At 33.6% G+C, this 144,179-nt stretch overlaps 5 protein-coding genes and 1 non-coding gene across 7 annotated transcripts; 3 read left to right on the forward strand and 3 right to left on the reverse strand.

Moving 5' to 3' along the window:
* The first annotated feature begins 7,805 nt into the window (after positions 1-7,805).
* Positions 7,806-34,628, forward strand: LOC147063345 (ionotropic receptor 75a-like). Its single transcript, XM_085960028.1, has 8 exons — positions 7,806-8,005; positions 8,939-9,088; positions 10,333-10,556; positions 13,941-14,152; positions 18,795-19,072; positions 20,240-20,468; positions 24,289-24,600; positions 34,362-34,628. Exons 1-8 carry the CDS (start codon positions 7,806-7,808, stop codon positions 34,626-34,628), a joined length of 1,872 nt encoding a protein of 623 aa, XP_085816154.1.
* A 2,432-nt stretch (positions 34,629-37,060) lies between these two features.
* Dhrs4 (Dehydrogenase/reductase 4) lies at positions 37,061-50,589 on the reverse strand. The gene is made up of 6 exons (XM_085959618.1): positions 50,316-50,589; positions 48,337-48,514; positions 45,154-45,231; positions 43,645-43,791; positions 42,418-42,552; positions 37,061-39,744 (listed from the first exon to the last, which is right to left on the reverse strand). Exons 1-6 carry the CDS (start codon positions 50,441-50,443, stop codon positions 39,574-39,576), a joined length of 837 nt encoding a protein of 278 aa, XP_085815744.1. The 5' UTR covers positions 50,444-50,589; the 3' UTR covers positions 37,061-39,573.
* A 1,059-nt stretch (positions 50,590-51,648) lies between these two features.
* On the forward strand, positions 51,649-52,929 carry Fitm (acyl-coenzyme A diphosphatase Fitm). Its single transcript, XM_085959403.1, has one exon. It carries the CDS (start codon positions 51,687-51,689, stop codon positions 52,794-52,796), a length of 1,110 nt encoding a protein of 369 aa, XP_085815529.1. The 5' UTR covers positions 51,649-51,686; the 3' UTR covers positions 52,797-52,929.
* A 6,222-nt stretch (positions 52,930-59,151) lies between these two features.
* On the reverse strand, positions 59,152-65,401 carry Gdap1 (ganglioside induced differentiation associated protein 1). Of its 2 annotated transcripts, XM_085959405.1 has the most exons (6): positions 65,253-65,401; positions 64,476-64,538; positions 63,787-63,979; positions 61,384-61,563; positions 60,952-61,152; positions 59,154-59,650 (listed from the first exon to the last, which is right to left on the reverse strand). In XM_085959405.1, exons 2-6 carry the CDS (start codon positions 64,488-64,490, stop codon positions 59,343-59,345), a joined length of 897 nt encoding a protein of 298 aa, XP_085815531.1. In that variant the 5' UTR covers positions 64,491-64,538; positions 65,253-65,401; the 3' UTR covers positions 59,154-59,342. The 2 variants fall into 2 exon arrangements, with proteins under 2 accessions (XP_085815530.1, XP_085815531.1); XM_085959404.1 differs by lacking the exon at positions 64,476-64,538 and having other exon boundaries at positions 59,152-59,650.
* A 9,588-nt stretch (positions 65,402-74,989) lies between these two features.
* On the reverse strand, positions 74,990-82,381 carry Rh3 (Rhodopsin 3). The gene is made up of 7 exons (XM_085960102.1): positions 82,326-82,381; positions 81,063-81,248; positions 80,448-80,657; positions 78,945-79,081; positions 77,023-77,375; positions 76,201-76,283; positions 74,990-75,371 (listed from the first exon to the last, which is right to left on the reverse strand). The coding sequence occupies exons 1-7, from the start codon at positions 82,379-82,381 to the stop codon at positions 75,260-75,262; spliced, it is 1,137 nt and encodes a 378-aa protein (XP_085816228.1). The 3' UTR covers positions 74,990-75,259.
* Positions 82,382-100,805: 18,424 nt separating this feature from the next.
* TRNAT-UGU (transfer RNA threonine (anticodon UGU)) lies at positions 100,806-100,877 on the forward strand. Its single transcript has one exon. It is a non-coding gene; the product is annotated as a tRNA-Thr (tRNA).
* Positions 100,878-144,179: the final 43,302 nt, after the last annotated feature.

Here is a 144,179-nt window from a genome sequence, read left to right on the forward strand (position 1 = left end):
GACAATGAGATAGAACACCGTTCTCCATCGTTATGCCCTACCCTCTATCATCTCACAGCTATGCTACAAGAACAATCTACATACTACATGGCAAGATATTGGTAAGATATAGGCAAGTATTGTGAAATCATAATCACCGTGTCGTGATAATCCAATAGCTCTCTGCACTTGTCCCTATACAACTTTTGCACTTTACAATTCGGTACTTAAAACATACTTACTACTGTATGTCCATCTAATTAGCGAATTATGGCCAGTCTGTCTATCTATGACCATAATATTAGTATTTGTCAGAATTCTAAAAAATTCACACCTAAATACAATTGAAAACCTTGGCATAAAAACAACAAATGTCCACTTTTTTCAATTTTCATTTTTTTCATTTCTCTATTCCCTGTGTATGATTACATACAACTGTGCAAAAACATATTAAAAAAAAATCATAAATCCCTCAAACCAGCTTTCAAAAATATCCCGCTTTTCTAAAAATCGCAATTTTCCGGGATTTTTTTACATGAAAACAGCAAAACACTTCTACACTTTTAGCATAAGGCAGCGTTAGTATACATTCCATAATTTATTGTTAGTGTCTGAACTATCAAACTATCTTTGATTCGTATAATCATTGCTTTTTTATAAAGTTTGTTTACGATTGTTTATTATATTATATCATGGATATGATGTAAGCATACAGACATCTGAAACGTCTCAAATAAAAAAGTTAACAAAACCAAGCAAACAGTAATAAAAATCTCCATCCACATATTTTCTATCAGACAGCATACATTTTATCAAATGACAAAGGTCCAAAAATTGTGTAAAAACAGCAATTGTCAGATTCTTTTTTAAATATCTATGTAACTAAAATACATTTATTATTTTTTACATCCATATTACGCATAAAGGGCCCTTTCATTGTCATGTCCACATTGTCAAATTAATAAAAATGCTTTTTGCAACCAAGATATTATATTTTTACCTTCTCCTGAAAAATATGAGTTTGTGATATTTGTTGTTTTTATGCCAAGGTCTTCAATTGATAAATAAAAAATCATACTACTGTCAAAAAAGATAATTCCGCACAATTAAACTAAATAATTAATACCTACTTAAAAATTAATAACATCTAAAATTTTGTCTATAATGATTTAATAAAATTATAAACAATATAATTTTTGGTGAAGACATATAAAAATAAATGAATATTACATGCCCATCCATATGTCAAGTTTCTGACAAGTGCATTGAATATCAAAGAATATTTCGGACATGTAAATTTGTCTTCTAACTATGTCAAAAAGAAAGTATATGAATATTTTAAATCGTTTGAAGTAACAATCAAATATTTCTTTTCGGTGAATGCATTCCAGTTATATAAATGCACATATTACTTGATTTCAAATTCAGTTGAATAAATCGTTCTACATGTTATGCACCATGGAAAAAATAATTTCTGTTCTAAGTGTAATACTGTGTATTGAAATTTGTAGCAGTTTATATTTGTCTAATAGTAACACAAAATTTAACACAGAATTGGTTATGGATTATTTTAAATATAGACATGTTACTATGCTTATTATTTTTTCACATTGGGATGACAATGGTAAGAAAATAATATTATTAATGAAATATTCCATTACATCACCATCAGTGGCGGCTCTAGGACTTACAGATATTACAAATCAGTAAATCAAGTAATTAGTAGTGCTTTAATATAATTGTTTGATATTTCAGATAAGCTTCTGGTGACTAAAACTCTTTCAAATAATGGGATTATGGTGTCACATCAGCTTAATGGCGAATTTTTCAACACGACATTTAACGGTGATGAAAAGAGTCCTTCACCAAAAATGATGGATCTATTTAGTCATGATTATCATAATATTGGTGTACTTTACGACGCTACTATCATTGATTATGACTATTTAGTCGAGGTATCTAAATTTATTCTTTTAAGCCGGCTCCTGGTGATTCGTTTAATATTGGCGAAGTTAATTTTCAATGCATTGACCGTAATGTGAATAAACAGTGGTATTGCTGTAATATTTAAATTATGTTTAATGCATTGAAGGAGTATGTGGTTGAGATATTTTTCTTGATTATTTCTTGATGAGGTTGGTAACCGGCGAACACAAAATGAGCTTGGCTTTTCCCTACCGGGTGTGGTAGCAATTTTGAAGTAGGGCTGGTTTTTTTTACTTTAGAACATAAAACCAAGAGACACAAAGAGTGCCAACTGTCCTAAAATATTGAATGCTCATTACGTTAACAAACTTTAATGTATATCATGAAACAGATGTAACTATTGAAATAACATATTCTTTAATTGTTTAAGTTTATATCATATTTTGACACACTCGAGATTCATACCCTATTTTACCACACCCGGTAGCGTAAGCCAGTTCCTATTAATTTAGTGTTTCTTGTTGGTAACACTCAATAACGTTACAAATATATATATATCAGTTTTGTCGGAAATATGATATTTTGATGAAAAAACAATTACACGAGAAAGAAAACGACGTATATTAAAATCTGAAATAAAAATAATTCACTTGTATGACAGTAGATGTAGATTTATACAAAGAAGATGTTCATGGTTAATGTCTTGAACCTGAGTCAAAAAGAAAAGCTTTCAAATGGCTGCTCAAAACATAAAAACACCTTTACAAAAAGGTACTAGCATATTTTAAGTTTGGCAATCGCTATTAAGCCACTTTTATTAGCTAAATATATATAATGTACGTAGGTATCAAACTTGTAAATCTTTTTATAATGTATATTTTTATGGGAGCAATGGCTTTGTAAAACAAAACAATTGATTTTATTGCTACATTATTTACACCGAAGTATTGTATAAACACTGTATTTACACTTCACAGCAAGGTATTATTGATTGACCGATTTCGGCACTATAATAATTGATGTAAAACAATATCTCTAGACTGAATTGTGAACTTTTAATATTTGTTCCAGTAAATTGAGAAAATAAATTGCACTGGTAAATTTTATAAATATAAACAACGAACACGCTCGTTATTTAAATATTTTGGGATGATGAAAAGCTTACAAAGCTTTGAAAAAGTTTTAACCTATTTTAGAATTATCAATTTATCGATCTATCTAATAAACCATTTTTTTTATTCAACTGATATTTCACATGGTTTAAAAATGTAATACTCGTTAGTGAACATGCATAATTCGGAAACATCTAAAAAATGTACGAATAAGAAAAAAAACCTTGAAAACATAAGGTGCCGGGAAGGAGTGAAACCCGCCCCGCATCTTATATGTTCTTATGTGTTTGAATAATGAAATTATGTATATTTAGAGCGGAATGCAGAAACATTTGTCATAACTAAAATTTCCTTAGCAGAAAACACTATGCAGAAACACTGTCCTTAGTTAAGATCATTTTTATTGAAAATAATACCATATTAAAAATTCTCGTTAGGTAAATTAGGTAAATTATTTTATAATTGTTAAACGATGACAAAAATATGACAACTGCATTTTATAAATGCAATAACTATAAATACATATTAATATTTAATTATAATACTCTTATGTTTCCGTTATAAGTCATTATACGTGATTCCACAGGCACCACAAGATTTTTTTTTAACATGGTAACACTAGCATCAATTGTCATTCTTCATCTGGTATTTTGTATTTCTGCAGGCTGGCGTATAAAAATAAAATAATATTCTGCAAGTACATGACAAACGAATTAACACTATCAATATCCATATTGAGATACATTGTTAAATGAATTTGAGTGTATGGACTGTGTTAGATACATGCGAATTTATTTTGACAGCAGCTGTCAGTGGTAAATGGTAATACAGAAGGGAGCGTGTTCATAACAAAAGTAGTCAATGTTTAAGGATTCCTTAACTCTATACTCAGGATTGTCTATAGTTAAGTCATGCTTTTCGGCGACTTATCCTTAGGAACGAAATCTTAGATTGTGCATTTGACTATTACATATTGTGAATTATTCATTAAGTAAAAAAAATAGTTATATTTATATATAATTTCATCACAACAATGCATCTTTAGAAATATTAGTATTCTTATGTCAAAGATTTATCTTTTTTTTTATTCATAAAATTGTACGTTGACACATTTTTTATGAGATCCTAACGCTTGCTACGAATCAAGGAAGCTATTATTGATACCTAGATTCAAACCACAAAATGCAGTCTCCAATATTATAAAACGCGGTTCAGTTGTATGATGATTGGTTAATTTCGTCGTAATTAGTTGGATGCAGGTAGCTAAATTAATAGAGCACATTCACCTTAACCGATGGATGCGGGTTTAACTCCCGATCGGTACTATATTGTTTATGTAATAATAAAGTAGTTTTCTGAGATGTTTCCAAATTACATAATGTTTATAATTATCCCAAAGATAATACACAAATAATTATGGTAATAATATACTTATTTACTTAGCATAATAATAAAAATATAAAATATTGTTGTGAATAAATCTTAAATTATTAACAAGTAATACAGTCATGCAATTATATATAATATCTAAAAAAAGCTTTTTAGATCGTAATTTAATATACTTAGCTACTGTAACCCCATAGTAAATCCATTACTGCAAATATCAATCAATTATCATGTAGCCGTAGACATTCTACGACATGGCGTAGAGGTGCTACGCCAGACCTGTACGATCACTTTTTATGATAACTAGCGACCTTAGTATATTTTGCATAGTGTTATGTATCTTTGAAAACTGAATCTACATGTATAAGAATAATATTGGAATAAGAAAGGAGGTACAATCATACCACTCAGCATTAAATGAGTGACACACTTTAATATGTATGTTTTGTTGTCAAAACAAAACAATAAAGTGATAATGAATGTCAACATAACTCAATCAGTAGGGTCTGTTATGACAATATCTCTTGTAATATATGAACAGCATTTGTATAAATTGGAAGGACAATGCATGAATACTCACTCAACTCATCGAGTCCGCCATGCGATGTACTACTATCGTCACGAGACCTTCACTCGACGTAGTCAACCTACGTTCCACTCAAATCAAGTCTTTCAGTTCAGTAATATAATCAATCTCTGGATTACATCGATCTCAACAGTACACCAGTGTCCGCGATTATAATCTCACGCTGTTATCTTTATTCAAGTAGTATTGTATTCTGTATCAACCAATAAACTCTCCCCTCAAAACATCCAAACCACTACTACTTTCTCTCTTCCACTCATATATTGCCAAAGACGCATTTAAATCTAAAGGAATGATAACTACGTCATCCTTAACACCTTTAAAGTACTATACCGTTTTTAAACAGTGTATTCTCTACGTTGACGCATGTGTATATATACTAAATTTTAAGTGTCTCAATATACACGAAGTATATGAAAAAGCTATTGATAGTTTAAATACGGATATGTGCATGTTCGAACACATTTTACTTGTGAACTACACCTACTTGTGAAGTCCAAAGATTTTTTTGAATTTTTGACCTTCCTGCCCCATCGCAACAGTTCATAATAAATTTTCACCCAATGTCTAAATAACATAACATATTTTTGAACACTCCCATATGTCAAAAACAAATTCGTTGAAAAATGTGGATTTGAGTACAGTGTTCTCACGGAAAAAAATATTCTCATAATATTGTATATGATATGATATTATATTTTTTTGGATTTGTGACGTCAGACCCTCCACCCTTAGAATGTGATGTCACGCATCATAAACGATCATCACGAGTGATGTTAATAAAGGGTGTTTTTTTAGAGGTATAGAACTTTGAAATAGAATAAAACAAAGATGACTTTTTATATTGACATGATATTTACTTTATTCAAAAGATGTTCTTCTGGCATTATAATTTAAATATGACTTCTGGCATATGACCGCCACGGCTGGCTCGGACGTAGTCTAATCTGGAGGTCCAATTTTCGATGACTTATTCCAACATTTGTGGCCGTATATCGGCAATAACGCAGCGAATGTTGTCCTCCAAGTGGTCAATCGTTTTGGGCTTATCGGCGTAGACTAGCGACTTCACATATCCCCACAGAAAAAAGTCAAGCGGCGTTAAATCGCACGATCTTGGAGGCCAATTCACGGGTCCGAAACGTGAAACTATGCGGTTACCAAACGTTTCCTTCAATAAATCAATTGTGGCACGAGCTGTGTGACATGTTGCACCGTCTTGTTGAAACCACAGCTCCTGCACATCATGGTTGTTCAATTGATGAACGAAAAAGTCAGTAATCATGGCTCTATAGCGGTCACCATTGACTGTAACGTTCTGGCCAGCATCGTTTTTAAAGAAGTACTGACCAATTATTCCACCAGTCCATAAAGCACACCAAACAGTCAATTTTTCTGGATGTAACGGTGTCTCAACATACACTTGAGGATTATCATCACTCCAAATACGGCAGTTTTGTTTATTGACGTATCCATTCAACCAAAAGTGAGCTTCATCGCTAAACAAAATTCGCTTATGAAAATCGGGATCAACGGCAATCTTGTTTTAAAATAAATTTTCACAATTTGGAAGCGTTGTTCAGGCGTCAGTCTATTCATTTTGAAATGCCAAACCAAACTAAACATAAATCACTTAACAGCTGACAAAATGGCCGCCAATTAAAAAAGTGCTGCCAGCTTAAAGTTCTATACCTCTAAAAAAACACCCTATATAACGCATGCAAATAACTACAGAAAATTTTAAATAAATAAATATATGTATTGTTTTCTTATATGTCTAGATGGCTAGCAATAGATTCATGAGGGCACACTACATTTGGTTATTTCTCTGCAGAGATGAATGTAATGGAATTGAAAATTTAATAGACAAGCTAGAATTATATATAGATGCTGATATTACTGTAGCAAAGGTGGACAAAGATAATACACCAGCTGTTGGATTATTTGATTTGTACAATCCAGGAAAAGGACGAGGAGGTCACTTAAATATAACAACTATTGGAAAATGGAGCGAAGGTATGACTGAAGATAAATGATACCATACCTTTTAAATATCATTTAAATTTATTTACTTCGAATTGTAATTGTTTTAAGTTTTGTACTATTCTATTTGAGAACTTACCAATCAATGGCAAATGCACACTGAAACAAATTAATATAATAAAAGATTGTGAAAACATTATTACTAAGTAAGGAAGCGTGTATAAAATCTAGTGATGGAAATACCATAATACATTAGATACCCACTGTTAAAGTATTTAGCAAACCTATAAAAATGCCAATACCTCAGAGTAATGATATATTATAGAGAATTTCTATTTTTCGGCAAAATGAAGCCATCTTTCTTGCGTATAACGCACAGTAGAACCTCGGTTTTATTATTATCAACTTAACTATGAAACGTTACACCATCGTGTTGCTTCTCAGTATGGCTACCAAATTTAAACACAACATAGTTAACAATATTTTCTACTAAAATAAGTAAAAGTAATTACTACTAACTTTATATTTAACACAAAAACAATAAATTTCAGCAACACATGCTCGCAAATTTTTAAATGAATTTAATTAGTCTAATCCATTTTTACCGGCGACGTTTTGAAAAAATATTTAATTCAGCTGTAGAAATTTTATCTCACTCTAACGCATAGTGCGGAGATATAAGCATGCCAAATGCTTACTCACTCGCATTTATGGTTCGTTTTTGTTCAGGCCGGTCAATACTCATAAACAATAGAACTAGAAAAAGTATGAGAAACTTAGGTAAGAAGACATCCCACTAAATAAAAGAGACATTTTAAGGTAAACGCTTGGTAATGGACGACCACCAAGACAAATACTCAAATCGGCGTCGCGACGCTCGTGGGATTACGATTAGAGGAGTTTCAGTAGCGCCTCGTCGTGGAAATACCCCTCTTCAGGAACATCTTACGGACAGAGTCAGGCCCTATGATGATTCACTCAGTAAAGTAGGATATGATTTGGTTTTGCTTATCAAGGATTTTTATAACGCAACGTAAGTGTACATAGTTTAACAATAAATACTTATTTCTTACATTTAATTTATGTACTTATTACATTATGTGCCACATGGTTGACGTCCAAACAGCACCGATGTATTATAATAGAAAAAATATACTACTCTGTGTAGACCAAGAAGTTCTTTCACAATTAATTGTTAAAATTAATCAACTCCCCAATGTCGGTGAAATGGGTGTGGCAAAACAGGTTTCGATAAATGCGTTCCGGTGGCCATTTTAAACACATAAATCTATCTCTAAAAGATCCCAATTTGACATTTAGGTTACACTTACTAAAACAAATTAAAAAATAACATTCCTTTCAATCAGAACCGCCGTCACTGATAAACGTAGTTGTATATTCGTAAACCTTCTAGTTAACTTCTCAGCGTTACTGATACTTTTTTATTCAATATTTTTTATGCACATGTATTTATGATAATATTATGATTATTTTTTGAGTATATTATAAAACTCATTAATCTATTTTAATTTTCACCCTGATCTTGACCTTCAAGCTAAAGTCAGAATATACTCTCTAATGTTATTATAGCCCATAGATTATTTACCTTAGCCTTTTTACGTTAGTTTGACGTTTGACTTGGGTATAATACCTTGATACTGATCTCATGATCATTACCTTGGTGATTAGAAACCACGTGACGGCCGCGTTCAGCTTCACACTCAACTACCTTCATTATCTTTACATAGTTATTTATCCCTTAATTTTATTTAAACTCAATTACCGCCACTGTTTCAGGGCCGGCAGCCACATTGGTTTAAAGGTTTCGTACGAAAGGCGCTATAAAATATTATTGAATTTTTTAAATTTAGTACTAGGATACTTTATACACATATTGTGTAGTATGCAAAGTACGATTTCGTGTCTTGATTAATTTAATAATTAAAATATATGTATGTATTCACAGTCTGGAACTGTCAGAAACGTTTTCTTGGAGTGATCCAGGAGTGGCTGGAGCATTTAGACAGGACCAAGCCGATATATCAGCTACCACAATGCGTCTGATTATTTCAAGAGTACCATACATAGAAAACGTGTATCAAGTATGGGAGTTTAGGTATGAACACAATATATCTTTGCTATTATTAATTAGACTATATTATACAATATAACATAATATATTATACATAAGTTCATGACATGCTACCGTATAATATAGATGTCTGTTTCGTGCTTAATTTTGCGTGAGAATATTGTCACGAATACGATAGTGAACTTTTCAGTTTTGATACAAAATTAGTCATCTGGAAAAAAACCCAATATAACTTATTATAATAGTATGTATACATGATTTACATTTGATAGAATGTTACCATAACCAAGCGAGGACACGCAACCCTCAAAATTGGGCCGCATCTAAAGTTTGCGTTATTGGTGGTTGGATGTCTTCTATCCTTGCGACGTGACCTGTCCAACGGAGTTGCTGCACTTTCACACGTGATATCACGGATTGACCATTTGTACAATGCGTAAAAATTCTTCTAAATTCTTAAGGCTATACTTCAGTTGAGGCATGGTCTAAAAAGATCGTGGCTAGGAGATGCGCGGATTGCGCAAATGACGCGTGCCGAACGAAATATAATTTATCATAAAAATCCAACATGCGTCCATTTAATGTTATGTTTATTGTTATATTACTAATAATAATAGTATTTTCTTTTTTAAGTACATACGTAAAGAGTCATCTTTACACGATTAAAGAATATTTTCACCCGACGCCATGACAAAACAAATCGACGTGCGGACATCTCGACTGTCTGTCTCCGATTGGTGACTAGTGAGAAATTTCGTCGCACCTACTGTTGAAAATTATTTTCCGTTTCACTGAAGTACGCTCTTAAGAGCATACTTCAGTGAAACGGCAAATAATTTTCAACTATAGGTGCGACGAAATTTCGGACTCGCTGGCAATCGGAGAGCGAAAGTCGAGCTGCGAACACGTCAATTTGTTTTGTGATGGCGACGGGAGAATTAATTCTTATATCGTGTAAAGATGACTAAAAAACGTTACCCATTTACTTGAAAAAGAAAACATGTCAATGAAAATATTATTATTACTACTAATAAAACAATAAACATGACATTAAATGGACGCATGCTTACTTTTCATGACAAATTATGTTTTGTTCTGCACGCGTAGTTTGCACAATCTTCGCGTCACGTAGTCACGATCGTTTTAGACCGTGCCCCAGCTGAAGTATAGCCTTAACAAATATTTATTTTACACTTCGCACATAACCTAAGATGACCTATGTTGGGTGTCCTCTATTATAATGATGAGTGTATGGTATTTATTTCCAGAACGAGTTTCATTTTCTTGAATCCTCAATACGTCGGGAAAATCAGCAACACATTTTTAAAACCATTTTCCGATGCTATTTGGGGGAGTACAATTGCGGCGGTAATTGTGGCAATCATTTTACTAACAACTTCTTATTTGCATGAATCCAGAGGGTCATTTTGTGAACCAATGTCAGCTTTGTTCACAACAATATTAACAGTATTGGGAGCATTAAGTCAACAAGGTAAATAATTACATATATTATATAATAATTATTATAAAAAATGATGAAGGGTATATTATAATAAGTATAGCAATCATACCACTCAGCATTAAATGAGTGACACAAAACAATAGAGCGATAATAATTGTCAGCATTTCCTCAATCATAACTAGATCAGTAGGGTCGGTTACTTGGTTAATTGCGACAATATCTCTTGTAATATATGTACTGCATTAGTATAACTTGGAAGAACAATTCATGAATCCTCACTCAACTCATCGAGTCCATCACGCGATGCACTACTATCGTCACGAATCCTTCGCTCGACGTAGTAAACCATCATTCCATTCGAATCAAGTCTCTCAGTTCATTAATATACTCAATCTTTTGATTACATCGATCTCACCACTACATCATTCTACTATAATCTCACGCTGTCACCTTTATCATTTTTTAAAAGTGTAATTGTATTTATTGTATTCTTGTATCGATCAATAAACTCTCCTCCAAGGAACCAAGCTACAACAATCTTCTATCTCATCCATCACCTAACAAATAAGTATATGCTTATCTACGATTTATAACCTTATTTTTTTATCAAATCTGATAAATTTAATATCAGTCTGAATAATCACGATATGACCAGATATCTATAAAAAACGTCGTACGCTTTTGTTCAATCAAAATTTTTATTTCTAACGGATCATTTTTACTATGAGTGATCATAAGCCATTCGCGTAAACTGTTGAGTTATTGTTGTGAATCACATACATTTTTGCCAGATATATTGTTCTAATAAATGGCTTCAGGAACATGCCTTAAGGAACTACTCTATTGTTGGGGTAATATAGTATCATATCTTATGACACAGACTAAGCGATTAAGGGCCAGACATCACCAGAAGCAGTAACCCAACGAATTACTAATACAATTTTTTTTTTTTTTTTTTTTTTCGACCATGTCCGATCCTGATAGGATCATATGGGCCTCCACAGAGTGGAGGTTTGTATTGACAGATTTTGTTTTTTATGAGAAATGGATGTCAGCCACTTGCTCAACCTATTAGGTCCATACCCTGACACACACAAATTGAAAAACAATTTTTGTACTTGCCAGACCCAGGATTCGAACCTGGGACCCACGGCTTTGTAGTCCAACGCTTATGCCGCGCGGCCACCGTGGGCGTTAAATACAATTAGGCATTTGAAATACAGCTTTCTTTCAATCGAAATAATCAAAAATTGTGTGTACCATTAATTATAACCATACAGGTAATCACTATAATGGTTTTGTTTTTGCTTAATTTTATGATATTTGGGTTTTTATTTTCACAGATGTTTCGGACTAGAAAACCATATTCAAAACGACAATAAACTAATTTTCTAAAACCTAAAACTGATCACTTTCAACCAGGGCGTCGAACTGAACCGAAAACCGGAAAACCGTTATTTTTATCGGAACGAAAATTGGAGCCGAACCGACATACATATATATTTCTACTTGAACCGGAACGAAAACCGAAACGAAAAAAAATAACGGTTCGAAGCCCTGCTTGCAACTCAAAAGTCATGATTGAAAGAGAGTGTATCTAATAGATAGAGTAATCTATGTTGTCTCTTCGCATAAAATGGCTTTGTTTCATTAACTTTTATTATAGCTCGAAACAACTGTATAAATAATAATTGGAATATTGTGAAAAACCATTATAATGGAGTTCTACAAGTAATCGCCAATTCAATATGCATGAGTATTTTAGTTTGAGATAATAAATTTTGATCTATGCAGTCTCATTACGTCAATCACGTTAAATGCCCGTACTTAGGAAGAAGCCACAGTTTTTTCGAAGATGTCGTTAGGGGTGCTATTTTCATTTTGCCGCAGGGCGTCGGTTTGTCTAGGGACGTCACTAACCATAATGGTCCGACGCAACGGCGACGGCCAAGTAAATGATCAAATTAATGTGTCTATGAATAAAAACAGCACATTTTAGGGTAGAATAATAAATTGCACATGAGTTCAACTTCGTAAAAAAACACAAAGCAATAAAAATAAATTATAAAATTTTTGCAGCTTAAAGTAGTGGGGTTCCATCTTCTGGCTACATTCGGCGTTTTAACCCCCTGGCCCTCGAACTACCGCCATATAATCTATCCACCCCTCGTAACACGCGCATAACGACAACGCGCACTTATACAAACTTGAAACTGCATTATCTCGAAAAGTAATCGATTGTACACATGTTGTTTTACATTTTGTGTAAGTTGCCCATGAGAAATCTATGAATGAAGATTTCATATCGACAGAGTCAGTGAAAAACGTTCTTTTTTAATGAACATTGTGTGTAGATCCATTTAAATGGAATATACATACAATATTTAAATTCCATTATCCCAAAAAGTTCAGTGACGGTATCTTTTTTTTTCATTTCTACATGGAAATCATTCATAAGGAATATATTAGTGACTGTTTCAGATTGATATCATGAATTAGCAAAACAGTTTTTAAATTAATTTAATTTAGAAAGTTGTACGGAAACCCCATGTTTAAATTAAATATATTGTCACCACGTTAGCATCTGTGTACCGAATTTCGAATGAAGTACTTAGGCGAAAATCATGCGTAAAAAGTATCAGATCTTAGATCATCTTTTGTAATGAGTAGATAGAGAATTGATGCGTTCGAGATATAGTGCTGGTGGAGGAATCTACGGATTATATGAACAGCCAGAGCCAGGCATACAAATATCTCTGTACTGGAACAACTTGACATCAAAGAACGTCTCTCGGTCAACTGCAAGAGACGCATTCTCCGATGAGATGTCACGTGGAGGCGTCGAAGGTAGGATGTTGTGTGGGCGTGCGCCGCTAGTTTGAGCGACATCATCAAGAAAGAGACTGAAGCAATAACATCAGCGCATGATCGCTCTACATGGAAGGAGTTTGTTGGTAATGCTTATAATTTCAATGATCACCATCCACAGTAGATACTACAACATATTAATGACATAAAAATCTATAAAACAAAAATGATGGTTTATAAAATACTAAGATATCACCAAAGCTTTGGCTCCACAATCCTGTATCGATGTAGACCACCTTCATAATAATCTCTTCACCTATTTGTCCGTAACTGCAGTTCTCCAGTTTTGAATACTCAATGTAGTGGTGTTTCTATTAGCGCAGTCAAGCTGTCTCAGCTGTGTTTAAAAAAATCTTTCCCCCTCTGGGAATGTAAGTTGTCATGGGGGCATCGTTTTCTTCATCATTGCGACAGGACTCGACTATCGTAAGCGTCTCGCAGTAAGAAAATTAGTTGCTAAAACAGGTACTTAATATAGATCTAATTATGCTAAATTTTAAATATATAAAAATACATTTATTTACCATGTCCTTAACATTATTGTAGGCACAGATATTGTCCCCGGGAGAACATCAGGCCGAGTTGTTTTTTTACTCGTATTCGCATTATCAATGCTACTGTACAACTTCTATACGTCCAGTATAGTTTCATCTCTCTTGAGCGATAGGAAGTCTCTCATCAATTCTATCAAAGATTTGGCCGACAGCAACTTGAATATCGGCATTGAGAAGATCATATACAACGAAGTTTTATTTGAGGTAGGTGGCAACACTGAAAACATTAATACCAATAATTCTACCAACATAAAATGAATAGCCTTAATAACCCGTTTACACGTGCGTGGATTTACTGCTAACAGTGCCTACTCTTTGTTACAGCCTTTGAAGACCTTTGTTTGCGTATTTATTTTGTGACTGTAGGGTAGGACTGTAGTGTAGATAGTAGACTGAGGCGGCGATGCCACATCGACGTGGCATTCATTAAGAAGTGTGTGTGAACCATTCGGCCAATAATCGTGCGTATTACTGGTTTCACCAACACCTATACAAGGGGCATTAAAGACTAAAACAGGCTATACATATTGTTGCGGCTCTAACAAGAAAATGCACGTGTAAATACATATTATCGTTACAAGATTGCATGCATGGATCAAAAAAGTTCAGCGGCCTCTGAATTTCCGCGTGATAGTTGGAACTTGTGTGATATCTGCGCCTGCGTAGTAGAACGATAGTAGCGAACCTTCTGAAAAAAATACAAACTACACCGCGCAGAGCATTTTAATTTTACCACTTTTCACAACCTATCAAATAGTACCTTACAATGACAACAACGCGTCTTGCTTACGCTTGAAGAACGATATTGACGAAACAGTTAGGACTTTTGTGTGTGTATTATCCAGTGCTCGAAATGGAAAATTTTACGAACAGGAACGCTCAATAATTTTTCAAAAATGTGCAATATTAGATATATCTGTAATATAAAAAAATATCTTAGTTTTACATAATGTACTTTATAAAACATTTTCCTCATCACCTTCGCCCGAATCAGTTGTTTGTAACATAAAAAATATATCATAATATAAGTTTACGAAATCGTTTACTAAAAAATACATCATTCATAATAATAATAATTATACAAATATGTACACCTAAATGTAAGTATATGAATCTAATTGGAGTAGGAAACATAAAAATATATGAAATAATGGACAAACCAATACAATTGTCCATTTGTTTCGTCAGTAGTTTGAATAAAAACATGTAAATAAGTGTAAATGGAAACATGAGTGAAGATACCTTATCGTTATTGATTTTTGGGTTTTCACCACGTGTACTTCTTCCTTCTTTCCTCGATATCATATAATATCTCTTGATAATGGCCTCTGCAACAAGCCCGAAACGTCGAGCAAAGAATGAAGAATTACACACGGTGAAAACCCAAAAATCAATTACGATGACAAACAACCGTGAAAGTCTCAAACAGAAGATAAGTACATTGGTTAAACCAAGTTACATGCTACTTTATTTAAAGCTAGTACCTAAATTGGAAATATTTTGATTAAACAATTTTTTAATCACATCAAAATCCATCATGTACGAAAAAGTAGGAGCATGGTTCATAATGAATTAATTTAATAAAATTAAGTACTTAATGAATACACAAGTTTTACGAATGTAGCATTCATTATTAAATATGCATAATTTTAAACAACCCCAGACTTGTAGATATTAGAAAAAAATATTCAAATATTTACACCATGTGGGCATGTGGGATAATTTATTCTAATGGGTTTCTGATGTTGTTGAAACTATTAATTACTATGTAAGTAAATTCCCATTGGATTCCTCTATGATTTTATTAAAATGTATGCTACCTCTTTTATTTCGACAACATCTATCGCATGAGTTTTCGCAATGTATTATTTGCTCAATGCAATCTATATGTTATGTATTATTTAATATGTCATTGGTATTATATAATATATAGGTGCATATGAGGGTGAGAAAAAACACGTCACACAGTGATGTTCCTAAATAAAATGCCGCGTCAATTTTTCTACAGTATTTTAAATCTCCCTATGATGACTCAAATACCTCTGTAATAAGGAATCTGTTCTATGAATATATTATAACAAAAAATACCTTTGCGATAATAGGTATATGAAATTAATAACTAATACATAATATATATTCGCTTTTTATGTTACTAGGTATAAGATAGAGTTTAGACACTTACCCAAATCACCGGAGTGTAAGGTATATTCTATTCGATACCCAACTTCTCAAAATACATTGTTCAAAGGGAAACAACTCAAAATACATTGTTCTAAGATTTCGTCGTTACCACTTGGCAATACCTACACAGTTTTGTTATTTTTACTCATTTGTACTCTGCTATTATTGTACAGTAGGTACCTATATAAAAATCCTTAGTACTATCATAGTACCACTATGTTTGTGGTTTGCATAGTATGCGACAAGTTTCTCCAATCACAAGACAAACAATAATTCAAAACACCAACAAAAACTCACAATCAAGACACGATAATTATTATAGTACCTAGGTACTTTATTTAGGTGGGTATGTACTTTTTTATAATTATTATGGTTTTATAAATAAATACTACGACGATGTAAACGACCACGACCACGACCTCTTGTTAGTCGAGGATTGCTGTTTAAAATAATATTTTGTAAGAAAATTTATTCTTTCAAAGCCCTCAAATCATATTAGTTATTGTTTATAAAACCTTTTTTTGAGACAAAAAATCTCTTCAAGCAATAAATCTTCACACAAAATTTTTTTCAATGCCCAATAGGTAGGATTCATTGTATTATTATTGAGTAGTAAACAGCTTTGCTACGTAGAAGTTTTGTGAAACAAAAAATATGAACTAAGTAGGTACCAACCTATATTGATTTAATGATTTATTTCAAAGGACCGTATTACTATGGTTATTTTAATATCCTCAACAATATATTTTTTCCATTAGCTTTATTTTCTGTATAACATGAAGGATAGGTAAAGAGTTTAGGTAGGTACCTACCTACGAGTATTTTTTCACTGCGAAGTATTTCTGCCGAACTAAAACCGAAATAAAAAATAAGAGTAGGTACCTAGCTCAGCATGATATGGGTAATACTATGAACGTTTAAATTTTTTCGTTCCCCCTGATGAAGATGCCCATACACGCAACAATTGTACAGAGACCACAGACATTTTAATTTACTTGCACAATAGCGTTATTAAACCTCCTTGGATGTATATCGCTCCATACCGATGGGAAGACACCTTGTTGGTTGCATACCATCTAATATCAACAGGTCGACTAATGAACGGCCTCGATTGTCTTATGATGTATTGTGAAAACTATGAATGCGTCAAGCCTACCTAGTACCTAAAGTTAGCTATCCTGTATCCTATATTTTACGCAATCGTCAATCGGACAGTTATTGTTTTGTTTCTTCCATCCATTTCTCTCCCGTTTCATTCCATAAAATATTGTGACTTCCACTCCCGTATTGATTACAAATTTAATGTACTCAAAATCATAACTGTTTGGGAACCCGCGATTTACACTCTTACCCAAGTCAGCTAAGCCCTGTGGTTCATACCAAAGTGTCTAAAATCCAAGCCTTGGTAGATACCTACACAAAGTTATTTATTTATTCATAAAACATTAATTAACAAATGAATTATTTTTCACAATACCTATGTAGATATTTCATGTGTTTTAATTGAAAATCAAAAAAAAGGTGCGTAATAATTTAACGTTATTATCGATATTAGTAGTAGGTACCTACCCTAAATAAATGATGTATTTTGTGATTTTGTGTGCAAGCAAAAAAAACTTGTTGAATAGCACTGACGAATAGAATAATATACTATTATCTCATATTGTCTTAAAGAAAACGGAAGAGAGCAATACAGTCATGTAAGGGTGCTTTCTTCAATAAAAACTGTATTTTTTATTATCAGGCATGGGTTGTCTAGAAATGCATTGTTAGGAAAAAATATACCTAGATGCATTTCTAAGAAATTTGCCTGTTATTATCGACATGTACGAATTATTAAAAATCAGGGGTAGTCAACAAGTAACATCATTGTTTAATATTTTTTTTTTTTTTTTTTTAATATATTTATATACCAATTCATATTCCTCAATTTCAACACAGTCTGAACCGGAACGCTATATTAAATATTCTGATGAGGCTCGAGAATTTTACGAGACATCTCGCTATCAGGATTCCACGAGAAGGAACGGTAGATTCAAAGAATCCACGAGACGGAACGGAATTGTCAACGAATTCACGAACCGGAACGGCGCTCCGGGGCGTTCCGCTCCATTCCGAGCGCTGGTATTATCGCGATAGTTTAATTTACACCCTATTGGTGCCAGTAAATCCATACACGTGTAAGGCGCTATTTCACATTTTTGTCAAAATGGAGTTACGTTTGCGAAGTTGTTAGTTTTATATAATAAATTTTACAATATTTGCAAAATATAATAATAACCACACCACACCAAATTAAAGTAAAACAAAATTTAAAATACTTACGTACAATTAATAAGAATCGAAATCGATATCAGATAAAAGAAAAAAAATATCGATATTTAGGCAAACAACAAATACTGTCAAAATGGAAATAATTCTGACAGCTAATTCAAACAAAAGAACATCACATTAACATCGAAACCAATGAATTGTCATGAAAATTTAAAATTTTGAGATAAGATTTGGAATGGTAATATGAACAAACAAACTTTGTATGTTTTACATTATGTAGATGTCTATGTCCAAGTATGAAATAGAAATCAAACATTTTTTTATATATAAATGTTAAATCTTTGAAGTCGGTGATCAAGTTAAAATACTTACAATATGTATTATATTTTAGAAAGAGCTAACGAATGAACTACGGTATTTCTTGAAAAAGAAAACAAATCACCGTACATCAGTGAAGAAGTTTTACATGAGTCTGGAAGACGGAGTCGACCGAGTGCAGCGCGGTTCGTTCGCCTTTAACGCAGAAGTCACTTCGATGTATGACAGAATGGCAAAAAAGTTTAAGCCAAATCAGATTTGCCAACTTAACGAAGTTGGAGTTATGCCAAAAACGAAATTGGCGGTCACTGTGCAAAGAGGATCTCCATTTACAAAAATGTTTCGGATTGGGTAATATGGGAGATAATTTATTTTATTTGTCTACTATGCCGCCATTTTTACTCTTATCGATTATGTTTTATAGGCATGCTTAGGTATGTGGAAAACTTTTAAATTCACGCTAACATTTATAACTTACAATTGAGTTTCACTAAAACAGTTTTTGAACATTTTTGAGTTAGATATGGATTTAGATGGATATTTTTGTTACCTATATGATGGCCAAAGATTGAATTTTAAAAATCCGCGTAAACCGTCAATATGTATGATCAAAAATTAGGGTAAATTTCAAAACCCGCTAAAATGGTTGGATGTGCTTTTCAAATACCTCTAAAATGGAAAGTCAAAATACTATTTAGAATGTAACGAATTAAAAAATAAATACTTACATGAAATTCACAGATTTAATAAATATAAATATAAAATCTTTTTTCTCAGAACTAAAATCATTTTACGGGCTTTTGAAACTAGGCGCTTCAATTATTTAGATAACTGCCTTGGAGTAGCGAAGGATGTAGGTAGGCTGTTAAGATCCGCCGTAAATAGTGCACATTAAACATTGTCAGTCATACATATTTGTATGTATTGAACTAAAACTACGATTTACAGATGGTATTGGTTAGTTTTTGAAAATAAATTAAACCCTGCCGAAACGAAACCATAATAGTTTTGTGTATATTTTGGGCTATATGACAAAATTGTGCACACTTTTTCATTCACACTTATTTGTTTTCGTTGTAATATTATTACACATATTGTTGGTTCATTAAATCCTGCCTAAACAAACTATAATAGACAAAAATATTATTCTATCTATAAAATATTCATAGTTATGTATGATTTACTTGCATAATTTTAGATATTTTATAGATAGACGAGTATTTTTTGAATATTTTCGCGGGGTTTAATTGAATTTAAAAATCTATCCAACACCATCTGTAAATTGTAGCCTTATTTCAATAAAAGCAAATACGTACTTACCTATGACTTGATAAAGTTTAGTGTGCACTATTTATGGCATAACTTAACAGCCTACCTCCACCCTGAATTGATCCGAGAATTATCTGCATTATTTCGAATCAATAAAAATAGCGGAAAGATGTTATCGAATTATCTAGTTGGAATAGCCACGCTGGACTCGTTGTGAGATAAATTACTATGAACTGTTTACATTTTTAGAGCTCTTCGGGCAGCTGAGTGTGGTCTAACCAGTCGCTGCGTGAAGATATTCAGAGCCGCACATCCAGAATGCCAGGCTGGCGGTGAGCCACTAGCCGTTGGAGGCGCTCAGGCAGCTCCAGCTTTACTGTTACTCCTCGTGGGAGCTGGTATTTCGGTGCTGATTCTAGTTGCAGAGATGGTCATTTATCGCCGTGAAAATCGGCGCCAGGAAGGGTTCATTGCATGGGCAAATTGGCATAGTTTAAAATATGACATGTGTATTACCTTAGTATTGGTAATTTAGAGTAGTGAGTATTTATATGAACGATAATGTCATCATATAGGTAGATTATAATATATTATCATTTGCTTATAAAGCATATGGCTAAAGTAAACATTCGGTTATAATGAACCAATTTGAAAAGATCGGGTCAAAGTTCCACAAGAACTGTGTACATATTTTGGGTTCCGTTTATAACGAAAAACTTTCGGAAATAACGAACCGTTTTGCATGACAGTTTTAAAAGTTTCTGGATATAACAATCCAAAAATAAATACTTTCATTTTGATGACAACGTTATAAGTGTTTAAGTTTTATATTATGGTAGAATTGTAAAACTTCTGTACATGACTCGAAATTGACCGAAGCGCACCGGAGCGCTGTTCCTGTTCATAAAATCCTTAAAATTATCGCTCCTTATCGTGGAAATATTAATTTGACCGCCTGAGATAGATATGCCATATAATAAAAATCTAACACACTTATTTTTTTATAAAATACACTTACAATTAGATAACTATGTAAATATTTTCGTAAAACTATCAAGCGTTCCGGTTTGTAAAATATTATATTTCGAGCACTGCTCCTGTAAGTGCTTTTTAAGCTGTTAATGACAACGAATAGTACGAAAATTGTGAATTTGAGAGGAAAGGTAGGTACATAACAGCTCCAGTTCCCACTACATCTGAACCAATACGCAGTGTTACTTAAGGACTTTCATTATTTCATTCAATCACAGAGAGAGTGAAATTATTATAGTATATCAATGAAATAAATTTTATTCAAACAAAATAAAATAATGTCTTTTTAAGTAGACAACTGCTATAATGAAACTTTATGCACCTACTCGAATATAAAAAAATACCAAGTTATCGATTCCTGTTAGCTACATAAAATATTAATAAACTCTTCATGCTTATTTCCATACCTATATTTTGTTTTTCCTGTCATGAAATTTACCTCAAATACCTACGTAAATAAACCGTATAAAGAAAATTGTTTGTTTTCTTTCATAATACATCACCTGTGATTTGTCAGTCGATAATTAAACAAATATTTACTTACTAACAATTACTGACTATCTACGATGAAGGTTTTTTAAGATTGACTATATAAGAAATAATTCAAAGGAAAAACCATTTGTAGGCAAAGTTAGTTACAACACAAAGAATCTTTATTATTAAGTTCCGCGGAATATCACTTTTTTTTTATTTAATCTAAAATTATGCTATAAAGTTGTCTAAAAGATACAACGTTTTAAAAATACATTTACGCGGTACCTATCACGTAATTACATATTATTATATCCTACGAATGTTAACACTGTTTAAAAATAATTGATAATGCAAATTGCCATTCTGTTTATGATATTTTTACAAATATTAAGTATAAATGCTTTTAACAGTTCAACACACCGTGAGTCATTGAGAAATTTTGCCGCGGAATATTTTAAAACTAGGAATATTCAGAATGTAATACTTTTTGTATGCTGGTCCATGAACGGTAAGGATGCAATGTAATATAATATGTGCCATTCAATGTAGAGATTGTGACGATTTGGCGCAGGTGACTGGGCGACGGGACAACTGCATGACGGATATCTGGGCGCCACTACACTACTGTTAATGTAGCATTTAGAGAGGATAACAATTAACTATAATATAGATTTTTCGAAAAATGTCCGATCCCAATAAGATCATAATTATGGGCATCCACAGAGTGGATGTTTGTATTAAGGCCATGCATTAGTTGAGACACGGTCTAAAAAGATCGTCGCTAGGCGATGCGCGGTTTGCGGGTCGCGGGTGCAAATGAGGCATGTCAAACCAAATATTATTTGTCTTATAAATCCAACATGTGTCCATTTAATGTTCTGTTTATTGTTTTATCAGTGACAATAATAATATATTCATTGACATGTTTTCTTTTTAAAGTAAATGGGTAACGTTTTAAGTCATCTTTACACGATTTAGGAATTATTACGGCCGTCGCCATCACGAAGCAAAATGACGTTCTTCCAGCTCTACATGCTCTCTCAGAATGGGAGCGAGTGCAAAATTTCGTCGCGCCTATGGTAGAAAATATATTTGGCGTTTCACTGATGAATCACCAGATTTTATTTTTATGACAAATGGATATCAGCCGCTTGCTCAACCTATTAGGTCCATACTCTGACTCAAACACAAATTGAAAAACAATATGTGTATTTGTCAGACCCAGGATTCTAACTGTTCGATTGTAGATGGGCATTAAGAATTTCAAAATATTCGAAAGTTTGTTCAATATTGAAGTATCTACCAACATTTATTATAATGTAATGTCACACTAAGGCTTGTGAATGGGAGATAACTCGACATGCTTTTGATTCGAGAAGTAGGTTATTGATAATAGGTATAGTGGGACCTCAATATAACGGACTAATGCGGATGAGTGGGTGTCCGTTGAAGCCGAAAGTCCGTTATATAAAAACAAAAACAAAATCCTATTTATTCGTCTTCGGATGATTTATCCAAATACACCAGTTGTGGAGTGATGTTAATGTTCGATGTCGACGAGTTTTCTTTCGGTAATCCTGCTTTGAAAAAAGAATCAAATTTTGTTTGCACTTTTGAAATCTGTAGTATTTATAATCAACTCTCTGAGCTACTTTACGAGCTGTTTGTTGGCGAATTTAAAAGCGGGCGATTCAGCTACTGTGATTGTGATGATGACACATAAAACTTTCCATTCGCTGAGAAGCCCACAAGCTAGCGACTATTTTGACAGAACGTAGTTCGTTTTTTTACCGGGAGGTCGCTACTACGCTCTACTGCGCAGACGCAGTAGACCCACACGCCGGCGTGTAGCATGTAAAGTTGATCGGCTTTCAACTTTTCTCGGTAGATTGTTTACAATCTGCTTGTTAGCTTATTCGATGATGACACTGGGCGACTTTACAGGCAGATTGAAATTCGCCAACAAGCAGCTCGTAAAGTGCTCAATGTCATTGACGCTTTAGACCAAGCGAGCGAATGTTTGTTCTTCCTGCACTCCAGCGAAATTCTCTTGACTTTAACGCTTTTTATTGAGCGAGCATAAGAATTTCGCTGTACCCACTACAGCGGTAATGCATGTACATAATATAGTTGCATTTCGTTATCTGACGAATAGTCAATAAATGTTAGATTATCATGCGCAGAACAATGTTTACAAGCGGTAACAGTTGGATTTAAACCAGGACGTTTTTAACAGTTTTCACATTTGACCGTATTTCTGTCCGTCATATCCGAAGTCCGTTATATTGAAGTTATACTGTTTTTCATTTACGGTTGGATCTGATTAAACATACTATTTAGTATTATTTACATTATATACCTAGTATATATTCATGGTGAGGTTATTTAACTATTGCACAATATGGATTATGTGATGTATTGTGAAATGTAAATTAATTTGATGTACTTACTTACTGTTTCAAGAACGAGTAGAGCTCGTAAAATATTTTTCTAACAATGGAATAAGAGCATCACTACCAAACGGGTCTCACAAGAAAGACAAAAAAGATTTGGACGATTTGTTCAGACTGGAAAATACGTTGATGGGAGTTGTCTTTGATGATTATTGTTATTGCCAAGTTAGTGCTCCGTTTACTTTGGTAAGAAATACAACTTTATCGTATCATTAAGTAGTCAGTATGTCATAATAGCGCCTGTACACGTGTACGTATATGGACACCTCAAAGGATATACCATTCGGAAGACTTATTAAAAATAATTTGCGTTTAATGTTTACATTTTTTTCCTTCCAGAAATACAATTACTTTAATGCATCGTACGTATGGCTAGTATTCAGTTCTATAACGTTTGACCGTTCAGTCAGATACATTGAAACACTCCCTCTGACGATCATGGCTGACATAGTCATGGCAAAATGTGTACAAAATGACAACGATACATCCATGATACTGCACCTTTATGACGTGTACAACCCTGGCTATGACAGAGGAGGGAAATTGAACGTCACTTACATCGGACGATGGGAGGATAAGGACTGGATATATTTTGTCAGGAAGCCCAAAGTGGCCAAAAGATTTGATCTGAACGGCATGATTATTCGGACAGTCACGTATAGCCAATTTCGGGATTATCAAATGGACATGCACACGTATTTGATTGATGAAAAGAGTCCGAATGTTGATGGAGTTTTTAAATCCAATTACCAATTGATACTGTTTTTGAAGGATTTGTACAATTTCACGTAAGGCAATTTTCTTATGTTACAATTTAATTCAAGGTAGGAGTACTGGAGCAACAAACAATTTGAAGAAGTTTAATGTTGTTCTTATTACAACTTGAATATCTTCGGCCATCCTCGTGCGTTAGCTGGGGCATAACGTGTCCGGAAACTTGTACGTATGCAGTTCGCCGTATCATACTTCACCGAGAAATGTTGTATCGGAAATATATGACCGTATAAAAGACCGTCCAACCCAAAGAGATTGAAGACCAATCTCTTTGGTCCAACCTCTTTGCGTCTTATAGTATTGACATGAAATTCACGTCTAAATAAAACACGGTTCTTGTCAGTTTACACTTTACAGGAAGCCAGCAGCAAACAAATTTTGAAACTAGTCGATATACTGGATTTTTTGTTAGGTTAGGTTTTCATTCTTGAATTCATGAATTTTGCCAAAATCATGTATGAAAATTGAATTAATGTTCATATTGAATCTAATAAAATTGGAGACCGTATAGTAGACGGTCAACTCTTTCCGATAAGAAAGCTCACGGCGAACTGTGCCACGGTGAAATGTTTTACATACAATTTAAATGTAAACGGGGCATATAGACACCGCACGGCGCTTCCAATAATCCTCGTCGCTTGCAAGTCTTGTAGTGTCATTCCAGGTCATAGACTAAAATATACTTTTCCCAAGTCATGCCGACATCCCATAACCCCGCCGTATACACTCTATAGTTAGTATTTAGTGGCCTTCCAGGACGCCGGAATCCTGTTGAATAAACAACTTGAACATGCGCAATAGAAATTATGATTAAGCAGATAATATGAAAAATTAACCCTTTTTTAAAATACTTTTTAATAAGTTGGGTTATTGGGCTACCCACAAAGTATTTCCCCAGTCCCTCTTCAAATATATCTGGCTCTGAGTGTAGATACTAGATGTACAGAACCATCTATATTAATTAGGATCAAATTGATGACAATCTAATTAGTTGTTGAAAACACTATTCGCCCCTCAATATGACGTAACAAAACAATAATAATTGTTGGTTGCGCTTTTCATAGTGGACTGTAATTTTGTGACAGAATGATTATGGTGGATGTGGATGGTGGGCGGGGGGCAGTTACATGTAGGATGCTAGGCCTTTTATGATGTTCTGCGGTCTGGCTGAAGCTGGTCCCTGGGGCATGCCCTCATGTCCTAGTAGGCACTGGCACGCTACACTTTTGATTAATGATATTATGATAAATGATATGACACCCTGTGCACGGTAACATGGACACAGGTAGTTTGACTAACGGAGTTTGCATGGAGACTCGAATATAATTATGGTTTTCACGATGGTTGCACTGTACACGATCGTGGTCTGCACATAACTTTTTGAATCACTCTGTATGGTAAGAATTACTCATTAAACAACACTCTAGCATCAACAAGTCTAGGCACGCTCGCTGTCTTTGGGTAACTTGAGGTAACTCAATGTTATTCAATCACGGTTGACTGATGGCCCGTAATTGCTGGTCGCCTGATCTTGCGACAATAACTGAGGATTTGAGGTAGGAGGGATGAAAGCGACCATAATTGACCCAACCAATTATTATTGTGTATTGTTTACATTGTCCCATTGTTCCACCACAAAAATGCAGTTAAAGGGGTCATATTGTGTCATACTTATAAATATATCGAAATTAAGAATTTGGGGTATCTCTATGAGCCTTCCATAGTCCAAACTTTTTGTACTTAAATTAAATAAAACACAATGTGTTGTAGGTAGGGGAACCTGTTGTACCTCGGACCTATTTTCTGTTTTTGATTTTTCATAAATTACTGGTTATAGGTAAAATTGCCAACTTTAGTTGGTTTGATTTTAGCATCTGTTGCGCATGCTTTGATACATGTATCAAATTAAATATCTTGATATTTATGGTGATTTTAGGCCATATAAAAAAATGTGGATTTAGGTCCAAGGTACAACAGGGGTGTTGTACCTCGAACATATTATGAAGGTTGTACCTTGGACATACATTTAAAAATCCTAATAAGGGGACATTTAGGTACCTATGCTAAATAAAAACACAGATTTATTAAATTCGCATTCGCTTGTTTATTACGACAAAAGAAAATAAGCTTTTTACAAATATATTTTATGGAACAGAAGAACATTTTTTCATAACAGTTATACTTAATTATAAACCATAATTATCTTAATTAGAATAAGGTAGATATTATAACACATAAAATGAATCGTATTTAATAATAAAACCTCAATTATCTTTTCCTTATCACCCTAATACTTGACCATTTCCTCAACTTGATAAATGTAAATTTAAAATTTAGTAAATTAAGTAAATTTAGATTGGCATTTTTCAGGTAGTAGAATTTTCTGGATTACGTCACCTCAAGGATAATTCTTCGAGTCGATGTTCTCCGACCATTTTCAACCCTTTAGCGATTTTCGCATTGAGCTAATCTTGGCCCCATCCTTGCATATTTCTAGGATCTTTCCTAGAAAATAATTATTCTCTTTCATAAAGAAAAATTATAAAATCCCCCACTTGATATTCTAAATTCAGTGTAGATTAAAATTCATCTGGAAGTTCTTGAGGTCTTTCTGAATCGCTGGAGTCTTCAAGTGCAAAATTATCAGCCGATGACTCTGTTGATGAAGATTCGAAACTAACTAATAGCTTTTTCTTAACAGCAGAAACTTTTTTAAGAACATAATTAGTTTTTTTCGATGGAATAATATTTTAAGTCTTCGCCAGCTTGGTTTTCTTCTTATCCTCGATTCTTAATTTCTCCGGTGTATCAGTCAGTCTACGAGATCGACCTTTTTATTGCCCCTGGCGATTATTTTTCCGCGGGGCAGCTTTGGGGTGAGGTCTTATCATAGAAGGCATACTGCAAAGATGCAGCTTCTGTAATGTATTGCAGCTACATATTATGTTCTGCTTCTTCACTGAAAATTTTTTTTAAAGCTAGATTTTCATAAAGGGTGCAGGCTTTTCAGTATTTTCAAAATGATTAATATACTTTCTTATTGTGCTTCTGAGTAACCCGTTTAGTTTCGGAGCTCTGTTCAGCGTATATATATGTTATTTTATTAAACGGATCGAACTGTGTATTTTTTCGATATCCGGCATATTAAGTAAACACCTGGAACAAGTTTAAACAATAGTTTGAATTAAATTGAATGTTTAAATGAATGAACAATAATAATCATAGTCATACATAATATGGGTGGCAAATGCGTTGTACCTTGGACATGTTCGAGGTACAACGCATTTTTTATGTCCAAGGTACAACACCACGCCAAAATGACAAAAACAATTAATAGTTTTTTTTAGGTAAGGAATACAAAATCTATAATAACCCAATATTATGGACATAGGAAATTTAATTCAATTACACTATTACTTATTCACACAAGAAACATAGTATGGCATATATTTACAAAAAAAAAAATGAAAAAAACTTACTTTTACGAACGAAAATTTTCAAACTCACTTTACATAAACACGCGTGCCGCTTGCCATCTGAAACTAGCGTTAATTATCCACCAAGATAAAGGTGTTCAAACTATTATTGTAAATTTTAAGATAAAATGACGCCAATATACAAAAACATGCATGTGTTCGAGGTACAACCCTGTCCAAGGTACAACAGCTTCCCCTACTTATCTCCACTTTGTACCTGTTTTCGTTTGATTTCGTCTGTAATATTAATTAGGGTATTCTTTCTTATTTGAGGTCAAAGGAATTTAATTAATGGTTTGGTTATTTTTAAGCAGAATAAAATTCGTAATAGCAGACAACTGGAGTGATAAAAATGCTAACGGACTCTACCGTTCTGGGAATTTACTGGGCATGCTCGGAGACGGGAAAGCGGATATAATGGCCGGAGCTTTGCAGCTAATGGATGACAGGGTGGACATTACGGATGTTATCCATTTGACATATCCGTTCAGGTACTAAAATAATTCATTAGTTGTATAATAATATTCTTCGTTGGCACCTCATGATTGAGGATTGTCAAGCAGCAGTTTTCTTTAGGCCTCGGCTCCACCTCCCTCGTCATTCAGCGGAGCGTTGAAATTAATAATTATTTCAGTAGAAAATCCTTGGTACTCTTTGTTGGATCCATCAAATTGAAGGGAGCTCTTATGTGTCCTCTCCGACATGGTTGAATACGACGAAGTTTTTTCAAAGTATATTATCTAATTATTATTAACTACCACTCTTGATTTGATCTGACCAACCGGAAGTAGAGGCGTAGATATATTTATATATCGCATCAAAAAAGTATGCGTAACAATATTATGGCCCAGGTGGATAAGATGCACTAAATTTTAGTCCTAGACAGCTGTTAATAAAGTATTATGGATATCGTTCACAAAATATAATTCGTTACCGAAAAGCAACAGTGGAGTAAAGTTAAAAAGTCGATTTTGAGATACCTATGTATGCAAATCGATTGGTCAAAGCTATACCCACATAACTGCATCTAACATTGAAATTGAAAGCCAATAAACTATACCTTGGGCTTAGACAAATAAAAACACTGCTAAAAAATGATTTGTAATTTTTCAGCACCCTTTTTAGAAAAATTTGTTAGATTTTAATTTCTAACACAAAAATTTCGAAACACTAATGTCGGGTTTTTTAGAAACCCAATCCCTATTGGAACTGTCAAAAAATTCTCGGTGTCCACCCGAATTCTGGAGTGGTGTAGGTCATGGCTGGGGACGGCTGACAGCGCTCAAGCCTGGGGGCCCGGGCTGTGGGGGGTCCGGCGTGTCGAGTTGACCAGATAAGTGAGATAAACACACATCATAAATTAGCTTCAATAGTTAAAAAAGGCGCTATTATACTTCATGGCCATGAACATTTTAAATTATGTAATAATTGTGCAATATATTTTTTGATTATTATCTGTCGATACTCAACAGCTCCATTATTAAAGTAGATGTATTAAAAATCGCCAATAATTCACTGTATAAGTACCCTAGATTTGAACTAAAACACTATTTGTGATTGTATTGTGAAAATATGTAAAAATAGTTATTTGAAGAAGAAAAAGAGCTTATGTGACTAATTTACATTCTCCTCCTTGGGCTCCCCCCAATATTAAATCCTGAGTGCGCCACTGTAATGAATCATTGCGATTTAAAAAAATGTAATACCTCAATAAAAAAATAAATATCAATGTTGCATTAAATTTATTAAAAAATGTCCTATAACTTCAAACCAACCCACAGTTAATTATTGTATACAAAGAAATCTTACCATTATCAACTTACCGTGTATTAAACCGCAGAAAAAACAAAATACCACATAATTAAAGATTCGATTTGTCTGACACAGACATTAAAGTGTTCGATTATCTCAAACAATTAGTATTTTTGACTTATCTCATGTTGCTTGGTCTAGTATAATAATGCATAAAATTGAACTTATTTTGATGTAATTATTAATTTACAGAAGCGGTTTTGTGTTCCGTTATTCCGGAGATTTCGGGGAACTCACGAGTAATTTTTTAGCGCCTTTTGTGAGCAGTGCATGGTATTCCTTCTTGCTACTAACAATGTTCATTTTGGCATCAATTTGGTTGATATCAGTTTATGAAAATAAGTATTGGAGGGAAACAGAACATGACATGTGGAAATTCAGCGATAACCTTTTGTCTGTCTGGGGAGCTTGGTGTCAAATGGGTAGGTCAAACAATCATAATAATTATTCATTTATATTTCACGTGTGTAGTTTCAGCATGTGACATAATTAATTATTATAGTTTGCGACTTCACTGTTCTGAAAATTCAGACTGTTTATAAGCCACACACACGGAATTATCAGCAAGGCGCTATAATATTATCTCTTTGGTCTGGACGATCTAAACTGTGATAGTTGGACTGTGCTACGGAAAATTTAAGCATGTTCCATAAACATTGATCGGTATCCAGGTTTCCTCCCAAGAAGATAACATATAAACCAAAGGGATAATTATTTGTAGAAATTGAAATCCCGAAAAGAAATTTCAATCCCAGGGTTTGTATTCTTGATCCCGATCTCGGGATTGCAGAAGCATGAAAGTTTACACATTAATTATTTCAGTAGGTAGTTAGTTGTTCCAAAGTAGATGGGCAATAAACCAAAAAATGCATCTGTCTTCGTATTCAGTTTTTTTTTTAATATTATGACTCGTAGGTAAGAAGGTATTGTATTTTTTTATTAAATATACGATACCTAAATCCGTATAATTATAATATTAAAAATTCAATAACATCTTATACGAAGAAAAAATAAACTAATGTATTGTATAATTTTAATATAGGTACGATAAAGCCTACGTTATTTTGCCATAAATCTAGAATTATATAGACGAAATTTTCATAGATATAATTATATGAGACACATTGTTGATCAAAGATGCTACATAATTCTGGGAATGGGACGACTGGACTCCGGACAATTGGACGCCGCACTGTCGTAGACACGTATACAGAACGTAGACGAGGTATTTTAATCAGTTTCTATCTACTACTTCGTAGTTTTAATTCATTTTACTCTTAACATAATGTATTCTTTATTACGGATTGAGAATTACCATGCCTAAGGCTTTATATTAAATAAAAACTCTTTTTTCGTTGGGAATTAAACATATGCACGATTCAATCATTATTTACGTCTGCATATTTACATTCTCACAAACTATTTAATCATAATATAATCACTTAACTATAAATAATATATGTATTTTTATTAAGTACTATATGTATATTTATTTTCGAATTCCGTGGCGTCCAGTTGTCCCGGTGCCAAATCGTCCTAGACCCATAATTCTTTCTTCTGTCAAATGGAGACTTCTTCTTTTAGTTTATCATATTACGTGCCATTTTTATATGCAACAACCTGCCAAATTTTACGCAAGTTAGGTATATGAAAATGAGTACATTAAGAATCATTTTTTAGCTTTACTTTCATACGGATTTTAGGCTCTATCTCCGTAAAAGAAGGTTTTATTCAATGTGATTGCTTTACTGTGATATTTAAAAAAAATCACTGTTTTTGACATCAACAAAACAATACAAAAACCATTTCCGGGATTCAGAGATTAAGGCAGCACTCGAAATAGAATATTTTGCGAACCGGAGCACTCGATAATTTTACGAAAATATTAACATAGTTATCCAAATGTATGTGTACCTATTTTATAAAATTAAGTGTGTTAGATTTCTTTATTATATGGCATATCGACTGCTTAAGCTGCAAACCAGTTCCACTTTTTTACCAAAAAAGAGATTTTGATGGCATTTTGTTATAAAGCATGTTTTCTAAGCTCACACGAAATTTCGAACTCCTGAACCTATTAATAAATGCGTTATCGTTCTTCACACTAAACAGCCAACTGCAAGTGTCAAATATCCAATATCGTAAATGGAACAACTCCACATTTTTGTATACATTTTCTTTATATTTAAAAGGGAAACTAAAATAGAGTAGCTATTATTTCATAGTGCAGCTTATTCGTAAATAAAAAAACGTTACCAAGTGTATTTTTGGAATTGTTAAATTATTAAATATGTATTTTATATTTCCTGAACAATTTGCCCAAATGCAGTTATCCGGTTAGATATTATCTGGCTCAGACGGTCAAATTAATATTTCCACGAGACGGAGCGATAACTTTAGGGATTTTATAAACCGGAACGGCGCTCCGGTTCATTTCGAGCCGTGGATTAAGGAAGGAAAATGTCGACGTGATGTTGTTCGTGTAACGATTAAAATGGTTAATTATTTTTTTAGGGACTGAGCTACGACCGTCATCCGTGGCAAGCCGCCTTATTTACTTTACATTATTTCTTAATTCTCTCATCATCTATAATTTCTACACATCAAGTATAGTATCTTCACTTCTCAACTACAGATCGAAAAAATTCACGATCGCTGCGTTGGCAGATAGTCCTCTTGAATGCGGCTCGATGGACGTGGGCTATGTCCACAATTTATTATTCGATGTAAGTGACGTTTATTCTATTTCATAATAATAACTGCGACATTTTCTTATTGCGACGCCTGTGTAATGGATGACGGCTTACGAGACCCTTTTTAGGATAACGACAGCCTCACACATGGCCCCCACACCTAGGGTCTTCGCTAGGCCCCCTTACCTATCACTAAGATTAAAGGGAGTATGTTGTTCTACAGTAACTTTTGCCAAATGGTGTCGAGGTGTAATTAATAGTAGATACCTACCTTTTTAGTATATTTTAATACGTCCACTTGAATTCTTGAATTGTCGAGTATCGACACACATCAAAAATTACATCACATAACTACATGTTTTAAAACCATAATCAACATTAATCTTTGAAGTAAATTAGCGCCGCAGGCGACTTTTTTACTATTATGGTCAATTTGTGATGTGTTTATTTCACTTATCTGGTTGACCTACCACGCCGGGCCCCTCCTGAGCCCGGGCCCCCAGGCTAGAGTCCTGTCAGCCCCCCTCCTTGTGGGGGCCATGACTTATATACTAATGAACAAACATATTTTCTTACAAAAGAATTATATAATTTGATAATTTGGAGCGGCTTCCGAGCTTCACATACTAATATACACATACCAGAAAGGTCACGCCAATGTACACAGATGAATAATGTGCACGTGGTTGGACAATACCGACAAACCGCCCTCAACACGAAACAAGCCGCGTTCGTTGCTTTAGATCAGGCCCGTGAAATTTTCTTCAGAGAGCACGCCACGTTAAAATACAACTTTGCAAAACTATGAGTCGGTTGCATTTCCATAATTGATTTGCATTAGAGAATAATAATTGTAAAATGAATTAATAATAATAAAATTTTATTTTTATTATTACAAGTATTTTTGATTCGAGTAACAGATAGTGTAATTAATATATCCATTAAAAAAGCACTCTCATGGGTGTTAAAATTATGTATTTTCTATATAAAGAATGCTACCTTATTGTTCCTGATGACATCTATAATTTAAAATGGAACTACCAAATACCATATGGACGCCATTTTGAAAATGCTATTCGAATGTCGGATTCTGTCCAGTTGCGAGTCTTGATTGGGTAGTATTCGACTGTGGCTCCCCCATCAATTCTTTAGATAAGTTTGTAGGTCTGTAGTGTAATTAACCTTAATTTAAATTACAAAGGTGGTAGCCATTTTTCGGCGGATTTTGAAACACCTCAGATAATGTAATCATCACAAATTATTTGCAAAGATACTTACATCACCAGCTAAATTAGTGAAGAGTGTTCAAATGACAAGTAAACGACTCTCTTCGACTCTCACTCGGTCCAAGATTGTTTCATTTTGCTGATAGATATGCTTTGCATTGTGTTGCACTCACAGTAGCCGAGTTGGTAGAGCAGTCATATATGAGGCTGCAGGTCCCGGGCTTGGTAAATAAAATATTGTATGCTGCTTTTTTTCAATGTGTGTTTGATCTAGTGCAAGTAGCCAACGGAGGCTCATATTATGCTCTGTGTTAGAGCGAAAGTAGAAATTTACTTTTCATGTTCCGGCGGTTTTCCAAAAATTGTCGGCTTATCATAATGGGAGGTATCAGTACATACTACAAAAAAAAAAATGATGGGATTATTTGCAGTCGACGCAGGATACGGACATGATGTACTTCAATGATAAAAAGCAAACTGACGACTTTTATTACACCATGGGTGAAGGTATAAAGAGAGTAAAAGATGGAGGTTTTGCTTTCCACGCAGAGTACAGTACCCTCTATCCAGATATAGAAAATACTTTCGAGGCAACAGAGATATGTGAACTGCAAGAAGTGGACACCATTACAACTACTCCATTATATATTTTGGCATTGAAGTATTCCCCATATTCAGAAATGTTCAAAGTGGGGTAAGTTGTTTAGCTTTTTAGACGTATCGTGATTAATTACGATCCGCCGTGTGAACGTACTGTTATGTAGATAATCAACAAGTTAGAATAGCCCAGATGGATTTCCATCAAAAGTTTTCCGCACTGACTGGCCAAAGTTCAATCATGGAACATGACCATTCCATATTATTTGGAATATTTTGATATTCTGAATTACATTGGGTTCTTTAAATTACTCATAGACTCTATGGTTGTAACGTATGCGCCACACTTTATGTTCATTCTTGCCTCTAAATATCGCTGATAGGTTATTTATTTTGAATATAATATGTACAATATATTAAAATTTATGTTTTTAGACTTCTGAAGACTAGGGAAGCCGGCCAGATACACAGGCTCCTTCACAAATACGTCGCCAGAAAACCAATTTGTCAATCCAGTAAGGGTGTCAGTGAAGTTAACATGCACCAAATCGCATCGAATTTTATAATTCTTACTGGCGGACTTATTCTGGCCATCATTTTGATTGTGTATGAAAGGAAGAAATATAAAAATTCACAACAGATACGTTTGAAAAAAAAGAAAATTAAGAAAAACAAAATAGCAAAGAAATTTATTCGTTGAAGTACATCTATTTATTATGTATGTTAGAATTGTAGCATAGCAGGCATCCTGACAATATGTCCAATCTGACATTTTTGACGAAATTGAATTTTTGGATGGATAAATTGCACAATCAGTGTTGCATATTACAATTGGTCCTCGGAGGCTTGCCCTATTAGGGAAACCAAATTTCTTTCATCAGAACACTCTCAAAATCTCATATAATATAATATTTCAAGGTATAAAATGACTAAATCAGTCATTTAACTCTCATGTAAAGTCAGTAATTTTGTAGACAGGTCATATTGCCAGAATGCCTAGGGTTTGTGAAATTAGTTTTGTCGAAAATGTATGTGTTTAAACTTTCATATTATAATATTTGTTGTGGAGTCTGTGAAATTCACAAAGAAATAATTACAAGATAAAAAGAACTTTTTATATACGTTTTTAAATTTTCTGTTGAATCATATAAACTTGACTTGACTAGCTTAAACGATCAAAAAAAATTGTACTTGATAGAAATAATACTGAAATGTCATTTTGATTTCCATAGTAACGCACGTATATAATAATAATTAAGTTGCTAGGACCACCCACTTAGCAACCAATAATAGTGGATTGGATTACGGATTTCTTCCGAAATAACTTTTCAAACAAAACAGAATTAACTGAAAATGAATTCAATTCTACTTAAAGATGGCTAAAAGTATTTAAAAAAATGCATTAGCATCGTGTTCTGATATGTTCTAAAAGTTTCAAATGTCTAGCTAGCCGGGAAGTTAGTTAAAAATCGATTGCAAGATTTGTACTGGTTAAACAACCACTGGACAAATAAGAATACGACCTAATAAAAACGTTTTAAAATACGTTTTTATGCTATGAATTAATTTTGTTGGTACTGTATATTTTCACCGATAATCTGGATTAACCAGGAAGATTATGCATTATTCTTTCTGTCTATGAAAAAAATATAATATCGTCTATGTAAGTTCAATACCGCGTATGAGCCATTATGTTCAAAACATATATTTTTGGCGGCACAAGCCCATTGATTGGTGCATTAAAACTTTGAAATTGACCAATGGACTACTTGCACTTGGTAAAAATCAATACCACGTATGAATTATCCATATTAAAGAAGCAAGCAAGACCGCGTATATCCCTGATCTAATACAGCGGACGAGCGGAGAGTTGCGGCAATACCGCGTAAGGTCCAACTGATTTACAAAATAATCTTATGGCAATTAATTTGCAGACGCATACGATAGCAAAAATATATTTTCTAATAATAAACAGGAAGACACAATAAACTGCATTTAAATTTATTTTTTATCTTTTTTATTGACGAATTTGCAAGGTTTTTCGTCCCTCCTGAACATTTTCACAAATGGTTCTTCCACGGTATTGAACTTACATAGACGTTATACAGAATAACTTTAGGTTATTAGGTCCAATATCTTTGATTTTAAAATATTAGGATGTATTTATATTGCATTGAAAATAATTCAGGGTGCAAAAAAAAGAGGAAGGTTTATGCCTTAAAAATTGAAATATAATACGTCAAATTAACCAAAAACTACATTATGCATAAAAGAGAAAAAGGATGGGTCGAATCAACGACTTCCAACTAGTAAATTTCACACAGAAACAAAAAATTCATACACAAACAGGTACAAAACTCCATTTCTCTTGAAGAAAGACTCTGGTCCATTTTTCTTTAGCAGACAGAATTCTTACTTTTTAAGGAAGTTCATTGGTTGTAGCATAGTTAAGTGTGACTTTAATGTGTTTATTTGTATGTATTATAAATAATTGCAAGTGGAATGAAATGATTTCATAATAAATAAAAATACATTTTTATAAAATCTTTTATTATTATAGCGCCTGTAAACGTGCATGGATTTACCGGCATCAATAGTGCGTATTTTAAACTATGGTGACAATAACTGTTTACCAGTAGCGAAGGGTGGAGGTAGGCTGTTAAGATCCACCATAAATACTGCACATTAAAGTTTGTTAGTCATAAGTATTTGTTTTTATTGAACAAAATCTACAATTTACAGATGGTATTGGTTAGTTTTTAAAAATCAATTAAACCCTGCCTAATCCAAACCATAATAATTTTGGTATATTTTGGGTGATACGACAAAATTGTGCACACTTTTTCATTGATACTTATTTGTTTTCGTTGGATTAAGAATACATATTACACATATTGTTGGTTCATTTTTTTAAATTCATTAAGTCCTTCTTAAACCAAACTATAATGGACAAAACATATTATTCTATCTATAAAATATTCAAAGTTATGTGTGATTTAATTGCATAATTTTAGATATTTTATAGATAGACAAGCATTTTTGACTATTATCTATTATGGCTTGGATTTCGCAGAGTTTAATTGTATTTTAAAAACTAACCACACCGTCTGTAAATTGTAGTCTTATTTCAAAGAAAACAAATATGTATGACTGACGAGATTTACTTTGCACTATTTATGGCGGATCTTAACAGCCTAGCTCCACCCTTCGCCACTGCTGTTTACATGTAAAAGTCCTGACTGTCTCTCCAATTTCATTCTTCAAGAGTGAGCAAAACGCGATGTTGCTATTTTATTGTACTATTTGACAGGTAGTGAAAATCGGTTAACCCCAAAATTCGTTCTTAGTTAATTTTTTTTTCGGTAGGTTCATCACTGTCGTTCTACTGCGTAGGCAGATCGAAAAATTTTCAACTGTTGCATGAAAATTCAGAAGCTTCCGAACTTTTTTGATTCATGCATGCAATCTTGCAACTGCAGGATAATACATTTTTACACGTACATTTTCTTGTTATGGCTGCGATAATACTTGCTGTCAGCAGTAAATCCATGCATGTGTAAACGGGGTATTATATTACAATAATTATCGTTATCTATCAATTGGTGGTAATTCAAATATTAAAACAATATTTTGCATTTTTTTTGTCTATAAGTACGTATCATCTTACAGGGTAGTGAAAAAATAAAAAAATACTGTGTATTACTAACTCTGATAAAATAAAATCTGATATATAAAGCTAGCTTCATGGCACACCCTTTGTTTCGAACAATATGTAGGTTTTTAAAATTATCAATGCTATGTGGATAGACATTATGATGTGTGACAATACGCAGACGATACTCACGTTATATTGACTGAGTCCCCACTTCTCAGATATTCATATAAATCCATGTATCATCTGGAGTCGGCCTAATAATAAACAAAATAATATATAGTACTTTACTTACAGTAAGAGGAAAATAGCATCGAGCAATACTGATTCAACAGACACATGATAATTCAGTCTGCGAAAAGATAAGGGAGTTAAGTCTAATATGACTACTTTTCAGGAAAGTGAAAAGAACTTTTGGTCAATTTTGTATGTGAAATTTACTAATTCAATTATTTACTTCCCCCCCCCCACACCACAATTCCAGTATGTTTCTAAAAATTTTTTTTGGTAGAATACGGTATGGATTAATTATGATGATATTTTGTTTCGTTTATCAACCCTGAAGGCCGAGAGACTCGACGGTCTCGGTTTCAAATTTCAAGTCTGGCAAAATCAATGTGTGCTATGCCTGACCCAGGGCATACACCTAATAAACTGAGCATGTGACTAGCATTACCAACAAAAAACGACTTCATGAGTCGGCCAAGATCCACATCGGATTGTAGAACCAATAAAAAACAAACGTTTTATCTTTATAAGTTAACAAGAGAATATTTCCACCAAGAATTACCAGTACACCATTATTATATATTCCAGTAGTTCTATTACACTGGAACTCTATCATTAAAAGCACTGGTAAATAGTACATTTTCATTAAGAGATATTCAAGATATAATAGTGTTACTTTTCTTTGACAATTTTAACCCGAGGCAGAAAATTTTAGCACCATTTCATATTATGGAAGACAATGTGTTTAAAAATAATTATTATGTACATGGTATTGTGTAATATAAGTGCTAAGCATGCATGCACAATTAATTAATTGGCCGATCAACAGTCAAGTAGTAACGGCTGCAGTGTTATACGTCGGAGTGTGCATGAATTTATATTTCTATTTTTCTCAAGGAAGCAGGGAATAATATCTTCCAATCCTGGTAATACTCTCACAATACTTTTACAACAAAACTGTCACCGGACCTCAAGTTAGACTTGTCGCATTCTAACTAACATATTATTTAAGTGTTTATTATTTCTAATACAATGTGTTTCAATCAAATAAAGTTAACAGCAAAAAAAATTAAAACACAATAAAAGGAAAGAATTTGATCCAATCTTAGACTGGACCCAATTAGGTTAGGATGTAGTATGTGTGGTGATAGAGAAATGAAGTAAGATTAAAGCCTGGAAGTCATTCCTCCGCTGGCGATGATGGTTTCGCCGGTTATGTAGCCGGCATCGTCGGAGACAAGGAAAGCGACTGTCGCTCCCATTTCTTCAGCTTTGCCTAGGCGGCCGAGAGGCACTGTGCTTAAGACAGCGTCCCGAGCAGAATCTGACATAGTCAACTGTAAAATAATTCAAACATTAAAATGTGATACAATATAAATTAGTTGCTGAGAATTTAACAAATACAAGTGGACTGGTGACCAAGTAGGATAAATGGATTTTGAAGGCAAATATTCAATTGAAAATTATTCTACATAACTGTTTTCAACATTCTGTAGAAGAGGATTTGTTGACACCCCATTAATACAAACAGAGCTAATTCGAAATTCATAAAATCTATTTTGCGATAAAAGCAATTTCGAACAATTTTACAAAATTGGAACAAAAAAAATATTTGATTAAAATTCTACATTTTTTTGCCATACATTTTGTATTTCGTAATTCATTTTTTTTTTGATTATCACTACCGACATTTTCAAATTGACTGTATTCTAAGAAAAAAAAAATGTTAATATATTATCTCCATGTTTATTAATGTATTTCGCCGATGCTGGAAATGAAAGAATACATGGTTACAGCCCAAAGACCAAATATAATCAGTGGCGGGTTTATGTACTTGGAGACCTGAGGCACTAACTGATTTTGAGGCCCCCGCGATAAAAAAAACCATACATTCCAACCAGTGGCAGCCGGTGGTCTTCAGAATAGCATTTTCTGGTAGTGCGCAATGGTTTACCTTCTATACCCAGCATTGGAGCATAGGGCAAGCACAAGTTCACGCCACTTCTCTCGGTTCAACGCCAACTCTTGTGCCTCCCGCCATGTCAGACCTGCAGCACGTAGGTCGCTTTTGTAGCACCGCTGCAGGGTGAGAGAGGGCCGGCCATGGCAACGGAACCCTTGAAGCTGTGCCATAAGGGTACGCAGTGTCACACTCTTTGGCGGCATCAGGAACACTTGTCCTAGCCACGTAAAGGTCGTAAAGCGTCTCTCCATGATTACCTTAATCACCGAAGGCTGCCGTGTCAATAAGCTAAGATAATATCTTAGTGTAAAAAGACCGAAACGTCGAACTTCTCAGAAGGTCACTTGGGGGCGGCAGTTACGCGAAGGGCGGCAAATCGAGGAGAATTATTAGGTGTATATAAAAATAGGTAGGTACCTATCTAAACTTAGTAATAACGGACATATTTCTCCATTAAAAGATTGAGCTCACTGGTTGGAAACAAAATGTATTAATTAACATAAAAGGTTTAACAGGCCTGAATTTTTGTCGGGCTCGCGAAGTCTAGTCTACTTCCGTTGTCATTGGACGTGGCATCCTTGATGACTAGCAATGACACATGCATATTTGTGAATTATAGGTAGGTACTAATACCGGGAAGAAGAGAGGAACTCACATGTATGTCGCTGGTAGAACCTTCTTCAGCATTATTTCAGTTAGAGGGTGTGTGCGGCATCATTACTGACAGGGTAAATTATAACACGGATTCTTGATTTATAATCCTGCGCAGGACAGCCATTTATTTAGACTAACACATGGGTAAACAATGGTAATTTTACAATATCAGTTACGGCAGAGATCCTAAATTAAACACGACACTGGCGTTATATTTGGGGTCGATTTATAATTGTCGTCCCGCGCACTAAGTACCAGTTCGCTTTTTCTCTCGCTAGGGAATTGATTAACTTTCATTAGATTTCACGAGTCACCGGTTAGTATCACAACGTTTACGGATTATTAACGATTGATTTAAAAATGGGCCGGGAGCAGAATTGATTACACGATTGCGCGCCTCGCGCCACTCCGGCGTGACAGTTATTTTTATGTTATGGTTTCATCGTGGGTTGGTTTGAACTGACGCTATTTCAAAAGGCATCTTTTAATTTTGGCGGGGTCTATTCTGCTGAGGGGAGGAGAAAGGGGGCAGGTTACTGACCAACGGTACATTCACTTGGGATCCGCCGCTTCCATCCCCGTGCTGGGTAAAAAAAATGCACCCTTGTCCCTCGTCGGCGCGCTGTACAACCGACAGAATGCGTTTCGCAATTATTATTATGTTATCATTCAGGAAAGCTAAACCTTTAGCCGGAGGTGTTTGTTGTTAAATTGTTGATTTGGAATTTGAAACGTTATCGCGCCATGGTCTTTTTTTTTGTCTGGTAACAGTACACACTGACCTAATTAATTTATCCAAACATTTTTGCCAGTCATTCTTAAGTTTTGAAAGTTGTCAGGTGTATATTTAAATGTATCTGAAACCGTGGACACGTAATATTGTCTTATTGTCTATTGAAGTATGGCATTGAAATTAGATTTAGTGGTATATATTTTGTTAGTAATGTATCCATACAACACATTTCTTAGATATTAGAGTCATGAAAGGATGATAAAAAATACTGTATAAAATGGGGCGTCATTTTCGCTCTGTTTAGGGGCGGCATTTTGTCTAGGGACGTCACTGTCAAATATCACATGAATGTGTGAATGCAAATTACGTGACAAACTTTACAAACAAATACATACTTACAGACATGGATAATGAAAATAATTATTCTGTAACATATTGTGTTAAGTTTATCCTATATTTGTATTTGGATAACCCACTTCCCTTATTTTTGTGTTCCCTGGTTTCATCATAATATATTTCTCACTGCACAAAAAATAGTTGTAACTTCATTACGAAATAAATCTTACTAACACACTTACGGGGTGGGGTGTTGAAGATGACATTGTAAATAAACTAACAACATAAATATTCACTCTGCGTAATTATTCAAAGATACTTTACCGGTTGAGAAAATTTTGTAGGGACGATTCCTGGTGCAAGGCAGTTGACCCTGATGTTTTCTGGAGCCAGATCTTGACTGGCAGCTTTAGCCAATCCCAACAGAGCAGTCTTACTCACGGAGTACGCACCAAGAATCTATAAAGGAAATAACCATAATCAAGCATCACTGAACAATACAAATAAAAAATTATAAAGAATAGACAATGTTGGTTGGTCTCTTAATTTGAGATTAAATTCAAGAAGAAGCTGTTAGGAAGCAGGATATTAATGGAGTTGAAAAAAATTCTACAATCATGACTTGACTGTTAAAGGGAAAAAGGACTTAACCCACATGGATCAAATTTTACACGCGGCACAAAAATGTTTTTGTTATGGTTTTCGGTCAAAGTTGAAATATACAAAACTTAAGTGCATGCAGATAATTATTTTGGTGTTTTATGTTCCTAAGTTGATATTAGTTATTGAGGTAATTAAAGAAAAACCAATAAAAATAATTATTTTAATAAGTCTTTTTTCCCACTTCAATTTCTTTGTAAAAAAAATATAAGCTTAATTTAGATAATAATTCGGCATTTGCAGCTTACATCCTTTGGACACAGCATGTATTTATTATTATTTAGTTGCTATTATCCAATAAAACCTATTTTAAAAAAACTATTACCGGCTCTCGCGTTGAAACGGACAGGTAACAATAGGTTAGATTAGATCAATAATTTTCAATTAGAGTTTTGCATGAATTTGCAAAAACTTAAAAAAAATAATAAAACTTAATCTATATTATTAATAATAAAGATTAGATTCTAATGGATTTAAGTTTTGTACTATTCCATTTGAGTCGTTTTGCGACCTGGGTTTCGCCTTTCGGCATCTTCAGGCGCTGTGTATATGTACTCACCAAAAGCAAACAGTCAGTGTGTGAATCTGAAATGGAATAGTACAAACTTAAATCCATTAGAATTTAAATTCAAATTCCTTCAAGTACCTTCGGTTGATAGTATTAATATAATAAAGATTAGCTTAATTAGATATTAGAGTTTTATTAGGGTTGGGAATTTTTCTACATACCAACAAGAAATAGAGAAATTCAGTTGACAGCAATGAACATCGCCCTCTACTATGAGTACTGTTCCCAATAAGTATCTAGTTTTTGAGCAAAATGGAATTTACGAGTTTTACAAGATACGACTGACGCTATGTAAGTATAAATGATGATTAAAACTGACTTACAGGGATTGGCTGGAAAGCCGCGATAGACGTAACAAAGACAATGTTTCCTCCTTTTCTTTTCCTCAGAAGTGGAAGGCTTTCCTGAGCAAGCAGGAATGCACACTTCACATTTATTTCAAAAATCTTATCCCAAGTACTTTCATCAGTCTGAAAACAATAATTTAAAACGTACATGTAGTAAGTAAATTACCATGTTTGCTCCTCAGCAGAGCATACGGGGCTCCATAGGGTGTAGTTTTTTTTATGATAAATGGTTGTCAGCCATTCGTCCAAGCCATTGGTTTCTTGCACTGGGTCAAACAAATATTCGCCAGCTGTGAGATTGAACCTGTGGACACGCAATTTTACAGATGGCCACTGTATCAACCAGGCCACCTTGAAAGCTAAACATGTAGATTGTGTCACTTATTATTAATTGGACTTAAATTCTTCTTGTTCACATACTCTCTCCAGATCTAGAGGTTGATAATGATCTAAGTCGGTGGTGTTAATTTTTTTTTTATATTCCTCAGTAGGTACTGATACCAGATCAAGGTCTCCCACAGGAGACCACCTCAAAGGGCGGACCGAACCATCAACTTTCCCAAAACACCGCAGCCTGCATCCATCCTTCGCGGTTCTCGCAACCCTCGGCCGAGCGGAGCCCGCCTCTCCTCAAATCCTACTTTCAAATTCAAACAAAGACGTGGTCTGTCGAAAACAACCACATGAGATAGCGCCGCCACTAGTCAATCCGTCGGTAAAACAGAGAGGTTCGTGACCGACAGAACAGGGCCATAACGCCGCGTATCCCACACTTTGATGCGCGGAATGCTTTCTCTCGCCTTGGACGTCGAACAGCCAGCATCTTCAGCCAGAAGAACCGCATCTACAACCCGCCTAAACGACAATACTCTGCATAACGACAATATAATAAACTCCTGCCAGCATCGACAACGTGCGTTTCTCTCAATTCCACCCCGCTTCTGGCCTGCTAGTGCCATTCTCCTCGACAGAGAAAGGCCGGTATCAGTACTCTAAGTAAATATTTAGTGTTTTTCAATTTTTTTAATCAAATTACACAGCTCTACGCTACGCTACTGTCGGTTCGTATTCTACATTGAGTTTTTTTGTTTTTATTGCAGGTTTTGTCAAAATCTCTAGATTTATCACCTTATTTTGACTATGCATCAATAAATTCAATTAAGATACATGGAACTTAATTTATTGAATATCTTGTGTATCCTTGGGAATTCAATCGCAGCGTCCCAGGACACTGGGGTACACAAAACTTAAGATATATAAACTCCTACAGAAAACTGCTCTTAAGAACTATTTAGATCTGCTAGTGCAACAATCACATTTTAGCAATGATATTCTACTTGTGTAATTGGTGGTGACCTATTTTTCTTCGACTTCCACTTTTTCACAAACTATAATCCAGTCAAATGGATAGTAAATGGATAAAATTAACTGGTTGTGGCTGCATTGAGGCCGCTTTCGGTAAAAATATTGCAATTAAATGATTACCTCCAAAACAGGTCCTACACTCGGATTGACAGCAGCATTTGAGACCAAAATGTCCAAGCCTCCGAATTTTTCTTGAACCTATAATGTAGTGGAATATTTAGTAAAAAGTTTAAAATTAATGGCAATTTGTTTTTAGCAAGATACTAGGTACTAATTAAAACTTTTATTGTGTGGAAGAATATTCGCAAATAATAAAAACACAGAACTATTTTTAATAAAATTATTCATGTTTTAAATGATGGAATCAAAAGGAATATGGGAAAAAGTGACTCATTTGTTTCAAAACAAAATGAAAATAATAAAAAGTGAAAGCATGACTCTTTGTTTTTAAAACAAATGAAAATGCAGTAAACTGGATTGCCGCTTGAGCTTTCATTTATTATTTTCCCCAGTTGATGTCAGTACATAATGAGCGCCTATACACACGCATGGAATTACTGTCGGCAATTGTGCTTATTTTAAACTGTCATGACAATAACTGTTAACATGTAAAAGTGCTGACTGTCTCTGCAATTTCATTATTCAAGAGTAAGCGTCATTTTATACTACTATCTGACAGGTCGTATTGAAAATTGGAGCCCAAAATGAGTAGTTGGTTTTTTTGCCGGCAGGTTCGCTACGATCGTTCTACTGCGCAGGCGCAGATCGAAAATAATCTTACTGTCGCATTGGAAATTCGGAATCTTCCAATCTTGTTTGATTTATGCACGCAATCTTGCCAACTGCAAGATAATACATGTTTCCCCATACATTTTCTTACTGTGCACAGTACATCCATGCACAAGTAAACGGGGTATAATATTATCATGTTTATTTATGAAAATTAAAATTTTCTATGCACTAAACACAGCTGAATATGAGATAGGAGCCTGTTGCTTCATGTTATCATCACATCATGTGCTGTCACAGTAAGCTGTCGCTATGGGAAAAAAGTGTGTAATGTCATTTTTCTTGGTATTTAAAATGTTATCAGACTGATGCTCCCATCCCGTAGCACATTTTGAACCATTAAATGAACATTGCCATTTAGCAAAATCTGCCGAAATCGCCAGAATAACAATGAGGTTACATTTTTTTTGTTAAATTTATATTAAGTATGTAATTAACCAATCGGGTGAATCTGAAGTCATAACAGAACTGTAAGGTTCTTTTTAAATTAACCTGCAGTGGTAAGTCACTTGTAGCTAACTTAATCAGTGGACAAGAGGTCTTTTTTTGCTTCAATATCATAAATTTAGGTTACATCTTTACTGAAGAAAGTCTTTTTCAACATCTTTGGTTGCAGTGTAGTTTCTTTCTAGCAAATCTTACAATGCAAATAAGTATCTGTATCAATGAAATTACTAATTATTAATTATCAGATTAGTGCTTCGCAAACTGTAGTATGCATGCCCTCGGTAGCACATGAAAGATTCGAAAGGGTATGTTGAGCTTTATTTAAAAATATCTGACCCATCAGTGATTCGCGTAGTGTTGCTAAACGTACGAGGGTGGGTCAATAATTCCTTAGAAAAAAGCATTAAAACAGTTTTTATTTTTGTATTTTTTTTTTATTTCTCAACATAATCTCCTTGGAGCTCAATACACTTGGTTAGACGTTTCTCAATTTTTTTTAAACCGTCAGAAAAATAAGTTTTCGGAAGGTCCTCAAAATAAGCATTTGTCCGATCGATGACTTCTTCATTTGAAAAAAAACGTTGTCCACTTAGCCATTTTTTTAAGTTTGGGAAAAGGAAAAAGTCACTGGGGGGGGGCTAAATCTGGCGAATACGGTGGGTGGTCGACCAATTCGAACTTCAATTCTTCAATTTTGGCCATTGATCGTAAACATGTGTGAACACGGGCATTGTCCTGATGTAAGAGGATTTTTTTCCTGTTTAAATGAGGCCATTTTTCTTCAATTTCGTTTTTTAGCTGGTCCAATAAAGATGCATAATAATCATCTGTTATTGTTTTTCCTTTTTCCAAATAGTCAACGAAAATAATTTCACGTGCATCCCAAAATACAGTAGCCATAACCTTACCAGCTGATTTTACGGTTTTCGCCTTCTTTGGACATGGTTTGTCTTCGCAATCCACTGCTTTGACTGTTCTTTCGTCTCGGGAGTATAGTGGTGTATCCATGTTTCATCTACAGTCACAAAGCGACGAAAAAATTCATCCGGATTGCGTTGCATGAGCGACAACAGGGCTTTAGAGGCCACCACCCTATTGCGTTTATTGTCGACTGTGAGCAAACGCGGCACCCATCTTGCAGAAATATTTTTCATGCCCAATTTGTCATGTAAAATAGAAATGACGCTACCTTTTGAGATCCCTGTAACCTCAATTATCTCACTCAACTTTAATCTTCGGTCACTTAACACCATATCGTGGATTTTATTGATCATTTCTGGTGTAGTCACCTCTACAGGACGTCCTGAGCGTGGTTCATCCTTTGTTGATGTACGACCACGTTTAAATTCATTTAACCAGTTATAAATAGTTGCAAGTGAAGGAGCAGATATGCCGTGAACTAAATCCAACTCATTTTTTATTTCCTTTGCTGTTAACCCTTTTATATTAAAATGTTTAATAACAGCTCTAAACTCAATTTTCTCCATTTTCCATTTTTCCATTTTCCACAAGCAAATTTTTTTTTTGAATGTACGAAAAACACACAACAACCCGACCAATCTGATTGAAACTTCGCAGCATACTGAATCGGTAGTGCCGCTGCATGAAAACAAACCGCTTACAGTACTAGTCGCGCCACTTGTCGGCTTTTCTAAGGACTTATTGACCCACCCTCGTACCATAATTATAATAACTTTACTACGCTATTGGTAAGCATGTCTGGTAACACAAAAATTATATAATTATTTATAAAAAATACTATGCCCTAATTGTTAGTAATGCTCAATATCTTTTATTTTATAAAGATATTTATTGTCATTCATTCAATTGAAAAAAAAATTTCAATTGTGTTTATAAAATTTTATATGTAGTTGACCTATCCTCAGTTATTTTTTACTTTAAAGCCAAATCGATGGATCGGTAGCATAAAGGACAAGAGCACACAAGAGTTACAGTATTGTGCACATAGCAAGTAGTGCGGAACAAACCACGGTATACAATAACACAATTTGGAATATTCTGATGTATACTTGAGGAATTATTAGAATATAATATTATAAAGTTCACCGTATCAAAGAGCCTAGTTCTGTCTTCCCTCTTTCCGACATGGCAGACAACGCCTTCGACATTAATTCCTTTCTTTTTCAATGACTCCACTGCTTGTAAGACATTTTTTTCTTTTCTACTGCTCACTAATACGGCGGCACCTTCATATCCCAACCTCTCAGCTATGGCATAACCGATACTGAAAAAGAGATAAATATATTATATGCGGGGGTTACTTTTCTTTAGAAGCTTATATCGTGTTTTCCAGACTTTCAGACTATCTGTGTGTCCAACTGGCATTCTATGGCAACGGAGAGGAGATGGTGGGGAGACTTCTAGGATAATAATTACCCCCTGGAAAAAAATTTACTTGATTCAACAAACAATGGATACTAACACCTCCAGAAGCACGAGGACGGGTTCGTAGTTTTTCTCGGTAGACGAACCTTGTCTTTCGTTTGGCTAGCTCAGTTATGTGCGTCCGGAGTGGTGTTAAAATTAGTCTTCTCGGGATAATGAGTGGTATAAATGATGTCCCTTGGTGTTATATTATTGACGTTTATTTGCATATATAGTTTTTACAAAGTTACAATCGTTTTATGATACTGTTTCGTAATTGAATTTTTCAAGTGAGTAGCTCAGAGTTTTTTAGTTGTCAAGTTCGACACTAACTGCCTCGCTACCGCCCCCCTTCTCTTTCAAAATTTTTCCGAACCCACGCCGACTCATGAAAGAACTCCCGTGATTGGCCAAATCCGATCGGATGATCTTTTGATTTGGTGAATACCGAGGTAGACTTCAGCGCCGGCGCGCGACGAGTTCAGCATTGCGCAATGTGCGCCCGAATTATAATATTTGAATTCTTATTACTAGTACATATTTTTTTTTATTTAGTCTTAAAATTATCGCTTTTGTCTATCATCAATTACACTTTAAGATTCATCTTTATTGCACCTCCGCCCAGTATGTGATTTTCACACACCAGACGAAGGCCTTTACCTATGAATAAGACATTTAAGTAGTTGAGCAAGGAATCAGATTAGGTGTTTTATGAAGCCGTTTCTAGAGGTTAGGGTTACATTTCGGCTTATAATTATTAAATGATTATTTCACACCTGGAGAAGCCCGCCTGTAACAGGAATGTGTCAATACAATAAATTATTTGGCAAAATAAATGTTTTAAAATGAGTTTGTCAAATAAATTTTTGGGTGGTTGTGACTAGTTCTCCGCCCTCGTCAGCTGTCAGACGCCATTTCTGAATTCTATCACAGTGTTGCTTTCTTTTTGTCATCGAATTATAGTACGCGGTTCAAGAAATTATAGTATTTCGGCAAAAATTTTAGAACGCGTTGTCATGACGTGTTGAAAATGTATAAGTTTTTTGTTTCTCACATAAACATAACAGAGAATTCTAGAAATTTCGATGCCCTTCTTTATTTAAACACCTCTTACGACCCAAAAATGCTAACCGGCGAATTCAATTCTATTCCAAGGACTTTTTTACCTCTTTCGAGCTTTTTACACCAATTCATACTAGAGAAATATCGAAATTTTAGTTCTTTTGGCATATGTTTAAATCTCGAAATCAAATCGTTAACATGAAAATAAATTTTTACCGATATTCAAAATTGTGATATTTTGGACGTACTATACTTTTTTAATTTTACACTTTCATAGAACTGTATTAAACTTTATCATGGTACCTACTTACCTGTTTTCCTATTCAAATAAAAAAAATTATGACAGGATGAATCTCTTTTTCCGCATTTAAATAAAATAACTATAATCATCATTTTTAACAAACTGCCAAATACAAAATTAAACAACATACCGAACTATAATTAGATATTTTCATGTTTACCGTAAAATTAAGGAAAATGGCGGGTAAAGAATTTTTCCAATGGGTAATCCAGCCTTTAATATCTTATTTATCATATCAAACAACTCTAGTTTATGGAACAATAGTTGTAAAATATAGTAGTATATATTAAATGAATACCCATCCGTTGATGCTGTTACAATAGCAACTTTTCCTTTCAGTCGATCCCTCGGAATACCGGTGGTACAGCTCATGTTTCTAACGTTTACAGCAGACACAGGTGAAATACGAAGGAGTGATCGTAGCATATCTATAGTAATATATATATATATATATTACTATAATTTCACAATGGATGTACAACAATGACAGGAGTTATTGAATAATAATTAATTTAGTTGCATAAATTTATAATCACTCAGCGAACTTTGACAATGACAACCACGAATAGACTTTGATCTCTGTCATAGACTAACACATACTATACAAATCGCTGTATTGTACACATATTTTATTAAAATAAATAGGTTTTAGTTTTTGCTGTACTTGAGATTTGATAAAATCTAACGTATTTGACAGGCAGACCTATTTTAAGATATCTGTGGTTTTGATTTTAGCTATCTCGTATATCTGTCATAAGACATAAACGTCAAAAAATGTAAACAAAACGGTATATTATTATGTTCCGGTTTGTGCAAATAAAGGCGGCAACAGTATTAGCACACATTTTTTACTATTATTGAAATATTTTGATTGTTGTGTAGGTACCTACCTACGTGAAGCGTATTGTCCGCTTAAATTTAAAGTTATTTGATTATTAAATTATTTTTCAAAATGTATTTTTAATGTTTGGTAGGTAGGTACGTATCTAGTTTATTTGATTTTTACATAAACATAGGTCATGCTATGAAAAATTCGTTTCCTTTTTCGATGCATTTAATTTTTCTATACCTACATATTATTATAATACAATAATAATTATTACTATTACATTTTAATATTACCTACCTACCTATTACTAAACGTTTCAAAGATATTAAATTGTGTGGTCGTAATAATTCATGTCATATTATCTATGATTCATGCACCGTTTGTTATGTTGGTCAAATACTTTGCGATTGCGTATTTTTAAAGTTCAGTTCAGTGTTGCCATGTCTACTAAAATTTCAGTAGATCTACTGATATTTTTTGATATTTTTGGCACTATACTGAATCTACTGATATTTTATGAAATCTACTGATATTTTTTCATTCTACAAAATTCCCACCATCCGGGAAAAAAACGAGTCGTCTTTGAAAATTTGGGAACCTGCGGCCCGCGGCGAAATATTTTTCCTAAGAAAAACAAGCCGACTATGAAAAATTGGGAACCTGCGGCCCGCGGCGAAATTTTTTTCCTAAAACAGAAATCTACTGATATTTTGTCGAATCTACTGATTTTTTTTTACATATTCTACTGAAATTAAAAATTTTGACTTGGCAACACTAGTTCAGTTCACTAAGTTCACTTTGAAGTTGAATGTTGAAGTGTCACAAAAATAAAACCTAACCATGTCGTTCGGTTCGCGAAATCCTCGGATGAACTTTCGAGGATCGGCTGACAATATCCGCAATGAAACCGTGAAAGGTACGAAACCGACACCTCAGCCGACTTCTGTCAGAGAGGTTATGACTATGATGCTCATTCACGTATGCAAGAAATCAATTTTTTTCGACACCAATATAAAAGTAGCTCTGTACCTGGGGGCTCTATTCCTGGTGTCGCTAATAGCTGACTTCGCGTCCTTTCCAAAGTCCTACTTCTCGCAAAGCGGCAACGTATTCAACCAGTACTTCGTCAAGATAGGTTGGTTCTGGACTTTAATATTGTCAGTTCCTTTTACTTTTATGGTGTCAATCGTTCACTGCTGCGGGAGGAAGGATCGCGTATTAAAGGGACACCTAACACGACTAGCTATTGCGACAGTGTTTTGGTATGTATGGACAATGTTTTTCAACTACATCGAAACTTCATTCGGACGGTGCAACGCTAAAATTTATATAACTAAATCCTCGTGCCTGAAGAATGGACATTTTTGGAGTGGCTTCGATATATCAGGACACTGCTTCATTTTGATCTATTCCAGCTTGGTGCTTATTGAAGAAGCCAAAGGAATAATTGGATGGGAAGGAATACGAGACTACATTCGTGATGAGCAGTATTCAAGAAGTATTAATGAAAAAATGGTGACTTCGAATCCTCTGCGAGCTTTACCAAGAAACGAGCTTGAATTTTTAAGTCATTTCTACACCAAGTACACTCCGTATGTGCGAGGATTATTTATAGCCATGACTCTTTTACAAGTTTTATGGGACGTAATGCTGTTTTGTACTCTGATCTATTACCATGTGATGGTTGAAAAGTTTATAAGTGGAGTCATCGCCGTTCTTACCTGGTATATAACATACCGAGCTTGGTATAGAATGCCGAAACTTTTTCCGAATTTACCAGGTGAGGGTATTTATAGATATAACAAGGATAAAATGGCAACATCCGTGCCTCTAGCTACTAAGAAACGTGCTAGCCTTATTAATAATGGAAAACATTTTATGGGGATGCCTTTGTATGGTACACGATCGCAGGAATCTGGCGATGCTCCCTCAGAAGAGATTATAACGTAAAATAATTATTGTTCAAATTATAATATATTTTGCTGCATAATAATTGAGATGTTTGAAAACAGTCATATTTTTCTAAACACAATGCAATGGGAACTATGAAAAACCTGTAACATTACAAATATCCCCTGGACAAAACCCCTGTACTAAAATAAAATTCTTAAAAAAAAAATCTCAATAAATTTTAATACATATTTTAAATGTATTAATTTTTCCCCCCGTTTATTCATGTACTAAAATAAAATTCTTAAAAAAGAAATCTCAATAAATTTTAATACATATTTTAAATGTATTAATTTTTCCCCCCGTTTATTCATATGTAAGTAGGTATATTGTCAAATTTATTTTAAAACATTTATTTTGTCAAATAATTTTTTGTACCCATTGTTTGTTGTATTGAGGAGATTTTATTGTATAAGGGGGTTTTTCACACGACGGCATTGATCTGGGGGAGGGGGGGTGTCCAGGTAGTTATTGTCCTAGAACTGAAAAACCTACAATATTTCCTACAATAAAACCTCCGAATTTCATTAAAACTTTTAAATAATCTCATGACATTATTATACAAAATATAATCATTGTTGGTAAATTAATTGTATAGATAAGTAAGCACCTATAGAAATACAGTATAACCCCTATTTTACGTTTTTTAAGGGACTGAAGAAAAAAAACCTAATTGTAGGGAAAATGTAAAAGGGGGGTATTGAAAAAAAGAACATTTAAATTTTATGTTTCTAAAAAAATAATGTTTTATTAAAAAACAACATTCAATTAAAAATTTTGTTGAAATTTTTTTTATTTTTTATTAAAAAATCATGTATATTAAGTATGTAGTTTGTTGCATTTTTGTTTTTTTGAAATGTAAAGACCAATCACCGTGCGCCGTTCTAAAGACACGGAGTTTTCCCTCCAAACACCTTATGCCGTTCGAATGTCACAACCAATCATTGTCAAGCGCGCGTAACCCGCATATTTTGAATATTTCCGACGTAAATGCGGGTATTAAATGTACTGAAATACATCGGGACTGAAAAAATTACACGCAATTGCGGGGAAAACGTGAATTCCGGGCACGTAAAAACGAGGTTATACTGTATTAAATTTAAATCTTAACCCAATATTCAAACCCAATTCTATACAGAACATTTATGCTAAAAAAAATTGGCGATCCTAACCAAAAACTTTTTAGAAAGATATGACTGTTTTTTGTTTTCAGTGTTAATATTACGAGATGTTAATTTGTAATACCGGTTTCAGGGATAATTTTTTTTTACTTAAAAATATTAAGTAAACCAAAAGGTAAAGGTAAAATTAATATTTACAAATACTTTATTATTTCTTCAACAAACAAACCGGTCTTAACAGATACATTGTATTCTATTTTGAAAGTATTGGTAATTTCATATCTAATAAAGGCCACATGTATTTCTATGTCAAATTGCATCACATACATATAATATTGCAATACCATACATATATTATTGATTCTACCTTATTATATATGCATTAAAATCCTTGTAAATAATTAATTATTGTAATAACTGCATACCCATTATTTGAATTAATAACCTATCATTTATAATAGGTTACACTTTCGCCTACATTAAATTACCTACAATTTTATAAAATTCTCATATTCCCTGTGTCAATGACTGTAGAATTCAATGCTTACGTCTCGCCGTCCTGTGAATCCACCCGTATAGATTGCTAAAAATACAACAATGTCTTTTAATTATTAGGTTTGGTATTTCATAAATCACCGACCTAACGTGTCCATGTATTTTTACAAACATATTTGCAAATCGATATTGTATTACAAATCCAACTACTTAAGTAGGTCTTTCACGAAAGTAATTTTTCCATCATAATGGATTCAGTCTCTTGGTACTTACAATGTTATTTGTACGAGGACGTAGGCCGTCTGTAATCAAGCCGAGGCACTAAAATGCGAGTTCTGATGGTAGTGTTAGATATTGCTTAACTTTGAATGCAATGTGGTAATCTGTTTGCAATAAATATTTTCGATTGGATATTTCGTTCATAGTAACTTATTTATTATAACAATTTTTTTTCATTTTATCATACAATCGTCATTTTCTATTTATAGTTTACAATATTGAATTTGAAGTATAAGCAATAACTAACACTACGATTTGAAATTCACAGTTTCATGTTGTGGCCTGACTAGAGAGCCTGGATACATGCAGTGTTGTGTGTAATGCGCAGCGTTACCTTCTTTTTGTCTCCTAATTATAGTATGCGGTACCAAAAATTATAGTATTTTCGCAAAAATTATAGTACGCGTTGTCATCTTGTCATTTCTCACGATAAAATAATGGAAAATTTGAAAAATTCTGAGGTCCTTTTATATTTAGATACCACTTCCGGCCGAAAATGTTTACTGGTTTTATTTTAAATCAATGTCAAGGTTTTATCGGCTCGCACAAATTTGCTTCTATTACGAAATTATAGTACTTTGCACCGATTTATATTACAGAAATATCGAAATTGCACAACTTTTGGCGTATTTTCTAAGGTTGAAATATTTTTTTTCTCGATATTCAAAATTTTTTTGGGCGTACTATACCCTTTTAATATCAAACATAGTACGCGGATCGAAATTATAGTACAAATACTATTATTATAGTACGGTTGTCAACACTGGTAATGCGCTGAATTATTTGAGTACTAAATATTGTAGCTCGTGATTAACTATGTGAGGAATTTGTAAGGTTGAAACCCTCACTTAAACGACCGTTTATAGAGTGTAGTATCTATGCGTCTATGCCACTTTTGAGTAAATGTTACTCGAGCAACAATAATCCAAATTTATGAAAGGATACCGATTTTAATACCATATATTTAGTAGAAATCTTATGTTTTCAAAGAAAAATGTCTGGCTTTTATTTATATCTAAAATACTCACCATTTTTTGTATTTAAATTACTTCTTTTTAACGGCCCACGTGCTCGTCGTAGGTCAAAATTGAGTTTTTATTGTATTTTCAAACCATGATCCTGGACACTCCTTAAACGTTGTAGATAATCTATTTATATAATTTTGAAGCCTTACTATCCTTTATAGTTATTTTAAACATTTGATGACTGCATAAAGTATTTTTGTTACATAAAATAGTATTCTTTTAAACCTCTCGCTCTAATGTTTTAGAATATAGTCATATTTCGGTACATAACTGTGCAGTGGTGTTAAGATTTTTTACATTTATTAATTTTTAAACGCATTTATGAAACCATTAGTATAATTTATTACGAGATAATTTTTGTAAAATATTCACGATAAAAAATTATATTGATAATCTCTGTGATCCCAAATTTGACAAGAATTAGGCATTTTATTATTCAAAAAATCAGCAAGATTAACACATTTGAAGATGATTCTAAAGATACTTATTATAAACTATGTCTTTTACCATACGCCATAAATTAACAAACTATAATTGAAGTAGGAAGTAAAATGATATTAACGCGCGTGTTTGAACATGTACCGTTTAAAAAAAAATTTAAAAAAATTCGGTTAGGTACATGTTCAAACACGCGCGTTAACATAATTTTACTCCCTACTTTAATTATAGTTTGTCAATTTATAGCTACGGCCGTATGTTGTAGCTTAACTACTAGGGAATGACAAAAGAAATGGCGTATTTCAAAAAAACACTACCTTATTCTTAGGTCAATAATTATTATAAAGCAATCATTATTCATAAGATGTTTATCACACTTGAATGGTAAAAGACATAGTTTATAATAAGTATCTTTAGAATCATCTTCAAATGTGTTAATCTTGCCGATTTTTTGAAAAATAAAATGCCTAATTCTTGTCAAATTTGGGTTCACAGAGATTATCAATATAATTTTTTATCGTGAATATTTTACAAAAATTATCTCGTAATAAATTATACTAATGGTTTCATAAATGCGTTTAAAAATTAATAAACGTAAAAAATCTTAACACCACTGCACAGTTATGTACCGAAATATGACTATATTCTAAAACATTAGAGCGAGAGGTTTAAAAGAATACTATTTTATGTAACAAAAATACTTTATGCAGTCATCAAATGTTTAAAATAACTATAAAGGATAATAAGGCTTCAAAATTATATAAATAGATTATCTACAACGTTTAAGGAGTGTCCAGGATCATGGATTGAAAATACAATAAAAACTCAATTTTGACCTTCGACGAGCATGTCCCCCCTTAATACTGTGTGAAAAAAATCGAATAAAGTTGTGCCACAGGTAAAAATATTTTCTTAGATAGGCCTCAGTTTGTGAAAAAATACTCAGATATTTAAGGTTTTTATAGTTAAAGGCTTCTTTGACTCTATGTTGGGTATTTTTACATTTGTGGGATGACTGTCTTATACATACTCTTCATTTCAGATTGTATTGTATCTAATTGTTTACATGTTAAGTAAATAAAAGTCTTCATTTTTGTATTGATTGTACTTACATTTTACAATATTTATTTATTATCTTTCTTTCAAACCAGTCGACTTGGAGTCACTTAAAATAATGGGATTGAAATCTCTCAGTTTGTGTGTTTTCTTTGAACACTATGCCGACATATAAAATAATAATACGTACAGTGTGTTTCAGAAATGTCATATATTATCATGTCCTGCTATTTTATTTAGAATAAAGATGCAAACAATTAATTAAAATGATGGTACTGCTGTACTATTTTATGGAACCATTGAAAATGCTTTATCATTTTCGGACAATGTGCAAAATGAAGCCTGCGACAAAATAATATGAAAAAAAAGGGTTTGTCCTTTCTCTCCGCCTCACATTTGAAAAATGAGAGAGAAAGAAATATTGTATATTTCCGGCAGATTCTAAATTGACCGAGCGTATTGAGACGAGAATGTTGGACGTTGGGCGTGAGACTTGTGTGTATTATAACTACACACACGTACATATACATTAGCGTGCATCTCACGTTGACGATTTAACCGATAGGTAATAATAATTACAAGCTGATTCAGCTAGCTCTCGCCAGTCTGTCTAGCTAGTAATAATTATAATTGACATTGTATAGATCGTAAGATATTTGTTTTTGGAGGGTCAATGACCATTTGACCTAAAGGGCCAGCCGCCATTGCTTGCCATTGAACTACTTGATTTTTAATAAAAATATGTTTGATAAACGTCATGAAACTTTTATTAATTTGTTTGTATCTTGATTCATTATTTAATTAATTAAATTTATTTGCTTTTTGACTGTTAATCAAAAGCCTAGTATTATGTTATGCTGTTGTTTATTACGTACATTATAATTTTTTATTTCGTATGTATTGTTGCCGTGTTTTGTAAATTATGTTGTAATATTTATAACTTTTTTAATTTATTCTCAAACTCCTTTACCATGACTTACTATATTTATTATTATTTATTTTCGACTTTTTTAAGTTTACACGCAGATTAATTTGAAACTATATTCTTATATTATGGGGTTGTTGCCAAAAGTTGGTATGTCATTAATTTAGGTAATTAGAGTTAACAATGGATTAAGTATGTGTCTATATATAAATATGTACCCTAGAAAAAAAATCAAGGTCATCCAATATATATATATAGAACATGCACATAAAGCACAAAGAAATTAGCATTATTCAATTCATTAGTCAAACTGCAATTACCCCTTAACATGATTTCGAGACTTACCAACTTTTGGCAGTAATATAATAATAATTTTGTTGTTTAATTCACCTGTATCAATTTTGAAATATAATTGATTTTTGAATTTTTACTGAGTAATGTTTAATAAATAGTATGATATATTATATTAATGTAGTAAAACTCTTACATCGAAGCCTCATTCATACATTTTGATATTTCTAAACTTATATCGTTTTCGAATAAGTATGTAAAATAATATATTTATTTATTCTGCTTCGATGATACATACTTCCCGATTGTACCTTATACTTGTGTGATAATTGCATAAATTATATATAATATAAACCATAATATTGTCCAAATAATATAATATACACATCAATAATTGTAGCGATAAATATAAATCATCAATAGTTATAAAATAATTTAATAATTATAAAATCATTTTGCACCATTCAGATTGATATTTCCCATTATTTATTATTTTTGCGTTTATATGTATTTTTTTCGTAATATATTCTAAATGTTTTTAAAAATCTTTCGCCTTCACCATCCACATCCTTTTGCCATAATAAGATAAATTGTTATCCGCCAAAAAATTGTAAATATTAAATTTGTTGTTTCTATCATAATAATTTTATATAGCTTTTGGATGCTCAAGATTAAGTGTATTTTTAAATATATTTATAGAAAAATATAAAATAATAAAAATCAAAATGTTAATGTCATTGCTTTATTTATTAAAATCAAATTTTACCATTGCAATGTTTACAACACTGTAATTTAAATGGCAAAATATTACATTTTTTTTCACAAAAATAACTTATTAATTCCTATAGCTAATTTACTCTATTGTACACAAATAAAATGCATTTTTTTATACAACTATTGACAATTTGAATAACTTCTAAAAAATAATTCTCTTCAATAATAATACTGCACCAGTTATAAAACCGATTGTACCTACGATACCCACTCCGATACCTAAAGGGGTCTGTGAATTGAATAACACTTTTAAATGAAAGAATAAATCTGGAATTGAATTTTTGAATGATTGTTTTTGTTGTACCCTTGAATAGTATTCCTCGATATTAGGACGCTTTCCTTTAGTCCAAAAGTAGCTGTCTAAACCTAAAGAGTCGAGTCGGACCAACAGTATCGTCAGGCTGATATCGGCTACGGAGAAATCTTCAGAACACAGCCATTGATTGTCTTCTGAAATAATATTTCGAAATCATTTGACACGAATAGAGAAATAAATCCTAGCAGGATGTAATAAAACATTTTATAAATAATGAAGCGCTGAGGATTCAACAAATACAAGTGCACCAGTGGACCAAGTCGAGTATTAGACCTCAAACTTAAATAATATGCAATTGCAAATTCTACATAACTATTTTCAAAATTCTTAAAATGAGGTCATGTTCGCAAAAAATCCATTACTATATCCGCTAAGATAAAATATTGGTATTTATTTGTTTTTTAATATTTTTGGTGTTTGAAACACCGGAATTGATGAAGTGTAAAACCAGTTACAAACGTGACTGCTCAAGTATGCGGTTACGTTTGTAGCCGGATTAATCCATTGTTAAGAATAAAACGTTAATAGCATTTTAAACAAAGCATTTACACATCTGAATCTTGATGCATTAATATGGGGTGATGTGAAAATTGATCATAATTAATTTTTTAGTTATATTTATTTCACCTGTACAACATTAATCTTTAGCACCTCAAATAATTGAAGACAGGGTCTAAGGTATTGTCAAGTAGCATTTCATAATTATTGCTATTCCATGTAACTAGGGATTGCAATACCGAATGCATATATCAATACCGGTATTTCTTATTGAATACTTACCGGTATTCGTCAAAACATATTATAGGAAAAAAGAAGTACCCATCAATAAATATAACTTAAAATCTATTTGAAACACTATTTTGTAGCAACTTAAAGTAACTAAATACCTATATTTATTATGTTGACCTTTATAAATATGTATAGATCATAATATTTTAGAACTGCTAATTTTTACAAATACTCTCCGGGTACAGGAAAATTTCTATCAAATTTATCGTTTGTTGGATATACTATCAACATTGGATCAATAGTTATAGAATATTTGGAAACATTTGCCACGAATGTTTTCTTTTTCGAAATAATATGTTAATTCATCATGACAATTCTATAAGCATATTTGAGAGATATTACATAACTTCTGTTGGTTTCAGTCAATATATATGTAATTTGGCAACATAAAACTTATAAGTACACTAAATATGATTTGCAATATACTTGTAGTAGTGAATGATGAAAAAATAACATTAAATTCATTTTCGAAAAACATAAACGTACATGCTTTCTTAATACCGAGAATACCGGTATTTTGGGATTTTTGAAACCGGTATTTCGGTATCGATAAATAATTGAATACCGGTTTTCAAACACCGGTATTGCAATCCCTACATATAACGCTCAGGGCACTAAATCTATTGTGATATTCTGTCTTAAGTACCTTTTTTATGATTTGAAAGTTCCAACTCGATTTTACCGAGGACAACATCGACTGTTGCCAAAATTTTTACATATTCCTCTTTGTTTGTCACTAAGTTGTGCTTTTTTTCTTGAAAGTCAGCCTTTTTTAGAAGAGTATCCTTTACTTCCGGATTCAAATCTGCATTCTGGCGAAGATTTTGTGCACTGTTAATTTCAGCACCTGTAAAAGAAAATAAATTCTACGCTTACAGATATCTCCATTGTCTTTTTACGACGTTACGTTTAAATGTCAATATGAATTACTATCCCTCAAAAATAAATATAAATCATTTACTAATAAATAATTAACAAATTCTTATATGTCAAAAGTGTTTTTGTAGAAATACTGAAGCATTTTTTGAATTGACAATCTCAATTGAAAGTTACATTAATCAATTGGGTATTTTCTTACTTTTAAGCATTTGTCTTACAGGTTTAAGAAACGGCATTTTGGGATTTTCGCAAAGTTCCGGGTGGAAAAACGAGCCCATTGTTATAACGCCGGCCGGTAAATTGTCAATCATCTGCCTGTATTTTTCCACTCTTTTTCTTACATCTGAACCTTTTGCCAGAGGCATTAAGCGGGGGCTACCTGTAAAAAGAAATTCATATTAGTCGCTTAGTCGGTAACCCGCTCTGTTGTTTTTTTTTGAGTTTCGAGTAAATCACGAAAAACTGTCTTGTGCATTTACGATAATGTTGATGCTAGTAGTGGTGACGTTTGTATAGCAATTTAAACGTATGCTAAAAATCACGGTTTGAATCGCGACATCTGATTGGTCAGCTATGTAGAGCGGAATTAGTAACCTGTTATTAACCCAATGCTTACGGGCCGCACAAAATTGTGTTTTTGCTAATTGCTTTTCAAATGCAAATTAACACGTTAATTAAAAAATTAATGAAAAGAGCCCGTAAACATTGGGTTAATTATCCTAGAGCGGGTTTGGCGACTCAAGTCAATATTCATTTTGATTTTTTGACGAAACAGGGTGGAATTTAAAACTCGCACCTCGATTGGTTGGTAGACCTATCGATATAGGACATATGTACATTCAAAATTAATTTTATTGAAAAATCACCCAGAGCTGGTTTGTCGACTAAGCGACTCATATTATGTGTACCCAAAGAATTTGGATTATAAAATAGATGAAGCTTATACTTTATTAGCAAACGTAAGAAGTAGGTATCGTAAAGTTGATAAACCCCACAAACAATAACATTTTCAGGTTGCCGTTCCGATTTTCATATTGCTACTATTTTTATGGCTTTTTACAGGATTTTCCAACTAAATAATAATGCTGAAGTGTAGTATTATTGGCTGCTCATTTAATCATCATGACTGATTGTCTTTTTATACAAATTAGCAAATAAATGCCATAGCAGCAGTGTGAAGCTCTACAAATGAACCTGCAATGCGAAGTTACTTGTAGCTATCAGTGATTAGTGACAAGTTCTTTCTTTGCTTCAATTTGGGGCCCAGATTTTTTTCAATGGCTTTGTGTATACCTAGAATTCTCGGTGTTGATTTAAATAATTTCAATTCTTAGCCCATCTCTATAAATTTATCACAATTTGAATATAAACAGTTGCATTTTTTGGCAAGTATTATACATACGTAAGCTGACAGTTAAATGCTTTGTTCTAAACAAAGGTACCTAATTATATATTTTGTAAACAAGCAATAATGATTTGCAAATTTATTTATAACACAATGAACATTTTAAGTATACTTGAACAATAACGAAAAAGTATTTTGTCACTTTAAGCATACCACTCAGTGGCCATAAAAATTATAACTTATATATTTTATAATATCTCCTTATTATTTTATTTTCCCCTAAAATCAATTCATTTTGTTGTAGTTTTCTAATAATTTGACAGGATCATGCAGATGTTGAAGATACTCTTGTTCTTCCTGTATAAACGTAGCCTAAATATATGAAAATGCAACAGAAAAATGATTGCTAAGACTGATATTAAATTATCTGTCAGTTATTTCCCACAACAGATTTATTTCATACAAACATCACATTTTTGTGTTATGAAATTTATTTACCAGGGCTGCACTCGAAAAATAAATTGAAACATTGAGGCAGAGGAGGAGCCGCTTCTGCACCAAGCTCAACAAAACTATGTAGTAAACATCATTCTTTATTAAAATATATTATTATTATTATTGAAATCAATTGCAAAAAATAATAATATGCCACTGGAAGCAATAGTTCTTAATATGTTTTAATTTGTTGTGATTTTCGGGGCTCCCAAGAAGTATTAATCCTAGGGAAGGGCTATTCTCAATAGTTAACACTGTAACACGTTTCTGATATTTTTATTGGTTCAAAATAACTCGGAGCAATTCCATATACACGGCGGCTATCTACAATAATTGTTAACACACAGTACTGCGTCCAATTGGAGATTTTAATCGAATGCATTTGGAATCAAGTGAGACGTGTTAACTATGCTATTCAATGTCATTAGATAGCTTGCTGTTAATGTGGTCATGACCGGCTGTATTCCAAAACATCACAATTAAATGCCTGAATATGACATAATATATCATGTCAATCACTTGTTTTTAAAGTTAAGTAATATGTTTCGAGTATAATTTTAGCCCTAGTAGTGTAGTAGTAGTGAAACAATCACAGAATTACCCAGGAGAAAATTACATACTTCCCTAGATATATTGTGACCTCACGCGGAATCAAACCCATAGCCCCCGGATGAAAAGCTAGTGCATTACATATTGGACTCCGAGGGCCACCTCATTGAGCAGCTGCATTTATATCACTATTGTGGTAAACGTTTTACTAACCATTTGAAAAATTGTCTTCTAAGTAATCAATGATTCTGCTCGAGTCAGGGATAACTTTTCCGGCATCCTGCAGTACTGGAACCTCACCTCGAGGATTTATTTTGAGGAACGTCGATGAGTATTGCTCTCCTTTTGTTATATTTATTATCACTGGCTCGAATGGTACATTCTTTTCGTGCAATGTCATAACAACCTGTTGGGAAACATTTATTATCAGTAATGAGCATCTATTTTTTTTTGTTGACATGAAAGGAATTTAACTGTTGAATATTGTACGGCTTGAAAGGCGATAAAAATGTAATAAACACAACAAGGCGTCAGGAATTATCGCGTTGGTATGATCCCATCCACCAGTTTTAAATTTCGCTAAAAATGGTTGTTCATGATTAATACGAGTGTACCTATTTGAATCGTCGCCGAAATTCGCGCATGCTCAGGGCGAATTCATGCTTCAAAGGGTTCCGGGCTAACACATTTTTGGGGCCCCGAAAAAACGAATCCAAAGTGTATTTAAAAAACTGTTCATGATTCAAAAATATTATATTTTTATAGGTAAGTAGTTGCTTTTTCATTGGCAAAATCCAGACTCTATTGTCAGTAGTGCAAGTTTGTCGACTTTGACTAAATGTTCCAGAAATAATTTATGACAATCTTTTGGTTTGACAACTTTTAGTAAGGTATGTACCTACCTTCCTGTTTCTCATCTTCTGGAACTTCGCACATTTGCGCTATCCTTGACTGTTTTACGTCCTCTTAAAAATAAATAATGAATGAATTCATTGACAATACTTAGGTACCTACTTATGATTTTTGTTAATTTATTTTTCGGGCTCCGAAGCCCTGTCAATTTGGTGCCCATAGCTATAGCCCCTTTAGCACTATGTAAAATACGGCCCTGCTCCTACTGCCAATGATCATAATATTATATTTTTTTAGAATGAACTAATTAAAACTCAAGATCGACCTACCTATACTGATCATATTAACTGCATCGTCATATTGTAACTGAACTAAATCGAATAAATTTGATCAAAATAGTAACTATATACCATATTATACCGGTATCTATACCGGTAATCATATTTTATAAAGTAGGTAAATAAGTAGATACTCCATAGCACTTACGTAATTTGAGTTATAAAGTCAATAATTAACTGAAGTTTACCATATTATTTCAATCTATTGTCATTTTACATTCATATTTGAAATTACAAAGTATAAGTTATGTAGGTACTTTTGAAGCATTTATTATTCGAAATAACCGGTAAAATTACAATACAAATCACTTTCTGATAGAAGACACATAATTATTTATTAACCGTAATTTTATCTACATAACAATAATTTCCATAATTAAATAACGTTTTGAGACAAGAATAGAAGTAATATATCCATAAATAGCATACACACAAAGTAAGCCGGTGCATTTTAGTCAACATAACATTATGCATTGTAAAATAAGTTACCTTTTGTGAGTAAAAACTGTACGGGTGGTAATATAGAACTAAACCGGTTGACATGGCCATTTTTCCAGTCCTTGCGATACTAGACATCACCTGACAATCGTAGTTTTACCAAAACACAATAATTTTGTATGATTAAACCTCGGAAAATCAAACTACTAAGCATCTAGGTACCTATCTACTGTCAGAGATTCACCGAGCAGAGATGCGAAACCATTTTTAATTCACCGCCAAATTCGACGCAAAGAAAAAAATAAATCATCCATATTTAAAACGATTTTAGTTGACAAATAAATACTTCAAGAGTACCCAAAACAACGACTGCATTCAGTGGCGATTTTCATTGACGCCAATGACGCAACCGATTCGTTGACCCCCGTGGTCCAATGATTAAGGCACTGGGGTCTAACTAGGGGCTCCGGGTTCGATACCCGATGAGGTCAAAATATATTTATGTGGTTTTCTAAAAGCCTAAGTGTTTATGTGATCGTTTCACTTCTACTACTGCACTACATTTTCAGTACCTATACTACTGTCATGGGGCCTTATGGCCTATTGTAATATTTAAAAAAACAATATAGGATAAATGTAGGTATATTACACATACATGTATATTATACATTTATATAAAAATAAATACCTAAATAAAGGGGGCCTCCAAACAGTTCAAACCAAACATAAAATTATTAAATCATCAAAATCTATAAATATTAATTTACATTTTATTGTTATAAATTCTACGATTTGCATTGTTTTACTGTATCATGTATAGGTACATAGTTTTACAGTGGCACCATGGATACGGCAAATGCGGCTTGCAGTTGTAATGGTATTGTTTGCTTGCATTGAAACGGGTGCCGGACGAAATCCCGAAGGCCGAAATCCCGAATGCTGAAATCCCGAATGGCCGAAATCCCAGATGGCTGAAATCCCGAAAGCCTAAATCCCGAAAGTCGAAATCCCGAAAGCCGAAATCCCGAAACCGAAATACCGAATGGCCGGAATCCCGAAGGCCGAAATCCCGAAAAATAAAAAATACAAACATCGATAATTGCGCAATCTTGAATTGCACAATTTTACAAGAGACAAAAACCCATTTTTTGTGGAAATATAAAAAAATAAAAATACAAACATTAATAATTGCGAAATCTTGAATTGCGCAATTTTTCAAAAGAGACAAAATCCATTTGTTCTACAATATTGTCTTTCCTGTAAAAAAATGCGCAATCTGCAAAACCCATTTTCGCAAAAAATGGGTTTATCTCTCTTATAAAATTGCGCAATTCAAGATTGCGCAATTATTGGTGTTTGTATTTTTATTCTTATATATTTCCGCAAAAAATGGGTTTTTGTCTCTCTTGCAAAAATTGCACAACTATTGACGTTTGTATTTTTTTATTTTTCGGGATTTCGGCCTTCGGGATTCCGGCCATTCAGGATTTCGGCCATTCGAGATTTCAGCGTTCGGGATTTCGGTATTCGGGATTTCGGCTTTCGGGATATAGGCTTTTGGGATTTCGGCCATTCGGGATTTCAGCATTCGGGATTTCGACCCAAACCCCATTGAAACAGGCACAGGCATTGTCGCAAGCAATTCAATACACGCGCGAATCGCCTATGGTGCCACTGCAGAATGATTTACCTATACTTAATATATTTCGTAAAAAAAAAAAAATATTGTAAGAAAAAATGTTTTGAACATGCGCGTCCAATACTGGTCGTCACGAGTATAATTTTAAAGGGATATTCAACGCGAAGCTCGTCCGCACCGCATTGTTTTACCGTGTATATTGCGAAGATGTGAAATTTTCTAAAAATAAATCATAGAATTTTGAGCAACTACTCGACCGTTTGTGATAATAGTGCATTATTTATTATATTATATCAATCAAATGCGCAAGAATAATACTACGCTGTCTATGCAAATACAGTGTGTAGATTTTTACACAGTATCTATTATGTAGGTATCACAGTTTACACAGTGTGTGTATGAAATCTTTGCCAAGACTTTTTGCGTCAGATACTAAAAAAATGATGTACCTATATTTTGTATTTACAATCTATAATTGAAAATATCAAAAGTTCGCGATTATATTTACGACAATTCATTGGCGTTGTGTATTTCTATCATTATTACATAACTACCTACATCGCATTTTAACCAGAGCTGTTAAAACCCAATTTATTTTTTGTTCAAGTCTCGGTTCTAGGTTCGATTCCAGTAAGAAAAATCTAATATAAAACATAAATTATGTATTATAATGTACTTACTAGTAGTATACATAGTTATGAAGGTTTTATTTTATTTTATTTTAATTATATATTGCTCATGGCCTCCACAAGGGCTCTGGCTTGGGGGCCCGGCGTGGCGAGTCGACCAGATAAGTGAGATATTTACCTTCTATATTTTATATGTTCCTTCAATAGTGTTATTATTTTAAAATATTTGGTTGTGTGATACAACTTTTAATTAAGTGTGTGTCGATACTCGACAATTACAGAATTTAAATGGCTGTATTAAAAATACACCTTAATTTTAGTCGGTACACCATTTAGAAAACACTACTTTACAGTGTCACACTGACTTAACCCTTAGCGACAGATCCTAGCCTGGGGGCCAGCTTCATCATGTGGGGGCCATGATATTGCTAAAAAAGGATCCCCGAAATGTTTAAAGGGCCCCGAGACTTTCCAGCTCTGATTGTAACCGAACATCCAATTTTATTCTAGTTAGATTATTACTAGAATCATAATATCAGTAGATATTAAAGGTAGGAAATCGGAAAAAGCATATTTTTTGTCGAACCTACGAATGCTTATCAAAATGGAGTTTTAAACTTTATACTAACAACAAACGAACCAACCTACTTTATAATACATTTCGGAAATGATAATAATAAGAATAATTTTATGTCAATAGCTTTACAAGATAAAAAATAACCATCGATGGGTATTATAATAATAGTGACAGACAATTTATGTTTTGAACTTCTCTGCATACGACGTGTTTCACATATTAGTACCTATGCATTTCAAAACTACCTACCTATGCTAATATTTCGTTATTTATGTATTACGTATTTTAAAACTACTGATAGATATAAAAATGGGACACTAAACTAAAACTCATTAGTTTTATTACCGAAGTGGTTCATGTTATTACGTACCCACTTCCGGGAACATGTTATTTGGTTAGGTATTAGCTATTCCTAAGTTACAACATTATTTATAACTGTTAATATTGTAAGTCTTACAATATTATTGGCGGAATACATCCCACGTGTTTCTTTACCCTACTTTAATATTCATTAAATTTAGCTATTCTGTTTTTTTTAAATATTGCTATAATAGTGGATTCATCCGTTCTATAAATTATGTTTATATTTCATAAAAATGCAAATAAAAACACTAGGTAAGTAGATAATATATTATTAATTATTACCCATTGTCAATAAATCGCTAAACTCCAATGGCAAAAGTATTGCTTCCAGAGCTGGAAATGGAACCGGAACCGAACCCTGAAAACCTCTTATTTATTTTGGAACCGGAACCGAAAAAGGAATCTATTAAAAATGACGGGATCTATTATTTCGACCATCGTTTAGTCGTATGATCGACCTGTTCAACTCAGTTATTCCATGACAATTCGTAATAAATGTTTATTCATACATTTTTTATGTGTTGTGTGTATGTATACCAATGAATCGTTTCTTCTTATCTTGGAAAGTAGTACCTACAGACACAAACTTGTTGAGTTTTTAATTATCTAATTTAATATATCCTTAATATACCTACATATAACTAGATTGGTTTAAGGAGGTAAGTACATTGTTTTACAACCGGAACCTGAGTTTGTGATTTGATGGAAATTGAGGTTGGAGCTGAACCGGTAATCGAACCTTTAAAAAAATGGGGCTTCTAAAATCTCTGAGTGATTCTGGAAATATTACTATTCGCATGGATTTTCTTAATTTATTTATGACTTGTAAAATATTTACATTTACAAGTTATGAAGATACAATGTTAAATTTTATAGTAACTTGGTAAATATGGTTTAATCAGTGACGTCCCGTGGGGGTAGGCAGATTGAGCGACGCTTGGGGGCGGCAGTTACTCAAAGGGCGGCAAATCGAGGAGAATCATTTGGAATATATAGAAATAGCTACCTAAACTTAGTAATAACGAAAACACCTTTCCATTAAAAAAAATCAGCTCACTGGTTTTGTCGGGTTCGCGATATCTAGTTTACTTCCGTTGCTCTTTGACGCCCATGGTGACTAGAAACGACACATGCAAATTTGCGAATATTTACAATCTGATATTTTGTTAGTAATGTATCCATACAACACATTTCTTAGAATCTTGGATATTGGACTCATGAAAAGATGATAAAAATACTGTATTAAAAATGGGGTGGCATTTTGGCGCTGCCTAGGGGCGGCATTTTATCTAGGGACGTCCTTGGGCTTAATAGTATTTTTAAAATAGCTACAATCAATTAGCTACTATTGGAAACGCATGCAATCAGTTGCCAAGGATTTCTCATCATCTAACTAAAAATAAATCTAAACAAAAATATTTTCAGAGCCACACGGAAGATAATTAAATTTGGTAGGTACCTACATACTAATAATTGTATTAATCATTATAGAGTCATTGGTGGTTTTAGAAACGTGGAGACCCGAGGCGATGACAGGTTTGGAGGCCCCCTTGCGAGAATTTTGACTAAAGCAATAAACCGCCATCAATTGTTATAAATATAACGGGGCTATTCTAAGATGTCACTTTACTCCGAAATCAATTAAAAAGTGATAAATATGATATGTCTGTGTTAACCACAAGCTATTAAATATCATAACATAGTAAACACGTCTTACTTGATTCCAAATGCATCCCGTTAGAATGAAATAAGATGTGTTACTGTGCTAACAATTATTGTAGATAACTATTACATTTATGGAGTTACTCCAAGTGTTATCCGTGTTATTTTGGAGCAATATAAATAACGGAGACATGTTACCGTGTTAACTATTTAGAATAGCCCTGCTGATGTAGTTATGTTGACAGGATTTGTTTAAATTTGATTGACTTTTACACTTAATAAATTGTGAAAAATATGCATTTTTCTTACTTTCTGTATATCTACTAATCTTATATGCCTCATATAAAACCTCCATGTACATAGATAGTGTCTTTTATAATTAGATAGGAACTTACCAAAATCTACAGAAATCTCTTATCAGAAGTAGTTGTAAAACATTATCTTAAAAGTGGGTCAGATAGTGCTGATTAGCTTAGTTGGTAAAACAAATATTAAGTAAATATTGTATCTACTTAATAAATAATTTCAATGAAAATGTTATGAATACTATTCCATGAAATATCCTTTTAAATTTAACGCAGAAAAACTTTACCTAGGTACACTATAAAATTTCTAACCTAAGTATCTAAGACTTAATAATATATTTTTTTAATAATAATTAGATAAAAAAAAATATTGGTCGGCAATAGGTGACTATAGTTAAATTGATAATAAAAATTGCATGGTTAAAAGCACCTGGCTTAATAAGTTACTTTCCCCTTGTCAAGGTAAAGCTATTTGATTGATTCGTAGATAATTTTATTATTTCCATTAATCCATGGTTGAGTACATATTTTTAATCACTCATCCGTAACAATGGATCAGTACGCTCAGTTCGATCAAAGAGTAAAGTTAAACATTTATAAGACTTATGTTCTGATGTGGTTTCTTGGAATGAAACGTCGGTGTCATTGGAGATGATTATGAGTAACAAATTAGGATAATAATTAATAATCATATTTGGTCGGAACCGTAATCTGGAGATGAGTTTTGAGCGAAGTTGTACAGTATTACTATCGAAGATGTTGAAATAAACTTTGTTCCTTTGAGACGGAACCTAAATATTTCAAAGTCAAGCTGAAAAATAGGTTACTAAAGTAGAAGTAAACGTAAGTCAGGTTGCAAATACAGACTCTTCTCAACGGAAACACATCGAATTTGTTAATGTGATTTTGTTGTCGTTCACAAAACACATTGCGGGCCTAATACTACAAGGTTCTAAGTGTTCATCTATAAGAAAACAAATCCAACAATGAAGTAGTATTCTAAGCTGCCTCATTGTTACTTTTGTTTCATCAAGAACACCTTGACACCTTTCTCCACTCACAACATATAACTTGATATACTGCCACACATAGTTTGGTAGAAAAAAACATCTGTTTGTCACATGTAACAAATTTCACTTGACACAAGACTCAATGTTGTAATGGTGCATTCACAGATGCTGTTTTTTTGTTTGTTTCGGCTAGCCATATGCCGTCACTACCCGGCATGGTCCCGTCTGTATGCGCGGAAGAGTGTTGCAACATTACATGACATTTGATTTATGACGATGTCCCAATCGAGACAACTTTGTATGTGCGACCTTTCTAAAATGACATTAAGGTAAACGTACCAGTAGTTGACCACTTAAGAAAAAAATTCAACAAAAATAACGATTAACGTTTAGCATTACACCGAAAGTTGGCAAAGCAAGTCTACTCATAATGGATCAAATGTCTTAATTAATATGACAAGACAAAAATTAAGAAAGGGTCTGTTACAAAAAAATTGTGTTCAATTTTTCAAGACCATGTTTTTGTTCCAGTAGTTAACCATCCAAAAAATTGAAAGTTCCAGTAGTTGACCACTATATGTTTCAGTAGTTGACCATGTCTAATCAGGGGTTCCAGTAGTTGACCACTATATTTTTCAGTAGTTGACCATGTCTAATCAGAAGACTTTATGTCGTCAGAGTTGCCTCAGGGCTTCCTGTCAGACCACTCTAGCCCATAGCTACTTGAATCAACTTGGTAGCAATGGGCGGTTCAGTAACAAGTTACATAGGAGAGGATTTTGTTTGACAGCCAATCATCAGCTTTGTTCGGGTAACAAAAGGTGCAAAATTAGTTACTTCAAACTAAAAATACAAAAATATATTTATTTTAGCAACTAAGTACTTACATACTACATAGAAACGCATAGGCTCAGTACTTACCAAAATAAAACTTAACATAAAAATCCTTAGATAATCCAAATAAAGTCCAATTCCGGAACTAAATAAACATTACGAGGTTTGCTTACTTGTGTTGGGTCATTTATGTGAGATACTACCGCCTTCCATTCATAGCTAAGTACATCGGGTCGCTCTGGCCATTTCCATAGTCTCCCGCACTTTTGCATCGATGAAATAGTAGCCTTTACTTTAGAAATATGGACGATTTTCCCCGGGAAGTATTATAATATAATGTTAATTAATGACTTTCATAACGGGCAGCCATCGAGTTTTAGGCTTAAAGCTTTCATCACTAGACTTATGCCATTCACTCTCCGCTGAGTCTGAAATGTCAACACTTGGGTTAGAAGACTCGGAAGAAAAACGCATTTTCTTGACTGCTTTCAATTCCCCCATTTTTTTTCTTCCTTTACTTGCTCATTTAGTTCTTTCTTTCTTTGCCTCTCTGCAGCTCGTTCTTTTTTCAACCGTTCCATTTCTTCTTTCTTCCTCTTTTTGTTTAGGAAATACTCCTTGCAAGGTTTAGCGGAAACACTGGTGGGGGTTTTTTCCCTTTTTTGCTTTCTTCTTGAATTTTTCTTCCCCTTCACCGGGGAAGAAAAAATGTCTCTTGAATGGACTACGAATATTTGATGGACCAGCCACGGGTTCACTGGCGATTGAAGACGAATCACTATCACAAGTCGTTAGACCAGCCACAGGTGCCCTAGCGATTGGAGATGAAACATCATAATAATTCATAGTATTCCAGGCGGCCAAAGACATCATATCATCGGATTCCTCTTCTTGCAATGCCTCATCGATGAGTCTGACCGGGTCAGGTAGAGTGATATTTTCCAACTCATTTTTTACTTTTCGTCACAGTGCGAACAGTGACTTATCATCTTTATCAGGTTCGTTGTTTTTGCGGAATGATTCAAGATTTTCCTTATCAATGTTTTTACTCAGGAACTGTCTCTAAATACCGCTTGAGTTCCTCTGATGTAACCATTGAAGGCACACTTTACGATTCTCCTGGTACTGTTACAGCTTAAGGGCTCCATGGACAAAGTCCACATTTTCGGAAATTTCTTGAGGAATTCTTTTGTACTTGTAGAGGACTGTCGTTGGTGTGACAGCCCCACCGACACTTCCTGTTACTATGACGGTTATGCATTCTTTATCGTCGGCGTTTACCACTGTCTCGATTCCTTTTTTGGCTAAGACCCTGCTCCCCTAGGGGTGGCAGGTTATATGAAAGTATGGTGAAGCAGGCAGGTTAAAAAAGTATGGTGAGGTAGGCTGATAAACAATTTGCGGCAAAACTAACGTTAACATTATTAATTATATGGGTATGTTACAATGACCAAAGTAAATCCTCCGAGATGCCCTGCATTTTTTTTATCGCGTCGCTATTTCTCGGTAAGTTGTCGGCTATTGTTGGCCTGCTTCATTCAGTTGCTATATATTCATTTTTGTTTTCCGAAGAAAAAATGCACAAACCCGTTGATGAAAAAATATTTAAAAAAAGTTGACGCCTAGGTCATCTACTGGACAGAACCACCCTAGACACTTCTAATTAATAAATAATCATCGTTCCATACTTATGAATGTAAAAATTGTTCAAAACTAAGTGAAATAATTTTATTTATTTTATCTAGTAGTTGACCACCCTGTTCAATTACTGAAAAAGTATTAAAAAAAGTTTGAGTAGTTGACCCCCCCAAAAACTTGCTTCCTTGTAAATATAACTTAAAAATTACAAATGATATCGATACTTCAATATTATGACTGCCCGTAATGCATTAACTTGATATTATGAAGTCAAAAACATTAAATTGCCATATGCTTACATCCACTGATATCCTTAACAATCTACTTAAGAAATTAAAAATAAAATGCTATGACGCTCCTATGACATATGGTGATGTGTTAGTTCCTCAATCCGACCACAGATGGCTTCGCTTGTCTCAACTTCACAATTTAGAGCAATCCCGTGTCTACGTTTCTTATTTTGGGCATTTTATTGAAAAAAGGTCAACTACTGGTACATTTACTTTATTAGCTTTTTTTTAATCTCTTCTATTACTAAATACACTACTGTCATTGGGTCCCATGGCCTGTTGTAGTGTTAAAAAGAATATAAATCGAATGGAGATTGTATTAACAAATTTTTAACAAAGAATAGTTGTTAGCTATTCGTCCAACCCATTGGGTCTTTGCACTGAATCGAATACACATTGAAAAACGACATGCATTTTTGACCAGCCGCACGCAGGTTTGAACCCACGACTTACTACAGATTAATTAGCTGCAAGTCCAGTGAATAGACAACAATATTTTTATTATTTATTGTTTTTTAAGGTGGCGGAAGGGGGCAGGATTAAGAAAATCTAGCAGGTGCCACTGACTTTTTTTCCACCACATTTACTTCATCTACTACTTATTGCTTTTCGTCGCTTCAACGAAGACCACATTTTTCCAGATACATTCCTCATACCCAGACACTCCGCACTTTCAGCCCAGCAATAAACACCCGGCCTTCACGTACAATTAAGTGTTCACCTATGAGCCTTATGAGGTCTAGACTCAAACCCCCCTTCTTTTATGTGCGGCTGTGTAATATAAATTTAAAATATTGTGAGTATAAAATATTGCAACCAATTAAATAAAATAAACAGAAATATGTTTTATAAATGCTTTATTCATTCAATAAATATTTTTTGGATGTGGATAATCCAACCAGATATCATTTCCATTTTCTTTGCAATGGTCAAGTTTTATGAGAAAGTTTTTGTTTTGATAAAATCATTTCCATGAAACGTAGCTCGGTCAAGTAAAAATATAATCATTATATAAAAACAATGTGGTAATAACTGAAAAGGAAATGCTAAAATGCAAGGGCAGTGGTGAATGCAATTTGAAATTATTTAATAATAATTTTATTATAATATTTTAACCAGTTGCGGGTGTAGTAGTAGCTTGTGAACTTTCTGTGGCAGCCGATGTGGTGTCTTGAAGGGGTTCCTTGATGGCCAACCAAGGGAGCCTCTTCTGTAATTCCGCCCTGTAAGATAGGTGATCGAACATTGAATTATTAAATACTATTATACGCCATTAATTTCCAATAGCGTGGTTTCTTTTGCAGGTGTGTCACCGATCCTATTAATGTGAACCTACAGCACTATATTGATAAACGAAAAGGAACTAAGTAGGCATTTTAAATTATGACATGCAATTTATATTGAGGTTATAACTCCCCTTTCTATGATATCTCCCCAATGACAATTAATTGTCTTTTGTTTAATTCAGCGATACTCTAAGTAACTAATTAAGTAGGTACATATTGTTAAGAATATTCGATTGGTATGATTTCGACTATTGCCATGTACCTACTCAATAATATTATATTATTGATCAACCGCAGTTTATCCAACCTATCTAGTCGTGTTACTACACATAAAATATGAACCCTTGTACATGAACTAAGCATCACTATTATTACTTACTTACTTTTTATTATTTATAACATTGTAAATAAATCTAATATCATTTAACTCGTTCAAAATTTGCTCAGCTCTACTCTCTGAGTTGTTTCACTGCGGATCGAACTCCCCCGAGTTATTTTCCTTTTATTTACACCATGTCACTATACTTTGAGATTAATTGACGAATAAACAACTCTTACTACCGACATACACTTTCCACTGGACCACGTGAAGTATCGAGGCCCATTGGTAAGAATTTCCATTGCTGAATGGATAACAAGATTATTGGCATACAACAGTAGCTGTACAGCTTAGTAAGTATTGTTCCAGTGCTGCTGTCATGTATATCGGTGTCCCTATAAGTATGATGCATAGTTGTTTAAGTAAGTCATAATATTTTTTACTTACCTGTATCTTGGATGACTGATAGCATATACATATGGGTCTATACAAGCCACAAGTTTACATGCGCATGCAGGTATCATTGTTACCTGAAAAGAAATTTATTACATTATAGCTTGTTAATATAAATAATAAATTGAAATAAAAATTAAAAAAAAAACAATAAAAGTATAGTACCTAATTTAAAATGCTTTAAAAAAAGAGACATATATGGTTGATTTCTGATGATTCCGACTGAGCCATACCGAAACTAGATTCAATATAAACAAAAAAGGTTTGAATTATTTAGGTACATTTTTTTTATTTTTTAAGAGAAATTTAGATTTTTTAAATATAAAACTACAAAATATTTAAAAACTCCTCTGTGACCTTCAAAACAATTAATTAAACCACGTTATTATGATAAACACAACCATAAAATATGTAATCTTAAAATGAGACCCTTCAAGGAATGCGCATTGATTACGTTACACCCATGATGGGCGAACGGTAGCATGTCAGCTTATAATGTTGTGGATCCCAGGATCGAATCTCGGGTCAGGCAAATTCATATGTATTTCAATGAGTATAGACCTAATAGGCTAATATCCATTTCTCAAAAAACAAAATAAATTGTCCATATCCTCTGCCTCTGTAAAAGTCCACATTATGAGCCATATGTATTTGGATTGACTATGGTTATCTTTACTTAATTTTTTTTTCTTTTAATGTCTTTATAATATTTTTAATTTAAAAAGAGATAAATAAAAATTAATATATCCTTTTATTGTTTTTAGATACGCATTGATTAATTAAAACTGTTTCACCTTAATCATAAATAATACTTACTCCTGGAGTAAGAAGTCTATGATCACCAAAAGCTCCGATGAGGGCCAACACCGCATACGGTGTCCAGGATGCCACGAATAGGAAGCAGATGGTGATCGCTGCTTTCGCAATCCTGATCTCGGCAGACTCATTAGCTTGGTTTTGGTTGCTCCTCAAAGACTCAACGTTCATTTTCTTCGCCTGTTCCTTGAGTGTCTTCTCATGATTAATTACATGACTGACAATTTGACTGTAGTAATAGATAATCATTGACATCGGTATAACATAGCTGCAGGTAAATATTACAGCAACAAACATGTGATTGTCGAATGTGTTGGTCAGATAATCGAATGTGCATTGGGTTAAGTATCCCTCTGAAATTAAAGAAACAAACAATTTATTTTTATTAAATACAGTTAAAAGGTTTTTATAAAATACTACTGACTTCGTTCCCATGAAATACGTCATGTCCAGAAACTTGTATGTATGCAGTTTGCCGTATCACAGTTCACCGTGAAATGTTGTATTGGAAATATAAGGCCTTATATTAAAGACGATCCAACCTCTTTGGGTCGTATTATCACCGGCCTTCCGCGCGCTCTGAAGCGGAGATGGCAGGCCGTGATAACGTCAAGGTCAAAGCGGGGGTGGGGGACAGAAACGCACGGGGTATTTGGTCAAGGCTGGTTTATTTTAAGTGGGTACAGGTTATTGTCGTGGCGGTGGGTTGGTCATGGCGATGCAGTCTTTTTGGCTGGCTGTCCGGAATGCTTTAGCTTGGTATCTTGCTTGGCGCCGACACGGTCCTTTTGGCTGGAGAATAGGGGATGCTGGCTTGGCTTCGCGTCCGAGGCGAGCAGAGATCCTGGTTGGTCGACGTGTGATACGAGAGAGAGCTTTTGCGGGCGATGCTGTTGGTTTGGCGTCACGGAAAAGAGAGAGCTTTTCGCGCGCGTCCCACTGTCAGATTGCCGGCATTAACGCGCTCTCTGTTTTACCGATGAATCGACTAGTGGCGGTGCGAGCGACCGTTTTTGACAGGCCGCGTCTGTGTTTGGCGGGATTCTGAAGAATTTGAATTTACGATTCTTTGAGGCGGGCTTCGCTCGGCAGAGGGTTGCGAGAACCGCGTAGAGTGGACGTAGGCTGTGGTATTTTGGGAATTATGATGGTTCGGTCTGCCCTTTGAGGTGGTCTCCTGTGGGAGACCTTCATCTGGTATCAGTATAGTACTGACATAAAATTCATGTCTAAATAAAACACGGTTCTTATCGGTTTACACTTTATAGGAAGCCAGCAGCAAACAAATTTAGAAAATAGGCGATATACTGTATTATTAATTGTTAGGTTAGGTTAGGTTTTCATTCTTGAATTCATGAATTTTGCCAAAGTCAGCTATGAAAATTGAATTAATGTTCATATTGAATTTAACAATATTGAAGACTGTATAGTATACAGTCATCTCTTTCCGATAAGAATGCTCACGGTGAACCATGCCACGGTGAAATGTTTTACGTACAATTTACATGTAACCGAAATATGTAAATAAAAAGTAGAAAGCACACAATGAAAAATAGACTACCATAAAATCACATTGACATATTCAACATGCTGCAATCGAGATGAGTTTAAATTTGAGACCCGACTTAATAGTACAACCCTTGATATTGATTATACAACATTTTTTGTATGATTGAATTGGTAATCATAGAAAAATAATACCTACCTATTCTGTATGTTGAGTCTGATTGTAACTACTGTGCGAAAACATCTTCTTGGCTACGCTTCTAGGCGCTGTTGTTTACTAAATGGGAGGAGCTTGTTAGTTTATAATGGAAGTGCGGTTAAAAATGGGCGGAGCATGTTAGTTCACAGTTTTAACACGTAGTCAAGAAGATGTTTTCGCACTATAGATAATTTTATAGAATTAACGATTAGCTTACCCGGAACAAATCGGCCCCATATTTCAAGAGCAGGCATCACAGCCCAAGGTATCGTATAGGCCCAGATCATTCCCACCATAAATATTGCTTTCGTTCTGGTCAGTTTGCCATCGAATGGTTTAGTGATTGTGTTGAACCTGCAATTTATTATCAAATTTTATATTATAGGTAGGTACTGTATTGCATCGATTATAAGATGCACACTTTTTTTATAATATATTCATAGATTCAATATACCCGTACATTATTTTATCTTACTTACCAAAACAATAATAATTACATTCTTCAATATTAAAATATCGGGAATGTAAAATGAAAATAATTCTGACAGCAAAGTCAAACAAAAGAACATCAAATTAATATTGAATCTAAAATATTATGCAAACTTTGTCTTTATCTGTCATGAAGATTCAAAATTGGAATTGACAGGAAAAATGAATTGAACAAATGTATTTTTCATTATGTAGGTAGATGTCAGTTGGAACCAAGTAGAAAAAGAAATCAAACAAGCATATTTTGACTTTTATAATATACCTACAATATAATAAATCTTTATTACGGAGAGGAATTCATACAACTACAATAAAGAATCGTGTAATATTCATGTGCTTATGTTTGTAATATTACCATCAGAGATTACTCATTTTTCTAAAATATATTATTTTGACACAGTCATTCATTTGTGTGTTCCTATAAAATGTCATTTTTGATAGCGATTGTAAGACACCATCGATTCTAAGATGCACCCCAAATTCAGAGACACTGAAAAACCATTATAATGGTAGAGGTTACAAAAATGTTAAACATACATAGTATCGTACAATATTAAACTACCATTTCTCTATTCATTCTCTTCGTTTACGCGAGTCATCATAAGCAAACGTGTTTACTAGACCACGACTCAACCACAATATAAAAATACTCAATTCTAAATTAAGGTAATTGTGCAGTTCAGTATTTCCTGTAAGTATCTGTATTCTTTAACCTAATCATACATGTTTATATTAAGCTAGTGTAATGTAACTGATAAAGCAAATAATATAGTTATTTAACAAAATCAAACAGGAAAAAAAATTGTGGTGAAGTCATTATACTCTATCCGATTTACGGTGCCAATTGGGTAAAATAAACATTATGTCCTGCTTTGACATTTCGAGACCCTAATACTACAAGATCCTAAGTGTTCATCCTTGAGAAAACAAACCCAACAATGAAGTAATATATTCTAAGCTGCCTCATTTTTACTTTTGTTTCGCCAAGGACAAACACTTAAAACCTTGTAGCTCTCCACTCAATGACCAATAGAATTAGCGTAGTGACACATGGTTTCCAAAATCAACATTGGTTAGAACAATATACTACGATATAATGTTTTACATGCGTTACATGTACAGGTTGGAAAAATAATATGACATATACTTCGCATGAAAGCAAAATACTTAATCTCCTTAATAGTACATACACAATAAATAATTTCCTGTATTTATTATGTTCTATAAGTACCTGTCATAGGCAATGCAGGCATTTGTCATGCCGGCACCAATCCCACTGAGCGACCCCGCAATGCCGAACACTTGACAGGCGGTGACACCAGCCGCAAACCCTCGATGGAAGGAGTTGTAGATGAATATCGGGGTTTTTGCCATCATTATAAAGTCGCACAGGGCCAGGTTCATAACAAAAATATTGCTAGGCGTTTGAAGAGGTTTTGCGCTGGAAACAAAAAAATAAATTGTTTTCATGCGTAGAATACGTGTTTAGCTCTATTTTTTAAAATATTTTGGTTAGAATGCCTACATTCAAATAGCAGTGATTTTACCTTTTGTGATCATCACATAAGTAAAGTCACCACTTAACACGTTCACTGCTGACCAGTTAACTCATTCGCTGCTGACTAGATAATGATTTTTTAATTACCACCTTTAAAATGCACGTTAATAACATTGATCGGCCGCCTGGTCATTACGCGCCAGGTGCGTCTTCAGGATCCAAAGTATTAATTAACACATTTTATTATCATGCTTATAGTATCTAATGGCCACTTGCCAGTCAACGTTGTCGTTGTCAGCGCTAAATGAGAGTAATGGTTTGCTAAAAATAGTTTAAAAATGTACTCACGATGAAAAGACCCACATAACTAGGCCATTTCCGACAAGCGCAAATAGCGTGAATGCAGCGTATACTAATCCAAGAAGAAAATGCATGGAGGCCTCTGGTTCTTGGAATTGTAACCAGTGCTCCGGGATCTGCCGCAATTGGTCCGGAGGAATGTTCCATCCCATGAGACGAATCTCCTCCGCGAGCCTGAAAATAGCAATATTAGTCCGGTATATTATCATCTTTGGCTCCACATCACAGGGTATGCGCCAATTCTAGATTTTATCGCACCTAGCATCCGGTTTTTACACTATCACCTCATCACCACATGTGTCCTGGAGCCTAAATGTATGAAATTTAAGCAAAAAAGGACCACTGGTCCACTGATTAAGTTAGCTAAAAGAGACTTCACATTGCAGGTTCATTTGCAGAAAACTTCACACTACTGCTATGACATTTATTTGTCAAATTTCAGGGACATTCAGGGATTTTTAAAGACAATGTGTCACGATGAGTAGATAAGCTAATAATGTTATAGTTCCGCATTATTATTTAGTTGAAAAATCCTTTAAAATTTGTGTAAAACCATTTATAACTGCATCGAGTAAGATGTAATCACAATGAACATAAATAATTACAAGATAAAAAGAACTTTTTATGTACGTTTTTAAATCTTCTGTTGAATGACTATCAATATAAGAATAAAACTTGACTTGACCAGCATAAACGATCAAAAAAATTTGTACTTGATAGAAATAATACTGAAATGTCATATTGATTTCCATAGTAATGCACGTATATTAATTAATAATTTAGTTGCTAAGACCCACTTCTAGGATTTCTTCCGAAATAACTTTTCACACAAAACAGAATTAACTGAAAATGAAATCAATTCTACTTAAAGATGGCTAAAAGTATTAAAAAAATGCATTGGCATCGTGTTCTGATATATTCTAAAAGTTTCATATGTCTAGCTAGTCGGGAAGTTAGTTAAAAATCGATTTCAAGATTTGTACCGGACAAACAACCACCAGACAAATAAGAATACGAGCTAAGAAAAACGTTGTAAAAATGGCAGCCATTGCGTGTGTCAGAAAATAGGAATGCCAACTAAAAGATGTTAATATTTGTCATTTAACAACTGAATACTTCATGCGTTTGGTAAATAATTTCAAATTTAAAAATAGAAAAATAACATATTATTAGGTTCCTTCAACAATTATTATAGTCTAAATTTTTTGTGCCCACCAAAGTCATACAATTTTATTGAGAAATATTGCTTACCTGGCCTCAGGGCGTAGCACTGACATGTTGCCAAATACGTCATTTTCTATGATCATTTTACTTTCTATTACGGGAATAGTGTGTACAGATTACAGGTGAGAATTTATTGTTACAATTTGGGATACCCGCCCTAGACACTCAGCTCCATGTTCAGCTAAGTGCCCACTGACAGTATTACCAACGGAAGCATCGGTTTATATATTATGTTCGCACTACGCTTTAATTGTATAATTGAGTCTAATCCGGATTTCATTTCAAACAGACACAAATCCTCGATAGCCTGTATTCATTAAATCAAATCCAAGATGTTTCTTCACAATCTGCTGCAGTGATAGTAAACCGGGGGTGGTCAATCTGGTCCCTACCGTCCACTAGTGGGCGTTCCAGCTTTTATGGTGGGCGGTAGTGGTTTTAAAAACATTATATTTTCATAAAATTCCCCGTGACAATTTAAATTTAAGAAAATATACTATTTGTATCCTGTAATGTAAATTGAACCAGATATCCAATATTTAGTTTCGCAGCATTAGCCTCAGGATCTCATTAATAATTTAATTAATTACTTAAATATAATTTCATCAGACTTCAGAAGTATAAATAAAAAGATAGATTTAACTACAGTAAGTTGTTTTATGATTTATTCTGCCAAGCTTAGCGAAAGTCTGACATAAAGTATTTGGTGAGTAATTATTATTATATGCTTTAACTTGCTGTATGTAAGTCTGCTTTATAAATTTTATGAAGTAAAGTTACTTCCCTACTTTATAAATCACCATTGCTGTGGAACCGGTGGGCGGTTAGAAAATTTTACTACTAACAGAGATACAAAAGTGGGATATAAAAAGGTTGACTACCCCTGTAGTAAACCCTTTTCTGTAGATGGGTCAAAATTGAATGTTGTATTTTTTACCCCAAATCATGGGTCAAATATTGAATTTTTTGGTAAATTTTATTCAATCTTTTAACATATTATAAACAGCTTAGATCAATCCACTGCTGGATAAAGACATCTCCAAACTGATTCCATGCCTTTCAGTTGTGTGAGTTGCGTTGCTATGCACTTTGGGAGAATTGAATTATTACTGTCTGATTAGATTTAATTTTCAGTAATTTTCTACCTCTTTTTAACCTAGGTAAATCAGAAAAATAAAAATAAATTATAAAAAAATTCACTCAAAGTAGGTACCTACTTGCGTTTAGTTGGAAGAGAGCCCCATCTGTGAAGTTATGGGTTGCGAGTTTGATCTTGTTACTGGTAAAGTCTACTTATTGTTTTTTTCCAATTGGCCAAAAGTATTAAAAGAATGCATTGGCATCGTGTTCTGATATATTCTAAAAGTTTCAAATGTTTAGTTAGTCGGAGTTAGTTAAAAATCGATTGCAAGATTTGTACCGGATAAACAACCAACGGACAAAAGAATACGAGCTAATAAAAACGTTGTAAAATCAACATCATTATAAAAAACTAGTGTCATATCCAAAAGTTTTTACAGTAAGTATTGTAGGGATAAAATAGTCTTAATACAATTTATGAAAGCTTAATACATTTCAACATTCATTTGAAGCTAGAAATTATCACGTTCTGCATGGGTCTGCCATCACTGATCTATGAACAATACAGTCATATTGTGTTTGGATTGTGAGTGTATTGTATAAATGATTACGGCAACATTATGGATTAGCTGAAAGCTTGGATAATTATAAATGTATATGGCTTCATTTGAGCCTTACAGAACAAATTTGCACTGATTAGCGAATACTGTCCTATGTGAACAGTTAGATTAAATACATTTCTTTCATAGTTTGACCTAATTATATAACCTCCCTTCATAAAATAGACTGCTGCACCCCACCCCTTAGAAGTTAACCAAAATACATTTTTTTAATATTTGCTCATTGTTCAGCGCTTTAATTCCTCTCTATTTGAGACAAGGAGACAAGAATGTACGAAAAATATCTAAATTCTTGTAACTTTATTACTATTAGAAACATTATTCTGGCATATAATTTAGGAAATGCCTCATGTAAAAAATAACAAAAAGAGATTGCCTGAAGTCTCCCTATAAAGTCGGTACCTGATTTCACATCATTAAATTTCTTTCACCACTGACATGGAAAATGTCTTGCGCACGTATGTAAAAGTATTATTTCCTCAAATAATAATTAAAGAAATCATCCAAATGCCCTAGAATGTCTTCTAAAACCTTCCAATAAATCTTTTTCATGCTTTGCAAAAATGAATCACCACAATATATAAATATGCGGGTATAATTTAATTAATAACGCATGACATTTCTAGAGCCTATACACGTGCATGGATTTACTGTCAGCAATAGTGGCCGATTGTCGCACAAATCTCATTTTTCAAGTGTCAGCGAGACACGTTTGTGGTTTTTGCATGCGCGTTTTGTGTGCTTCGCGGTGTAGTTTATATTTTTTCCGGCAGGTTTGCGACCAACATGTAATGCCAGTTGCAACTATCACAATATGAGAGTTCAGAAGCCAGAAGCCAAACTTTTTTAATCCCTGCATGCAGTGTTGCAACTACAAGACAATAAGTGTTTCTTGGTATGGTGCAATAAGATTCATTGGTATGGCGCAACAATACGTACTGCCAGCTATAAATCATAAATCCACGCACATATTGTAAACCAACTATAATGCCATTTTTATTTGTTTTGTTCATCTGTCATCGACTTCAACGTTGTAATGCTTTTAAAATTGGAATTCTGTAGAAGGGCTAGGTAAAATTATATATAAGATGGGTTAAGAAAAATGGCTATTATGAAATGTTTAAAACATTATTTTATTTATAACAAACAACAACAATACATTGATTTAAATATTTCATTATTAATTTGTGGCTAAAGGGTAAAATAATTATTTAGTACCCTTGGGGTTGTTACAGAAACAGTCAGGTTTATACATTTAACAGTCATTGGATAGGGTAACATCTATTTACACCTACGTACATTATAATATTTATTATTTCATTATAAATCTCAATTTTATTCGATATTATAATTATATATTTATTATTAATAATATAATAATTATTATTATCTTTAATACTTCAATTGAGACCAGTGCTTTTTTCTGTAGAATTTACTTCTACGGTGATTCACTAACATCCAGAGTAATTTTTACAATGTGCAGCATAAAACATGTAAAGTAAGAACCAAATGTTTTTAGAGCAATTTCTTTCTTAAATTTTAACCATCATAAATAATTATTGTTTTATAATATCAAAAGGCATCTATATAAATATTAATATTGACAATGCTAAGCCAAAAGGGTGTGAGTCACAGTTTTACATGAGAGCAATTTATTTGAAAGAAGCATTTTAATGGGTTAATCATATTTTATTAGACCGCCAAACAATGTGTCACGGAATAACTCTTAAGTCTGAGGCACATATAGATACATGTTACGGTGCTTGTCGTCTGCTGTCACGGGCTGCTGCTACGGGAAAAGAGTGTGTAATGTCGTTGTTTTTGGTGTTTAAAATTTTATCAGACTGATGCTCCCATCCCGTAGCACATTGTGAACCTTTAAACGAACATTGTCAGTCGGAAAAATCTGCCGTAATCATTAAAACAAGAATGAGCGCACTTCACGTTGAACTGCACTGCATCGGTACTTGCATGATTCAATGAACGACAATTGAACGTTTTTATCATATTCCACATGCCAACACTTTTCGTCTGTCACGTCAAACTGTCAAACTGACGTTCTTTTTTGTTTTAAGCAGTTGGCACTATGTATTTTCTATGAGAATGTTGTCTATTATCTATGGTCTGCAGGTTGTGTTCTATTATCTATGAATATCATGCCGCATGTATTTTAACGTACGCACACGCAGAAAATGTTAAAATTAATTGAAATTAGCATGAATAATTAATAATAATTCAAATTACTAATACATTATTGTAGGCACTCTTCATCAGTGTCATTATTCAGTGAATTTAGGAGACACGTTCAAAATATTCTGCAAAATAAACGAATTATCGCCGTGAGTTCATGTGATAGTCCGCGACATGCACCTCAATGTGGGTGGGCCTTTACTGACAGTTTTGGGATGCTTTCTTCCCATAATGTCCCTGACAACTTCTATATATTTGAATAGAAGATGACAAGCTATAGAGACTTTTTGTTTTGGCAACATTTTTGTTGTTATTTTATACCTTTTAATAGTAAAGTATTAATTTTTGCAGTAAGTACATAATATTTGGTAATGCATTCTGCAAACTTCAATAACACAAAGCACTGATCGCTATTATTCATAATAATATTATGGCTTGAAGATTATCATTAAGTTATATAATTTTATTACACATGCTGCAATTTTGAGCGCCAAGATATCTTTTATATTCCATCAATAGATGGCAATATTTTAAGCAAAATAAAAAAAGACCCACTAACCCGTAAATTACTATTATTGGGGCTAAGGCCGAGATGCATAGAATATCACTAATCAGAAATCACTAAACACTAATTATTAATGTATGGTGTTTAGAGTGTATGTGTGCATCGTACAACGAATAACCTGCAAATCTGACAGTTATATTTGTATTATATTATGGCAATATTTTTTAAAATCGTTTACTTGCTTTTGACAAAGTAAAATTATTTCAAGTAAGTATCAATTATAGCCGAAAACATGGAAGATTAGCAGTATTTAATACGTCTGATTATATTGTCAAAAGTGTTGACATCTGTGTATTAATTATGTAAACAGACACCATCTTTAAACAAACTTTATTGCCATGTCAATAAAAAATATACGAATGACACTAAATAGACTGAATCCGCAATGTGCCCATTTATTCAATAAGCAACTATTAAATTATTATTTAAAGTTTGTATTAACTATAATTAACTTATAATGATTTAATGTAAGATCGATATTCTATGCTTCTCGGCATAAGAAAATAATATTATAATCACCGTGTTTTTATTAGAATTTTAAAGACGATATCTAGTGTTAGAATACATGCTGTAATTCTTCTTATACATCTTTGTCATAATATATCTAGGCGAGAGAAAGGAATGTTAATAATTCAAATGTGATAGATCAATAGCATTAATCCACAAAGCAGTATAACTACAGATAGCTTGTTTTACTAGTTTGCAAAAATTACTGCCATCTTGGTTTTAAAAGCTCATCCATATTTTCCACAAATTATTGGCCATTCATGAAAGAAAATATTTTTAATTCAATGGATATGACATTATTAATATTGTACTTAATTGAAAAATTCAATTTTATCTATGTTTTGATTATTACACTAGGGTACAAATATATAAAACACTATGTAAAAAAAATAGTTATAAAGATTATTATAAACGGTGGTGTACATAACAATAAAATTATCTAATATTTTGTTTGTGAAAAAAGGATTAAATAAATTTGAAAAATTTACGAATAAAGTGAATGTGAAATTTTACATTCTGAACAATAGTTCGAAGATAAAATTTATGTTCTGTTTCAGTCTCAGTATAATTTTGAAACATACATAAACATATCTAGTGGAATTCATTAATACTTTTTGTATTACAACACTAATTTTATTGATGATGAAAGCTTTTATTCTAGTCGAATTGGCATCCAGACAAAAGTTGATATTCTATGGTTCATTGTTTTACATTTGTAGCATTAGTTAGTGCAGCCCTAGAAAATAAATGTCAGAGCACAAAAGTGTCAAAGAATCATAAGTGTAAAGTCAATTTCATTATTTGGATTAGTAACATTATTTTTGACTTCACTTTCATAATTATATTTAGGATCCACCGCTGTAGATGAAGATTTTCAATGCTTTTGAATGTATCGGTGTCCTTCCTATGTTATATTTAACTGTAATAATGCGGTTGGTGTCTTAGGCATAAAGCCCACCAAAAAAGCGTTCGGTGCGCTCACTACTGAGTAGGCCCCCTCCCACCCGCGCATTACCCTTCACCTATGTAATAAGGGACTCAAGGAGCACAAAATAATTATGATTATCAGCGTCTCTCATAACAAAGCAATAAAAATATTATTAAATTTCTCGGGGCTTGTAATTAATATCGGACACGCAATAACTAAACAAAGAGTTCATTGTTCTTAAATAATGGCTTCTCGCCCGTCTTATCGACGACGGTTCGAGGAGCGTGATTTTGCTTGCCGTGTTCAATGAATGGACTACGTTGTATTTTCGTTAATTCGTATCGCTGAGAAGCCAAAAACGGTGACTCATGGGGCAGGCGGGCACAAAGCGTCGTCAAATCCAGTGTGCGCTGGCGTATTTGATTACGTTGTATTTTCGACGATTCACATAGAAAATGCGCAAGCGCCCCGTAAGCCTGCTTTAGTGGACTTTATGCCTTAGGGTCAAAGAAACCTATCTTAATTTTTTGTAATTTTAAGTTTTAGTATTGTACTTGACATAAAATGACATATTACATTAAGTGATAAAATCAACAGATAAAAGATAGTTCAATACATATCTCCTCAAAACACTTTCTTGGTAATGTCAGTGGAATGTAAATTTACTTGTGTTTGTGGTTTTCCGTAAAGTAAACAAAAATGAGACTCATACGATCTATCTACTTCATTAAGGGAGGCAGTACCTACTGCATATTGAATAATATGTTAATATTTAAATAAACATACAGTAAAATCTCGATATAACAAACTAATATGGGTGAGGGTGTGTCTGTTAACGCCGAAAGTCCGTTATATAACAGAAATCCTATTTATTCGTCTTCGGATGATATCTGGATCATCACACCCATTGTGGAGTGATGTTTATGTTCAATGTCGACGCACTTCCTTTCAGTAACCCTGCTTTGAAAAAGAATCAAGTTTTGTTTGCACTTTTGAAGTCTGCAATGTTTTTTTATAAACAACTCTATAAAATTACGAAAATGCATGTAATATAGTTGAATTTTGTTATCTGACAAATAGTCAATAAAATTAGATCGTCGAGATGCGATCTTATCACTCTATCTTCTATTTTACTTTCAGTCATGATGTGATACCCAGGATCGCCTTCATCTTCTTCTAACCATTGTAAACTTATTGAATGGAGTAATAAAATGCATCCATTTTAAACAAATTAAACAGCTGCTTGTGCAGCTGTGTGAATCAGCGGCCAGCGTTGCAAACGTCAGTGCTATGTTCAGTCTACAAGTAGGACGTGATTACCACGTGCAGAACATTGCTTACAAGCGATGACACTTGGACTTAAACATGTATGACATTAACAGGATATTTTTAAGAATTTTCACATTTGACCGGATAGTTTGTATGTTGTATCCAAAGTCCGTTATATTTAGATTCTACTTTACTGTACTTTGAAATAATTAAAACATAAATTCAATCCCAACTGTTTATAATAATACAATATGCCGAAGGATATAAAATAACAAATTAAAAATATAACTATGGATTAAAAAAATGCAAGTAGAATGAATGATGCTTATTACTACATACATTAATATAAATTATATGGTGATGGAAACAATTTTTTCCGACTGGGCATTTTTAATTATTATAATAGGTACTACAGGTGTGTATATATATCAAAACCCTGTGTCATTACATCCTACTAAAATTACAATACTTTTATAAATTTTTATACTAAAGCTAGGCCGTTTCATTTATTATAGCTTATGTACGGACAAATTGAAAGTGCTATTACAATAATATAATATGTATTTGACATAAAGTAGTGTTTCAATATTAAAAATTAATTGTAAAGCCTTTTACAATGTGTCATTCAGATTCAACTGTAACCCAATCTGTAATAATAGCCCGTTTACACATGCATAGATTTACTGCTGATAGTAAGTATTATCGTGGCCATAACAAGAAAATGTATGTGTAAACATTTATTATTCTGCAGATGCAAGATTGCTTGCATGAATAAAAAAAGTTCAGAAGCTTCTGAATTTTCATGCGACAGTTGGGTTTTTTCGATATGCGTCTGCGCAGTAGAACGATAGTGACGAACCAGCTGGCGAAAAAATGAACCACACGCGCAGAGACTCATTTTGAGGTTAACCGATTTTTACGACCTGTCAAATAGTATCATAAAATGACAATATTGCGTCTCGCTTACTCTTGAAGAATGAGATTGGAGAGACAGTCAGCACTTTTATGTGTAAACAGTTATTGTCGGAATAAAATACACACTATTGCTGCCAGTAAATCCATGAACGTGTATAGGCGCTATAATAATTAGAACTTCATCGGGCAATACCTTCTTTTCATTGTTTATAGCTTTAAATTCAGGGTTTCTTAACCTATGGGTCGTGAAATATTTTCAACAATTGAGTCTTTTACTAGCTAAGCCAGTTTTTTTTATTTTCGAGTAAATCACGTAAAACTGTTTTATGCGTTTACGATAATGCTGAAAGGTGACGTTTGTATAGCAATTTAAACGTATGCTAATAATCATGGTTTGAATCACGAATTCTGATTGGTCGGCTATGTAGAGCGGATTTAGTAAGCTGTTATTTATCCTAGAGCAGATTTGGTGACTCAAGTCAATATTCATTTTGATTTTTTGATGAAACTGGTCAGAATTTAAAACTCGCATCTCGATAGGCTGGTAGACCTATCGATATAGCACATACGTACATTCAAAACTAATTTTATTGAAAAATCGCCCAGAGTGGGTTTGGCGATTAAGTGACTCTAATATTATATTATGTTACAACTGTATAAAAGTCATTTTAAAAACAATTCGAGTCACTACTAATTGTTAAAACTAATAGCTACTCGGTATACAGATTTCATCAAATCTTATTGTGGCGATTTCTTAATACTGTATTTATGTATTGTGACGTGACCAAGTTACACTATGACTGTTGCATTATCATTATTACCTACTATTGCCCTTTGCAACAACAAATTCATTGTAAAGGTTCAAATTAATAAGATTTAATATTGTTACCTATGCTATGGTATTATCAAGAGGTTAAGAAACCCTGTTTGAACTGCTATTTTCATGATATCATCAATACCTGTCTCTTTCTTTACAGTCCAACAGTGGCGAAGAGCCAGGTAGGCTGTTGATCCAATATAAAAATAGTGCACAGTAAACTTTGTCAGTCATACATATTTTGTTTTCTTTGAACTAACAATACAATTTGCGGATGGTGCTGGTTTAGTTTTTCAAATTCAATTTAACCCTGCCTAACCAAACCAGTGAGGGTAGGCTGTGGAGAGCCGACAAAAATAGTGTACACATTATCAGTGGTACTTAATAATGGTTTTCATTAAATTAAGAGTATAAATTGCAGATGGTGTTGGATAGTTATTACAACGTTTTTATTAGATTGTATTCTTATATGTCCGGTGGTTGTTTATCCGGTACAAATCTTGCAATCGATTTTTAACTAACTTCCCGACTAGCTAGACATTTGAAACTTCAAGAATAAATCAGAACACAATGCCAATGCATTTTTTAATACTTTTAGCCATCTTTAAGTAGAATTGAATTCATTTTCAGTTAATTCTGTTTTGTATGAAAAGTTATTTCGGAAGAAATCCGTAATCCAATCCACTATTATTGGTTGCTAGGGGTCTGGGGTCCTAGCAACTAAATTATTAATATAAACGTGCGTTACTATGGAAATCATAATGACATTTCATTATTATTTCTATCAAGTACAATTTTTTTTGATCGTTTAAGCTAGTCAAGTCAAGTTTATATGATTGAACAGAAAATTTAAAAATGTTGTATATAAAAAGTTCTTTTTATCTTGTAATTATTTTTAAATTCATGTTATCCCTACCTAAAACATAGCATAATAGATAAATAATATTCTTCTATCTATAAATTTTAGATATTTTATAGATAGAATATATTGACACCTCCTACGTAAAAGGTTGGAACTGAGTTTTTGGCTATTTTGACATCATTACCTTTTATTAAATAATTATAAAGATAATAAAACGATGATATTAGAAAAAAAAATCAAAAATCCAATCAATACTTTAGGCATAACTAAAAAATTACGATTCCAGCATTAAAATTAACATTGTGGTGTCGATGTCATTATTAGAATCGTACTACTGAAAAGTTACATTTTGCAGTTCCGACCTTATACGTAGGTGTCGATATAGTTATCTATTATGACTTGATGTACGCAGGGTTTAATTGAATTTTAAAAACTAACCAACATTATCTGCAATTTGTAGTATTATTTCAATGAAAACAAATACATCGGATCTTAACAGACTATCTCCAACATCGCCACTGCGGGCCTTTCGACCCCCCCCTTTCTCTTCCGGTCTAGACTCTGTTGGGTGCTTTGGTTTCTCCTCTCCATATTTATATGTTCTATGGGGCGAACATGTATTGAGAAGAAGAAAAAAGTATGAACAGATTAGATAGATGGTTGTAGGTTGAATATTATCTACTGGTAATACAAAGAATTGTCTTATATTTGAATATAATAAATTGTCTTATAATGAGATATTTTATATAATATTCATCTATTATCTTATCGTCCATATTTATTAACTAACAGTGACAGTTATAAAAGAAGTCAGACATTTTCATTAGAATAATCGAATGATCTAAATACGATTATAAATTACATTGTAGCTAATAATATTCATTGATGGATTTATTATAATTTAATTTCACAGCTGGAATTGATGAATCACATTAAATTTATAAATATTTACATTTTGTTTTTATATTACTACATTAATTAATGTTTACATTTTTGACAGATATCCGCAAGACGGTTAAGTACTAATATTCTTAAAAAAAAATAAAACATGTTTGTTGTCAATCACCCAATTTAAAATAGGTATATACCAGTGGAGTACGGTCTATAGATGTTGTAGATGGAGAGCATACCCAGAATTAATTGATTTGTAAATGTAAGTATTGGGTAGGTATGTAATTGGGACTTGAATATTTTTAAAATCTCATTATGCTACCACCCCTCAATACCATATACTGTATTACTTCATTGGTTGCCCGCCAAGACTCAATTATTAGCTACAAACAATTAGAAGCATGGCCCCCACAAGAGGGGGGGGGATGATAGGGCTCTAGCCTGGAGGCCCTAACTCTGGAGAGGCCCGGTGAAGCGAGTCGACCAGATAAGTGAGATAAACACGCATCACAAATTCGCTTAAATAGTAAAAAAAGTCGCCTGAGGCGCTATTTTCATTCAATAATGTTATTGCTTAAAATTATGTGGTTGTACGATACAATTTTTAATTGTGTATCGATGTTCGACAACTCCATAATTAAATAGACGTAAAAATATACACATTGAAGTTAATGGCCCCACCAAATCACACCCGCCCCGCACCACACCCGGTCTAAATCGGACGAATCACGGGATCCTACATTTGTGTGAAGTATCATTTTTATTTTTATGACTGGGAATGTCTCAGGAGCAGTTACCCAAGACTAAGGTCGCCATGCACTCAAATGTGCATTCACTGAATTTACATGACTTTAAGTTAAGGTACTCATGGAAGAGATGACCACGTAGAGACAATTTTAAAAATTTATAGTAAGTAACAAATTAAAGCTAATACAAAACTGCTGAACATTCTAAGTTAAGAGATCTTCACGTTGGCAGTATGATGCCGCAAATTTTCTAAATGCAATAAAATTGGCCTTTACAATACACATTAATTTTACCGCGCACACCATTTGGAAAACGCTATTGTAGGCGTCACACTGCGTTTATCCTAAGCAATAGGTAGGGGGGCCCACCAAAGATCCTAGCCTGGGGGCCTGCTTCAGAATGTGGGGGCCATGATTAGAAGATAATTGTAGTGGAACAATTTCACCGGTTCTATGCCTTTAGCGAGTTATCTCACCCTATGAGGCCGTGATCGAAAGGTCGCACATACAAATTTCGCGAGTTATCTCGTCCGACTTCAAACTCAAATTACTAGCCACTGTCGATTGATTTGCATAATCTAAAAAATGAAACACACAGCGACATCTATTTGAATAATTATAAAATACTAAGTTACAAATTATCGGTATTACAGAGATTGTAGTAAGAGCTTCGCTCTACATTTAACTTGTGCCGTTAAAAATCTGCGGCTTGTCAGATACTGTCATAGTAATATCGTGAGGCATAGAAAACGTTAACCTTGAATATTTGCAGATGCGATTTTATCTTTCGTCACGAATTACACAGGGCGAATTTGATTATTATAAAGTACGGTTTCTATTTCCGACCACTTATATCAAGCCTACTGCATTACTTTCTCTCGGCACTACGCTGATTATGAATTATTTTATGTCAAAACTATCGAATATCAAGCTAATGTAGTATGTTTATAGTAACCTATGTATTTTTTTCAACAGCATTCATACAAACAAAAGACGCCGCATGCCACTGGTATATATTTTTAAGAATGAACCTAAACAACATAAATGAATTTGAAGTTGAAGAAAAGGTTACCTATTAAGGCCAATGACTAAATTAGTTGTAAGTTATTTCAGTTTATAGGTTCATTTATTTTATAGCAAACATCATACTAATACAATACCTGCTGAATGCTGCTACTTACGTATCCACTGTTATTTGTGATTTTACATGATTGTGTATTCAAAATCTAAATACTTAAATCTCAGCAGGACACCTAAAATAAGGGAGAAGCGTGGTATAAATGGACCAGCAATGTGAAATATCTTGCATCTAAATTAATCATTAGTCTTATTAACTTTTTTTCGGCTTCACCTTTATTTATTCCTAATATGATAAAAAAATAAATAAAAATCTAACTTTGGAACTAACTGTCTGATGGCACAGGGGATGAAACGAATCCTCGCTTAAGATTTGAGCCGAGAATTAACATTCATCTTAAGTTATCATTAGATCGTTCTGAAGACAGGGTTAGAAAAAGTTGTCAACATCCATAATTTGAAAATTATAAAAACAAAAATTTTATTTCAAAAACATTTAATTTTATTTTTATGAGGGGTCACTGTTTAATTTTTCGAGGTGTTATTCTTCCTCAACAGGGGGTTCTTCGAGTGGATCATTACACGCAACGTCGATGATAGTGGACGCATCATTTTCATCGAGCTTCGAGCTTGTCACATCGCTGTTGAAAGTGGGGGTGATGTCTTCCGTCAGGTCAGCGTCTGCATCATTCTCGGTCTGCGACGATGAAGGAGTCTCTGCTTGCTGATCGTACTCCATCATTCCGTCATCGCTGATATTAATTTCAGCTGTGTGCAATGTCCCGGTATCGGTGGAGATTCTAGAATCTTTACTACCATTGGAGTTGAGATGTGAATGTTGCCTCTCGGTGTTGTCCTGCGATATGGTTATAACGTGTTCATCGCATACGGTGTGGTATTCGCTGTTGACGAGGTCCGGTGACAGATCGTTGGTGTCATCTATGGTGTCGTTGTCGTCTTCGCAGATAGGGACGGCGGGGCCGAGGTCCAGGCTAGTGGGTGGAGCAACACGAAGGCACCGTCGCGGCTTGGGAGAGGTGCTCGCTGATCTTCGCGTCGACACGTACTGGCGGATGTCTCTGCGTCTTGCACGACGTGAGCACATCGTATCGGATGCATTTGAGTTACGTCTGTGCAAAGAATCATAAAGAAAACATGTTATAATATTATAATATTAGCAGAAAATTTAGAAATCTCTTTAGAAAAAGTTTGATTTTATAATAATCACTCTGTGTAATAAAAATGATTGAAATTACATCGTTGCTCAGGCAAAAGTGATTATCTACAAAAACATAGCTTTGAATATTTTACTTTACATGTTTCTTACATCGTCAGACTGTTTCTAACTTGGTATAAGTAAAAAGTCACCTTTGAATTATATCAGTTGTCATAAAGTGTTTGTAATTTTGATCTCTCTTCAGTAAACAGACATTGTTATAAGTGTTTGCTAACCTAAATTTTTCTGGTTCATTCTTCATGTCAAGAATCTCTGTCTTTCGTCAGTCTTTTTGTGACCAATAACTTTGATGTATACACCCTGTGAATCAGCGGCGAAGGTTGGAAGTAGGCTGTTAAGATCCGACATAAATAGTGCATACTAAAACTTTGTCAGACAAACGTATTTGTTTTCATTGAACAAAGACTACAATGTGTAGATAGTATTTGTTGATTTTTAAAATTCAATCAAACCCTGCCTAATCCAAACCTTAGTAGATAATTAATAGTCATAAAATTCATTTATCTATAAAATATCTAAAATTATGCAATTAAACCATACAAAATTTTAGATATATTATAGATAGAATATTTTTTATCGATTATGGTTTGGTGAGCAGGGCTAAATGAATTTCAAAAAACTAACCAAAACCATCTGTAATATGAATTCTTACTTCAACGAAAACAAATAAGTATGACTGTAAAAGTGTCCACTATTTTGTCGGATCAACGATATCATACCTAAATTATTATGGTTTAGTAGGCACGGTTTAATTTCATTTTAAAAACTAACCAGCACCATCTGTAAATTGTATTCTTAGCTAAATGAAAACAAATAAGTATGACTGACAAAGTTTAGTGTGCACTATTTATGTTGAATTTTAACAGCCTACCTCCACCACTCCTCCCCTTTTTTAGGATGCTGGAATCTGCTTGGATTGAAACAATTTTGCCCGGAATTCTATTCATCCCGTATGTTTCAATACCGTCTATATTTTAAGCCAATTTTAAATCTTGAATAACTCAGAACAGCTATTAAATTGGACCTAATGTTTATTTAAAGCTGAGATGATGAAAAATCCAATTATTATTAATTTAAAGAGTATGTAACTCTATTTAAGTATATTTTTCATGTTGATTTGATAATCTATATTATAATAATTGAAGCTGACCTCCGTTCATATCCAGTACTTCCGAAGCTGTCCTGGGTGAATGTCCTCTGGCAACTCGGCAGATGAGGACTGCAGGAATGGGTATCACGGCTTCTCTCACAGGAATTAGCTATGCAATGTACAAAGCAGTAAGAATTAAGGTCTCTGGGGTCAAAATGGAAGAGTGTGGACCGTATCTAAAATGATTCAAGTGAACTTTGCGTATTACAGCACTTAATGGGGACTCGAAAACGTGTTTAGTGTAGTTAAATTGACAAGCATAGAAATTTAATATTTTGGCCAGGGCTTCGAACCGGAACCGAAAACCGGAAAAACTGTTATTTTTGTCAGAACGAAAACTGAAACGAAACAAAATAACGGTTCGAAGCCATGATTTTGGCAACATTAAAACATGGTTATACATAAACAATGTGTGTGATTTTATTTAAATTATTACAAGACTGGTAAATGTGTACTGATTTAGATCCATTTAAAAATTGAACTTCCTATAGTAGAAAGTATAGTCTATACCAGAGGTTATAAACATTTTCATTTTACGCTGAGGTGCCAAAAAACTAAAAAAAAATATTTGTGATAATGTGTGATGTGGTAGGATGTGTTTTTACTCAGAAAATATTCTTTAGTTAGAGGGCTTTACCCTTAAAAGAAATTTCCTAAACAGAATCTAGGCCAAAAATAAAACTGACATGACTCAGTGTTCAGAATCCAAAACGATGACGCATCAATTTTCGCGAGTGACAAATGAGCAGGTGTGCCACAAGTTCGCCACCGCCGATTAATAGGTAGGTACCTAATGAGTAAATATTTCAATTACCACTATGATCTTCGTCATCAATTGGTTTCTGTCTGGAAAGCATGTGTCTCCGGGCAGTATCTGATCTGGTGGTTGGCGGTCTCGATGAGATGCGCGTCGTTCGAGGACCCGATCTGGAACGGTCACGCACTCGCAAGGTGACTGGTCCTTCACTCGGGAAATGAAGATCCAGGGCCATTGAGCCCTGGGAACCGGCTAGGGATTCACGACTGTATCTATAAGACAATCTAATATTATTTGTAGGAAACATTCATCGCCTTCAAATGTATTAAAAATTGTGCTCTTCGATAAAGATTGGTTTGATTGGTGACTCGGTTTTTGCCTTTCTGGGATTTATTTGTATTAATCATAAATAATTTACACTTTTACGATTGTTTAGTTAGTTATTAATAAATATACAATATTTTACATTAGATTAGATTACATCACCATTTTCAATCCAAAAAGATCATAACGGAGTGGAAGTTGTATTAAAAGATTTTTGTTTTATGAGAAAAAGTGGTTCACTTGCTCTAAGTATATAAAATTTTTTTTGGTGCAGTTGTGGGGTTTCAAAAGCAAATCTACTTACAAAAAGCTTTCTATGGCCAAAATCAATTTATTGTTCTGCTTCTAAACTACTCGGTAAATAATAAGTATTTAGTAGTCCAGATGCAAACCAAAATATTATTTAAAATAATACCACTCAACAAGTATTCTACGCAAGATGTTTGCGTGAAAAACATATAATTTATTATTATACAGGTATTATAAGTTGTCATTATACTCTTAATTATAATTTTTTAATCATCTCTCCATGATTATTAATAATTATTTTGTGATATGAAAGAAGAAATGAAGAGTTCAAACCTAACACTCCTGACATGAGTTTCATCAACAGAAAGCGCTTGTCTCGTTAAGGTCGCTGGATTAAGCAGAGCGCACCCAGAACGGGTCGGTCTCCTCAAGGGCACTCTGAGAGGTGGGGGCGCTCCCGCACTGCCTTCCCTGCCTTCCAAGTTGGGAACTGACCCGCTGCGGGGCACACTTCTTCTTCTGTCGGCCGGCGAAAGACTGCTCACCATCGGCAGACGTTGTGACATGCAGTGGCCAGTCCTGTTTTCTACCGATCTAGAAAGATATGTTGAAAGAAAATAAATTATGTACTAATTAATACCACATTGACGTCTGCATTTAGAAAATGTCGACTACCCTATTCTTATTTTGTGTCGGCTATATACACTTGGTAGGGAAGAAATATATAAACGTAGTATAGTTTCTTTTCCAACATTTCCAGGTCGTTGATCATTCTCAAGAGATAATAATATGATAGTGTATGAATACGACCATCGCTCTGAATGTGTGGAAAAATGTTTTCTAACAGCACACACTTTGATACACTTTTATACACCTAACAGTACTATTCACTACATTATTGGTTGAGAATCGCCTCTGCAATGAGCCCAAAATGTCGAAGCAAGAAAAAGAAGGAACAATACAAGGCGATAGCCAAAAATCCAAATACGGTATGAAAAAAAATGGTAAAATTCACAAAAATGCAAGCACACAGTATTTTTGAGTCAATAAGAATTATTGTGGTAGGTACCAGAGTACATACTGCAATTACTTACATATATTTTTATAATTTCAATAGATTGATACAAAAGAAAAAAATTAACCACGTCCTACAGATTGTAAACCTATACCTATAATTTATAATTTGAGAAGGAATAATAAATAAAACACACCTATAATATTATAATAATATGCATAAAATAAAAATAAAATAAATCTTATGACGCGTGTGCCATCTATCTATCTATCAGCTTTATGAATAACAAGCAGTAAGTAGCGAAGACTCAAACAAAAGATACAATATTCCTTCATTTTCAAAAGTAGTATGCCATCTATATATGTCTCAGAGAAACTGTGGCGAGTAGTAGCAAAGATTCGAACAAAAAAAAAATATATTACTACAAAACAGTGTTTCTGCATTTCTATGAGTAGAAAAATGTACATTTACCTATAACAGTAACTGTTCTGTACCAATAACTTACTGTTATTGGTACATTTATACTTACAGAATTATTGCAATAAAATTGTATGATTTTATGCGATTATAATATTGAATAGACAAAAACATAACGGAAAATACTTTTAATATAACACATATTTAAAATATTCTTTATTTTTTCTATGCGTAACTAATAAATAAATTTGTGGGAATCAATTTTTGAAAATGTTGATAAAATTAGTCAAACTCCAGTAGGTATGTTGTTAGAAACAAAGCTATCGACAAAATATATTAATACTATGATAATTTTTTTTTTAAATTTTAGTTATTTATTTTTGTTTACCCGAGGGTTCTAGAAAATTGCATAAATGCAGCGGTCAATGCCCTCCGGTCGCTGCTTGTCGGAGAGGATTTGAAAACGCCAAAGTGCTGCTCCCAGCGGCCGGTTTGCGAACCCGCCGATCGTCGCGCTGAGGCGGCCGCCTGACGAACTTTTGTGCACGCCGCCATCTTGAATCTCGCCGGCATGACTTTTGCGGCCGAATCGCGCGCTTCAAAAGTCATCACGCATGCCGCAACGACTATAAATCCTGAAATGATTATTTTTTTTAAATCAAAAAATATCTACTTACGTTATTATCTCAAAAAAAAAAACTTCCAAACCAAAATACAAAAAGATAATCTGAAAAATGTACGCAACTGAGATCCAAAAAACAAAAAATAAATTTATAATAATTCATCGATAATATTCCACGTATGAAAAATAAAATATGAATCTTTTGAAACTTTCGTAATAAATGCAGAGTGCTTTGATACTTATAGGCTATTTCATAACAAAATCGGCATGCCTCCATAGCTCAGGGGCAGAGCACTGGTCTTGTAAACCAGGGGTCGAGAGTTCAAATCTCTCTGGGGGCAATCTTTTTGTTTAAAATTTTGAATGATTACATGGTTTGTTATATTATTTTATACCTCCGACTCCCATTACGATCGGTCCTGCGTAAGACAAATTATTTAAATGAAATCCTCTCGATTCATTTTTCACGCGGACTGTTGCATTTCCTCTGATTTCTTGTCCTACAGAAAGCTGGTCTGCATAGTAACCTGCAACAAGAATACATTTCGATATTATTAAAAAACTATTAGATCTTTTAATAAATAAGTAGGTAGGTAAATATCATTCGCTTGGCATGGTACCTACCTAACTAAAGCCGCGTTGACACGGTCCAAGTACGATCCAAGTAGAATTGGATAGGAATAATTAGTATGAAGATGTCTCATCCAAGTGACAGCTTCATACTATTTATTCCTATCCAAGTGACAGCTCCATACTATTTATTCCTATTCAAGTTAACTTGGATGAGTAGGACGCGGTCCAAGTAGCTTGGATAGGAATAATTAGTATGAAGATGTTACATACAAGTGCACTTGGATGGCACTCGGCCCAAGTGTACTTGGATCGAGTGCCATCCAAATTAACTTGGATAGGAATAAATAGTATGAAGCTGTCACTTGGATGACACATCTTCATACTAATTATTCCTATCCAAGTAGACTTGGATCGTACTTGGACCGTGTCAACGCGGCTTTAGTATCATATCAGTGGCGTCACAATTAGAGGTTATGATTGACGAAACTCGTTTCGAGAAATTATGAGAAACTTTGATTCTCTTGAGAATACATACCTACCTACTTTATTATGAAAATTTGAGATTCTTTTTTTCGTGTGCGCCCGAGAAAAAAATATCATGTGAGTTTAATTAAATTCAGTGTGTACATAAGCATATTTTTCATAATTTACAAACAGGAACGCGATTTTAAATCTTTTAACGAAATGGAGTGCTATTCTTTTGGACTTCTCGAACGCTCCTGTCCATTTTTAATAAATTCACAATAATAATTAATGACGCACAATTCAACGTTACAATTTGCGTCGCGCACTAGTACGCCATAATGATTATCAGTATTATCAGATCACTGATAGTGACCTAGGTATCAGCTGTTGCATCCAGAGGCGGGCCGTGACTCTTGAAAGTGGGGTTTTACATTATTAACTAAACGGTTGAAAAAACCTATGTGCATGTTTTTAAAAAGATTACTACTAATAATACGTCCCACAACATTGATATGCATACAAGATGTCGAGGGTTGTCTGCACAATATTATTAATAGTGACAATATGTCCAAAGATGTAAATCTTACAGGAGAGCAATAAAGGTTTGGATTTATATAAGTACTTGATTTCAACATATCGTTTTTATTTTCTCAATATAATTAAATTTTTGTGTCTCGTGGACGTTTTGGAGTTTTCATAACAAAATATTGGTATATAATATTTATTATAGTAGTGAAAGAATTGCATCAAAATCTATTTTTTGACCGATTGTGGAAATGTCACAACACCCGATATGTGATGTAAATACGCCACACACATTATAATAATATATAATATAATATTGTGGTTTGTATTAGGTATGTTATGACGTAAGTAATTCTTGGGACTGATACAGTACAAAAAAGATTACAATAAACACTATTTAAAAAATACGTTTACATTCTGGAAATGAGAACACTATTCTTTTTTATATCCGGAACTTTTGGCTAATGGCATGTTCTTTATTGTAGCGTTTTAATGGTATTAATAAACCTAATACAAATTTCAATAACATAATAATATTATAGATTGAATATAGGTGGCTGCGTGGCATAAGCGTTGGACTATCACGACGTGGGTCTCAGGTTCGAATCCTGGGTCTGGCAAGTACACATCGTCACTGTTCTGGCAGAAAACACTAATTCGAAAAAATGACATAAGTATTGAGTTAGTACCAAAATGTTCCTTATTTCAAACTTTTCCGTCTGGAAACCTTCTTAATAAATAAACAGTCTTTATTTTAAAGTCACCCTTTTTACGATTACTGAATAAACTCACATGATAGACCATTATTTCAAACAATTTAACAACTTCAAAGTCAAATTACTCAAAACTAGTATTCTCCAGTTAGTGTGTTCTGCCAGAACAGAGACGACATATTGTTTTTCAATTTGTGTGTGAGTCAGGGTATGGACCTAATAGGTTGAGCAAGTGGCTGACATCCATTTCTCGTAAAAACAAAATCTGTTAATACAAACCTCTACTCTGTAGAGGCCCATATGATCCTATTAGGATCGGACATGGTCAAAAAAAAAAATATATATTTTTAATAGGTACCTACGTGTTATTATAAATAACATTGTAATAATTTCGTCACCTCAATACTACAACTAGATAACTCTGATTTGGTCAATGTTGGGAAAACGAAATTTAAACTTTACTTGATTAACATAAATCTAGGCTATAATTATTATTTAAATTAAAAATGGAAAATAATTGTGCTTGTCTAATTGGGAACAATTAAATAATGTTCAATTGTATGAAAATATATTGTAGATATTTTATTTATTTAATGCATTTATGGTTTTAACGTTATCTAATATTTTCAAGCAAAAAATTAATACAGTTCCCTTCTAACTTAGATACCTAGTTTTATCATTTTGTAGAGAAGGAAATGTAGCATCATATTCAATAGCTATCTCAAAAACAGTGAACATCGAGTTATCGTTCAATTAGTTATCATTAACTATAGTATTGTAGTATTGAGGTGACGATTTGATTATTGTATTTTTGGTTGTGGGTTCACGTGGCCATGTATTCCAATTATAGTGAATAGATAATAATTATTGCAGCACCAGGGCTCGAAATGGACTAGAGCGTCGTTCCATTTCATAAAATTCCCAAAATTATCGCTCCGTCTTGTGGACAAAATAATTTGACCGTCTAACAAAGACTAGATAACAAAGAATCTAAGACATTTATTTTTTCAAAATACACATAAAATTAGAAAACTATGTACTTATGTATATATTTATATAACTAATGTAAATATTTTCGTAAAATTATCGAGCGCTCCGGTTCGTAAAATTTTCCATTTCGAGTGCTGTGCAGCACAATAAGCCCAATGTTTCAACGTTGTTACCTGTCTATAAAATTAGAAAAAAACAAAGTTGCTTTTATTTTCAGGAACACTAACCCATTTAGTAGGTACCGGGGTGGAATACTAATATTATGATGAATCAGTTATAATTAGAACAGAGCTCCCAGTATTCACATCCAATATTCCTTACAGAGGAAGTAAAAACCGGCCATGTTAGGTTTAATGTTATTATTTTGATGTATGTCAACCATACCAAAAGGGTAGTTGCCGCCCGGGTGCCAACCCAGAATCCCCCTCAATATAACATAATATTTTTTGAAACCATGAGAGAAATAAAAAAAGTTGAAAATTCTATTGATGTCGTCCTGAAAAAAAAGTTTTGTTTTATAACGTGAAATAATTTCAAGTTATCGATGTATTGTATTGATGGTGGATTGGCCAGGAATTTGGGTACAATTTTTGAAAAACATTTTGTAGTAAAAATATTTTGCTATAGGTACATGATAAAAATTAATTCAAAAAGTCCGTTCGAATTTTATAGCTTAAGGGGGGACATGCTCAGCGTAGGTCAAATGGAGCTTTTATTCTATTTTCAAAGCATGATCCTGGACATTCCTTAAACGTTGTAGATAATCTGTACCTCGTAAAGTAGGTAATCATGTACCTAACCGAAAAAAAGTTTTTTTTTAAAAGGTACATGTTGAAACACGCGCGTTAACATCATTTTACTCCCTACTTCAATTATAGTTTGTCAATTTATAGCTACGGCCGTATGTTGTAGCTTAACCACTGGGGAATGCCGTATTTCAAAAAAACACTACCTTATTCTTAGGTCAATAATTATTATAAAGCAATCATTATTCGTAGGATGTTTATCACATTTGAATGGTCAAAGACATAGCTTATAATCAGTATCTTTAGAATTATCTTCAAACGTGTTAATTTTGCCCATTTTTTGAATAATAAAATGCCTAATTCTTGTAAATTTGGGATCACAGAGATTATCAATATAATTTTTTATCGTAAATATTTCACTATAATAATGTCGACATAAATTATACTAATGGTTTTATAAATGCGTTTAAAAATTAATAAATGTAAAAAATCCTAACACCACTCCACATTTATGTACTGAAATATGACTATATTCTAAAACATTGGAGCGAGAGGTTTAAAGAATACTATTTTATGTAATAAAAATACTTTATGCAGTCATCAAATGTATAAAATAAATATAAAGGATAAAAAGGCTTCAAAATTATATAAAAAGATTATCTACAACGTTTAAGGAATGTCCAGGATCATACTTAGAAAATAGAATAAAAGCTCCATTTTTACCCACGCTGAACACGTCCGCCCTTAAGTGTGCCTCATGCTATTTTCTCAAACCTTTTCCCGTAGAACAAAGCTACAAAAATTTACATTTTTTCAGAAATGTTTTATGCCTATTATATTAGTATGTCGATCCATTCTATTCTTTGAGACTTTAAGAGAATGCTCTCCGGTATTTTTGTACAGGTACAACTATGGCCCCCACATCCTGAAGCGGGCCTCCCTACCTACCGCTAATGTTAAAGGCAGTGTGACGTTCTATAGTATCGTTTTCCAAATGATGTTCCAGGTAAAATTAAGGGTTGGTAATCAGTGTTTTTGTAGCAAATTATTAAACACACAATAATCAAAAATTTCATGGCACAATCACATATTTTAAAATATCAATATTCTTGGCAGAAAAAAACGCCGCAGCCGACTTTTCCTTAAGTAAAGCAAGATTGTGATGTGTGATTAGCTCACTTATCTGGCTAAACTAAGCCCCTGTCAAGCCCGCCTTTGTGGGGGCCATGGGTAAGTACAACAAACAACTTATTTAAAGTTAGTCAAATCGGATAATTCAAACCTCTACAAATTACATATCCCCATATAAAATAATTGTCCCAACGATGGCCGAGCGGTTATCCGGGGCCAGGAAAAAAATCGTATAATGTTTTTTTCAATGTGTGCTGGTAACCCAAGTATGGACCTAATAAGTGGCTTATACACATTTCTCTGTGGAGGCCCATATTATGATCTTCTTAGGATCGAACATGGTTTTTAAAAAATAAAATAATAATGTTAAGTAGGTAATGCACCTTTAAATATATTTTGCGTTAATAATTATTTTTCCATTTTCAGCTCTTTGGTGGTATGTTATGGTACTTCATATAATTATTTCAATATAAAATTAAGTTTATATGATAGAATTTAATATACTATATTTTCTGATATAATGCCACCCCATGAATTTCACCACCCGGGTGCTCGTTACACTCGTTACAACCTCGCTTGGCGTGGCCCTGCATATGTTAAAAATAAGTTACAAGTTGTGAGAGAATATTACATCCTTTTATATCAAAACTATTCATAATTATATTACATAATTTTATATGAACGTAGCGAGGAAGCTTCTATTATTTATTTACATTTACATGAATGTAAGAAGATACACACAGCATGGAGCGTTAGGTGTTAATGGATTTTGTATCAAATATCTGTCGCCACACGTTCGCTTAATTTATTTTAGCAGTTGATTTATTATATCTCCTAATGGACAGCGCTCGAAATGGAAAAATTAACGAACCGGAGCGCTCAACTATTTTCTGAAGATATTGATATAGGTACTCGTTGTTTTCAAATTTTATGAGTATTTTACAAAAATAAATGTGTTAGATATGACATGGTCAAATTATTTTTTCCACGAGACGGAGCGATAATTTTACCGATTTCACGAACCGGAACGGCGCTCCGGTGCGTTCCGATCCATTTCGAGCCCTGCTAATGGAGTATGTTTCTTTTGTGATTTAGTGCGAATGAGAGTTGGAATGTAACTAAAACTAATTATTCGTAGGTACCTAATAGAGATTTTTGTCATATATAATTAATGTCAGGCATTAAAAACAGGGTCGGAAACGTTAAGAACCAGCTGGATTTCGGTTTACTGTACAAAAAAAGGTTTGGTTTCCATGTGTAAAATTAGTTACATACTTCACATGTAATGATGTAATTATACAAAAAATACGCCAGATTTACCAATGAAAATATAATTTAGGAACCTATCTCCCTATTGATACAGAATGGACGGGAATAAATCATCGAGTTCCCTCTAATATAGCTCAATTTAAATTTAGCTTTAGACAAATAATATTTTGTTATTGGCGAAAAAAAAAATTCTCAGTTGGTCGGAAAAACTGTCACCTTGCGATCAGGACGTGGTCTGTTGGTTATTTTTCAAATAATGCTTGTCCGGAAATCAAGGTAACTTTGAAATTAAGTTAACCTACAGTCAACTCCTATCATCATCATAGTTCAGTTTATGTCTTTCCTATGCATTATTATTATGGATGTATTATTATGGTGCTGACTGCTGACTGCTGACACTATATAAATGTTCTAACAAATGAAGAAAAACACCATCACATGTCATAAATAGGTCACAGAAAATGAGATATCTCAATTTTATATGAAAACCAGTGATTGAACCACCTCGAATATGCCATCGTCATAGATGAGGTTCATTTAATATGACACCTTATATTATATTATGAGGTTGAATCGTAGTCCAAAATATTATTCGTGTTCATCACTGTTGATGATCGTGCCTCCTTTTAATCCTCATTTTAATCTTCAGTGATCCTAGCATTCATTAACTGTATAACTCAAAGATTCCCAACCCTTTGTTCGCACCCTTTAAATTTTTTAGGTTACCAACTCAGACTAACAATATAAAGAGAATGTCTATTGTTCGACAAAATGAAGCCGTATTTCTCACCTATAACGTACAGTAGAGCCTCAAGTTTATTATTATTATTAACTTAATTATGAAACGTTATACCAACATGTTGCTTCTCCGTACGGCTACCAAATTTAAACACAAGATAGTTAACAATATTTTCTACTGAATTAACTAAACATATTGTTATGTTCATTTTTAACATAACTAACTTTGATACCACTGGCAACCCCGATTATTATCGATGGTCACGTTGAAAGAGCGTATGCGATTAGACAGATGTCGCGTTTGGAATTTCTGGCAGCAACGGCAGGTCGCGTGGTGCGAGAGAAGCAACTTCAGCGTTGCCATGTCTACTGAAATTTCAGTAGATCTACTGATATTTTTGGCAAAATACTGAATCTACTGATATTTCTTCATTTCACAAAATTCCCACCAGCCGGGAAAAAAACTAGCCATTTTTGAAAACTTGGAAGGCCCGCGGCGAAATATTTTTCCTAAAAAAAACAAGCCGACCATGAAAATTTGGGAACTTGCGGCCCGCGGCGAAATATTTCTCCTAAAAAAAACAAGCTGACTATGAAAATCTGGGAACCTGCGGCCCGCGGCGAATTTTTTTCCTAAAACAGAAATCTACTGATATTTTGTCGAATCTACTGAATTTTTTTTACACATTCTACTGAAATTAAAAATTTTGACTTGGCAACACTGAAGCAACATGGCTTTTTGATTTTGTCTGCCGCCAAGTACAGTCGTGCTCTGTTTGGGTTTACCCAATATTAATCATGGACGTCACTTAACGGAGCACGATGCTTCGTGCGATCGTTCCAATTTGGGTATTTTAAAACTATTATTTGAATCACCATTCTTCCTATGTTTCTTTTCAAACTTAGCTGCTTGTATTTAAAGTGAGTATTTCAATTTCAGTATCGAGCTGCTTAAGGGGGGACATGCTCGTCGAAGGTCAAAATTGAGTTTTTATTGTATTTTCAAACCATGATACTGGACACTCCTTAAACGTTGTAGATAATCTATTTATATAATTTTGAAGCCTTATTATCTTTTATAGTTATTTTAAACATTTGATGACTTCATAAAGTATTTTTGTTACATAAAATAGTATTCTTTTAAACCTCCCGCTCTTATGTTTTAGAATATAGTCATATTTCGGTACATAACTGTGCAGTGGTGCTAAGATTTTTTACATTTATTAATTTTTAAACGCATTTATAAAACCATTAGTATAATTTATTATGAGATAATTTTTGTAAAATATTCACGATAAAAAATTATATTGATAATCTCTGTGATCCCAAATTTGACAAGAATTAGGCATTTTATTATTCAAAAAATCGGCAAGATTAACACATTTGAAGATGATTCTAAAGATATGTTTTATAAGCTATGTCTTTGGCCATTCAAGTGTGATAAACATCTCATGAATAATGATTGCTTTATAATAATTATTTACCTAAGAATATGGTAGTGTTTTTTTGAAATACGCCATTTCTTTTGTCATTCCCCAGTGGTTAAGCTACAATATACGGCCATAGCCATAAATTGACAAACTATAATTGAAGAAGGGAGTAAAATGATATTGACGCGCGTGTTTGAACATGTACCGTTTAAAAAAAAATAAAAAAAAATTCGGTTAGGTACATGTTCAAACACGCGCGTTAACATAATTTTACTCCCAACTTAAATTATAGTTTGTCAATTTATGGCTACGGCCGTATGTTGTAGCTTAACCACTAGGGAATGACAAAAGAAATGTCGTATTTCAAAAAAACACTACCTTATTCTTAGGTCAATAATTATTATAAAGCAATCATTATTCATAAAATGTTTATCACACTTGAATGGCCAAAGACATAGCTTATAATAAATACCTTCAAATGTGTAAATCTTGCCGATTTTTTGAATAGTAAAATGCCTAATTCTAGTCAAATTTGGGATCACAGAGATTATCAATATATTTTTTTATCGTGAATATTATACAAAAATTATTTCGTAATAAATTATAGCGAGAGGTTTAAAATAATACTATTTTATGTAACAAAAATACTTTATGCAGTCATCAAATGTTTAAAATAACTATAAAGGATATTAAGGCTTCAAAATTATATAAATAGATTATCTACAACGTTTAAGGAGTGTCTAGTATCATGCTTTGAAAATAAAATAAAAACCCAATTTTGACCTTCGACGAGCATGTACCCCCTTAACAGCCATTTAATGTATTTTTAAATTCTTGTTTTTGCGATAATATAGTTTCTGTCAAGTATAAAATCGCTCTTTTATTTATTGTTCCCAATTTTATATTCCACACTGTTAAATATTTATTATCTTTCACGGTCGTAAGATCGTGTGGTGTCCAGAAATTTATTATGTACATCCTAAACCCTGGATTGCACGAGCCTTCAGCCGTGTAATCCCTTTTTTTTAAATTAAAATTACAGTTGTCAATTGCGAGATTTCTGAAGAAATGCGGAGTTCGGCTTGGAAAAGATCAGGTAACTTTAAGGCCCTTGTCTCATCCTCATACTATTACTGCTTTAACTATTTACCTTACTTTACTTTATCAAGAAACCATTTTATTTTGTAATTGTTACGTCAAAGATCACAATTACAAAATCTTATATATCAATAATTACCATTAACATTATATTTAACACACAAACAATAAATTTCAGCAACACGTGCTCGCAGTTTTTAAATGATTGTAGTTATTCAAATCAATATTTACCGGCGACGTGTAGAAACAATATTTAATTCAGCCGTAGACACTCTATCTTACTCTTACATCTCCATTAGCGTGCCGAATGCTTTCTCACTCACTTATGGTTCGTTTTTGTTCAGGCCTTGGTTATCAAGCATTTTTCTTCGACTATGAAAAAGGATCACCCCTTTATATAATTTCTCTATTTGTGTGCTTGTTTCCAATAGGCAGGATGAAAAACGTTTTACGTATAGATAAAAGTTTATTTAATTCGGTTGTATCTCAGGAAAGAGTATCTACTATAAGTACTATTATTATTAAGAGTAAGACAAAACTTTCCTCTTTTTTGCGAAACCGTAAATGGTTATGTTTCCATTTACGCTTTCGTCCCAGGTGGGAAAACTTTTCCTTTGTCTTTTTTGGGTAAACATATTCACAATATTACCGTTTAAATATACTACAATCGTGTATAAATAAATAATGAAAATACATATGGATTTTTTTATAGAATTTTGGTGAGGCAATGTTTCTCCAATACTTTTACATTTTTCAATTTTTATTATCGTAGCAGCAAGGGTGGATTGGCCCGTCGGGACACCGGGAAAAATCCCGTTAAGTGGACCGTAGTCCGAAACGAACTAACTATTTTTGCTTTTTTATAAAACGTGAATAAAGTTGTGATTATATTCGGATACTCGTCGCGTACTGTCACGCTGTCAAGGCGGCAAATTTAGTCTATGTTTTCGTCATTTTGCAGAATATCTTGAACGATCACCATCTCTGTAAATTCTATGATGGAGGGTGCTTACTCTAATGTATTAGTATTTTGAATTAATATTCATGCAAATTTCTACGTGTGCGTACGTTAAAATTACTTGCGATATTACATCCATAGATAATATTTTGAACAGAACCCAACCTGCAGACCATAGATAATAGACAACATTCTTATAGAAAATACATAGTGCCAACATCTAAAAACAAAAAACATGCGATTTTGACATGAGTCGAAAATGTGTAGGCATGTAGAACATAATAAAAAACGTCCATTGAGTCATGAGGGTATCGATGCAGTGCGGTACAATGTGAGGTGACCTCATTTTTGTTCTGGTGATTTCGGCAGATTTTTCTAACTGACAATGTTCTACGGGATGGGAGCATCCATCTGATAACATTTAAACACCTAGACAAATGACAGTACGCACTTTTTCCCGTAGCGGCAGCTTACTGTGATGTCACGTGATAGTACGCGACGTCCAGCATAGGTAATCATAATCAGTAATCACAATTAACGCACGTAGCACGTACGCAATAATTCCTTGCGCCTTGTGTGTTGTTTATTACATTTTAATTCCATCCGAGCCTTCTATTAAATCAGTGACATCCCGTGGGGGTAGGCAGGTTAGGGTTTCTTTATATAGTGTTTTTTTAAAAGCATATACCTGTAAGTACGTCAACGATAACGACATAAACTATCTTAATTTGAATTTTCCCGAAAGAGTTATGTTTGGACATAAAACACAATATTAGCCCTGGCCAGTGTATTTTGTGACGTAGAGGTTTTTGAGTGATTTTGAATCCCCCTACGATAAAAAATGAATAATAAAATTTTAACTTTCCAAGAAAGATTTTGCATAATTTATATAAACTCGCATTTAGTTCAATTTATTCAACGAAAAACATGGACCCTAAGTAAAAAAGAGATCCAGAAACTTAGAGTAGCACAACGTGGTATGGAGAGGTGCATGCTGGGCATAACGCGAAAGGACGAGAAGAGGAATGAATGAGTGGATAAGGAAGCAGACAAGAGTTTGCGATGTAATAGAGTTTATTAAAAGCTTTAAATGGAGATGGGCTGGACACATAGCTCGAAGAAGAGACAATCGTTGGACAAATCTAGTCATCCAGTGGGATCCAAGAAATACAAAACGTCCGCAAGGTAGACCTAGAGGCCGCTGGATTGATGTAATGATAAAGTTCTGCGGAAGTACGTGGCAACGCAATGCACAGGAGCGAGAGAAGTAGAAGCAGCTTGAAGAAGCCTTCATCCAGCAGTGGATAGATTCAGGTTGACGATGATGATGATTTGCGAAAAAGATTTAGATAAGTATATAATATTTTAAATTTCAGCTTTATTTAACTGACACTTCGCAACGCATGATCTGGCTACTCCCATGGGATTTCCTTAATTTTAACAGTGTTAGTTCTTTTAAACGTAAATCGATATTTTAAAAAAAATATAGGTACATTTTTCAGGAATACCTACCATATTTTTTTTAGTTTTTAGTATAATTTAATAGTTCTATGATTGGTTTGGAAGCCCTCTTTAAGTTTTTCTGACGAATCAGTTGCGTCATTTGTGTCAAAAAAAATCATCGCTGGCCTTAAGGTAAGTAAAGAAAAAAAAAATAACATCTTGTAGGTGCCTAATGGTTCCGAAATATTCAGAAAATATTGATTTCAATCGGTTAAAATACAAAATGATTTCATCCATTCTTTTTTATTCGATTTACCACACAGCGACTTTCACAAAAATAGATCTCGTTTCTTTTGTTCTCAAGTGGGTGTGGGTGAAATGTCACAAAAATACGCCCCTGAAAACACATTTTTTGTCCTGTCTCACGTCATGACTTAAACCTTTTTTTAAATCAGGCAATTCCTACACAAATTGCTCTTGTAAATGGCAGTTTACACACCGAAAGAAAAATAAAATAAAAGAATCCTGGCGTGACTTATGTTATAAACCCATCCAAAGTTAGAGGATAATCTCGCAGAGTAGGCCAAAAGATGGCGGGCATTATCAAAATTCAAAAAACTTTCAGGAAAATTAGCACATTACCATCTGTCGGTGTTTCTCGGAGTTAGAAAACAACTTACTTTCTGGTACAAAATGAGCTACAAAGTTTTCATCCGCTTTTCTTTTGTCCCAAGGGAAAGCGATATTCCAAGCCTACTTTGTGTGCACTGTTGCATTATTAACTCGTAAAATGGATCCTTTGTGTTCGTATGATTCGAACGCGGGATAATCTAGCTTTGTTTGGTTGAGCATGTACATAGTTATCAGGGAAAACCAACATAAATGACTGCATTTTAATTAGATTAGTATTAAGCGTTCCCTTTAGAATAGTAAAGTTATTAAATCAAGTTAAGTACTAGAATTTTAAAATGCCGCAATGATTTATGAATATTAAAAATAGAATTTGGTTAGAATGGCCGGATCATAATGTATTAATTATCGCTACTGCCATAGAACCGTAGATTTTACCACGTTTTTCTTAGCTCGTATTCTTGTTTGTCTGGTGCTTGTTTATCCAGTACAAATCTTGCAATCGATTTTTAACTAACTTCCCGACTAGCTCATTTGAAACTTTTAGAATATATCAGAACACGATGCTAATGCATTCTTTTAATACTTTTAGCCATCTTTAAGTAGAATTGAATTCATTTTCAGTTAATACTGTTTTGTATGAAAAGTTATTTCGGAAGAAATCCGTAAAAAATGCTAAGGGGGTGGTCCTAGCAACTAAATTATTAATATATACGTGCGTTACTATGGAAATCAAAATGACATTTCAGTATTCTATATTTTTTTGTTTGTTTGTTTGTTGAAAAATAGCAAAAAAAATGATTTGCTCACAATTGCCTTATTTGTCCTAAATTATTAATGTATAGAATTGTCAAGTTTATGTGATTCAACAGAAAATATAAAAACGTGGTATATAAAAAGTTCTTTTTATATTGTAATAACAGTTTTCCGTTAAACTCGTTTGTCCGGGAACTTGTTAGAATATTGCAGAAAGATGTTGTAAACAATCTTCATCTAAAGAGATGGAGCCTAAAGCGTCAAATATATTATGGTGCACGTCGCGTACTATCACGTGACGTCACAGTATGCTGCCGCTACGTGAAAAAGGTGTATAATGTCGTTTTTCTGGGTGCTTAAAATGTTATCAGACTGATGCTCCCATCCCGTAGCACAATTTGAACCTTTAAATGAACATTGTCAGTTTAAAAAATCTGCCGAAATCACCAGTACAACAATGAGGTCACCTCACGCGTACCGCACTGAATCGATACCTGCATGACTCAATGAAAGTTTTTTTATCATTTTTTTTACTCTACCTACGCATTTTCGAGTCATGTCAAAATCGCGTGTTTTTTGTTTTTAACGATTGGCACTATGTATTTTCTATAAGAATTTTATCTATTATCTATGGTCTGAAGGTTGGGTTCTGTTAAAAATATTATCTATGGATGCGAAAGAGTAATTTTAACGTACGAAAACGCAGAAACTGTTAAAATTCATTGTAATTAGCATGAATAATGAATAATAATACATTAGAGTTGGCATTCTCCATCATTAAATTTACAAAAATCGTGATCGTTCAAAATATCCTGCATTAATCAAGCCATAAACTAAATTTATCTCCATGACAGCGTGAAGTACGCGACATGCATCATAATATTGTAATAGAAGCATAAATGTATGAAATCGAAGCAAAATAAGAACCTCTGGACTACCGATTAAGTTACTACTTACTATACGTGACTTCGCATTACAAGTTCATTTGCAGAGAACTTCTCACTACTGCTGTGATATGTATTTAGCATATGGAGAGATTATTCCTCACGATGAGTAGTACATAATAAAAATACATTTGGCATTATTATTTAGTTAAAAATCCTTTAAAATTTGTGTAAACCCGTTTATAGCTAGCTGTACCTACTCGAGTAAGTAATCACAATGAATATAAAAATGGCTGCCATATTGTCTGAATAAGAAAATCGGAAAGGCAACTGATCGATGTTAATATTTGTCGAGTTTACCAACTTCACCATACTTAATGTATTTTCTAAATAATTTCAAATATTGTCATAACAAAAATAACGTATAACGACTCCTTCTATTTATAGTCAACAGTTTTTGGTATTACCCCATATCCATATGACGTGTGCAATGATTGTATTTACTCTACCTCCAGACTTCAAACTAAACCCTAGGTAAAGTTAGAAAGAACCGTACAAGTATTGCAAAACTGAAGGTCATTTTTCAGTTAAATATTATGTTATTTCATTTTTGACAAAGCAGCACTTTGTTGGCCGGCCTAAGGGATCCGATTGAATTATTGTTTTAATTTTCATGATATACGAAAATTCTTTTTCACACATGGTGGATTATTGCAGACAGTATTATTTTTGCCACTTTTACGTCACGTGAAATCTGACGAAAAAGCCCTTGAAGCTTCTGATTTTTAAGAAGATGAGAGATTCATTTTCTTCTATATTGCTTTTCGCCTTTTGTTGTTGAAGCAAAGTGAATGCAGTGTCTCTTCCAATTTTTCAGACTCTACATATTTTATCTTGTATTTTCACTAAACATTTTATTCCAATTTGTATTAAATATTTTTTGCCCCCAAATTTTACGTTTTACCAGGTATAGGTAATTTACTCCTATTCCCCGGTCCCATCTGAACTTATGCGCGGGTATATAAACTTTAAAAGGAGTGCACATGAGAACCTTATTAAAATTTGTGAATTAAAAAAGTAAATTGGTATACGTATGTATATTATAGTATAAAGCTCTATTTGTAAACTTTTTATAAAGTTTTTCTCTACCTAGCATAAAAAACACAACATCCAGAATTGTTTGGGGATTCATACAGCGTAAAATTAAAAGGAGAATTGGTTTATATGTCCAAGTTTATGTGATGATAAATGGTATTACGAACGAACCATGGAGCATCTGTAATCATTCTAAGTGATTTATCTTCTATAGGTTGAATGGCGTCATAGTCTCAGAGGAATATTTTTAGAGAACAGAAAGGCTGAGCATTGTTTATTGTTTATTGTTTATTTACAATACAATATAATGACGTATTAAACTCTTATTCTTTCATTAATACAGTGAATCACTTCTGCTTTGTCGTTTACATGAAACATAAGTACCACATTACATAGACCTGGATTTACCATAGAGCTAAGAGGGGCTATAGCCCAGGGTCCCCAAAGTGGCAGGGATCCCAGGGCTTGAAAGATAAATTAATAAATGGGGGGAAGTTGTTTTTTCAAATTAAAACGGTTCATTTAGGCACGCAAAACGTCATTTTGTCAAAATAGATAATGTTCCATTCTTCTAATGAAAATAAATGTGGGATTTATAAGATTTTGATTAAATAAAATAATGCCATTTTCTGAATAAAAGAGAGCTTGTAGGTACTATGTAGAAATGCTATAGACATATATTATTTTATTTGAAGTTATGTACGTTTTAGTGGTTAGGTATTAGAATTACTTATATGTATAATATAAGATCTTCCTTATAATACATACCATTTTTTAGACAATGATCTCTATTTATAAGGATTAAGTAGGTAGTAACTATCTGCTTACTTAAAGATTTTAGCAAACGCCAGTATTTACTTACTGTACGAATCAATTCCATTAGGAAAGTACGTTTTAAGATGTTATCTGGCCTGTATAGTGGTGTCCCCTAAGTGTCTCTTGCCGGTAATTTACCTAGCGGTTCGTGGGATGCGTTAGATGATAATAAATTGTATCATGTTAATTGCTACCTCAGTTTTAACTAATAATTGTACACATATATAATCCAAATATAGGTGGGTACAAGTGCAGTATTGGTGTATATTTATGAGCTTTATTATTAGAATGTGACAAAACTATTAATATATATATCATAGTTATAACATATTTACCTATTTTATCAATACAACTAAAAACTATAGATTTTTAATAATAATAAAAATGTGCATAACGAGCTTTGATGCGGGCAAAATACCAAAGTTCGAATTGAAATAAATAAAAAGGATTTCATGTTATATTTAGTTCGATTTTCCCACTGTTCCGCACCTTCCTTATGGCACATATAAGATGAGTCAATTGTCGTTTTACTGTACTTTGTATTGGTGTTTTTTTCTACACACATAAATGAAAAAATCGGAATAAATGTTGTTTATGTCATAAATACACGTGGTAACTAATCCCATCGACCGTTGATTTTGTTTTTACTATTTCTTAGAGTTTTTATTATATTGCAGTACCTACCTACTGACTGAGTGACATTAGCGACTGACCATGGAACACAGAATTAATGGGAATTAAATACCTAATGGGTGTGGAGTAACAGGCAACCGATCTCGAGTGTGAAAGAATATGGGATACATTTAAACACGTAATTATCAAGAATACGTGATTCTAAGCCTGTCCTTCGTTTTGACAACTGCTCTCGGTTTATGCACTGAGGGTCATTCAATATTGGTGTATTTGAAGGTTGCAACACACACTATTGCACGTCTATAATGTGTGTTTCATTGTCGTAGGTCACTAACACATTCAAAACCCTGCTTAAAATGTAGTGTATTGGGTTATAGCTTATTTATTAATCTGTTCTGTGCGATTGATCTGTTGAAGGTGACTAACAGCGACACCTACAGAAAGTTTTTATGGTTTTCGGTCAAAGTTAAAATAAAAACATAACCTTGAAGTACATGAAAATTAAAAATTTGATTTTTATATCCCTAATCTTATTTAATTATTGAGTTTCCCACGTCACTTCATTTTTTTTTTAATTACTAGCTGAATTTAGAAAATAAATCGGCATTTGCAGCTTACACCCTTTGGATACAACGTGTATTTGTCGTGTATAACGTTATTATGCAATAAAACCTATTTTGAAAAAAAACTGTGGGTTTCGCCCTTTTTCCTTTCTAAAGTCGAATTTGATATAATATATTTAATCATAATAAAAATGCATTATCTAATATCAGTGGGTTGAAGCATTCATTATTTGATATATTTCAGCGAACCGGTTGATAGTTAATTCCGGGAAACCATTTTCACTGGCCGAAAAAACAGAGAAAGCCGTGGGAAGATTTAATAGTCGAAATGGTGGGTACTTAAACGTTTATTCTGTTGAAACAGTAAAACCTAAAACCCAAAGCCCAATTTCTTGGCGAAAAACATGAAAAATTCGAGAGCTTATCTTTTTTTTCGGGCTGAGTGCTATTTCGTAAGTCGACATCAAAAAAAGGTTATTCATTAATCCCTGACAATCAGCAGAAACATTTTTATTGATTAAGCCAGGGGAGAACAAACCACGGAATGCGGGTTTTAATCGGACTTGAATGTATTTTGTCGAGCATGGTTTTACTATTTGAATTGTGTTTCAATTGTATTCTGCTTTACATTTTCATTACATGGGTAAGCAAACAAGTAAAAAAATATATTTAAGTACATGATTTTTCCAACTTTATACATTAAATATTACAGGTATATTGTGAAAATTATATTGTTAATTTGAATCAAAATATCATCAATGGAAATGGATAAGAATTTAGAGTGCATTTTTATAATAATTAGTTTTTATTTTACAAAATTTAATATTATATGAATATCTACGTACAGATATTTTGTCGTCAGTAATAGGCACAAATTTCATAATTTATACCTAGTTTACACGTGGATGCATTTACTGTTGACATTTATATCGCAGCCATAACAAGAAAATGTATGGTTGCATGCATGAATCAAAAAGGTTACGTAGTAGAACGGTAGTGGCGAACCTGCCGGCAAAAAAACGAACTATACTCATTTTGAGGTTAACTGATTTTCACTACCTACCTGTCAAATAGTACTATAAAATTATAACATCGCATCTCGCTTACTCTTGAAGAATGAGATTGGAGAGACAGTCGGCACTTTTACGTGTAAACAGTTATTGTCACGATAGTTTAAAATACGCACCATTGCTGCCAGTAAATCCATGCACGTATACAGGCGCTATAATGGTTACTGAGTTTGCAATAATTGGACATTACGGGAAATGGATATTAAAGAACTCGTAATTACGGTAAGTTATTTAATATCGCCAATCAATATGCTGATACGGCTTAAGTTTTTTATCCCCATAATATCATAATTCATTTGAACCTATTTAGTAAAATGTATGTTTGACAGATTTCTGTTTATAAATTTATTTAATTGTAATTGATTGTTTTTTACAACTTGATACAATTCACCACTACAGGTTTAACTTGCTGTATGTGCGATTTATTTGTTTTAATTTAATATAGTTTGACTATTGAAATATATGCGATGTATTCAAAGGTTTAAGCCGATTGATAAAATATGGCAATGCCTAAAGCAGTGGTTTCCAAGTTTTACGTTACTACGCCTCACTTTAAAAAAAATCTAATCTTGGCACCTACCCCCCTTTATTTCACTGAATATATTTTTACACAAGGTGCTTTTTTTCTACTAAACGGGCTCGATATATGGATTTACCATTTTTAAAATACCGTTTCGCATAAATATGATGTTACGAATGGTAGCAGTACCTACTTGCATTGCTTTTCTTGACAAAGTCAATCTGAGGCGAAAGATCTTGGGATAATTTTTGATTCTTCATTATCCTTTCACTCGCATATAACTTCCACGGCTCTACGTGCGAGTAAGCTTCTAGGATTCATCATGCGACAATCCAAACCATTCAAGAATCCTAATGTATTACGTACACTCTACGTCTCATTAGTGCGTAGCATTCTTGAATATGGGTCGATTATCTGGTGTCCTTATGAGGTTTCCTATAAGCTTATTTTAGAACGCGTCCAGAAGAAATTTCTTCGATGTCTTTATTTTAAAACATTTAACTATTTTCCTTTCGATAATTCGTCAGAAGATTATTTTCCGACTGCCTTTCTACAAGGCATGCTTACTTTTCACTCTCTTGAATCTCGTCGGTCTCTTCTGCTGTTGAAACACTTTTGCCTGTTATCGCGAGGGATGGTTTCCAATCCCGGTGTCCTAATGAATTTGAATTTCCATGCGCCTGTCAATTACCTACGTGGTCGCAGTCATGATTTATTCTGGATTGGAACCGTTTCCTCGCGTCAAGCCTATCAGGCACCATTAGCGAGGGGTGCAAGACTAGTAAATGCGCTCCCTAAAGACATAGACATTTTCAATGATGTACTTTGCATTTTATTTTTGAAACTGTATTTTTCTGTATAAAATTGTATATTTTCCGTTCTCAAAAATTATATTTTTCTGTATTAAATTATACTTAAGTATGTTTTGATTATATATATTTTTTTTTTGTTATTATATATATATTTCTTTTTCTATATTCTCTTCTCTCTTGTGAGGGTAATGTTTGACTTATAATGTAAATCTCATGTTGTGTACGTCTTGAATTTAGATTTGTTATGTCCACAATGTTTTGTATTCTTAAATAAATAAATAAAATAAATAAATAAATAAATTATTCTTCAGTTCCATTCAACCAAAATTGAACAAATGTTTTTGTTTCCATATACCATTTTTATTAGTCGGGATATATACTACAAACAATTATATAATACAATTCTACATGTGAATTATCATCAATCACACACATCACACAATCACATCAAATTATATCACATATACACATATTAAAAAATGTTAATACTTTGTAACTGAAACAGCGACTTTTTTTACTAATAGAACGAATTTGTGGTGTGTGTTTATCTCACTTAACTAGTCGATCCGCAACGCCAGGCCCCTGTCTGCCCCCCTCTTATGGGGGCCATGCACAATAGTATAGAAATGAGGTGTAATAAAATTAGTCTCCATATTATGTTCATACAGGTTTGCAAACAACCTAACTTTTATATGAGTGTTTTTATGTTTATCTTTATATATTTTAGCTGCCGTTTTATGAACTATGCATTTGCAAACTGCAATCCTGTGGCTACATTATTGTGTTAAACTTTTCGCCTTCTCTTTGCAACAGTCCACGCCTCCCCAGTTTGGAAATCGCTGGCCTAAAGAGAGGTCAAAACTATATGTATTACATTGTAAATGATGGCACTTCAAAAAAGTATTTTTTCCGCTACAACGTCATGTTAGAAACGGGGTGAAGAATTGCTGCTGTCCAACTGAAAGAACAATAAAGAAATGAAACATTGCTTAAATCTGGTCCTCACAAAATTTTTATGGCATGCTGTCGATAAAATAAATATTGACCAACACTGGATTAAATAAAACATTAGATGCCAAACTGGGGGAAGGAAATTACATTGGAATATAAATTTGACGTGTTTTATGAAGTGTTTTTATTTCCATAATAAGTATCGAAGTTTTCAGAGAAGATTGTTTTAAGTTATTCTATATTTATAAGTTCCCTTTGATTTAGGTAGATTATTCTTAACAGTGTTTTTCAACCATTTTACTAAAGCAACACTTGACCCTCTAAATTACCATGGCAGATAAAGCATTGACATAATTTAGACATTACGTACTCTATAAAAATGGCTCATACGAGCAAGACTCATGCATGTCAAATTTATTTTATGGTAGGTATGCCAAACATGCAAGTCAGCTGATAATAAATAAAAAAAGTAGTATACTTAACAAATTGTTTTTTTTTATATGTACGAGTACCTATATTTCTATATATATAAAAGAAAGTCGGGTTAGTTACACCATTTATAACTCGAGAACGGCTGGACCGATTTTTACGATATTTGCATTGTTGGATTTGTCTCAGCCCCAAATAGCAGAATAACTATTAAAACATCGGAAAAATTCACGGGAAAAAAACATGAAGAAAATTAATTTTCTCATACATTTTGACATTTTGAACAATGAACGCGCAATCAAAAATAAAAAAAAATCACAAAAAATTTAAATCCATATACAACGATACATGACAGAAAGAATAAACAAGAAACAAACAAACAAATGAAAGGCGTTGTGTGCATTATCTATCCTTTGACAGTTGATTCAGTTCAGCCTCAGATAATCCCGAAAGACTTTGTTGTATACTCCGGCGAATTTTTGAGGAAGTTGTCCTGCCTGAATCTTTTTTACTTCTTCGACAGCGTCCAAAAATAAAGCCAAGGATAAAATTACATGATCTCATTGCTGGTATTGCTCATTATTTACCTACCAATTTCAAAAACCATCATTCGAACTTCGTGCGCAAATAGCTATTTCGATCGTGATTTTCAAACGGTAAGTTGCCTTCGAAGATGTTCACTTTGTGAGGTTTTCAAATTTGTGATTGTGTGTGCATCAATAACTGCTTCATTATGTAATTTTGAATTATGTGATTAATTTTCCAGTGTTTATCATTTGATGATTCGTCAAAATGCTGACAACTATTTGCTGCGATTTCGTCGATTGCTTAAAATCGAGACGGAGCGCCTCACTTTCATTCGGTTGAACCAAGCCAAACTGCGATCGGAGGAGTATACTCATTTACGCGATGCAATCAGCACCGTAGGAGATGCAGCTAATGTTGGTCGATTGACTATTATATCGGCAATGTACATTGGCAGCCCACGTCATATGCATGAATATGCGCAAGATGCGATGACATATGTTCGTCATTACGGTCGTCCAGATCTATTCATCACCTTTACATGAAATCCGAAATGAATAGAAATTGTTCAACTGCTACTCCCCGTAGTCATCAAGTGATCGGCACGACATCACCGCACGTGTGTTTAAACAAAAATTCCTGTCGCTGATGAACTACATTGTTAATCATCGCGTCTTTGGGGATACTCGATGCTGGATGTATTCGATTGAATGACAAAAACGAAGCTTGCCGCATGAACACATTCTTATTTGGTGAGTCGAAAGAATTCGACCAGACCAAAAAGATGACATCATATGTGCCGAGATTCCTGATCCCGAAACCGATCCAGACCTGCATGATGTTGTAATTACTTACATGATTCATGGACAGTGTGGCGCCATCAACCCCCAATCACCGTGCATGGTCGACGGCAAGTGTTCCAAGCGTTATCCATGAAGTTTAACGGCGGAGACTATCACTGCCAATGATGGTTATCCACTCGATCACCCAATAATAACGGTAGAACTATCACAACGAAAATGAAGTGAAACGATATCGTGGTCGACAACACTTGGATTGTTCCGTATTCGCCACTTTTTTCCAAAACATTCAAGGCGCATTGCAACGTGGAGTTTTGCAATTCAGTGAAGTCCATCAAATACATCTGCAAATATGTCACCAAAGGCAGCGATATTGTAGTTTTTGGCGTTCAAACTCCCAATACCAACGATGAAATCACGCACTATCAAGTTGGACGATATGTGAGCTGCAATGAAGCAATTTGGCGTATTCTCTCATTCACCATTCATGAACGTCATTCCACTGTTGTACATTTGGCGGTGCATCTGGAGAATGGTCAACAAGTTTATTTCAACGCATCGAATGTTGCTCAACGTGCTGAAATATCTCCAGCGCCAACATTGACCAGTTTCTTTTCGATTTGCCAAAGCAATCTGTTTGCACAAACGTTGTTCCACTCTAAGATGCCACGTTATTACACTTGGAACGCTTCATTGAAGAAATTTCAACGTCGGAAGCAAGGCAATGCGGTTCCTGATCATCCGGATGTGCATTCTACTGATGCTCTTGGTCGCATTTATACAGTTCGTCCGAAGAATGGCGAATGATTCTACTTGCGGTTGTTGCTGGTAAATGTTCGTGGGCCGACATCATTTGAATCACTTCGAACTGTCAATGGTGTGCCCAACATTTTGTGCTGCATGTCAAAAGCTCAATTTGCTTGAAAATGATACTCATTGGGACATGATAATCGCTAAAGCATTTGTTTCTGCATCTCCAAGTCAGATACGCACATTATTTGCTATCATTATTTTGACATGCTTCCCATCAAATCCACTTGAGCTGTAGAACAAGTACAAGGATGACATGTCAGAAGACATTTTACATCAAGTTCGTGTCAGTTCAGAGAATCCCGATCTCGAAGTGAATGAGGAAATACATAACCAGGCTTTGCTTTTGATCGAAGACATGTGTTATCTCATGTGCGGCAGTTTGTTAGTCAAGTTAGGAATGCCAACGCCTGGTCGTGGAATGAATGACGCTTTTAATCGAGAATTGGAACGTGAACGTGAATATGATCAAGATGCATTGAACCTATCGGTTCGATCGAATGTACTAATGTTGAACCCCAAACAGAAGGAAGTGTACGATACATTAATGAAGGCAATTGATGATGGAAATGGTGGTTTATTTTTCCTCGATGCGCCTGGTGGAACTGGGAAGACATTTCTCATGACATTGATTTTGGCCACTGTTCGTGCGAGATCCGAAATTTCTGTAGCAGTTGCTTCTTCTGGGATAGCGGCCACGTTGTTATAAGGATGCCGAACGGCTCATTCAGCGTTGAAATATCCGTTAAACCTTCAAATGACTGAAACACCGACAAGCAATATTGCGAAACACTCAGCAATGGCCAAAGTTTTGGTAGCAAGTAAAATCATCACCTGGGATGAATGCACAATGGCGCACAAATGCGCATTGGCAGCACTCAATCTATGAAAGATCTGCGCAATTACTCAAGATGTTTTGGTGGCGCAATGATTCTACTATCTGGCAATTTCTGCCAAACACTACTAGTCATTCCAAGATCGACCGCTGCCGATGAAATGAACGCTTGCCTCAAATCATAGACTCTGTGGCGCTATGTGAAGAAACTTCGGCTGACGACGAACATGCGAGTTGGATTGCTAAACGATCCATCTGCCGACGATTTCTCTAAGCAATTGCTGACTATCGGTAACTGCCTTGTTCCTGTCGACGAATCGAACGGATTGATTTCGTTTCCGCCGAATTTTTGAAATTTCGTCTCAGCGAAGGACGACCTCATCAACAAAGTGTTCCCGAACGTCATTGCTAACCACAAAAATCACAATTGGTTGAGTGAACGAGCAATTTTTGCGGCAAAGAACAAAGATGTGGATCATTTAAACTCCACAATTCAAAATCAAATCGTTGGTCCAATGCATTTCTTCAAATCTATCGACTGTATAATAAACGAAGAAGAAGCAACCAACTATCCAACTGAATTTTTAAACTTATTGGATCTGCCTGGCTTGCCACCGCATAATTTACAACTGAAGATTGACTTGGTAGTTACCATGCTTCGAAATCTGAACCAACCAAAACTATGTAATCTATTTCATTTTGATTTGATTTTTGCACATTTATTGAACTTAATTCATTTTGAGTATTTTAATTCAGCTAATAAGTTAACACAAGATTATTGATTCTGAGGCGGTACTAAGTTCGCCGGGTCAGCTAGTATATCCTATATATATATATGCGTGTCCAAAAATTTGTACGTATGCAGTTCGCCGTATCACACTTGACTGTGAATGTTGTATCGGAAATATATGGTCGTATATTAAAGACCGTCCATTCTCTTTGAGTCATATAGTATAAATAAATAAATAAAATACGGCTGACTAGGATGACATTATTTCGCAGCACATCTGTGTGGCGTGGTACACTGGTAATAAAAATGTATAAGTACCTACTAAACTGTCTCGCCACCGTATAAGACATATATTATGTACAAGTAGTGTCACTGAATTACGAATTATGATGGTAGTGCCAGTGACCTCCCTAGACAAAATGCCGCCCCTAAGCAGCACCAAAATGCCGCTCCATTTATACAGGATTTTTTTTTATCATTATTTCATTACTCCGATATCTAAGAAATGTGCTGTATGGCTAAATTACTAACAAAATAATATATACCACTAAATTTAATTTAAATACTATACTTCAATAGACAATATTGCGTGTCTACGGTTTCAGATACATTTAAATATACACCTGACAACTTTCAGAACTCGCGAATGACGTGCAAAAATATTTGGATAAATCAATTAGGTCAGTACCTATGTACCGGTACCCACCTATAATTCCAATATAATTCTCAAATATGGACGTGTCATTGCTAGTGATGAAGAATGTGACGTCCAAGGACAACGGAAGTAAACTATACATCGTTAAACCTTTTATGTTAATGAATACATTTTGTTTCCAACCAGTGAGCTCAATATTTTAATGGAAAGATATTTCCGTTATTACTATGTTTAGATACCTTCCTATATAATACACCTAATGATTCTCCTTGATTTGCCGCCCTTCGAGTAACTGCCGCCCCCAAGCAACGCTCAATATGCCTACCCCCACAGGACGACACTGGGTAGTGCTAGTTATCGGTTATCTTCAAATGCAATGCGGTAACATATTCGTAATAAATGAATATTCTCGATTGCATATTTTGTTAAAAATATCATCATTTATTTTGATATGCAACAATAACAAATTTACCATATTATTGCATTCGAAGTATAAGCAATAATTTGCACTACCATAGATTTGTTGCGTACCTACCGACCTATTTTATTTATAGTATTACCATGAAACATATTTTCAAACAGCGGTGTTTTAAGGAACGCGGAGGTTTGAGACGCTGACAGGTTTGAAGCTCCCCCATATGATTTTTTTGCTATGCAATAAACCGCTATTGTATATTACAATATACTCGTAACATAGGAACGATAGGATAGATAACCAGGATTTTGATTGCTTCAATTTTTGTTAAAACTAAGATGTCGGTGTTTACTACTCACTAACGAATCGACTGCATCGTCTGCTTCATGGAAAACCGCCGCTGCTATCAAAAGTTGTAATAATATTTGTGTTTGTTCCTTTATTTTCCGCCCTTTAAAATGTACCACCCTAAGCAACGCATCTCCTACCTACCCTCACGGGACGTCACTGTAGTAGCAATTTGTGTTTTTAATAGTTCTCAATCGAATGGGGAAGGACCGAGAAGTCCTACGTAGTATCAAAACCAGGAAACTACAATACCTCGGCCACATTATGAGAGGACAAAAATACAGCATTCCCCAACTTGTCATTCATGGAAAGATCAATGGGAAGCGTAGCAGAGGACGGCGCCGCATTTCGTGGCTTAAAAACCTCCGTGATTGGTACGAGTGCAGCTCCACCGAACTGTTCCGGGTAGCAGACGACGAATATAAGATCGCCTTGATGGTGGCCGACCTCCGCTAGGGGATGGCACAATAAGAAGAAGAAGAATAGTGTGTAAAATTTCTAAAACACGCAGTCCATGCGAGAAGAATTCAAATTATTCTTAATGTTCAAATACATAAAAGAAGGATGTGTCATTATTCTTTTTGGTCGTTCCCTTTGGTTGAGGATTGTGACCACATTGAAATTCTGACATCTTTTGAGCGACCAAGATTTTTCACCCATCTCGATTTTCTGCTTCTCTTAAGACAGAGTGAAGATTGCTCCCAGTCAGCTCCTTCATTTGGTCATTCCAGCGCGCCAACGCTTTTCCTCTTTTCTGGAAGCTACCCAAAACCACTAGTTTCTCCAAGTTATCCATATGTACAAAAAACTGTAGAATGCGTCTCAAACATTATGTCGAGAGCCGTTCCTTTATCTGATTCTCGTACTGGTTTGTCCGGTGCTCTGTCCAACACCACATGTCGAAGGCATCAATTGCTTTACCCTCAGGGTCCATGTCTCGACACCGTACAAAAATATGGAGAACACTGATGTGTACACAAGCATAATTTTCGTATTCCCCAATTCTTCCATGTTATTATATTAAGACGTGTCACATTTTTCGCAATCTATGTGTGCCTTCTTATCTCTGCTTCACATCCACTTTTTCCATCAATCGTTAATCTCGGATATACAAATTCGTCCACTGTTTATAGGTTTTGGAATATAGGTACGTGTGTTTCGTCACAGTGAAATGGTATTAATTTACATAACCTAACATTAATATTCATAAGATGTTTACATCTGCAGTAGACAGTGGTAACCGTAAATATCAGTGGGTGTGTTTGTCAGAATTTCAAGTAGGTTCATTGTATTTGTCTGTTTAAATGAGCCGAGAAGAAATAATGAAATATTGTAGCTAATTAGCTCACATAATGGTGGGGGACGGCATTTAAGTGTACTTCAGCAGAATTTTATGAAGAGACGCCACGCCACTGGAGTTGAATCTTGACACATTTGACAGCAACTTGACCGATTTGCTGATATATAGAATGTCATCTTGTCTCAAACATATTATGTGTATGTACCTACCTAGCCGTTAGTAGGTATACCATTATTACACGATAATGATATAACAGTATATTATTTAGGTCGATCGTAATTGAGGAAATTTCCTATGTGTTGAGCGGGAAATATTTTTTGCGAGAATTATGTATAAAGTTGCAACATTGCACCTATTTTTGGCTTATAAGTAAGCGCGGCTTAAGCGTCGGCCCATAGCGTCGTGGGTCCCACCCCTGGGTCTGACAAGTACCTACATTTGTTTTACAATTTGTGTATGTATGTGTCAGAGTATGGACATAATAGGTTGAGCAAGTGGCTGACATCCATTTCTCGTAAAAATAAAATCTGTTAATACAAACCTCCACTCTGTGGAGGCCCATATGATCCTATTAGGATCGGACATGGTCGAAGAAGAAGAAGAAGTTTTGGTTGATTCTTTGGCTCAGGCCTATGTTACATGGAATTTTACTCTGGCAGATATGTTACAACATTGTATATATTTTGATTCAGTCTTCAAACCAGATTAACTCAAAATTAAGTTAGGTACCTAACGAAATAAATATTTTAACTTTTAAACCATTAATCGATATTAAACTTTCATAAATTTTTGATATTTGGATTAGTGTCCATACATACTTATTGTTCTACCTCTATAAGTTTCAAGAAAAATTAGGAAAATGCTCATTCTAATTTTATAGAAGATCACACACAATGGCTGCGAAACTCTCTGTTTTTGTGAATCCTTAAGTTCAACTTCGTAAGTAAGACCTTTTCAAAAGAAAAAGGAAAAACGATTTAAACAAAACGTGGCATTGTAAAAAAAACGTTTTAAAAGCTTGAAAGATATTTGCATATTTTATATTATGTTTCAAATACTATAAGTGGGTATCTATTTTTAAAGGAAAAAATATCTGAAAAGTTAGTAATAATGAAAAATAAAATAGCTTTGCAAACGGTTTTCCGCTTATTTTGTGATAATTAATGATAAATTATAATAATATGAAAATTGGTGAGCTTTTACAAGTATGAGTATATACATTTTTGTTTGAGTTAACGTGTTAGAAAGCAATATTTTATATGTGGTGATTTACCACATCAGCCAGGTGTAAAAATATAAAATTATAGTATTATGAGCTTATGCCTAAGAGCATTTGACACGCGTATAATCTTAAAAATATGCGTTAGAGTGAGATATATGTCATATAAATAAAGGGGTTATGCTTTAGAAAGGTGGTTTCCAAACTTTATGTTATTACGCCTCCCTTTTAAAAAAATCTAATCTTAGCGCCTCCCCCCATTATTTCATTAAATAATACAGACACCTTTTTAAATAGCCAAAAAAAATCTTAATTAAGTATAAAAATAAACAAGATTTTACTGAGTAGTTTTATTAAGTTAGTATATTCATTTTTAAATTAATTTATTTTTCATGCGATGGATGTGCTTGTTTCTTAGCACAAAGTGCTCTTTTCTACTAAACGGGGTCGATATTTGGATTTCATTGCAGCTAATGCAGAAAATCCCGTTTCGCATAAAAATATGATGTTACGAATGGTATAGCAGTACCTACTTTACTTACAACTTGCATTGCTTTTCTTGACAAAGTATTATATTATTTCTTCACTTCGATTCAATCAAAATTGAACTAGTGTTTTTGTTTTAATGAATTATCGCATGATAATTCTACCAATTTTTTCCTTTTCAATAGTAGTCAATCCAAATTCATCATCGTTCATTGACAGATGGATTCTATCATGGGCCCCACATACTGAAGCTGGCCCCCAGGCCAAAATCTTTGGCGGGCCCACCTACCTATCGCTGAGGTTAAGGGCAGTGTGGTGCTCTAAAGTAGTGTTTCCCAAATTATACACGGGAGTTATCATTTAAGTACCTATAGGAATCATCATATAGATATCACATCAAATTGCAATGCAAAACTACATATTTAAAATATTTAATAGTGTTGAAACAAGCAAGCGACTTTTTTACACTATTGGATTAAATTTGTGATGTCTGTTATGCCCGGGCCCCAGGCTCTTTATAAACTATGCATTTGCAAACTGCAAACCTGTGGCTCCATTAATTTGTGTTAAACTTTTCGCGCCTCCCTTTGCAACACTCCGCGCCTCCCAGTTTGGAAATCGCTGCTTTAGAATATGAAGTCGGTTAATATTAGTTTGACTGATGCACTTAGGACAAACACTGAGTGAATACGTATTGCTTAAATATATTATAGTTTTTGTGCAAAATATAAAATTTGTGGTAAATAATTTTAACTATTTTACTAGAAAATATGGTTAACTGTATTATGTTTAGATGTAGTCGCCGTACTGAGTATGGTATAACGTTTCATAAGTAAGTTATTAATAATTATTATAAAATCGGTGTGTGCACTTATGTACGCGCGTTAGAAGTTATACTTCTTTAGCGTAAGAAAACAAAAACAAAACTTGTGATAACCTAGATTCTTCGACTATCTTTTAATTATTTTGTTAAATTGCACACTCAAGAAAAAGGGCCGTTTATTGAAGCGCTGTTGGTTTATTTCTATACACTTTAACCTATATTACTAAATTATTTGTCGTTGTTTTAATTTTTAAAGTAAAAACTGTCACTGTGACGTTTAATTGTTTGTTTACATAAGGAATTGCAAATGGCCGACAATAATAAATTAAAAACGGAACAATTCTACTATCAAACTTGCGTTTCTATACAGCTGACTTCATACTGTCGGGCACTTTCGTAACGGTGTGCGCGCGCAGCTCTGAATTTCACTTTCCTCCAAACGCCCCAAAAGAAGTATAACTAATGAGGTTCTCCCTTTGATTAATTTGCACAGAAAATGATTTCACGTTGCCAGATAGTACCCTCTCTCTATTAAATTATTACTCTGAGGTATTGCACAATTTCATAAAGGTACAGATTTGAGTTCAAAGTAAATATTATTATGTACTCACCTATGGTCGCCATTGCTGCCCCAAGCACCATGAGAAGTAGCCCCAAGGAAAGAGCTCTGCATGCGTGCCAGAGGCACTTCGACGTCACCTTCCCCCGCACCACCTGTCAAAGAAAAGTCTCCGTGTAAGTTCAAGTCACATCGATTCCCGCGAGATAAAGGTTTTCAATCAAGCGACGGCTTAAAGTTTTATTCTTGTGAGATTAAATCGACCGTTGTCGTAACTCCAGGGGCGTCAAGCAATGTCTTATAATATATTTTATATAGCTGTTTGCTCTGTAAATTTGCTGGCATAGTGTCATGATGCCATGATATATTGGATATCATTATTCATTATTAAATTTAGGAACATAGTATGAGTTGGGTATTTAACACCAACGTTGAAAGAACCCTTGTTTCAAAGAAGCGACAATTATTATTAAGTTTAAATATACGTTCACAAAATTGTGTCATGATACACAGAAAATATTACAAGTCCAAAAAAGATTATAAGTAAATAAAATGTTATCAAATTAGTAGGTACCTACTTCATATTTTTAAACCATCATAGTAGCAATTTTTTCATCTGATTTCCACCAAAATTGACATTTGTGTTCAGTATTGTTTGCAAAATCATCATGAAAAGATATACAGTTGTACAGCGTATACAAATGTATTTGAACTACGTTTCGGGCATTACGTGAAATTTATGGTCAAAATAATCAACCTACAGTGCACAGGTAGGTACTATTCGTAATTCAATTGGAAAATTTAAGTCAAATGTTTAAATAATGTTTGCAATGTTAAAAAAACTAATTATTACAACAATCGTGAATCTATTCGAGCTACGTTTCGGGCATTACGTGAAATTTATGGTCAAAATAATCGATAATATTCGTAATTTAATTGGAAAATTCGAAAAAAATAGTAATGTTTGTTAATAAAAGTAAACGTAGGTACTGCTGAAAATGTCGATGTTGTGAATTAAAGTGTGGATGAAAAACCAGAACAATCAATTACATGTCGTTCTACAGAACTTGGACTTTCTTATAGCACTACATGGAATAGGTATTCTTTGTTAAAGATTTGAATTTGAACGCATATAAAATACAATTAACTTAAACCGAATGAAAATCTCGTTTGTCAAAATTTTGCTGATTGGGCTTTAGAGAAACACTTCATGAAAAAATCGTCTCCAGCGATGAATTTCATTTTTGATTAAATGGGTTCATAAATAAGCACAATTGTCGCATTCGGATTATTGAAAAACTACATGCTATTCTTGAAACATCTTTATATCCGCAAAAATTAACAGTTTGGTGTGGAGGTGTAATTAGACCGTATTTTTTTGAAAACGAAAATGACAATGCAATTACCGTCACTGGAGAATGCTATAGAAATAATATGATAATTGATTTTTTCTGATCATAGTCTCGTCACATCGAAGGTTTTACCAAATAAAAGTCATATACAAAATTATATATATATATAATTATAAGTAAGTTAACAGAGTGAGTATATAATCATTTAGTTATCAATATACATTCGTTTTAACTATTATTTTAGTTCATTTTCTCTAGAATATTCTTCTAATATTAATTATTATTAATTATGTCTTATCTTTTTTGCATTCGTTATTAACTTATTTAGAATATTCTATATGTTTTAAACATTATATCAAATTTATCTATTTGCACCCATCAGTAATTCCACTCTAAATTACGAATGCACACCACCAATGTACGAGTACCAATCTAGAATAATCAAACAGAACCAATTATGTAATTTATACGACGTAATTCAATGACTGACTGTACTTGTTTTTTTATTACTATTTTGTTTTATCCAATTATTTTAGGATCGAAATAAGTCAATTAAAGGCATGAAAAAGATAACTGTATACTTCTAAAAAAAGTGTCACTAGGGTAGCTTTAAATTTTTCTCCATTTATAATTTCCTGTAAAAGTCTGAAGATTCCACTAACCAACGCTAAGGGAAGGCAAAAAGACAAAAAATAAAGATAATATTATTTATCATTAAAATAATTTTGAGTGACAGACAGAGTGAATTCGCAAAACAATGAAGTGCTTAATATTAAATGAACTAGAGTTAAAATTGCAAAAAATGTCGTCCCCGCTGGGAATAGGCTATGAAAACAAAATGCTTGGACAGCTGTGACCAACAGAAACAAACACATTTTAATATTATTAATTATAATTCGGAACAATAGATTCGAAATGATTATAATATACGTCATACTTAATAAATATACAAATAATAAGTAAATGTCGAAATCTTCAACAACAAATTATTTCTATTTTCTAACAAATTAAAGGTATTAATTAATTCCTGTATTACTACTCGACGTCGCGGATTACTCCATTATATAAAACGTATTTAGACTTGCTAATAGTTTTAATAACAAATTTTAATAAACTAAAACCGATAGCCAACATTATAATGCAATTCGATAAGCATTATTTTCATGTAACAACTACTTGTTAAAATTGTCGTGATTAACTAAGATGCCCGTAGTTTAATTGGAAAAACATACTGGCGCGAATTCAGCAGCTACAGGTTCAAGTCCCGTCGGGTGTCGTATTTTTTTCTACAAAATGATTTTTTCTAGTGTGTATTTTCAAATTATGTATATTCTTTATGTAATAAATTTCATGTGGGACAGCCATTGTAAGAATTGATATTTGATTCTCTTTTGACGTATTCATACGTTTTGTTTGCTCTTAAGAGCGTACATAATTGAAACGGTAAATACTTTTCAACACTATGTGGGACGTAATTTCAGCTGCGTTGCCAGTCGGAGAGCGATAGTCGACCCGTGAGCACGTCAATTTGTTTTATGATGGCGTCGGAGGAATATATTCTTAAAACGTGTAAATATGACTAAAAAACGTTCCGCATGTACTTGAAAAAGAAAAAATGTCAATGAATATACTATTATTATTAGTAATATAACAATAAACATAACATTAAATGGATGCATGTTGGATTTTTATGACAAATTATATTTCGTTTGGCTCGCGTCATTTGCACAATCCGCGCATCGCCTAGTCACGATCTTTTTAGACCATGCCTCAGCTGAGGAAGATTAGTGTTTTGAAAACATCTTTTAATTTAACGAAGGTTGAAATTTATAAAGGAATGTGGAAGTAGTTCTAAGCTATTTTATTCATTATAATTTCATAATGGCGTCCGTTCGGGGTTCGACGTAAACAACATTAATTTAATTTTAAGGCAGGCCGAGAGTGACGAAGCGTAGAAAAGTCGAAACCGCCTAGATAAAACCGTCACCCTTGGATTACAGTATAAATCGGCGTTTTAAACTTTGTGACAAAGTGATGGGCGCAGAGACCATATTACACTGAAAATAAGAAACAAATCACAAAATATCACCAGAGGTCGCATAGATTATAATATACATACATTTATATTCTGTAATAATGATATTTTTATTTAAATAGAAGACTTGAGTGGTCCATTTCCAAAAATTAACTTGTCCAGTTTTGACCAAAAATAAACAAAATATGCAATTTTATTCTTATTTATAGGGGCACACACAATATATTCTATAAACAATTTCAAAAATAGTCTTTTGCAGTCAGTATAACGGTTGAAAAACATTTCCAATTTCAAAATGCATCTTATCCGTCTGGTGGCCATTTAAAAATATCATCGTTTCCATTGTTACTGAGTGAGTATTTTGAAACTTTCGCTCAATATGGGAAAGTATAATAATATGTTCCGTAAAACTTTCAATTGTTTGATTGGAAAAGCTCTGCAGATAAAATATTAAAAGCACACGCCCAAGGGTCCAAGAAAAAATGGTTATTTTTTCTATGTAGATGTTCCATGTTTTTTGTCAATATTTCAAAACAAAATAAAATGGACAAGGTGAATTTTGGAAATAGGTGACTCGCTTTTAATCTAAACGCACCTGTACACGTGCATGCATTTACTGGTACTAATAATGTGTAAATTAAAGTATCGTGATAATAACTGTTTACACGAAAAATGCTGACTGTATTGTATGGTGGTATTTGACAGGTTGTGAAAATTGGTTAATTTCAAAATGCTTTACGCGGTGTAGTTCATGTTTTTCGGCAGATTCGCCACTATCGTTCTACTGCACATGCGCAAACGTGAAATTTCAGAAGCCGCTAAGCTTATTTGATTCATACACGCAGTCTTGCAACATGCGCGATAATGCGTATTTACATTTGCAATTTATCATTCTGGTCGCGACAATACGTATTACTGCCAGTAAATCTATGCACTTGCAAACGGTCTGTAATGAGAGGTTAGCTTTACATTGTTCTGTAAAAATATGTATGTACCAACTAAGAGATTTTTCATAGATACATTGGGATTTGGTAGAGTGCAATAATAAGTTATTATTACAGCGAAAACGCTTCGCAGTTGAAGTGGAAATCATGTAAAAGATGCTTCTGATAATGTTATGCTGTATTGTCGATTATTTTGAGGTAAACCGCATTTTTGGAAAACTTCCCTGTCTGTTTGACACACCAATTCATTGAAGGTTTGACCTAGAATCATTTTATAACCAGGAACCCGGGAACCTCGTATTGTACGGTTATTTCAATCATTAAAATAAAAAAATAATAAGTTCTTTTGATAGTATAAATTTAAAAAATAGTGTAATCGAAATCTTCGGTATTGTGATGATACTGAAGGTCGAAAATAAATTTATTTACCCATAATTAACTTTTCTTTAATTGGTATGACCTTAGGAGCAACAAGGAGATAAGAGAACGCACCAAGCAGCCTCTCATCACGCTGAGACTTGAGAGTGAAGAGGCGGCGTTGGACCTGGCTCGGCCACGTGCTGCGGATGCCAAAAGAGAATTTCTACCTGGCTTGCCTGTTCTTCAAGCCAACCGGATACCGGCGTCCTGGAAGGCCGCTACATATTACCTATAGAGTGTATACGGCGGACCTACGGGATGCTGTTTGACCTTGAACGATGCAAGAAGACTGGCGAGCGACAGGGATTCTTGGAGACACCTCGTGGTGTCCATATGATCCAAGTAAGGGGCGGATTTGGTCATCGAAGAACCCTTAACCAGGCCACAGGAATTTATTACATGATTAATTATAATTTATTTTAATGAAATATATCATATGTACTTAAAAAAAATAAAAATAGTACTTAAATTTTAATATGCGTAAAAAACTTCTAAACAATTTTGTGGGATCGATTTTCTCATAGCCTGGTTGTGGGGAATATTTTACCATTGCCCGATAAAAACAGACAAATTGTATGTGGGAAGGATATTGCCAAAGTATGATTTAAGGTTAAATTTGATAGGTGACAGCATTTTTCGATGCGATTATTAGACTGTAGTCTTTAGTTTAAAATTTATGAGAAAAATGTAGCACCGTACAGTGCAAAAAGTTATAGTTCGTTAGGTTTACAACATTCAAAAAAGTTTCCATAATAAAGGAAACGACATGCTTTTATGTAATGATATTATGTGGGTTTATTTGATTTGTGGCGGGCAACGAGTCCGGTGGGAACCAAGCAATGTCAGCAAAATCCGTGACATACGAGTCGATCCCGAAAATATTATTCAATCATTTTAATATAAATTTTCACAACCCGTCAGCAGTATCAATTGTCGCATAGTCTAAAATAATACTGTTTATTAATATGCCTTTCTCCCACAGTCAGCCAATACTCAATAAAATTAATTGACCGAAATTCATGGGATATTCAGAGTTAGCATTATTAAATCGCGAGGCATTACTCACTCAGTATCGCCGAGTCATGGGCATCTCACTCATTCTTATCACTTGTATGATTATTGTAGTATTGTCTTTATGTACCTATAATATAACTGTACTTGTCAATTTGTAAATAAGCACGCAATCGCAATCCATGCTTCAGTCTTCAGTATTTATTCACCACTAATCAATCACACATCATCAACAACCCTCATCTCCACAAACACACTCTTTACCCAAAAGATTTATTAAAGTGACCGATGACTTGATATCAATATATTTACTAAACTTTATCTGTAAACATACATAACTTGAAAACACCTCAGATATATTATATATATACCCACTAGAAAAAATCATATTTGAAAAATACGATGCTCAACGGGATTTGAACCCGTATAAAAACTGATATCGCGCCAACTGTGTATTAAACAATTATGCTACGAGCCTCTTATCTAATTACGACAATTTAGACTAGAAGGTTCTACATGAAAAAATGCTTATCAAATCGCCTTATTGCACAGTTTGCGCGATACCAGTGGCTATACGGGTTCAAATCCCGCCGAGCATCGTATTTTTCAAATATGATTTATTATAGTGGGTATAATATATCTGAGGTGTTTTCAAATTATGTGTGTTCAATATATGAAATGTAACATTCTCAAAATCTTGTGAATTATTCGTTGAATAAAAAAATTAATGATTAATCTGTGAGTTTTAAAAAGTTGTTGTCGATGTAGTAATGTAATTATAATTATCAAAATCAATAACACAATAGTATAATAATTACTTATCTTTCGTAAATATAAATTTCCTGTCAAAATATGTAGGTAGTGTTATTTTCGTGTATTAAGTGTTTACATTTCTCTAATAATTATTATTGGCAGTATTCGTCAATGCATTATATTAAGGGGGGACATGCTCGTCGAAGGTCAAAATTGAGTTTTTATTGTATTTTCAAACCATGATCCTGGACACTTCTTAAACGTTGTAGATAATCTATTTATATAATTTTGAAGCCTTATTATCCTTTATAATTATTTTAAACATTTGATGACTGCATGAAGTATTTTTGTTACATAAAATAGTATTCTTTTAAACCTCTCGCTCTAATGTTTTAGAATATAGTCATATTTCGGTACAGAACTGTGCAGTGGTGTTAAAATTTTTTACATTTATTAATTTTTAAACGCATTTATAAAACCATGAGTATAATTTATTACGAGATAATTTTTGTAAAATATTCACGATAAAAAATTATTTTGATAATCTCTGTGATCCCAAATTTGACAAGAATTAGGCATTTTATTATTCAAAAAATCGGCAAGATTAACACATTTGAAGATGATTCTAAAGATATTTATTATAAGCTATGTCTTTGACCATTCAAGTGTGATAAAAATCTTATGGATAATGATTGCTTTATAATAATTATTGACCTAAGAATAAGGTAGTGTTTTTTTGAAATACGCCATTTCTTTTGTCATTCCCTAGTGTTAAGCTTCAACATACGGCCGTAGCCATAAAATGACAAACTATAATTAAAGTAGGGAGTAAAATGATGTTAACGCGCGTATTTGAACATGTACCTAACCGAATTTTTTTTAATTTTTTTTTAAACGGTACATATTCAAACACGCGCGTTAATATCATTTTACTCCCTACTTCAATTATAGTTTGTCAATTTATGGCTACGGCCGTATGTTGTAGCTTAACTACTGGGGAATGACAAAAGAAATGGCGTATTTCAAAAAAACACTACCTTATTCTTAGGTCAATAATTATTATAAAGCAATCATTATTCATAAGATGTTTATCACACTTGAATGGTCAAAGACATATCTTATAATAAATATCTTTAGAATCATCTTGAAATGTGTAAATCTTGCCGATTTTTTGAATAATAAAATGCCTAATTCTTGTCAAATTTGGGATCACAGAGATTATCAATATAATTTTTTATCGTGAATATTTTACAAAAATTATCTCGTAATAAATTATGCTAATGGTTTTATAAATACGTTTAAAAATTAATACATGTAAAAAATCTTAACACCACTGCACAGTTATGTACCGAAATATGACTATATTCTAAAACATTAGAGCGAGAGGTTTAAAAGTATACTATTTTATGTAACAAAAATACTTCATGCAGTCATCAAATGTTTAAAATAAGTATAAAGGATAATAAGGCTTCAAAATTATATAAATAGATCATCTACAACGTTTAAGGAGTGTCCAGGATCATCGTTTGAATATACAATAAAAACTCAATTTTGACCTTCGACGAGCATGTCCCCCCATGTAAACAACGTCTGTTTGGAACGTTACAATTTATGATAATCTATAACCCTCGTGCAATTTGTCGATGCGAGTCAAGCCTGATATTATGGGGTTTATCGTCTTCCGGTAGGATCCAATCAAGTCAAGGGTCTTTTCATGTAATGCGGTCATTAATACGGGTCAAGTCACTGGAGAAATCCGTAAAGCTCTCACCGAGTAGCATGCAACTCAAAAGTCCCCGGATAATGAGAGCTTTCCCTTCCTTAAGCGAGAGCTTATATTTTACCCTCCTTATATTTTTCTGTGAACAGAGGATTAACCGGTATAGCGTTTTAAAAAAGGTCAAAAGATATAAAACAATACTTTTCCCTCTATGAGTGTTTTCTATGGGTAGTTATTTTGTGTGTGTGTGTTTTTTTTTACCAATGGTTGAATTCAAGGCATCATCAGTTAATTTGATAGCATTTAGCACACTATAGTAAAGGAGTGTAAGTTTGAGGCAAGAATTTCTGCTTCGTATTTCATGTGTCGCCAGATCGAATCCCACGGGTGGGCAAAACTCACATTTTTTACTCCATAATTTGTCCATGGCATGAATGGATCCATCGCATGGACCCTATAGGCGGTGACGTCCCGTGGGGGTAAGCAGATTGAGCGTCGCCTGGGGGAGGCAGTTACTTGAAGGGCGGCAAATCGAGGAGAATCATGTGAATATATATAATTACCTATTATTATTTAAAAAAAATTAGCTCCCTGGTTTTGTTTTGTTCGCGATGTCTAGTTTACTTCCGTTGCTCTTCGACGTCCTTGGTGGCCAGAAACGACACGTGCAAATTTATGAATTACAGTCTTAGTTATTAACCAGTACGCACGGAAATTGCGTTGGTCATCGAAATTAAAGGTGCAGCCTCCTCTTACAGAGCGTCCCACCTACCACTCCAGTCCACGATTTTAGTCTGTATCGAAGCGTCACGCCGTCATTGATTATCGATTTAATAATGTCTAAACCTTTGCAATCTCAAACTAAACATAATATCATTACAGTAGAACATATTTCTTAGATATTGGAGTCATGAAAGGATGATAAAAAATATAGTATAAAAAATGGCGCGGCATTTTGGCGCTGCCTAGGGGCGGAATTTTGTCTAAGAACGTCACTGCCTATGGGCTAAAACATTCCTCGTAAAAGTCTGCAAAGATAAAATACGTTAAATAAAAACATCTTCTCTAAATATGGAGTCAAATAAATGAAAGTGAAGCTGGGAAGAGGTAAATGCGACTAATCATTTACTTATTTGTAAGTCATTATGCATTACATTTATTTCAGATTTATTTTAAGTACAAATTTAACTTTGGTGCTTGGAAATTTATTTGTCAGAACTGTGCTGAGATAAAATGCTTGGAATTCGTATAGAATATGCCAATAGTATTTTTTGTGAATTATCACAAAATATCGTAAATGACAGTACTTCATACGTTCAGATTAAGGCTATACCTTAAATTTAATTTAAATTAATTAATAATATATAATAAGTTAATTTAAAAGATGTTTTCAAAACACTAATCTTCCTCAGCTGAGGCATGGTCTAAAAAGATCGTGACTAGGCGATGCGCGGATTGTGCAAATGACGCAAGCCAAACGAAATATAATTTGTCATGAAAATTCAACTTGCGTCCTTTCAATGTTATGTTTATTATTATATTCGTAATGATAATAGTACATTCATTGACATGTTTTCTTTTTCAAGTACATACGGAATGTTTTTTAGTCATCTTTACACGATTTAAGAATATATTCCTCGGAAGCCATCACAAAACAAATTGATGTGCTCACAGGTCAACTATCGCTCTTCGACTGGCAAAATTACGTCCCACATACTGTTGAAAATTATTTGCCGTTTCACTTATGTACGCTCTTAACGAAATCTGCCACCATATTGCTTACGTCGCCATATTTCAATGCTGCTAAGAGAAACAATATAAACTTTTCTACGGTTAAATTTTAGTGGCAATGTAAAAGTTTACATATACCTACAACCATATAGGAAAAGTTTACGAACTATTTAGCTACGATGCTTTCAATGAACGTTATCAACTGATGGTTTTATTTTATACAATGGTATCTAATCAAGATTAATACTCGGTAGTTATAACAATTAAATACATAAATATAATCGATTATAATCTGCTATAAATTTTGAGACTGAGAGTAAATCAATTAAATGTTACCTTTCATTCTAGTGTCAGTCGCCGTATGTAAGCGATGCATGAATATGACACAGCCGAACGTATCACAAAATTATTTTAATTTTATATAATCACCTCACTGAATTTTAGTAGATATCAATGTAACATCTGTTAGGTATTCATCATGATAATGATAATGCATCTAATGACTTGTAAAAGGGTGCATTATTATGGACTTGATACTTGTTTTACCTAAACATACCGAGTTAAATTGTGAAAATTTCAAATGTTACGCTATTTGTACATAGTATACAAAATAAAAGCACCCGCGCGGCTTAAGCGTCGGCCTATAACGTCGTTGATCCCAGGTCCGAATCTGGGTCCGGAAAATACACATATTGTTTTTCAATGTGTATGAGTCAGAGTATGGACTTAATAGGTTGAGCAAGTGGCTGACATCCATTTCTCGTAAAAAACAAAAATTTGTTAATACCAATATCCACTCTGTGGAGGCCCATAAGATCTAATTAGGATCGGACATGATCGGATACAAAATACAAAGAGGCATGAGTGAGTGAAGCCACCGCTCGTCGCCTATTGATAAGCAACACCTGCCTAATCAAACTTTCAGTCAGCTGACCTTTACCACGATATGAATTAATACTCAATATTTTAAAATGTAGAACTACGTCATTTTGTCTTCTCTGAAGGTAGGGAGAGATATTTAATGAAGTCCCTGATCTCACGTCATCTAAAATTTAAGTTAATGTAATTATTATCATGTCAACAATTATTACAAGTAGATACATAAAAGCTGCGCGTATAAATAAAACTGATTTCCTTGAAATGAAATCACGACGATTATGTTTATGCCGTTTATTACAAAGTAACATAAGGCCAAAGAGTTATATTAATTATTTGATTACCTCGTATAAACGTCCACAGCAAAATTCTGTTAACCTTTACCGTTCTGTGATGTCAAGTCACGTACACGTCCAGTTAATATGTAAGCACTTTATGCACTTCATATTTTAACTATTACTAGAAACCTCCAAACAAAAAGTAATATATTATATTAATACTATCGATCGAAAATACTTTGAATTTAAATTCTGATGGATAAAAGTTTTGTACTATTCCATTAGGTATTAAAAAGATAGTAAAAAATAGTAGCATGTAAGAATATTTATCTTATATATTTTTTAAAGACTGATATGTATTATTGATATATCTCGTATTATTGTATTCTCTACTATTGTATTGACGATTTTAGACCTCTTGAATATAGTATTTATTGATTATTATTTAATGATCTATTATTAGGGTTTGACGATGTATACGCCTATTGATTGTATTATAAGTGATAGAGGTTTTTTTCAACCTTCAACTATTCATAATTTGTTGACTTAATATGTGGGTGATAAAGTTTTTACTACTTTTTTGTATTAATTTATTATATAAGTTAGACTTAAATGTATTCATTGTCGGTGTGTATTTACCTTTTGGTGAGTGGGCACATTGCCTAGAGATGCCGAAAGACAAAACCCGGGTCGCAAAAAACGACTCAAATGGAATAGTACAAAACTTAAATTCATTAGAATTTAAAAAGTAATATGAAGAAATATTTATTAGATAATACATTATTATGTTGATAAAACCAGCATTCCCACTTTAAAACACTGTCATCTCGTGAAACGAGTAAAGTTACGTAATGTTACAGGACAGGATTGAACGGAATTTATTAACACAGCAATAACAGTTAATAACGAAAATATTTTAAATCCCTTCAGTTAAGTTAAATCTAGTTAAACAGATTAAAAGCTACGAGTGAAGTGTCCAAATATTTAATTATAATATTAAGATTTTATTGTATGATTCATCTAACGAACCATAATCTACGATATTTTCTTCTATAAGCCGGGTGAGATAATATATTTTATGCCGTATAAAATTTTATAGCTTTGTTTTTCTGTTGACATTATTTTTGTGGACTTCTCTGCATTGCCGAAATGCGGTCGTAAATATAAAAGATAATCGTAATAACAAAAATAAAACAAACCTTTGCGTATTTTTATATTTGTGTCAATGATTTATAATTTATAATATTACAGATATAGTACCTACAGAATACTATTTGACAAACACTAAACACAATTAATTTCAATAGATCATTAATTATTATTTAAACGTTATAATTTTATATAGATACGTACGTAGAATGTAATGGGAACAAAGAATGCGTAGTGTTGTAGAGGTTTTGTATATAACCCTACAACTGTCATGTTGTTTGTTGTCTATGGTCATTGATAGACTATAGACAACGACGCAAACGGAAATGCAACATTAAATTTATCTTTCGGCCTTTCTATAATGTAGTCGACACGCACCACTCTTCTGTGTCTCTCACCATATCTAAATTCCAAATTAATGTAAACCTTTCAATTCAAACTAAAATCAATGTGATAGTCATTTCTTAGTGCCGTGTTTATCCGAAATTTATTACTATAAAATAAAACCAAGAAAATACCAACTCCGTGTATTATTCATCACTGCCCGAACATATTATGTCACACACTTAAGCAACATTCAGAACTTAAACATAATATCGGGGGTAAGAAAAACACCACGTTCATCCCCCGA

The sequence above is a fragment of the Rhyacophila brunnea genome, unplaced genomic scaffold, assembly GCF_057557595.1.
Source record: "Rhyacophila brunnea isolate RB1 unplaced genomic scaffold, BYU_Rbru_1.0 scaffold_9, whole genome shotgun sequence".
Classification (NCBI taxonomy): domain Eukaryota; kingdom Metazoa; phylum Arthropoda; class Insecta; order Trichoptera; family Rhyacophilidae; genus Rhyacophila; species Rhyacophila brunnea.

Bases quoted from the DNA above. Each gene is read 5' to 3' on its own strand.
- LOC147063345 (XM_085960028.1), top strand. From the start codon at position 7,806: ATGGACGACCACCAAGACAAATACTCAAATCGGCGTCGCGACGCTCGT. The intron at 20,469-24,288 runs GCAAATTGGCAT...TTTTCCTTCCAG, and splicing joins AGGAAGGGTTCATTGCATGG to AAATACAATTACTTTAATGC. The intron at 24,601-34,361 runs GTCACGTATAGC...GATTATTTGCAG, and splicing joins ACGGCATGATTATTCGGACA to TCGACGCAGGATACGGACAT.
- Dhrs4 (XM_085959618.1), bottom strand. From the start codon at position 50,443: ATGCTACGATCACTCCTTCGTATTTCACCTGTGTCTGCTGTAAACGTT. The intron at 45,232-48,336 runs GTGAACTTTATA...ACTACATTATAG, and splicing joins GAACTAGGCTCTTTGATACG to GTTCAAGAAAAATTCGGAGG. The intron at 39,745-42,417 runs GTAAAGTATCTT...ATTATTTTACAG, and splicing joins CTACAAAATTTTCTCAACCG to TTGACTATGTCAGATTCTGC.
- Fitm (XM_085959403.1), top strand. From the start codon at position 51,687: ATGTCGTTCGGTTCGCGAAATCCTCGGATGAACTTTCGAGGATCGGCT.
- Gdap1 (XM_085959404.1), bottom strand. From the start codon at position 65,339: ATGTCTAGTATCGCAAGGACTGGAAAAATGGCCATGTCAACCGGTTTA. The intron at 61,564-63,786 runs GTTAGTAAAACG...TTCTTTTTACAG, and splicing joins AGAAGACAATTTTTCAAATG to GTAGCCCCCGCTTAATGCCT. The intron at 59,651-60,951 runs GTACTTAAGACA...ATATTATTTCAG, and splicing joins ACTTTCAAATCATAAAAAAG to AAGACAATCAATGGCTGTGT.
- Rh3 (XM_085960102.1), bottom strand. From the start codon at position 82,381: ATGATCATAGAAAATGACGTATTTGGCAACATGTCAGTGCTACGCCCT. The intron at 79,082-80,447 runs GTACTTATAGAA...AATAAATTGCAG, and splicing joins GCCTGCATTGCCTATGACAG to GTTCAACACAATCACTAAAC. The intron at 77,376-78,944 runs GTAAGCTAATCG...CTTTAATTTCAG, and splicing joins ATGGGGCCGATTTGTTCCGG to AGGGATACTTAACCCAATGC.